Here is a 144,179-nt window from a genome sequence, read left to right on the forward strand (position 1 = left end):
CACCCCGGGCCGTGGTGTTTGAACCGGCCCGTTCGCGGGGTTCGGTGAGCCGCGGGACTGTTTGTGCCATCGCCCGGTGGGGAACCGCCTCAGCGCAGAGGGAGAAGAGGAGGGAAGAGACAGTAACCCTAAGATTTTTGCCTCCACCACAGTGAGGAGGTGCTTGGAGGATACACTGTGGTGGATGTTAATTTGTGTTTATTGTTGTTTATTATTGTATGTATGACTGCAGGCACGAAATTTCGTTCAGACCGTAAGGTCTGAATGACAATAAAGGTATTCAATTCAATTCAATTCAATAAGGAAATTGTTCTGGAGTAATACTGCATGGAAACAGGCCCTTTTCACCCCCCAATTCATTCATTCCGAACAAGATGCCCATCTAAGGAAATACGAAATAGGTCAAGATAAAATGCTTTACTTGTTGAAATACTGACTGAATCCCAATTAGAAAAACTACAAGAATACTGAATTCTTGAAGCATGGGAAAATGAAGGATGATCTTATACAATCATGACAGGGTGAATGCACACAATCATTTTCTTAGGGAACAAGAACTAAAGGGCATTGGATAAAGGTGCGAGGACAGATTTAATAGAAACCTGAAGGGCAACTTTTTCCACATAGTGGGTCACCCTCTATGTGGAAAAAGTTGCCCTTCAGGTTTCTATTAAATATATTTACATATATTTTAAACAAGCTATCTTTGGAAGTAATAGTGGCAGGTACAATAACATTTAAAATAAATTTGGGGGTGGGAGATTGCAACCTTCACGTGGTCCGCCCTGTTTCGACCAATGCAATCAACCCGGTGTGCACAATCAAATAAGATCAAATAGAACAAGTTGTCCTACAACTTTAGGCTGTGCACGCCATACGCGAAAAGAAGAATAGAAATTTGCACAGATACATGGATAGGAAAGGTTTGGAGGGTTATGGGTTAAATGCAAGCAAATGGGTCTAACTTAAATGGCCATCTTGGTTGGATGAGATGAGAGGCTAAAGGACCTGTTTTCATGTCATTTTGCTCTAAAATCATAAATTGTTCAATAGGTTATTCAGTGTCTATGAAGGAAAACCTAGGCCGACCTTTCAAATTGTGGGTAGACAAAAATGCTGGAGAAACTCAGCGGGTGAGGCAGCATCTCTGGAGCGAAGGCTTTCAAATTGTGGACCAGTTTTATGAATATTCCATTTCTTACATTCTGCCATGCTAGAGAAAAAAAATCTTTCATTGACAACACTTTCACAACACTTTCACAACACTTTCACAACACCCTTCACAACACCTTCACAACAGGCCGATACACCCACAGAAACTCCTCAATATAACAATGTCCAAATAAGCAGACCACGTGTTTTTGCTATTGTTATTTTTAGATAAATGTAAACTGGACACATGGATGATAACATGAGTCCTCTTTGAAATAAGTAGTATTAGATCTTTCACAATCACTTTCGAGAGTAGTTAGAGGATGGGCTTAAAGTCTCATCCAATGGTGCTGGATATCCGTAATGGTTTGACAACAACATTGACAATTATTTTGACGTTTGGATCAATTGGTATGTAACGTAGACTATATTTCAGTCAAAAGCAATTCTGTGTTCTGATCTGTCATTCTCAGTGCCTCATTTAAATATTTGGATATTGAAAAGTTACTCAGAACTTTATTTTGTCATTATTATTTTCACCAACGATTAGAATGAAGAACAGAAGGTGGACACTCTCCCTCTAACTAGACCGGAACACAGATCCCAACAAACTCTGATAACTATATCCAGTATTGCAGAGTTAGTTTCATTCCCTGACTGTCAGAAGATAATTTCATCTTTTAGGAATTCAATTGCAGTTGACTGTGCATCACATAACAGCCTAGTTTTTCCTGCAGTGATTAATTGTGAAAAACCGGGATCTGGCCAGTTTTCCCCTCGCTAATCTGGGAATGCTGAGGCCAGCAGTGTTCTCTAACTGCTGCAGCATCTCAGATCCAGGACATCTTATTTCCACAAGGCTGTGTTTCACACTGAGTCATTGAGCTGTTCGTACAATTCAGCCATACGTTTGCTTCAGGTTGTGCTAAACTAATTACTGAAATTGAAATTGTTAAAGCTCAGTTGGCAGCTGACCAGGTACAGGGATTGTTGTATTGTATTATTATCTAAATGGTGGCCGATTAGGAAAAGGGGAGATGCAACGAGACCTGGGTGTCATGGTACACCTGTCATTGAAAGTAGGCATGCAGGTGCAGCAGGCAGTGAAGAAGGCGAAATGTATGTTGGCATTCATAGCAAAAGGATTTGAGTATAGGAGCAGGGAGGTTCTACTGCAGTTGTACAGGGTCTTAGTGAGACCACACCTGGAGTATTGAGTACAGTTTTGGTCTCCTAATCTGAGGAAAGACATTCTTGCCATAGAAGGAGTACAGAGAAGGTTAACCAGACTGATTCCTGGGATGTCGGGACTTTCATATGAAGAAAGACTGGATAGACTTGGCTTGTACTCGCTAGAATTTAGAAGATTGAGGGGGGATCTTATAGAAACTTACAAAATTCTTAAGGGGTTGGACAGGCTAGATGCAGGAAGATTGTTCCCAATGTTGGGGAAGTCCAGGACAAGGGGTCACAGTTTAAGGATAAAGGGGAAATCTTTTAGGACCGAGATGAGGAAAACTTTTTTCACACAGAGAGTGGTGAATCTCTGGAATTCTCTCCCGCAGAAGGTAGTTGAGGCCAGTTCATTGGCTATATTTAAGAGGGAGTTAGATGTGGCCCTTGTGGCTAAAGGGATCAGGGGGTATGGAGAGAAGGCAGGTACAGGATACTGAGTTGGATGATCAGCCATGATCATATTGAATGGCCGTGCAGGCTCGAAGGGCCGAATGGCCTACTCCTGCACCTATTTTCTATGTTTCTATGTATTATCTTATTCATTATTAGTATTATCGTATTATCTTAGAGTAATAGAGTCATAGCATGGCAACTGCCCCTTCAGCCCAACTTGCCCACACTGACCAACATGCCCCATCTAGACTGCCTGCATTTGGCCCATATCCCTCTAAACCTATCCGTCCAAATGTTTTTTAAAAGTTGTGATAGAAAAAAAAAAAAATTGGATAGTTATATGGATGGGAAAGGAATGGAGGGTTATGGTCTGAGCGCAGGTATATGGGACTAGGGGAGATTATGTGTTCGGCACGGACTAGAAGGGTCGAGATGGCCCGTTTCCGTGCTGTAATTGTTATATGGTTATATGGTTACCTGCCTCAAGTACCTCATCGGGCAACTCCTTCCACACACCCACCACCTTTTGCATAAAAAATTTGCCAGTCAGGTTCCTATCAAATCTTTCCAACCTCACCCCAAACTCTAGGTTAAAAAAAACTCTGCGTTTACCCTATCTGATCTGATTGGATAGCATGCAAAACAAAGCTTTTCACAAAACCTTGGTACACATGACAATAACAAACCTAAACCTAACTCTGTTTCCTGTCACCCATCAGAAGACCCCATTATAGATATCTTAATACAGTTGCACAGGATTTCAAACATACTGTCCATACTGAGGAGCATAAGAATCGCTCCTGTACCCAAGACCAGTTGCTTGCTGTTTGTCGAAGATAGACACAAAATGCTGGAATAACTCAGCGGGACAATTAGCATCTCTCGAGAGAGGGAATGGATGACGTTTCGGATCGAGACCCTTCTTCAGTCGGAAGCATGCAGGTACAGCAGGCAGTGAAGAAAGCGAATGGCATGTTGGCCTTTATAACAAGAGGAATCGAATATAGGTGCAAAGAGGTTCTTCTGCAGTTGTACAGAGCCCGTGAGACCACACCTGGAGTATTGTGTGCAGTTTTGCTCCCCTAATTTGAGGAAGGACATTCTTGCTATTGAGGGAGTGCAGCGTAGGTTTACAAGGTTAATTCCCGGGAAGGCGGGAATGTCATATGCTGAGAGAATGGAGCAGGTGGGCTTGTACACTCTGGAGTTTAGAAGGATGAGAGGGTATCTCATTGAAACATATAAGATTGTTAAGGGTTTAGACATGCTAGAGGTAGGAAACATGTTCCCGATGTTGGGGGAGTCCAGAACCAGGGGCCACAGTTTAAGAATAAGAAGTAAGCCATTTAGAACGGAGACGAGGAAATACTTTTTCTCACAGAGAGTGGTGAGTCTGTGGAATTCTCTGCCTCAGAGGGCGGTGGAGGCTGGTTCTCTGGATGCTTTCAAGAGAGAGCTAGATAGGGCTCTTACAAATAGTGGTCAGGGGATATGGGGAGAAGGCAGGAATGGGGTACTGATTGGGGATGATCAGCCATGATCACACTGAATGGCGGTGCTGGCTCAAAGGGCCGAATGACCTACTCCTGCACCTATTGTCTATTGTCACCCATCCCTTCTCTCCAGAGATGCTGCCTGTCCCACTTACTCCAACATTTTGTGTCGATCTTCAGTGTAAAACCACCATCTGCAGTTCCTTCCTACACATTTTGTTTGCTGTTTATCGGCATTGGAATAAAACAACACCAATCCATTCAAAACAATGTTGTGATATTTATTCAGCAGCCCAGAGTGACCAAGTTGCCAAAGTGAAACGTCAAGGCACCAGACCACTTCAACAGCTCAAAAATAGAGCTTACGTCCAGAGAATGCAGGTCAGTAAGCTTTACTATTGATTATATAAGTTCAGTTACATAAATGTCATCATGCATGGTTTGCACAATTGACAATGCTCCACTATAATAGAAATAAGGACAGTGTAAATGATCTTGGCCCTTACAGTACCTTGATAGGTTTCATACGATGTTTTGACTAGGTCTTGGCATTGAACAGAAATCCACTGCAAACAAAGCTTCCAGACTTAATTGGGATAACCTTTGCACGTGTCTGCAACAGACAATAATTAATGAACAACTCCAAACATAACCGCATTGTTGCCTCACACATCTGTCCTGCTCTCTCTTGCATGGAGAACATTGCCCTCTTGTGACTTATTTGGGTACTACCTAGGTCTTTCCTTATATTCATGTAACAGAACATTGAGGAATGGGGAGATAGAAACAAAATACTGGAGTATCTCAGCGGGGCAGGCAGCATCTCTGGAGAGAAGGAATGGGTGACATTTTGGTGCTGAGCCCCCTCCTCTACTCCCTCTTCACCCACCACTGCACACCTGTACATGGTACTAACACCATCATCAAGTATGCAGATGATACAACGGTGATTGGCCTCATCAGCAACAACGATGAGTCGGCCTATAGGAAGGAGGTCCAGCTCCTAGCAGCATGGTGCGCTGACAACAACCTGGCCCTTAACTCCAAGAAGACCAAGGAGCTCATTGTAGACTTCAGAAGGTCTAGGGACGGCACGCACACCCCCATCCACATCAACGGAACGGAGGTGGAACATGTTTCCAGCTTCAGGCTTCTGGGGGTCAACATCTCCGATGACCTCTCTTGGACCCACAATACCTCAACTCTGGTCAGGAAGGCTCACCAGTCTCTTCTTCCTGAGGAGACTAAAGAAGGTCCATCTGCCTCCTCAGATTCTGGTGAACTTCTACCGCTGCACCATCGAGAGCATCCTTACCAACTGTATCACAGTATGGTATGGCAACTGCTCTGTCTCCGACCGGAAAGCACTGCAGAGGGTGGTGAAAACTGCCCAACGCATCACCGGTTCCTCGCTCCCCTCCATTGAGTCTGTCCAGAGCAAGCGATGTCTGCGAAGGGTGCACAACATCGTCAAGGACTGCTCTCACCCCAACCATGGACTGTTTACCCTCCTACCATCCGGGAGGCGCTACAGGTCTCTCCATTGCCTGACCAGCAGGTCCAGGAACAGCTTCTTCCCTGCGGATGTTACATTACTTAACTCTGTACCTCGGTGATTGCCAGTCACCCCCCCCCCCCCCCCCCCCGGACACTCGTTCCCCCAGAGAAAAAAAAAATTGCACTACTACGACTGTATGTACGTATATATATTTATTGATCATATTGGTCAGTGTACTGATTATAGCAGCTAGGAGACCATGTTACAGCTTGGTATGGCCACATTTTAAATAGTCTGTATAGCTCAAGTTGTCCTGTTATAGAAAATCAATAAACTGGAAGGGATAAAAAAAGAGTGTAGGAAAGAATCGAAGATAAACACGAAATACTGGTGTAACTCAGTGGGACAGGCAGCATCTCTGGAGAGAAGGAATGGGTGACGTTTCGGGTGAGATCAAGTATGATTACTTATGCATCAGTCAGAAGAAGGGTCTCTACCCAAAACAACACCCATTCCTTCTCTCCAGTGATGCTGCCTGTCCCACTGAGTTACTCCAGCATTTTGTGTCTATTTTAGGGATGAAAAAGAGATTTACGAGAAAGTTACCAGATCTGTAGGGTTTGATTTATAGGGAGAGGAGGGGTTGGTTGGGCCTTTTTCCCCCCTGAAGCAAACGGAGGTGTTCTAAGGAAGTAAAGGTGTTGATTTGCTTTCTTGGCCACAGTGCCATTGTAGTTGGATCAGGACAAATTGTTGATGATATTTAATTCTTTGATGAGGATTTATGTGGTATATACAAGTGCTCTCCATAATGTTTGGGACAAAGACCCATCATTCATTTATTTGCCTCTGTACTCCACAATTTGAAATTTGTAATATTTTAATAAAGGCCATTTTTAAGGTTTGGGACACTTGGCTTAACAAATGCCTTCTTCACCACCCTGTCCATCCATATTGTCACTTTCAATTTCTTTCTTTATTTTTACGAAACGTAGTCATTTTCTTTAGGTTGCCCAGTACCTCATGAGCAACATTCGTTAATTCAGCACACTCCCTTTAAACTTTCCACCTCTGACCTCAAACATATGCCGTCCAGTATTTGACAATTCCCCCAGGGAAAAAGGTTCTGATTGTCTACCCTATCCATGCCTCATAATTTTATAAACTTCGATTGATTAGGAAGCAGCCCCTTTTACACTGGATGTCACAGGATCCATCTGCTCAATTGAGAAATGTCAGCCGTCTAGGCATCCGGTACCCCACCCGTGGCAAATGATGGTACAAATATCTGCTAGGGCCCAACAATTTCTTTCCCACCTTTCTTCAGTGTTCTACAATACACTCAGTCAGGCCCTGGGGATTTTTCCACCATTATGCATTTTAAGACAGCCTTACACCTCCTCTTTTTAATGTGGATATGTTGTAAAAGATCACTAATCTCTTCCCAGAAGTCCGTAGCTTCCACGACGCTCTCATGGAAAATACAGAGATGTTTTCATTCACCTATTCCTTTTCTCCAGAGATGCTGCCTGACCTGCTGAGCTACTCCAGCTTTGTGTATCTATCTTTGGTTTACACCAACATTTGCAGTTCCTTGTGTTGGAAGGAACTGCAGATGCTGGTTTAAACCAAAGAAAGACACAAAAGGCTGGAGTAACTCAGCGGAACAGGTAGTATCTCTGGAGAGAAGGAAAGGGTGACGTTTCGGGTCGAGACCCTTCTTCAGACTGAAGAAGACCCGAAACGTCACGATTCCTTCTCTCCAGAGATGTTGCCTGTCCCGTTGAGTTACTCCAGCTTTTTGTGTCTATTTGCAGTTCCTTCCTACATAGTATTCATTTTAGACCTTGCTGATCTGTGGCTCCACACATACACAAATACATTGATCCAAATACATTGATCCGACAGCACCAACGGCAACCTACGACAGGACCAACGGCAACCTACGACAGGACCAACGGCAACCTACGACAGCAAAGATTGTCGCCACTATTGCCGAAAATGTTTCAACATGTTGAAAATTTTGCGGCAGTCACCCGTAGTCACCCAAATAATCGTCTAAGTGGGACAGGCCCATAAAGCTATCTCATGTCTTCCTTTTTCCTCTTGCATTCACTCTTAAATATATCCCTACATTCCCTGTACACCTCACGAGATTTGCATAATCCTAGCTGTCTATTGTACCTGAAATATGCTTCCTTTTTTCCCTGACCAGGGCCCCGATGTCTCTCGTCAGCCAGAGTTCCCTTATTTTGTCCACTCACCCATCACTTTTACTGCAGCATGCTGGCCCTGAACTCTCCCTATCTCACTTTTAAAAGATCCCCACTTACTAGACATCCCTTTACCCTGCAAACACTCACCCAATCGACATTTCCAAGTTCCTGTCCTTGCCTTCAAATTTTGTCTTGCCCAATTTAGGAATTTAATAATTAGTTTCAAGACAGTTTTTCCTTAAATATCTTGAAACAAGTAGAATTATGATCACTGTTACCAAAGTGCCACTGAAACCAGTGATTTGCATAGTTTAGTTTAATTTAGTTTAGTTTAGTGCTTCTCTAGAGCAACTAAAGGTTCAAAGAGGTGGGAGATTGCAACCTTCACGTGGTCCACCCTGCTTCGATGAATGCAATCAACCTGATGCGCACAGAAGATCAAACAGAACAAGTTGTCTTACAACTTTAGGCTGTGTACGCCAAAAATCTTATAGCAGAGCAAGATGGGTTACTCTCACGCAAACGTGTAGTACGTTCATGGGCAGATTCATGGGCGATTTTATGACTCATTTTAGCAACCTGCCCCCGCCATCTTGTTCCGCCATCTTGTTCCGCCATTTTGCTCCGCCCTCTTGCTTCCGGCCAAAGATTGGATCCGCAGCGGGGAGAAGGAGTGCGGGGCCCGGGGCAGCGGGGAGAGAGAGTGCGGGGCCCGGGGCAGCGGGGAGAGAGAGTGCGGGGCCCGGGGCAGCGGGGAGAGAGAGTGCGGGGCAGCAGGGAGAGTGTGTGTGAAGTTGCGGGGAGGTTTACAATGTTTCTTATTTAATGTCCCTTGTCTAGTCTGAAATAAAGTTCATTATTGGATCAGAAGAAATATAATTGTGTGTGTTATATGATTATATACATTTATATAATTTTCATGTATGTGTGTTTATAAACATTTTATTCTTTAACAAGAACTAACAGAATTATGAATCTAACCCTATATAACACACAAAAAGTTCCCCCCGCAATGTCAATCACCCTGCGAGTCGGGTCGGTTCCGGTTACTACAAAATCAACTCAAACACTGCTTGTGAACCATTTAAAAAGAAATGATTTAAAAAACATTAAAAAAGACAATTACCAGAATCAAATTTTATTCTTGACAAGAAGTATGAACTGACAGATTTATGAATCTAACCCACTCAAACTGTTGCCCCACAACATTGATTACACTGCGAGTCGGGTCGGGTCAGGTAGGCTCAGGTTACTAAAATGGGCGTGGAAAAATGCCCATGATCCCCTCCATAGCGTACTACACGTCAGTCCATTGCATTTCGCAGGAGTAGCCTATCTTGCTCCGCTATAGGATCTTTGGTGTACGCAACAAGAAGTCAAGGTTCAAAGGTTCAAAGTTAAGTTCATTGTCACGTGTACCAATTAGGGTACAGTGAAACTCGAATTACCATACTAAAAAAAAAGTAACAAAGCACACAACTACATAAAAGTTAACATAAACATCCACCACAGCGGATTCTCCACATTCCTCACTGTGATGGAAGTCCAATCTTCGTCCTCTATATTCACTCGTGGTCGGGGCAGTCGAACCATCCACAGTTTGGGCGATCGATGCTCCTGCATCCAGTGATTGAAGCCCCCACGTTGGGGCGGTCGAAGCTCCCGTGTCGGGGCGGTCGAAGCCCCTGTGGTTGGAGCTCCCGAAGTCGGTCTCTGACCAGGGACAGCGAGATCCACGATGTTAAAGTCCGCAGGCTCGCGCGGTTGGAGCTCCAAGGTCGATCCCCGACAGGGATCACCAGCTCCACGATGTTAAGTCCCACAGGCTCCCGCAGTTGGAGCTCCCGAAATGAGTCTCCAGCAGAGGCCGCCAGCTCCTCGATGCTAGGCCACAGCGCACTGGGAGATACGATACGTAAATAAATCACATCTCCGTCAAGGTAAGAGATTATAAAATGATTCCCCACCCCAACCCCCACATAAAACAAGCTAAAGAACACTAAAACATGCATTTAACACATACTAAAAAACAACTAAGAAGGAAGGGATGTGAGACTGTTGGCAAGGGCGCCACTCAGTGGTCATCTATAGAAACATAGAAACATAGAAAATAGGTGCAGGAGTAGGCCATTCGGCCCTTCGAGCTTGCACCGCCATTCAATATGATCATGGCTGATCATCCAACTCAGTATCCTGTACCTGCCTTCTCTCCATACTCCCTGATCCCTTTAGCCACAAGGGCCACATCTAACCCCCTCTTAAATATAGCCAATGAAGTCTATGTGGTCAAGAACCAGATAATTATTGTCACGTGTACCAAGGTACAGGTAAAAGCTTTTATTTGCATGCTATCCAGCCAAAGGTAAGGCTATATATTACAATCAAGCCATCCACACTGTACCAGTAAAGGATAAAGGGAACAACATTTAGTGCAAGATAAAGTCCTTTTAAATATATTTTAAAATGTCTCTAATGGGGTAGATGGTAGGTCAAGATTACATTCTAGCCGATGAGAGGACCATCCAGTTGCCTGATAACAGGTGGGAAGAATCTAGACGTATGCCTTTTCAAACTTCTGTACCTCCTGCTTGATGGGAGAGGGGAGAAGAGGGAGTGACCAGGGTGAGACTGGTCCTTGATTATGCCGAGGCACCATGGTGTAGATGGAGGGCCTGTTTTCACACTGTATCTCTAAACGAAACTAAACTAAACTAAACAGCTGCTAGCTGGGGATGGGGAAAACTCCCTCATTTACCAAGAGCAAACCAGACCCCAGAGTGGTGCCGCATTGCTGACGGCCACTGATGGAAGTTTGCTGCCACCATGTGGAAGAAAGCTGAATTGTTGCTATACTGGGTGTCCTATGGGCCATGAGCATCCATGCAACAATGGTGAAGGTGAGGGAGGAGTGGATTCCTCTGCAGGCCAGTGATTGGGTGGAGGGCTCAGAGGAAACCCACTCAACAGCAATGAGAAGAGAAATTGCTCCAGCTTTTGTCCAATACACTTACAAATATAGCTGATGCGCAATAGGAACACTTGATCACACAACATCTCCCTCTACCACATATCCTGTCCCCTCACACACCTCCCCTCCTCACACACCCTCTCTCCCTCAGGCACATTCTTTCCCTCACACCCTCTCTCCTTCACACCTTCTTTCCCCCTCACCCACACTCTCTCCCCTCACCCACCCTCTCTCCCTTCATCCACCCTCTCTCCTTCACACATTCTTTCCCCCTCACCCACCCTCTCTCCCCTCACCCACCCTCTCTCCCCTCACCCACCCTCTCTCCCTCCCACACAACCTTTCACCCCAGCTCTACCTCACACCCTAACTAACACACTCTTGGCTCAACTTGTCCATGCCATCTAGCCTAGTCCCATTTTCACACATTTTGCCCATATCTCTCTCAATTTTTTCTATCCATGGATATTTCGAAATGTCTTTCAAATGTGATAGTACCTGCTTCAACGACATCTTCTGGCACCTCGTTCCCTATACCCATCACCCTCTGTGTGAAAATGTAGCCCCAGGTTCCTATTTTTTAATTCCCATCTTAATCATTCCCACCCCAGTTATTTACAATATATGTTAACAATTTAGACGAGGGAATTAAATGTAACATCTCCAAGTTTGCGGATGGCAAAAAGCTGGGTGACAGTGTGAGCTGCAAAGAGGACTGGGGAGACCGCTTTTCGGGGTTTCCGCAACGGCGACTTCTCCCGCCCGAGTTGCGGGGTTGAAATGTTTTACCCGGCGGTCTCAGCTCACCGGAGCTCCAGCACGGCGACCCAGTCAAGGCATCGCCCGCTCCGCGATAGCGCTCCAGCGCTGTGCCGCCGCCGAAGCCGATGTTCTGGGCGGTCCCCGACAGGAAACGCTGCTCCAGGCCCGCTGGTAGGCCGCGAGGACGGGTCGAAGCTGCAGCCCGGAGAAAAGCTGCCCCTCCGACCAGGTAGGGACCCTGAAAGGTAGTTTCCCCCTCCCCCCCCCCCCCCCCCCTCCCCACCCCCCACATAAAAAAAGTCTAGACCTCCAAACAAAACACTTAACTAACTAAAATAAAAAATAAAAAGATGAAGAGACAGACAGCTGCTGGCTGGGCAGCCGTGCACAGGACAGCGCCCCCTATCCCGCTGAGTTACTCCAGCATTTTGTGTCTACCATAATCTGAATGGTGTCAGATTAGGAAAAGGCGAGGTGCAACGAGACTTGGGTGTATTTGTACGTCAGTCACTGAAAGTAAGCGTGCAAGTATAGCAGGCAATGAAGAAAGCTAATGGCATGTTGGCCTTCATTGCGAGAGGATTTGAGTTTAGGAGCAAGTAGGTCCCACTGCAGTTGTACAGTGTCCTTGTGAGACCACACCTGCAGTATTGTGTGCAGTGTTGGTCTCCTAATTTGAGGAAGGACATTCTTGCTATTGAGGGAGTGCAGCATAGGTTCACCAGGTTAATTCCCAGGATAGCAGGACTGACGTTTGATGAAAGAATGGGTCAACTGGGCTTGGATTCACTGGAATTTAGAAGATTGAGGGGGGGATCTTATAGAAATTTACAAAATTCTTAAGGGGTTTGACAGGCTAGATGCAGGAAGATTGTTCCCGATGTTGGAGAAATCCAGAACAAGGGGTCACAGTTTAAGAATAAGGGGGAAGTCTTTTAGGACCGAGATGAGAAAAACATTTTTCACACAGAGAGTGGTGAATCTCTGGAATTCTCTGGCACAGAAGGTAGTTGAGGCCAGTTCATTGGCTATATTTAAGAGGAAGTTAGATGTGGCCCTTGTGGCTAAGGGGATGAGGGGGTATGGAGAGAAGGCAGGTACAGGATACCGAGTTGGATGATCAGCCATGATCATATTGAATGGCGGTGCAGGCTCGAAGGGCCGAATGGTCTACTCCTGCACCTATTTTCTATGTTTCTATGAATTTAGAAGTATGAGAGGGGATCTTATAGAAACATATAAAATTCCTAAGGGATTGGACAGGCTATATGCAGGAAAAATGTTCTCGATGTTGGGGGAGCCCAGAAACAGGGGTCACAGTTTAAGAATAAGGAGTAGGCCATTTAGGACTGAGATGAGGAAAAACCTTTTCACCACAGAGTTGTGAATCTGCAGAATTCTCAGCCACAGAAGGCACACAATTCACTGGATGTTTTCAAGAGAGAGGTAGATTTAGCGCTTAGGGCTAACGGAATCAAGGGAAATGGGGAAAAAGCAGGAACAGGATACTGATTTTTGGGTAATCAGCCATGATCATATTAACATAGAAACATAGAAAATAGGTGCAGGAGTAGGCCATTCGGCCCTCCGAGCCTGCACCGCCATTCAATATGATCATGACAGATCATCCAACTCAGTATCCTGTACCTGCCTTCTCTCCATACCCCCTGATCCCTTTAGCCACAAGGGCCACATCTAACTCCCTCTTAAATATAGCCAATGAACTGGCCTCAACTACCTTCTGTGTCAGAGAATTCCAGAGATTCACTACTCTCTGTGTAAAAAATGTTTTTCTCATCTCAGTCCTAAAAGATTTCCCCTTTATCCTTAAACTGTGACCCCTTGTTCTGGACTTCCCCAACATCGGGAACAATCTTCCTGCATCTAGCCTGTCCAACCCCTTAAGAATTTTGTAAGTTTCTATAAGATCCCCCCTCAATCTTCAAAATTCTAGCGAGTACAAGCCGAGTCTATCCAGTCTTTCTTCATATGAAAGTCCTGACATCCCAGGAATCAGTCTGATGAACCTTCTCTGTACTCCCTCTATGGCAAGAATGCCCTTCCTCAGATTAGGAGACCATATTGAATGGCGGTGCCGGCTCGAAGGGCCGAATGGCCTACTCCTGCACCTATTTTCTATGTTTCTATCTCACCTTAAACCTATGTCCTCCAGTTCTTGATTCCCCTATCTGGGGGAAAGAAAATAATCTCTACTGCGCCTTGTGAAAGCCTTCACATCCTTTCTATTATGGGGCGACCACAACTGTACGCAATACACCAAATGTGGCCCAGCCAACGCCCTATAAAGATGCATCATGACTTCCTGACTCTTATATACAATGCACCATCTAATGAAGGGAAGCATACCACAGGGCTGCCAACTCTCACGCATTGAGCGTGAGACTCACGCATTTGACGAAATTCTCACGCTGATGACAGAAGTTCTCATGTTCAAAAAAATATTTTAATATATAATTAAATAAATAAATGAAGTCACACTCCTCCACATTCACCTATAAGAATAGTTGGTGGCGGGTTCTCCGTAAAGACGAGCAATTGGCTTAAGCCCATTGCACACTATTTAAAATGGCAATGTAGACAAAAATGCTGGAGAAATTCAGCGGGTGAGGCAGCATCTATGTTCGAATTTGACCTTTCTTCAGACTCAAGCATTTCTCCAGCATTTTTTGTCTACCGCTCTATAGATGTTGCCTCACCCGCATTCACATTCCCGTGCAGATGGTGTGATAGGTGAGACACGGCACCGCCCCCCCTGAGGCACCGCTCACACCTCCCACCCTCACCTCCGGTGGCTCTGTCCACACCGCATGGAGTTTTAACCCCGGCCCGGAGCCAGGAGCGGACAGGGTGAGTGGGGGCATCGGTGCCACCTCCGGAGCCACAGGGATGAATCTCGGGCTGAGGCTCCGCTCCGATGCCCGACCCCCGAGTCACTGTCCCTCACCTCCCCCGGATCCCAGCTGGACACAGAGCACCTGGTCCGGCCCGCATTCCCGGGGAGTGGGGGAGAGAGGGAAATGCTCCCCGGACATCGCCAAGTCTCCGCTCACTCCGGGTGTTGTCGCCGCTTCACTGGCACACACTCTCACACACAACCTAACACACACACTGGCACACACAACCTAACCCACACCCTTACACACACACTGGCACACACAAGGTTTAAGGGGATATGGGCCAAATGTGGATAAATGTGACTTATTTAGATGGGGCATCTTGATCTGCATTGACAAGTTGGGATGTAGGGCCTGTTTCCATGCTGTAAGACTATGACACACTGTAGAAAGGGTGCAATTGCTCTGGAGAGGATCCAGGGGCAATTTCTGAACATATTGGCAGGGCTGGATTTTTTTTTTTCACTTTGAAGAAAGATTTGATAACTGGGATTGTATTCTCTGCAGCAACGGATGTGATGAAACGACTTAGTTGAGGTGAATAATATCATGAGAATAGGACCTGTTTTGCTTAACAAAGAGTGTAAGAAGGAACTACAGATGGTGGTTTAAACTGAAGATAGACACTAAAAGCTGGAATAACTCAGCAGGACAGGCAGCATCTCTAGAGAGAAAGAATAGGTGATGTTTTGGGTCGAGACCTTCAGACTGAAGAGGTTGAAAACCAGCCATAAAACACAATGACTGGAGATCTGTGTTATCCAACTAAGGGCAGAAATCAGAATCATGTGTTCATCTTTATTGACGTGACACCATAATAAATATATTACAGAAAAAATAATTTAATGTGGTGGCACGGTGGCGCAGCGGTAGAGTTGCTGCCTTGCAGCACCACAGACCCAGATTTGATCCTGACTACGGGAGCTGTCTGTACAGTATTTGTACATTCTTCTTGTGACCACATGGGTTTCTCTAGATATTCCGGTTTCTCCCACATCTGAAAGAAGTGCAGGTTTGTAGGTTAATTGGCTTCTGTAAATTGTCCCTGGCGTGTAGGATACAACTGGTGTATGGTAGATTGCTGGTCGGTGTGGACTTGGTGGGCTGAAGGGCCTGTTTCCATATATATGTTTTACACATATATCTTAATTTCATTGAAATTAAGTCTAAGTTCAATGTGAGCCGTACAAATTTTGCAGTGCTTCTGCAGCATCACTAGAGGGTGCCATGTCCATCAGTTTTACTCTTCATTGTGGTTATACACATACTTTATGGCAGTTCTGTTGCAACTTCACTGATTATCACCATTCATGGCACTGTGTTAGAGTCATGGAGTCATACAACATGGAGACAGGTCTTTCGACCCAACTCGTCCATGCTGACTAAGACGCCTATCTACGGCAGTCCCATTTACCTGAAATTGTCCCATATCCAACAATACCTTTCCCATTCACATACCCGTCCAGATGTATTAAACTGGGGTTCGATCCTGACCTCGGGTGCCGGCTGTGTGGAGTTTGCCCATTCTAATGTGACCACGTGGGTTTCCTCCCGTGCTCCGATTTGCTCCCACATCCCAAAGACTTGCCGTTCTGTGGATTAAGTGGCCTCCGTAAATTGCTCCAAATATGTCGGAAGTGGATACGAATGTGGAATAATGTGTGGGGTGATTGATGGTTGGCATGGACTAGGACTACATACGGGCATGTTTCCTTGCCGTATCCAATCAATCAATTCAATCAATCGTGCTTATCACATCATTTTCTCATACAATGTGATAACATTTCCCCCTATTTATCACAAACATTCTCAGCATTTCCCAGACAACTAATTATTTGTAAGTCTGAAAATAACCCCTGACGTCCGTACTAATCAAGGTCCCACTAATAGTTTGGTAGCAAGGGCAAATTATGTCTTAATCCTGCTGCATTGTACCTCGGTACACGTGACAGTAAACTAGACTGAAACTGAACTGAGGGAAATATACTGGACAGGAAGCAAGATAATCTCCCAAGCTACTCTTTACAATAATGCCAAGGGATCTTTTGTACCCAAATGGGCAAGCATAAGGGCCTTTGGTCAATATGCCATCCAAAATGCAGAGCCTCTGACAGCAGCAGCCAGATGGGGCAACACTAGTGTTAGACTAGAGTTTGGAGCTCACCAATGCATTTCACGTTTTGTTACAGTATCATCTGTATTTTTACATAAACAATCATGCTAATTTTTTTTGCTTTTAAATAAGTATATTAGAATATAATAGAATAGAATGCCTTTTATTGTCATTCAAACAGCTTGGTTTGAACAAAATTGCGTTTTCTAGTTTTACATTACAAAAAAAAACCAAGACCCACACTTAACACAGTTTACACAAACATCCATCACAGTGAATCTCCAACACCTCCTCACTGTGATGGAAGGCAAAGTCTTATCTCTTCCCTTTATTCTTCACCCACGGTCCAGCAGTCTAACTGCAACGCCGAGGCGAACTGGGGCTCCTGTTGTTAAAGCCCCCGGCGGGCGATGGTAAGTCCTGTGGCCGTTTAAGCCACGCGGGGCGATGTTAGGCCCCGCTCCGAGTCCTCTAAACCCCGTGATTCCAGTGCGAGAATCTGCTGTTGCTCTGAAAAGCGGTCTCCAACCAGGGACCTGCGAGCTCCCGATGTTGCCGTTCACCGGGCCTGCGGCCGGAGCCTCCGAAGCTCCGAAGTCGGGTCGCAGCCATGCTCCACCACAGCTCTTCCCGCCCCGAAGACGGCCAGCTCCGCGATGGCAGGTCCGCTGGAGCCCTCAGGTTAGTCCCGGCCGGAGGCCGCCACCGGCTCCTCGATGCGAGCCCCAACGACACCGGAGACCCGACAGGGAAAAAGTCGGGTCCCCGTGCAGGGTAGAGATTAACAGTTTCCCCCACCCCCTACCAATACACAGCTAAAACATTAATAAAAACTAGAGTCAAACATTTAACGAGACAAAAATAATAAAAAGACAGACGGACTGTAGTCGAGCCGCTGCCGATAGGCGCCACCACACCACAATGCTATACCTAAGTATTTTTTTAACAATAAGGAATCGATTGATGCTTGTTTTATTTACAATGAAAACAAGCCGGTGAAAATGGTGTATCAGAGGGATAAGTTCCTTATCTGTCACATTAATATTAAAGTTCTTGAGCTTCCATATGTTGAAGAAGATTTATCTATGGCCATTTTGTTGCCTGATGACTAAGAATGATTCTACAGGTATTAAAAAGGAGTAGTTTCTTTTTTTTAATAAGATGAGAAGATGCTGGTGAAGCATCTTCTTGAACTGCTGCGCTCCTTCTGATGAAGCTCTTTCCACAGCACTATTGAGATCCTGGATTTAAACCCAGTGATGACCAGCAATATATTCCCATATCCCAATGGTGTATGGGCCAAAGGGGAATCTCATGCGGTGGTGTTCCACTATGCTTTCGGTTAGCCACCAGGTGGCGCATGTAATGGCCGCCTTGCCCGCAGTCTGTTTTGTCCCTTCTCTGCTTTTATTATTTTAAGTATGCCTTGAATGTTTGTTTTAGTGTCTCTTGGTATGTTTTATGTACATCAAATCGGGGCATCGGGGGAAACCTTATTCAGTCACTTATCTCGACGGAGATGCGATTTTTCTCCGTGTCGCATCACCGCCCCCCCCCCCCTTTGCGGCCTACAACGTAGAGTGGTGCGGCCTTTCCTGGAGACCGGCTCGGAGCGCCCGGTGCGGAGCGCACTTACCATCGCGGAACGTGGTATCTTTTGCCGGGGTTCGCCAGTGTTGGAGCTCCGACCACGGGGCCTGTGGACTTTAACACCATGAAGCAGCGGTCTCTGGTAAGAAGCAGCCGACTCAGGAACTCCATGCCATGGAGTGTTCCGATCCGTCCCAACTCCGGAGTTTTGATCATCCCGACGAGAGAACCGTCAGCAACGGCCCCGTTCAAAAACCCTGTCCACTGGTGAACAAAGAAGGAAGATGACTGAACTTTATTGCCTTCCATCACAGTGAGGAATGTTGATTCCACTGTGGTGGATCTTTATGTTAAAATTTATTTTATGTGGCTATGTGTATTTTTGCTTTTTACTTAGTATGGCTGTATGGTGACTCAAATTTCACTCTACCTTAATTGGTACATGTGACAATTAAATTGAATCTTGAATCTTCCCTGACGGCCATGGCAATTGACACCTTGGTCATGGAAGATGCAGTCGGAACAGTCTTTATGGATAAATGCAGTGGCTTTTATTAAAAAAATCAATTTACAAATTTGCAGATGACATCACCATTATGGGCTGGATATCAAACAATGATGAGAGAGTACAGGAAGGAGATTGAGACGGGAAGGAGATTGTTGACAACAACCTTTCTCTCAATGTCAGTAAGTCAAAGGAGATAGTGATCGACTTCAGGAAGCGAAGAGGTGCACATATTCAGGTTTTCATTGACTGTGCCCAAATAGTGATGGTTGAAAGCTTCAAATTCCTCGGAGGAAATATCACCAGCAACTTATCCTGGACCACCCATGTTGAAGCAAAGGCCAAGAAAGCTCACTAATACCTTACAAGGCATAGGAAGTTCAGCATGACCCCAACAACTCTTATCAACTTCTACAGATGTGCCATAGAAAGCATTTTATTGGGATGCATCACAACAAGGTTTGGGAACAGCTCCGTCCAAGACCACAAGAACACCAGACCACCAGACCATCACACAAACCAACTTCCCTTCCATTGACTCCATTTACACCTCACACTGCCTCGGCAAGGCCACCAGCATAATCAAGGATGAATCCCATCCGGCCACTCCCATCAGGCAAAAGGTATAGACGTGTGAAAATGTGCACCTCCAGTTTCAGGGGCAATTTCTTCCCAGCTGTTTTCAGGCAACTGAACCATCCTACCAACAACCAGAGAGCAGTCCTGATCTATCTCATTGGAGACCCTTGGACCATCTTTGATTGGACTTTACTGGACTATCTTGCACTACACTTTATTCACATTATTCCCTTTATCATGTACTTGTACACAGTGCATGGCTCGATTATAATCATATATTGTCTTTAGCATGCAGCAAAAGGCTTTCACTATACCTTGGTACACGTATCAATAAACTAAACTCAAAACCAATGTCAATGTAATGAATCTCCAAGTACTAGCAACCAATCAATACTGACATTCTTAAGGGGTTGGACAGGCTAGATGCAGGAAGATTGCTCCCGATGTTGGGGAAGTCCAGGACAAGTGGTCACAGCTTAAGGATAAGGGGGAAATCCTTCAAAACCGAGATGAGAAGAACTTTTTTCACACAGAGAGTGGTGAATCTCTGGAACTCTCTGCCACAGAGGGTAGTCGAGGCCAGTTCATTGGCTATATTTAAGAGGGAGTTAGATGTGGCCCTTGTGGCTAAGGGGATCAGAGGGTATGGAGAGAAGGCAGGTACGGTATACTGAGTTGGATGATCAGCCATGATCATATTGAATGGCGGTGCAGGCTCGAAGGGCCGAATGGCCTACTCCTGCACCTAATTTCTATGTTTCTATGTTTCTATGACATGCCTAACCCTGTGCAGGTTTAGTTTAGAGATACAGCACGGAAACGAGCCCTACAATTTTACCAAGCCAATTAGCCTACAAACCTAAACATCTTTGGAGTGCTTGAGGAAACCGGAGATGCTGGAGAAAACCCACGCATGTCACGGGGAGAACCATATAATATATAACAATTACAGCACGGAAACAGGCCATCTCGGCCCTACAAGTCCGTGCCGAACAATTATTTTCCCCTAGTCCCATCTACCTGCACTCAGACCATAACCCTCCATTCCTTTCCCATCCATATACCTATCCAATTTATTTTTAAATGATAAAATCGAACCTGCCTCCACCACTTCCACTGGAAGCTCATTCCACACAGCTACCCCTCTCTGAGTAAAGAAGTTCCCCCTCATGTTACCCCTAAACTTCTATCCCTTAATGCTGAAGTCATGTCCTCTTGTTTGAATCTTCCCTACTCTCAATGGGAAAAGCTTGTCCACGTCAACTCTGTCTATCCCTCTCATCATTTTAAAGACCTCTATCAAGTCCCCCCTTAACAGAGAAAGGTTGAACAAGTTAGGTCTTTATTCTTTGGAGCGCAGGAGGTTAAGGGGGCCTCTATCTTAAATCCATCCAGTGATTTGGCCTCCACTGCCCTCTGTGGCAGGGAATTGCATAAATTCACAACTCTCTGGGTGAAAAAGTTTTTTTCTCATCTCAGTCTTAAATGACCTCCCCTTTATTCTAAGACTGTGGCCCCGGGTTCTGGACTCGCCCAACATTGGGAACATTTTTCCTGCATCTAGCTTGTCCAGTCCTTTTATAATTGTATATGTTTCTATAAGATCCCCCTCATCCTTCTAAACTCCAGTGAATACAAGCCTAGTCTTTTCAATCTTTCCTCATATGACAGTCCCGCCATCCCAGGGATCAATCTCATGAACCTACGCTGCACTGCTTCAATCACAAGATGTCCTTCCTCAAATTAGGAGACCAAAACTGTACACAATACTCCAGATGTGGTCTCACCAGTGCCCTATACAACTGCAAAGGCAGAGGAGATTAATTTACCTTGGGATCATGTTCGGCACAGACATTGTGGGCCGAAAGGCCTGTTCCTGTCCTGTACTGTTCTCTATAATCCCTATTCTCACTCATTCATCCTTGTGGATTTCAGAGGTAGTAAATTTACTTCTGAAATTGAAATTAGTTTCTATAAAAGCAACTGGGTTCACAACCACCGCACATTTCATACTTCAGACATTTCAAATGCATTAAGAACATGAGATGCATGAGGTTTAAAGTGTTGCATATCAGCAGGGATTAAGACATTGCTGTCCTCATACCATTCAGAATTAAAATACCTGGTTCTGGTACGAGGATAGAAGGCCAAAGGACTCCAATTGTTGCCTAGTTAAGACAACAAAGGATAAATAATAGCTGAGACGTAATTCTACAGCAGATGGTAAATTCTCTAATTTCGTTATGACAGTGATACAGTGAGGATCTTGTTCCCAGCCACAGTAGGCCCCTGCCAATTAAAACTAATAGAAACAGATGTAATAGAAACATTCAAAAGAGGAAATCATTGAAGGTTATGGGGGAAATGCAGGGGAATGTAGCTCTTTCAAAGGTCAGACATTCACATGATGGTCAAATATATCCTAAGGGCTCCATGCTGTTAATTAAAAAATAGTTCATGGGAGATGGATGATATTTAGATGAACAAGCACGAGTGGTTCGTGATGATCATCAGCTGCAGTCTCTAGGATAATGCTACCTCTGCAACGGGATCCGATAGGAGCAAGTTATGTGCGTTAATCTGCTTGTTTTTAATCCACACTTTATAATTCTCTCAATAATCTTCTCAAACCCATCTTCCAACAACCATCCATCTAAACACTTTCTCAACACCTGCCTCGAAATCAGGAGGGGTTCACTTTAATTAAAAATATAATCTACATAAATCAGTGCTGGCGCATTCACTACAGCAACAGTAATAATAATAATAATAATAATAATAATAATAAATACTTTATTGATCCCCTCAGGGAAATTCAGATGTCCAGAAGCTCCCAACCAACAAACCCACAGATTCAAAACGAACGCAGACAGAAAATACATAGAATACAATGTGGACACTACCTGAGAGCAATAAATACTTAAAAAGACCAATAATTAACAGTTAAAAATTAATAATTGCAAAATGCATCCCCCTACAGCCTAGCGGTCCGAATTATAAAATCTAATGGCTGCAGGGGTGAAGGATCTCCTGAACCGCTCCGTTCTACAGGGCAGGGAGAGGAGCCGGTTGTTGTTCCGAGTGCTCTTTTGACTCTCCAGAATTATATGGAGGGGATGCCCGGGGTTTTTCAGGATGACCTGCACCTTGTGCCTCATACGCCTCTCAAGCACCTCCATCCCAGAGTCTACACTCCCCTCCAGCACTGAGCTAGCTCGATTAACCAGTTTGACCAGCTTCCTATTGTTTTTTGCACTAATGCTGTTGCCCCAGCAGACAGTAGCGTAGAAAATAACGCTTGCAACCACTGTGTTGTAAAACATGTGCAGCATATCATTACACACATTGAAGGATTTGAGCCTTCTGAGGAAAAAGAGTCTGCTCTGGCCTTTTTTGTAGAGGGAGTCAGAGTTGACAGACCAGTCCAGTTTGTTGTCAAGGTGCACTCCAAGGCATTTATATGTCTGCACCACCTCAATGTCAGCCCCTGCAGCGTTGACCGGCTGAAGGGGGAGCTTGGACCTGCCAAAGTTAACCACCATCTCTTTAGTCTTTGTTGTGTTCAGGGTGAGACAGTTCTCTTCACTCCAGGCACAAAAGGCACTGGTCAAGTTCCTGTATTCCTCCTCCTGCCCGTTCCTTACACATGCCACAATCGCTGTATCATCTGAGTATTTCTGTACGTGGCATGTGTTAGACTTATAGTTAAAGTCTGCTGTGTACAGGGTGAAGAGGAACGGGGCCAGAACCGTTCCCTGTGGGGCTCCAACATTGCACACCACTGTGCCAGACACACTGTCCCCCAGTAGTGGTAAAGGAAACAATAGTGAAAGCAATTGAGAGAATGCCCGGTGTTACAATGTATTGTAAACACTGCCCAGTCCATCATCGGCTCTGACCTTCCTTCCATCGAGGGGATTTATCACAGTCGCTGCCTCAAAAAGGCTGGCAGTATCATCAAAGACCCACACCATCCTGGCCACACACTCATCTCCCTGTACTGTAAACACTCCACAAGAAGTGTAGAGGCTTCCTCCAGTCTGCATTAATATCACAGGAACTTGCCCCAAGATGTGAACCAACTGATATGGATGGTCCTTGACAATAGCTGGCCTGAAGCTCTTGCCTATTGGAGATGATGCAGAATAGCTATACTTTGCCTCCATTCTTCTCTTTGTTCATACAATCAACAGAGAATTTGTTGCTGTTATTCTAGTTTGTGTCCTGGGAGCGTCCTGTTGGATCATTTGGAGGAGATGTTTCAGGTAGAAGGTACAGGAGCCTGAAGACTGCAACAACCAGGTTCAGGAATAGCTACTTCCCCACAGCCATCAGGCTATTAAACCTGGCTCGGACAAAACTCTGATTATTAATAACCCATTATCTGTTAATTGCACTTTATCAGTTCATTTATTCATGTGTGTATATATTTATATTATGGTATATGGACACACTGATCTGTTTTGTAGTAAATGCCTACTATGTTCTGTGTGCTGAAGCAAAGCAAGAATTTCATTGTCCTATCAGGGACACATGACAATAAATTCACTTGAACTTGAACTATTCTGTACAAATCATTCCAGATGCATGATCAGCAAACATTGTCAAAGAAAATAAAACATTGAGTTCCATTAACAGAATAATTTTCTTTAAGATAAAGGCCACTATCTATTATCTCAGAGAACGCTGGTTACATTAAACATCAAGCAATGTTTCCCTCAGTTCCTCAGTGATATAGAGGGGTTTTGAAAAACGGTCGGAGGGAAACCATTCTCATGGTTCTCATCCCAAAGGGACTTAGTCACACAATTCGGATTTAAAGAACGGGAGATGTTTGTTTAGAGAAGGTTTGAGGCACCAAGGTAGGGTTATGTGAAATAATGCAAAACAAAACCCGAGTTGTAAACATATTGATTATTTTGTTGTGAGATATTGGAGAGGAACTGGAGCCATACTTTAAACTATGCCAGAATTTAAATTCAAGTCATTAATAATCTGCAACAAAATCTGTAACATTGGCACTGGCGATCATGAAACTGACAGATTGTCATAAAAATGAACCTGATTGTTAATATGCATCCAGGAAATCTATATTCCTTCACCCATTCTGTCCAATATGTGATGACAGACCACAGCAATCTGGTTCACCCTCAACGTATCCCATCCAAAATGCTTGCAAGTATTTAATTTAATAAATACAAGAAATGCAAAAACAATGCTATCTTTACATTCTTTACACTCACAGTGTACACTCTTGGTGTAATCAGGTCTACACATTTGTAATGTCAACACATTATCAAAGTCAAAGTCAATTTTATTCGTCACATCCACCAAGGTGCAGTGATATGAATTTGCCAGCAGCAATACAATGAAAAAGAACACACAATACACAATAAGATTCAACACAAACATCCACCACAGCATTCTTCACTGTGGTGGAAGGCACAAAGTTCAGCCTGTCCTCCCCCTTTGTTCACCCGTGGTCGGGGCCATGAACCCTCCCTAGACGCCGCTACGGATGGCCCGATGTACAGGCCCTCTCGTCGGGAAGATTGAAACTCTGACGTCAGGATGGTCAAACACACTCCGCGGCTTGGAGGTCCCAAATCGGCGCTTTCTTACCGGAGACTGTGACTTCAGGATGATATAGGCCGCAGGCCGGCGGTCGGAGCCCTTCTCTGGCGATCCCCGGCGAGGGATCCCAGGCTCTGGATGGTAAGTCCACGTCGCGCCTGCGGCTAGAAGCTCCGCAGACCGCAGCTTCAGGATGTAACAGTCCGCGGGCCAGCGATCGGAGTATTCCTCTCTGGCCACCCCTGGCAAGGGCTCGCCCACTCTGTGATGAAAAGTCTGGTCCCGACTCTGGGAAAGGCCGCTCCAATCCATGCTGTTAGGCCGCGAGGGAGACATGGAAAAGTCGCCCCCCCTTCGAGGAGGCGACCAAAAGCTGTTCGCCCCCCCCCCTTTCCCCTCCCCACCATCCACCACACAAGACACACCAAGAGACACCCAAAACAAACACTAGACAAACAAAAAAAATAACGGACGTGCTGCTGGCAGGGCAGCTGACTCGCAGCGCCCCCAAGGACCAATCATATGCATAAGGCACCTTTGCCACTCATGTGGTCTCTTTGTGTGAACCAAACTTCAGATATTTGAGAGGCTTCTGCACTAGGCTTGACCTGTCAAGGCTGCAGTCCTTCTCCATAAAGGTTTTACATTGACTACACTGAGCTTTAGTGCATCCCTCAACATGTATTCCTGTAGCCTGGAAAGTGCTAAATTGCAATATTCTCTTCCGGACATAGAAACATAGAAAATAGGTGCAGGAGTAGGCCATTCGGCCCTTCGAGCCTGCACCGCCATTCAATATGATCATGGCTGATCATCCAACTCAGTATCCCGTACCTGCCTTCTCTCCATACCCCCTGATCCCTTTAGCCACAAGGGCCACATCTAATTCCCTCTTAAATATAGCCAATGAACTGGTCTCAACTACCTTCTGTGGCAGGGAGTTCCAGAGATTCACCACTCTCTGCGTGAAAAATGTTTTTCTCATCTCGGTTATAAAGGATTTCCCCTCTATCCTTAAGCTGTGACCCCCTTGTCTTAAACAATCTTCCTGCATCTAGCCTGTCCAATCCCAGGAAGATTGTTCCAGATGTTGGGGAAGTCCATGACAAGGGGTCACACTTAAGGATAAGGGGGGAAATCCTTTGACCGAGATGAGAAAAAAAATTGCAATATTCTCTTCCGGACATTTTGTTGATCTTGAAGATCAACAAGTTTCAGTCAGACCAATTTCTTTCTTTCACCAAGTTCATGATCTTCCAGTGGCATTTGATGTCTGCCGCAGTGAGTGTCCCAGGTAACAGCCCGTAGATCAGGAAGGCGCTACAGCTCACTGTCCGCCAAGACATCTCGATTTAAAAACAGTTTTTACCCACACGCAATCCGAATTCTGAACACACTATGATAACAGCACATATCCTCCCCATGCATGAACTGTATATTGTAAGATGTTGTGTTTTATGTTATGTTTGACGGGAATCAGCCTACCTTGTAACATCCTGTACTGAACCTGAATTCCACCAGCTTGACTGTGTGGTAATTAAATAATCTAATCTAATCTAATCTAGATCTGTCCTCTGTTATGCAGCTGCTCAGGACAAACCTCAACAAGGCCCATTGCACACTTTTCTGGACCCTCTTTGCAAATCCACTGTCCACAAAGAAGTGGAGGATCATCTCATCCTCACCATACCAAGGGCAGTGTGCATTGTGAGTGAGACCCAAACAGTGCATGAAAGCTCTTACAGGGCGGGCCCTCCAAGCAAAATCTTGGTGTTTGCTGAACAGTTCTGGCAATAAGATCTTCAGCCATTAGGTTTTGACAATCTGCTCAGAGAACCACCTACCACATGATCCACAGTGCCATGTAATGTAATGCCAGCAAAACATTCCGTGCTGACCTCTGCTTGATGGACTTGGGGTCTAACGCGTTTTCCTGAAAGAGCATTTCAAGTCAAGTCAATTTTATTTGTCACATACACATACGAGATGTGCAGTGAAATGAAAAGTGGCAATGCTCGCGGACTTTGTGCAAAAGGACAAACAAACAACCAAACAAACTACAATTCACGTTAAATATTGTGGGCGGAAGGGAAAAGGGAAAAAAACAGCAATAAAAAAAAAAAATTTCCACTGAGGGCAGATAGTGTGGCAAGTTCCAACTGAATAGAAAATTGCAATTTTCTATTGCCTTTGCCTTTGCCTTTGCATGACCAGGACAAGTCAAGTCACGTCAAGTCAAGTCACTTTAGTTCTATAGCACATTTAAAAAACAACTCTCCAAATTACAATCAAAGAAATAGGTGAAACAATAAAATCGCTGAAAAATGGTAAGACACCGGGACCAGATGGTTTTAATAATGAATTTTATAAAAAATTTCAGGAGATAACAACCCCTTATTTATTTAATTTATACTCCCATGCTTTTAAAGAAAACAAACTACCTGAAACACTAACAGAATCAACTATTACGCTTATTCCAAAAAAAGATAAAGATTTAGAAGATCCGGGCTCGTACAGAGCTATATCACTTTTAAATACAGATCAGAAAATTTTAGCAAAGATTTTAGCAAGAAGATTAAGCAAATATATTAGTAAATTGATAAACCCTGATCAAACGGGGTTTATACCTAAAAGATACTCATTTAATAATCTGAGACGCCTGTTTAATATAATGTACTCGCATAAAGTAGAGGAAGAAGATATATCAATTATTTCTTTGGATGCAGAGAAAGCATTTGATCAGGTAGAGTGGCAATACTTATATAAAGCACTACAAAAATTTAATATGGGAGAGAATTTTATAACATGGGTAAAATTATTATATGATAAACCGATGGCAAGAATTTTAACTAATAACATGTTATCTCAAAAATTTCAACTATCAAGGGGTAATAGGCAGGGATGTGCACTATCACCCCTGCTATTTGCCCTTATGATAGAACCCCTGGCTGAAAGTATAAGAATTCATCCGAATATTCAGGGCTATAATACCAGGGACTCAAAGAATAAAATCTCATTATATGCAGATGATATACTTTTATATATTACAAAGTCACAAACGAGCATACCAAATTTATTAAACTTAATAGAGGAATTTGGGTCTTTTTCTGGATATAGAATAAACTGGAATAAAAGTGAAATCATGACATTAAAACCTCAAGAACCTACACACTTACTGAAGTTCCCCTTTAAAATCGCAACAGAAAAATTTAAATATTTGGGTATTCAGATTACTAGAAAATATAAAGCATTATTCAATGCTAATTTCATGCCTTTATTAAATAAACTTAATACGTTGATTAAATTTTGGAAAACACTTCCCTTATCATTATTAGGTAGAATAAATGCAATAAAAATGATCTTCCTACCACAATTACTATACCTATTTCAATCTATACCGGTATATATACCAAAATATTTTTTTTTTAAATTAGACTCTAATATTACTAATTATATTTGGGACTATAGATCACATAGAATCACAAAAAAACACTTATGTAAACCAAAAGAGGTCGGGGGACTTTCACTTCCGAATTTTATGTATTATTACTGGGCAGTGCATATTAAGAATATGATTTATTGGTTGGATAGTTCTACCCAACAGACAGAATGGATAAAAATGGAGAAGGAGGATTGCCATCCTTGTAATATAGGAACGATCCTCTTCTCCCCAAAAAAACTGAATAACACAATATATAAGAAGAACCCAATTATATATGGAACAATAAGAATTTGGAAACAAATAAAATTATCTTTAAAATTAAGAAATCTATCACTGTTAATGCCAATAGCGAATAACCCTTTATTTAAACCATCTCTTATTGATAAGACATATAACCAATGGGAAAGTCTCGGAATTAGAAGGATCGGGGATATGTACGAAATGGGAAACTTACTATCATTCCAACAACTACAATTAAAATTTAAATTGAAAAACAACCAATATTTTAAATATCTTCAGATTTGCGATTTCGTGAAAAAATATATACAAGGATATCAAAAAGTAACTCCTGACTTATTGGAAGAAGCAATGAATATTGAAGCTGACTCACAAAAATTAATATCATATTTATATAATAGTATTCTAAATATAGACCTACCATCGACAGAGGTACTTAGAGAAGAGTGGGAACGGGAACTAATGATAAAAATTACGGTTAAATGGGAAAAATACCTGATATATATTCACAAATGTTCAATTAATGTAAGACATAATCTAATTCAATTTAAAATTGTACATAGATTATATTATTCAAAAACAAGATTGAACAAATTTTATCCAAATATATCCGCCACTTGTGATAAATGTCTAGCCCAAAAGGCAACTATAACACACTCCTTAGTTTCCTGCATAAAACTTTATAGATTTTGGAATGATATTTTTGAAATATTTACAAAATTATTCAAGACAAGAATGGAACCTAATACTGAAATGATTATATTTGGCGTAATGGAAGATGGGAATAAATTGAACACATCTCAAAATCTATTCCTTAACTATGGTTTAATAATAGCAAAAAAATTAATTCTTAAATTTTGGAAGGGTACATCAATACCAACGCTTAAAATGTGGATTGCAAGTATGTTGGACACCGCTCATTTTGAGGAAATGCGATTCCTCCTAATGGATAAATCAGACCAATTCATAACGAGTTGGTCTCCATTCGTCGTTTTTTTGGAATCATATGGTGCAACACAATTGTAAAAAATAACTGTTTCAGGACTGGACGAGGGTTGGTCAAGACTATAAATAATGATCTCCTTTTCTTTTTTTTATTTTATTTTCTTTTCTCTATTCTCTCTCTCAACTTTCTTCATTTACTCGTTTTCTTTTTTCACATACTATATATTTCACATCTTTCTATCCTTTACTATCTAACTTCTTTTTCTTATTCTAATCTTTTTTCAGTGTAATTAAAAAAAAAAAAGAAGTTGTACATAAAATGTATTATGAAAATATATATTAGGCACTTTGGTGCCATATGACTGTACTTACTTCTAATAAAATAAAATATTAAAAAAAACAAAAAAAAAAACAACTCTCGTTGGCCAAAGTGCTTTACATTGGTTGAGGTACTAACGTTATACAACAGTGGTTCAGAGATTATGTACATTCATCACTACATACATACTCAGAGGACATCAAGAAAGGCTTGAGAGTAAAGATGAGTTTTAAGTCTCGATGGAGGGGGCAGTTCTGATGGGAAGAGCGATGCTGTTCCACAGTCTAGGAGCTGCAACCACAAAGGCGCGGTCGCCCCTGAGCTTATACCTAGATGTTCAGTAACCCCAAGTCGGCCGATCTGTGGGACCTGGAGGTGGTGTGGTGGGTAAGCAGACTTGTGATGTATGTGGGGGCAAGACCGTTAAGGGCTTTGTAGACATAAAGGAGGATCTTGAAATTTATTCGGAACCGGACAGGGAGCCAGTGGAGAGAGGCCAGGATCGGGGTGATGTGGTCCCTTTCTCAGGTGCCCGTCAGAGTCTCGCTGCGGCGTTTTGGACCAGTTGCAGGCGGGACAGGGAAGATTGGCTGATGCCAGTGTAAAGGGAGTTGCAGTAATCTAGGCGGGAGGAGATAAATGTGTGGATGATCTTTTCGAGGTCATCAAACTGGAGGAATTGTTTTATTTTAGCTATCGTCTGAAGCTGGAAGAAGCTAGCTTTTACCACGGCATTGACTTGTTTGTCAAATTTCAATGCTGAGTCAAATATCACGCCAAGGTTTTTGACGTGAGGTTTGAGTAGTGGGGTAAGGCTTCCAAGGCTGCCTGCTATCATTTTGATTGAGTCCGAGGGGCCGAGAAGGATGACCTCAGACTTACTCTCGTTCAGTTGGAGGAAGTTCTGGGCCATCCAACACTTTATATCCTCGAGGCAGCAGATAAGGTTAAGCAGATTTGATTGGTTTTTGAGCTTCAGGGGGAGATAGAGTTGTGTGTCGTCTGCACAGCAATGGAAGGAAATGCCGTGCCTTTGAATGACTTGGCCTAAGGGGAGCATATACAGGGAGAAGAGAATGGGGCCTAGGATGGAACCTTGTGGAACCCCACAGCAAAGGCTACCTGGGGAGGAGAAAGAGTTGCCTATGTTAGTAGAGAAACTCCTACCTTTGAGGTAGGAGATGAACCAGCTCAGGGCCAAACCTCAGAACCAGACAAGTAGAACCTCAGCATTTAGTGACACTTGGGGCTGTCATTCTTCAGTTCCATGGATGATGCAGCCACACACAAGGATAACTATCAGGACAAGCAAGATATTGGGTTCCCACCATCTCTCCCCCTCCCCCCCTCCCCATTTTCTGTGTAATGGATGCATTCCAGCTTGAATCCCCAGATGAAACAGAAGATGGCTCAGGTGAATGATCAGTATTGATGTGGATAGAGAATTGGCTGGCAGACAGGAAGCAAAGAGTAGGAGTAAACGGGTCCTTTTCAGAATGGCAGGCAGTGACTAGTGGGGTACCGCAAGGCTCAGTGCTGGGACCCCAGCTATTTACAATATATATTAATGATTTGGACGAGGGAATTGAATGCAACATCTCCAAGTTTGCGGATGACACGAAGCTGGGGGGCAGTGTTAACTGTGAGGAGGATGCTAGGAGGCTGCAAGGTGACTTGGATAGGCTGGGTGAGTGGGCAAAGCTGCAGCACCTCCTATGCCGGCATCTCCTCAACTGTTCTTCACGGCGGATGAGGTGAGAGCTGAGCTGAGGAGGTTGCGCCCTGGTAAAGCAGCTGGCCCTGATGGTGTATGTCCCAGGCTACTAAAAGACTGTGCGGCTCAGCTGGCGGAGCCGCTCCAGACCATTTTCAACCTGAGCCTCCAGTCAGGGAGGGTACCAGGTCTGTGGAAAACATCATGTCTCGTGCCGGTTCCCAAAGCAGGGCGGCCGACCGAGATCAACGACTACAGGTCGGTGGCCCTTACATCCCATATCATGAAAACAATGGAGCGGCTACTCATTCGTCTCCTGAGACCACAAGTCCAGCACGCACTCGACCCACTACAGTTTGCATACCAGGAGAACATTGGGGTGGATGACGCAGTCCTCTACATGCTGCACAGGATCTACTCCTTTTTGGACAAACCCGGTGGCTATGTGAGGATTATGTTCTTCGACTTCTCAAGTGCGTTCAACACCATCCAACCCCTGATTCTGAATGACAAGCTTAAGAAGATGGGGGTGGATTCCACATTTATCTCCTGGATATACGATTACCTGACGGGTCGACCACAGTTTGTCAAGCTGGGGGACAGTGTCTCTGGCACAGTGGTATGCAATGTTGGAGCCCCACAGGGAACGGTTCTGGCCCCGTTCCTCTTCAACCTGTATACAGCAGACTTTAACTATAAGTCTGACACATGCCACGTACAGAAATATTCAGATGATACAGCGATTGTGGCATGTGTAAGGAACGGGCAGGAGGAGGAATACAGGAACTTGACCAGTGCCTTTTGTGCCTGGAGTGAAGAGAACTGTCTCATCCTGAACACAACTAAGACTAAAGAGATGGTGGTTAACTTTGGCAGGTCCAAGCTCCCCCTCCAGCTGGTCAACGCTGCAGGGGCTGACATTGAGGTGGTGCAGACATATAAATACCTTGGAGTGCACCGTGACAACAAACTGGACTGGTCTGTCAACTCTGACTCCCTCTACAAAAAAGGCCAGAGCAGACTCTTTTTCCTCAGAAGGCTCAAATCCTTCAATGTGTGTAATGATATGCTGCACATGTTTTACAACACGGTGGTTGCAAGTGTTATTTTCTACGCTGTTGTCTGCTGGGGCAACAGCATTAGTGCAAAAAACAACAAGAAGCTGGTCAAACTGGTTAAACGAGCTAGCTCAGTGCTGGAGGGGAGAGTAGACTCTGGGATGGATGTGCTTGAGAGGCGTATGAGGCACAAGGTGCAGGTCATCCAGAAAAACCCCGGGCATCCCCTCCATATAATTCTGGAGAGTCAAAAGAGCACTCGGAACAACAACCGGCTCCTCTCCCTGCCCTGTAGAACGGAGCGGTTCAGGAGATCCTTCACCCCTGCAGCAATTAGATTTTATAATTCGGGCCGCTAGGCTGTAGGGGGATGCATTTTGCAATTCTTAACTTTTAACTGTTAATTATTGGTCTTTTTAAGTATTTATTGCTCTCAGATAGTGTCCACATTGTATTCTATGTATTTTCTGTCTGCGTTCGTTTTGAATCTGTGGGTTTGTTGGTTGGGGGCTTCTGGACATCTGAATTTCCCTGAGGGTATCAATAAAGTATTTATTATTATTATTATTATTATTATTATTATTATTATTATTATTATTATTATTATTATTATTATTATTATTATTATTATTATTATTATTATTATTACTATTAAATGCATGGCAGATGCAGTATAATGTGGATAAATGTGAGGTTATCAACTTTGGTGGCAAAAACAGGAAAGTAGACTTATCTGAATGGTGGCTGATTAGGAAAAGGGGAGATGCAACAAGACCTGGGTGTCATGGTACACCAGTCATTGAAAGTAGGCTTGCAGGTGCAGCAGGCAGTGAAGAAAGCGAATGGTATGTTAGCATTCATAGCAAAAGAATTTGAGTATAGGAGCAGGGAGGTTCTACTGCAGTTGTACAGGGTCTTGGTGAGACCACACCTGGAGTATTGCGTACAGTTTTGGTCTCCTAATCTGAGGAAAGACATTCTTGCCATAGAGGGAGTACAGAGAAGGTTCACCAGACTGATTCCTGGGATGTCAGGACTTTCATATGAAGGAAGACTGGATAGACTCGACTTGTACTCGCTAGAATTTAGAAGATTGAGGGGGGATCTTATAGAAACTTACAAAATTCTTAAGGGGTTGGACAGGCTAGATGCAGGAAGATTGTTCCCGATGTTGGGGAAGTCCAGAACAAGGGGTCACAGTTTAAGTTTAAGGATAAGGGAAAAGTCTTTTAGGACCGAGATGGCGGCGGTAGGCGGCGCGACTCTCGTCTGCAGCGGCCTCTGCAGTCCGTCTGCGTTTTTATTATTTTATGTCTATGTTTTAATGTAGTTTTTGTTATTTTTGTTGGGGTATGTGTGTGGGGGGGGGGGGGTGGGGGTGGTGTGGGGGGGTTGGGGGTAACTTTTAAATCTCTCCCTGCACGGGAGACCCGACCTTTTATTTGTCGGGTCTCCGTTGTCGTTGGGGCTGCAACGAGGAGCGGCCTCCAACAGGAAAACCGGGGGCTCTGGTGCTGACTACTCACCTCACCGTCGCGGAGCTGGCCGAGTCCAGAGCGGGTGGAGCTGTGGTGGACGCTGCTGCGACCCGACCCCCGGAGATTCGGTGGCTACAACTGCGGGTTTGGCGGACGGCACCGGGAGCCCGCGGGTCCCTGGAGGGAGACCGCTTTTCGGGGCTTCCGCAGCGGCGACTTCTCCCGCCCGAGTTGCGGGGTTGAAGAGCACCTGGAGCGGGGCCTTACATCACCGCCCCGCGCGGCTTGGAATGGCCGCGGGAGTTTGCGAGCGCCCGCCGGGGGCTCTAACACCAAGACCCGGTGTGCGACCTTGCATCACCCGGCGTGGCTTAAATGACCACGGGACAATCGCCATCGCCCGCCGGGGGCTTTGACTTTGACTCTGACATGGGGGGGGGAGAGTGCAGTGGAGAGAAAAGTTTTTTTGGCCTTCCATCACAGCAATGTGATGGATGTTTATGTAAATTATGTTGTGTCTTGGGTCTATTTGTTTGTAATGTATGGCTGCAGAAACGGCATTTCGTTTGGACCTCAAGGGGTCCAAATGACAATAAATTGAATTGAATTGAAAAAATTGAATTGAATGAGAAAACATTTTTCACACTGAGAATGGTGAATCTCTGGAATTCTCTGCCACAGAAGGTAGTTGAGGCCAGTTCATTGGCTATATTTAAGAGGGAGTTAGACGTGGCCCTTGTGGCTAAAGGGATCAGGGGGTATGGAGAGAAGGCAGGTACAGGATACTGAGTTGGATGATCAGCCATGATCATATTGAATGGCGGTGCAGGCTCGAAGGGCCGAATGGCCTACTCCTGCACCTATTTTCTATGTTTCTATGTGACAGCTGTGGCAGAGGTGCAGGGAATGGGTCATATTTCAGAAATATGTCCGAAATGTTACATCTTGAAGATATGAGATTCGTCCTATCAGGCAAATCAGACCAATTCTTAAAGATTTGGTCTCCCTTTATCGACTTATTACAAGCATGTGGTGCAACACAACCTTAGAAATTAACTGTTTCAGAACCGGGTGAGGGGTGGGTAAAGATACGAAGCAGGTATATCCCTTTTAATTTTTGTTTTCCTCTCTATTCTTTCTTTTTCTTATTTCACCTCTTCTTTTTGTTTTCTCTCTCGGGCTATACAGCTTTGTGGGCTCTTTTTCTCTATATTTCACAAACTAACAATATCACTACTTTATATAATATTCTCTTTCTCTTTATTTCTTGCTTTTCTTACTTTTTTTTTACTATTGAATTTAAAATAAGAAGTTGTACATGAAATGTAATATGCTATTCATGTCATATTATTGTACACTGCTTCTAATAAAAATATTTCAAAAAAAAAGCAATGCTGAAAGAACAATTTTACTATATTTACCAGCTACACCTTATATAGGCCATATGCACCGTTGTTTCTTTAATATAAATTCAAGATTCAAGATTCAAGAAGTTTATTGCCATGTCAACAAGTTGATAGGAATGTGTCTTGGTTCGCTCTCAGACAGATACAATACAGTACAATACAACCACCACATACACCACAATAGATAATACAGACAATACCGTACGAAGGACAATATATACAGGAAGGACAGTACCCAGCAGCGTCATGTTAAGCGTAAGTGCAAGTGCAAAAGAAAGTGCAAAGTGATTAGTGCAAATTCAAATATCTGATGGCTTGGAGGTAGGTGATGTCTCTGAAGCAAGATGTTTTACTTTTAATGCTTCTATATCTCCTTCCTGATGGGAGGAGATTAAAGAGGTAATGTGCCGGGTGAAAGTGGTCTGCTATGATTTTTTTGGCCTTTCTGGTGAGTCTTGTTGAGTAAAGTGATGTCACTGAGGGAAGTCTGCTGCAACCGATGATCTTAGAAGCTCAGCGCACTATTCTCTCCAGCCGAATCTTATCCTGCGAGGTTGTGTGACCATACCAGACAAGCATGGAGAATGTGAGTATGCTTTCTATGGTAGACCTATAGAAGTGGGTCATGGCTGGTCGACTGACCCTGAATTTTTTAAGCTGCCGCAGGAAGTAGAGTCGCTGGTGGCACTTACTGATTATGAGACTGGTGTTGAGCTCCCATGATAGGGATTGATGTATGGTGGTCCCGAGGAACTTAAAGGAGGTGACCCTCTCAATCACCTCTCCATTGATGAAGAGAGGGAGGAGGGGGGTGGCCTTCTTTCTGAAATCAACAACCAGCTCCTTAGTTTTTGAGATGTTAAGTATGAGGTTGTTGTTCTCACACCACCTTACTAGCTCCTCTACTTCACTACGGTAAACGGTTTCGATGTTATTGGTAATAAGACCTGCCACAGATGTGTCATCTGCAAACTTAAATAACAAGACAGAGTCAGAGTGTGAACAGCAAAAATGTGTGTATACAGAGTACAGAAGAGGTGATAAAACGCAACCCTGGGGGGCGCCGATGTTCAGGAACCTAGCCAGTGAGACATGGTTACCAATTTTTACCACCTGTTTTCTGTCACATAGAAAGCTATAGATCCATTTACATAGAGATGAGTTGACCCCCAGTTCCTGTAAAGTGTGTATCAACTTTACAGGAACGATGGTATTGAATGCGGAGCTAAAATCCACAAAAAGAATGCGAGCATATGTGGATCTGGATTCCAGGTGTTGGAGGATGGAGTGCACACAGAGGGACACTGCATAATCTACACTTCTGTTGGCTCTGTAGGCAAATTGATAGGGATCAAGTGTAATGCTGGAAAGTTGTTTGCATACCAGTCTCTCAAGAACCTTCATGATGACTGAAGTTAAGGCAACAGGCCTATAGTCGTTAAGACAAGTGATGTTATTTTTCTTGGGGACTGGTACGATCACAGCTGACTTGAAACAAGCAGGCACAATTGAGAGTTGAAGTGACCAGTTGAAAATGGAGGTGAGGACGGGTGTCAGTTCATTAGAGCAGTGTCTTAATGTAGCAGGCGCCACACCGTCGGGCCCTGCTGCCTTCCTGGTGTTAAGCTGGCGGAGCAGGGTTCTGACGTCATGTTCTGAGACAGTAGGAGTAGTGTCGCCCAGCTCTGTGGTTAAAGAGGGGGACTGATGGTTGCCCTTGTCAAAACGACAGTAAAAGTCATTGAGCCTCCCAGGGAGGGAGGGGTCGCTGTCTAGAACATGGTGCTTGGTTTTATAGTCTGTGATAGCCTGCAGACCTTGCCACACCCCTTTGATGTCATTAGCTTGTAATTTGTTTTCTAGCTTTACTCTGTAGGAAGCTTTGGTTTTGTTTATACAGCGTGAAAACAAGCCCTTCGGCCCATCACGTCTGCACCGGCCAGCAATCACACCGTACACTAGCACAATCTACCACTTAATCTACAAACCTGTACACCTTTGGAGTGTGGGAGGAAACTGGAGCGCCCGAAGAAAGCCCATGCGGTCACAGGGAGAATGTATAAACTCCATACAGACAGTGTCCTGAGTAAAGATGGAACCCGGATCTCTGGAGCTGTAAGGCAGCAACTCTACCATTGCACTACTGTGTCTCCCAAAATAATTGAGTCCTGAAGATAAAGGGAGACAGGTGAGAACATCCATTATCTTGTTCGCTCACCACCTTCAATATATCCAATCAGACATCGACAATCTGTCAACTTGTACACTTCACTCACAAAGTAGTGAGGCTACAGTGCGAATGATCAAAGTGCAAACTCCACACAGACAGCAGTCAGAACTGAAGCTGGGTTGATGGATGGCAAGAGCACTACCAGCTGTATCACTGTGCAGCTCAACATGAAGAGAAGAAATAGTTAGGTATATTGACCAGCGATTTGGATACAGCATTGTAAAGAGTCGAGTCAAACACACATCAAGATATATGTCTCGCCAAACCCGTGCTCCCCTGCCTGGGTCCCAGCAGCTTTTGCAGCCACAAGTTTGTTCTCCGTCTGCGGTCCAGCAACTACAATTCAAACCTGATGCAAAAAAATGTTTTTTTCGACAAATCCAGTAAGCCACTTAAACCCCTCACCAGTGGACAGGTGGGTGGCCTCCAGACCAACCAGGGCTATGGCCATCTGGATCACATCCACAGCCGTGCCAAAGAACCGCGCTCCTACCTGGTTGAAGTGGACGGAGCCATTTCCAGACACAACCGTCAACATCTCCTTCCAGTGAAGGAACCGCATCCTGTAATTCCACATCCAGATGTTTTGCGTTTTGTAGACCCTCCCACTACCGGTCCTGCTGCTCCACTATCAGAGACCGTTTCCCCCGTGGCCTCCCCGCGGCGTTCGGCGCCTCGCTCACCTATTTCACCACCTCCCCTCCCCTCCCCAGCGGGTCCTGGTCACATCTCCGGTTCCCTCCCCGGTAACTTCTCTGGTGAAAGGAGGAGAAGCGGTTTCGTACCGCACACATGCCGGACGGGTCAGCAGGCCACCCATTAGATACGGTGTTTTTGTGTAACTACTTAAACTTCCCCATATGCGTTATTAACGTTCCGGCTACGATATTGTTTAGTTTAGCCACCATGTTCCCATATATCTATGCTTCATTTTGTTTCTACAAGGAAAGATGTAGATTGGTTATTTACTACTAACCAACTGTAGTGCTTGTTAGTAGTTTCTCTGCCTAATATGCGACTCATATTACCAAGAGCTTCCCTATGTAATTCAGTATGAGTAGCAGCTAGTTACTGTAATGTCCTGCAGACCGATGCTGTAAGTGGACCTTAGTAAACATATGTTGTATCTTGATGTGTGTTTGACTCGACTCATTACAAGCATTTCATTAACAAGACTCATTGCTGATGTCTAAAAAGCACTGGGATGAAAATAATGCTGACTTTGCTACGGAGATGCATGTACAGTGAAAACATTTAAAACAAATTTGTACTGCGGTTAGAAACAAGGAACTTTTTCACACAGAGAGTTGTGAGTCTGTGTAATTCTCTGCCTCAGAGGGCGGCGGAGGCTTTCTCTGGATACTTTCAAGAGAGAGCTACATAGGGCTCTTAAAGATAGCGGAGTCAGGGGATATGGGGAGAAGGCAGGAATGGGTTACTGATTGGGGATGATCAGCCATGATCACATTGAATGGCGGTGCTGGCTCGAAGGGCCGAATGGCCTACTCCTGCACCTATTGTCTATTGAACTGCAGATACTGGTTTATGAAAAAAGACACAAAATGCTGAAGCAACTAAGTGGGTCGGCAGTATCTCTAGAGAACATGTAATGTTTCGGGTTGGGATCCTTCAGTCTGATTGCAATCAGCAGTCTGAAGGAGGGTCCCGGCCCAAAACGTCACCTATCCAACTTCTCCAGAGATCCTGCCTGACCTGCTGATAGGATACTCTAGCACCTTGTGTCTATTTTTGGCTTTGCCATTATGTTATTAGGTAGGGAGTTCCAGGAATCTAATTCAGCCCCCTTAGGAAACGGGGATGTACTGTCGATCCATAGCTGGATTGTATGCGAATTGGACATGCTCCCATGCTGCTGCTATACCTAGTCTGGAGGGGAGAGATCGTTTGCTTTACACATGCTGCTAAGGAAACAGCAGCAGCTTTACACATGCTGCCTTGGTAACGTGCTGCAGTTATATTCCTTTGATGTCATGCAGCAGCCTGTGTGGGATTTGGTCATGGTCATCTCTTTGAAGTCACGGCAAATGCAAATCTGGAAGTTGTTCTGCTGTTGCTGCTTGCAGCACGTTACAACTCATCGCTTGATAATTACAGACTTAAACATGATACAACGTTTAGCATTAACAACCATAACTGCCACCATCCTCCTCTGCACTAGATATATAACCATATAACAATTACAGCACGGAAATAGGCCATCTCGGCCCTACAAGTCCGTGCCGAACAAATATGAAATATGATTTCAGGAGTGGAAAACTTTCTTTTCCTGGACCCACTGTCTTCACATTCACCAGCGCAGTCATATTCAGTACTTCTTGCTGTCACATTTGGTACTTCTAATCTTTCCTACATTAGCATGGCATCCATTTTGTCATCACTCCTTGAAGCACCCTGAGAATATTTTCAATGTTAAAAGTGTGAAATAAATGCATGATGTCATTGAAATAAGAGAACATGATAGATCATTAATAAACTTCTAGGTGGTTTTCAACCAGGTTCAGCTGTTCTAGTAGCCAGGAACAGCTTGTTCCAAACTACAGATATTACAGCTGCCATATCAACTCTCATCTTATACCAAACTCATCACTCATGCAAAGTTAGACATCAGTGGAATAGTGTTTTGGTCATTTAGATTTAAAAACAATGGTCCAAATTCAATGCCTGGGGGCAAGGAAACAGTGTCCTGAAGTGACGGCACTGTGTGTGGGGGGGGGGGGGTGGGAGAAACTGTTTTTAGTCTCCTCCTTCGGGGGGACGCGACCTTTTCTTGTCGTATCCCCCGTCTCCGACTGCGCTGAGGCCTAATCGCGGAGCTGGCGGCCTCTAACTGGGACCGGCCTCGAGGCTCTGGAGGCAGAGCCAGGACTTTCCAACGCGAGGCTGGCTGACTTCGGGGCTGTGGTGACGTTGCGGCGGCGGCGGCGACCCGACTTCGGAGCCTCGGCCGCGGGCCCAGTGGACGACATCGTCGGGAGCTCGCAGGCCCCAGGTTGGTGACCGGTTCTCCGGAGCTCCCGCAACGACAGCTTCGTCCGCTGGACTGGAGGGTGGCAGCTTCGACCGCCCCGGGCCGCGGAGTTTGAACCGGCCCGTTCGCGGAGCTCGGATGCGGCCGTTGGACTTACCATCACCCGGCGGGGGGCCCAACACCGGAAGCCTGGATCGCCTCAACGCAGAGAGAGAACAAGGAGGGAAGAGACAAGGACTCTAAGACTTTTGCCTTCTGTCACAGTGAGGAGGTGCCTGGTAGACTCACTGTGGTGGATGTTAAACTGTGTTAAGTGTGTTTTTGTTATTTTATTCGATGTTATGACTGCAATGTATACAATTTTGTTCAGACTTTACTTTACTATTCATGATACTTGTAAGCACCCAGAGAATGTCAACTTAATGTTCTCTACATTAACTAGTGTGTTGAGCAGACCTGTTTAACGTGCGAGCAGCTAAAGCATCGTCTGACCGAACACCCGACACAGTCAGACTGTTGCAGAAATTGCCCAGACCATCACAAAAACCAACCTCCCTTCCCTTGACTCCATTTACACTTCATGCTGCCTCAACAAAGGCACCAGTATAATCAAGGACCAGTCTCGCCCGTCACTCCCTCTTCTTCCCTCTCCCATTAGGTATGAGGTACAGAAGCTTGAACACGCATACTTCCAGGTTCGGGGACAGTTTCTTCCCAATTGTTACCAGGCAACTGAACCGTCCTCTCATCATTTAGAATGTGGTCTTGGCTTCTTATCTACCTCATTGGAGACCTTTCAACTATATTTAATCAGTCTTTATCTTGCACCAAATGTTGTACCCTTTACTGTAGTGGATGGCTTGATTGTGATCATGTAAAGTATTTTTGACTGGATAGCAAGCAAACAAAAGATTTTCACTGTACCTCGGTATACTTGACAATTATAAACTAAGCTAAAAATAAGTTTGGTTATCACTGTACGGCCAGATGAGTTCTTATTAATTCTCTTGTGTAATTATTTTTAAAGTCCTTAACTTTTTCTTTGATGAAGCGCTTTTCACTTACCCAGAATTTTTCCATAGTTTTATTGCAATCCAATATGATTACACATTTTAATCAAAGAAAATTCCCATCATTATGGCAATCTGCTTTTAATAACAGGGTATATGAAACAGCAAAATAAAGGTCCAGCTAATTAGGACGTAAAATTCATGCTCAAAAGGGTGTAAATCTGGAATCCTGGAATCAGAGAGATGATGAAAATAGAAGATCAGTCAATGATCTAATTGAATGGATAAGCAGGTATATTCAATTCTGATCTTAACCAGTATCAGATGGCTTCTTCCGTGTTCCAGGGGCCACAGTTTAAGAATAAGGGGTAAGCCATTTAGAACGGAGACGAGGAAACAATTTTTCCTCACAGAGAGTTGTGAGTCTGTGGAATTCTCTGCCTCAGAGGGCAGTGGAGGCAGGTTCTCTGGATATTTTCAAGAGAGAGCTAGATAGGGCTCTTAAAGATAGCGGAGTCAGGGGATATGGGGAGAAGGCAGGAACGGGGTACTGATTGGGGATGATCAGCCATGATCACATTGAATGGCAGTGCTGGCTTGAAAGGCCGAATTACCTACTTCTGCACCTATTGTCTATTGTGTTGTCATTCTGTATGATCTCTGAAGGACATCTTTCTGGTGTTCCATCCGTTTCCATCCAAACAATGCTATATTTTTACGTCTATTACTTTATTGAAAGCTCCCACAATTATTGGGACCTCCATTTACTTTAGACACAAAATGCTGGAAACATAGAAAAGAGGTGCAGGAGTAGGCCATTCGGCCCTTCGAGCCTGATCATCCAACTCAGTATCCTGTACCTGCCTTCTCTCCATACCCCCTGATCCCTTTAGCCACAAGGGCCACATCTAACTCCCTCTTAAATATAGCCAATGAATTGGCCTCAACTACCTTCTGTGGCAGAGAATTCCAGAGATTCACCACTCTCTGTGTGAATTTTTTTTTTCTCATCTCGGTCCTAAAAGATTTTCCCCTTATCCTTAAACTGTGACCCCTTGTTCTGGACTTCCCCAACATCGGGAACAATCTTCCTGCATATAGCCTGTCCAACCCCTTAAGAATTTTGTAAGTTTCTATAAGATCCCCCCTCAATCTTCTAAATTGTAGCGGGTACAAACCGAGTCTATCCAGTCTTTCTTCATATGAAAGTCCTGACATCCCAGGAATCAGTCTGGTGAACCTTCTCTGTACTCCCTCTATGGCAAGTGTCTTTCCTCAGATTAGGAGACCAAAACTGTACGCAATACTCGAGGTGTGGTCTCACCAGGACCCTGTACAACTGCAGTAGAACCTCCCTGCTCCTATACTCAAATCCTATTACTATGAATGCTAACATAATAGTCTACTTTCCTGTTTTTGCCACCAAAGTGGATAACCTCACATTTATCCACATTATACTGCGTCTGCCATGCATTTGCCCACTCACCCAGCCTATCCAAGTCACCTTGCAGCCTCCTAGCATCCTCCTCACAGCCAACAATGCCCCCCAGCTTCGTGTCATCCGCAAACTTGGAGATGTTGCATTCAATTCCCTCGTCCAAATCATTAATATATATTGTAAATAGCTGGGGTCCCAGCAATGAGCCTTGCGGTACCCCACTAGTCACTGCCTGCCATTCTGAAAAGGACCCGTTTACTCCTACTCTTTGCTTCCTATCTGCCAGCCAGTTCTCTATCCACATCAATACTGAACCCCCAATACCGTGTGCTTTAAGTTTGTATACTAATCTCTTATGTGGGACCTTGTCGAAAGCCTTCTGAAAGTCCAGATATAACACAACCACTGGTTCTCCCTTATCCACTCATTACTAGTTACATCCTCGAAAAATTCTATAAGATTCGTCAGACATGATTTACCCTTCATAAATCCATGCTGACTTTGTCCAATGATTTCACCACTTTCCAAATGTGCTGCTATCCCATCTTTAATAACTGACTCTAGCAGTTTCCCCACTACCGATGTTAGACTAACTGGTCTGTATTCCGTTTTATCTCTCCCTCCCTTTTAAAAAAGTGGGGTTACATTAGCTACCCTCCAATCCTCAGGAACTACTCCAGAACGAGTGCATGCATTTTGACTTAGTCAATTTACTCTTGCCCTTTCAGCAGCCCTTGAAGGCCAATTTCAACACCTCAAAATAAAGATTCATCAAGATTTATTTTGAATCCAAGGACACAGCTTGAAACTCAGAGTTGACGCTTGCTATTTATTCCAGTTTCACTATTAGCACCCAATATGAATGATCATGTCAATAGCTCTGCCATTGCTCAGCTTTCCCGATGGGTTCAGTAAACCTATCTCTAGAATGGATGAGCCAGACAGAACGGAAAGTTCCCAGTCAGTGCCGAGTAAGCTGTCTGCCTTGGGTGACGGTGGAGGCAGGGAACTACGTTTGGGTTCACCCCTGGTGCAGGGAGGAGGAAATAAACTTAGCTAAAGTTTCCACTAATCACCGTTCGGTGACAGCTGTTGTTATTTGCAGCTTTGGAAGTAACACGAGAACCGAACTGGTATCCCCATGTCCCCCAAATTCTAAGGTTGGACAATCTACCGATGTTGATTGTCAAAGGTCACACGTGAATAACAGCTGCTGGAGTAAGAACTGAAGGTTGCTCTGCACGTGTAACAACACAGTCCAGTAGAATCACTCCTTTTTGATGGGTAGGCTGGCAATTATCATATTCACTGAGATTTGTTCAAACGTACTTTTAATCCCAACCTGTCCAAAATGCTATCTTAACCCACAACATAGCAGGAAAACAAAAGCTTTTTTTTTGAAAAACAGAATAGTTTGGAACTTGTGTTAAACTATTACAGATCTGAATGACAAAATATCTCCTCACGAGCAATGAACGGCTTAAGTTGCAATAATTCCCTCTAATCAGGTTTTATGCTGTAAAACAGTAGATTATTAGCCATCATTGTAGGCTAGAGTTTACACTCAAATGAGATGCTCAAACTCACTGCTAATTTCCAGATAAGCAACACTTACCTTGAGAAATCAAAGGAAACACACCTTGAGGATTGGCACCGACTGATAACTGAATCAAACACACCACTGAGGATTGGTAAGCCCCGGAAAGACAACAGGGTCTTCTGTGTCCCAGAATAACTACAAGGTCTTCTGTATCGTAATGCAATCACACGGGACTGGCCAGAACACGCCATACAGAATTTCTCTATTCAGTTAATACAGATTTCTGGTTTAGCTGGAACTGTCACATGTGGTAAACACTTTTCATGTTTCTGAATGCTTGAGATACTCCGCTCATATCCCCCCCATCCCCCAGCTCTCTGTCAGTTATATCGCTCCACTGAAACTAATGGGAAAGTGCTCCCTGTGGCCAATCTAATCTGATACAGGATGCGCCATGTGAATTCCCCACCCCGAGTTATGGGAGGTGGCCAGACTTTGCTATCTGAGCGCACATTGAGCAGTAATTTTCAGGATAATGCTAGCTGTTTCATTATTTACCTACAAAGTATGGTCCTGCAGATAGTGGGAAGGTTTCAATAGTTCTCAACAACTCATTTCCTTTATCAATCATTTTTATACCAAGTGTAAATATTTCTCTTTGAATGCGATATTTTGGATGCAATTTATAAAACCTCATCTATTGCCATATCACATTTAATTTGTATTAGAGACAACAAGCAATGAAGCAAGTTCGAAACTTGAAGATAAATATATTACAAACATCAAGATAGAAAGTATACTATTAAACCAAGTTGCTGAACACATTTGGAGATTTTGGCATTGAAAATGAAACGCCATGGGCATCCGGTTATGAACATTCAGCATGTAGATTAGTGACAACTCGTGCAAAACTATAAAACACATTTTATTTCCAACATTAACACCTCTGGGTTCTCTCTTAATCAAAATATTACCACATTATTGCTTAAGTTCCTTCCATGAACATCTCTGTGAAAGTTTACTGGTGCTGTTGTTGCATTCAATTCACTTTCGTGAGAAGGAATGGGTGATGTTTCGGGTCTCTCCAAAGATGCTGCCTGTCCCGCTAAGTTACTCCAGTTTTTTGTGTCTTTCTTCGGTTTAAACCAGTTCTGCAGTTCTTTCTTACAGTATATAAAGTGAACCTTGCTGTTTGAATTGCTAGCACCTTCAGCCAATTCCATACAAAAGCATCTCTCATTGGACAGAATTTGTTTCACAGCATTATTGTTTAACATTAGTAAACAAATACAATCTGTATTCATTAGATGCAAGGAAAGTAACCTATTATAACAAAGCATCTAGTCTTTTGTTAAACACATTTGTTAAACATTGTTTGCAGGGTATTTATACCCCTTCCCGTAGCCAAGTTCCTTCATGAGTTTTGTGGGTGTATTTCTTAGATGTAGTGGGACAGAAGGCAGGGGTCCTTTGTGGTTCCTCACAGATTCCTTAACAGCTCCATAGGCCATGTATATCTCAGTAGACTTTGGTGTTCTAGATAGATATACAACACACTGTGCCAAAATAACCTGGAGGATAAAAGAAAGAGTTAATTACTGACTCTTAAATGTAACCAAACTTATTGCTATTGCCATCAATTGAAGTATGCCTCACCATATAATGTTCAATTAAACTAAAAAAAAAGTTTAACCTGATCAAGTGTGAGGTGTTCCATTTTCGGAGGTTGAATGCAAGGAAAGAGAGTATACAGTTAAAGGCAAGACCTTTAACAGCATTGATGTGCAGAGAGGTCTTGGAGTCCAAGTTCAGAGCTCACTGAAATTGGCAACATAAGTAGATAGGATGCTAAAGAAGGCATATGGTATGCTTTCCTTCTTTGCCAGGGGCATTGAATCAGGAAGCCATGATGCACCTCTATAGGATTTTGGTTAGGCCGCATTTGCAGTATTGCATGCAGTTCTGGTTGCCCCATTACAGGAAAAGTGTGGAAGCTTTAGAGAGGGTGCGGATGGACTTGGATCAACGTCAGAGGTTGATAGAAGTATAGAAAATTATGAAATGCATAAATTTATGCATATCCTCGTAAAGAGTAAACAGTCAGAACCTTTTACCCAGGGTGTTAATGTCCAACACTAGAGGGCGTAGTTATAAGGTGAGAGCAGCAAAGTATAATGGAGATGTGCGGGGCAAATTATTTTTCACACAGAGGATACTGGGGACCTGGAACACATTGCCAGGATTGGTGGAGGAAGCAGACATGATACTGGTGTTTAAGAGGCTTTTAAATAGGCTCATGGAAGTGCAGGGATATGGATCATGTGCAGGCAAATGAGTTCAGATATGCATCATGTTCAATACAAATATTGTGGGACCATTCCTGTGCAGTACTGTTCTATGTTCTATGTTCTAGTAACGTGAAATTTACTCGGGAGAAACACATTTCTCTCATCATCATCCTTCGATATTAACTTTAAGTACGGTACTTTAAATTATTTAAATTAGGAACTGTTTAATGCAAATGAGCTCCAGAAGATTACAGCAAATTTTACACAGAGAGTGGTGAATCTGTGGAATTCTCTGCCACAGAAGGTAGTTGAGGCCACAGTTCATTGGCTATATTTAAGAGGGAGTTAGATGTGGTCCTTGTGGCTAAAGTGATCAGGGGGTATGGAGAGAAGGCAGGTACAGGATACTGAGTTGGATGATCAGCCATGATCATATTGAATGGCGGTGCAGGCTCGAAGGGCCGAATGGCCTACTCCTGCACCTATTTTCTATGTTTCTAAATGGTTCTGCACTTTTGTCAATTATTTATTTTAGTACCTCGGAAACTACTTGGAAACTTGGAAACTACTATGTCCTAGTAAAGTATTTAATATTTATACTTCAAGCTCCTTTCCTTAATCTATTTCAAAATATTCTTCAGCAGTGATTTAAAAAAAAATTATCTTCCTCTACACTATTAATCAAGTCAGACTCAAGGACTCCGAAAATCTTGTGTCGGGGGAAGTAGTGTCACCTTACAGTCTGGAGATTTTTTCCAGAGATCTGAGAACAAACAGTGGAACTTTCTATTTTAGTGGTGATGTAAAATAGGGAACTCGGGCTTGTTGATTACAGATTTACTTCTGTTGTCTAATTTGAACCTCGCTAGAATTTAGAAGATTGAGGGGTGATCTTATAGAAACGTACAAAAGTCTTAAGGGGTTGGACAGGCTAGATGCAGGAAGATTGTTCCCGATGTTGGGGAAGTCCAGAACAAGGGGTCACAGTTTAAGGATAAGGGGGATATCTTTTAGGACCGAGATGAGAAAAACATTTTTCACACAGAGAGTGGCGAATCTGTGGAATTCTCTGCCACAGAAGGTAATTGAGGCCAGTTCATTGGCTATATTTAAGATGTGGCCCTTGTGGCTAAAGGGATCAGGGGGTATGGAGAGAAGGCAGGTACAGGATACTGAGTTGGATGATCAGCCATGATCATATTGAATGGCGGTGCAGGCTCGAAGGGCCGAATGGCCTACTCCTGCACCTATTTTCTATGTTTCTATGTTTCTATGAAAGCTTACTTCACAGTCAAGGCTGATTGTTCAATGCAGCACCAAGATTGTGCTAAAATACTTAATGGAGGTTTCAACTGATGCTGAATTAATCATAAAATATCACGGAATAAATTCTCAACCTGCCCAACCTCTCCTTATAGCTCAGGGCCTTAAGTTTTGGCAACATCCTATAAAAGAGAGGAGGCGTTTGATAGCCAGATGGTTGGACCTATATATTGAATACTATTATATTAAATATTGAATACTATTTATTAAATACTATACCACAGGAGCAGGCCACTCCGCCGACTATGTCTTTGCCGACCTTTGTCCAACCATCTGGCTATCAAACCACCCCCCCTCCCCTCTTTTATAGGATGTTGCCAGGACCTAAGGTCCTGAGCTATAGGAAGAAGTCAGGCAGATTGGGAATTTATTCCTTGGAGTGCAGATGGCTGAGGGATGATCACATAGAGGTATATAAGATCATGACGGGAATAGATAGGGTGAATGCAGTCTTTTACCCAGAGTAGGGGAATGAAGAACCAAAGGGCATAGTCTAAGGTGGGAGGGGAAAGATCTAATAGGAAAATCTGTGGAGCAACGTATTCACAGTCGAGAATATGAATACCTCCCTTTGCAACTGGATCCCTGACTTCCCATCAGCAGACCTTAAAAGGTGCGCAGCTCAACCTCGACAACAGTTCAACCACGACAACATCTCAACCTCGTTGATCATCAGCACAGGTGCACATCAAGGCCGTTTGCTTAACCCCCTGCTCTTCTTTCCTTACACCCATAACTGTGTGATTAAGCACAGCTCCGATGTCATCTCAAAATTCTCCAATTACATCACTGTCTCGGATGACCTGACGTGGACTCAGCCCATATATGCAACCATGAAGGCGTGCCAGTGCCTCCACTTTCTTAGGAGTTTAAAGAGATTTTGCATTTCTGTGAGTCTTAATTCTTTTTTTGGTTATTTCATTATGATACATTAATATTCTTTTTGCACTAATGTCTTGCATTATTCTGTGTTTTGCACTTATCCTTTAATTGATTGTTGTATTTATTGAGAGTTACCCAGTGAGCTTCCCAACAAAGAATTCCATTGCACCCTGGGATATGTGAAAATAAACTAATCTGATCCGTTAAGTTAATTATTTTATTTCTGAGAAACAATCTTCTCAAATACCAGGAAGCAGTAAAATCTGCAAGAACAAAATACTTTTCCGCCCTTATTTCCAAAAACGCTCATAACTCCAAGGTCCTTTTTAGTACCATTACCTCTATCATACGTCCTGCCCCCAGTACCAGCTTAGCTGGGTCCCCTACTAAGTGCGAGGAATTTACAACATTTTTCACCAGCAAAGTTAAGACCATCAGAACGAATATTTCCCCTCCCATCCGTGACCTAGCTGTCTCATTGGTCTGTTCCTCAAAATTAGACTGATTCCAACCCGTTACTCAACCCTCCCTTGTAAAGCTGGTCACAACCATGAAAGCTGCTACCTGCCCCTTCGACGTTGTCCCCTCTGCCCTTCTGAAGGATGTAATTACAATAGCCTGTCCCAACATCCTCGCCATCTTCAACAGTTCTCTGGCCACTGGCACTGTTCCTACCTGCTTCAAGCAGGCGGTGGTCCAGCCCCTCCTGAAAAAACCTAACCTCGACCCCACCTTGCGTAGCAACTACAGACCTATTTTCAAACTGCCTTCCCTTTCAAAAGTCCTTGAAAATGTAATTCTAAATCAACTAATGCCTTACCTACACCAAAATACCATGCTGGAAACTTTCCAATCAAGTTTCAGGGCCCACTACAACACAGAGTCTGCCTTGTTGAAGGTACATAACGACCTACTTCTCACCATTGACTCCGGCGACTGTGCAATCCTGCTCCTTCTCGACCTCAGCGCAGCATTTGATACAGTCGACCACACCATCCTTAGGCCAAGTCATTCAAAGGCACGGCATCTCCTTCCACTGCTATGCAGATGATAACACAACACTATCTCCCCCTGAAGCCCAACAACCCGATCAAATCTACTCAGCCTTATCCACTGCCTCGAGGATATAAAGTATTGGATGGCCCAGAACTTCCTCCAACTAAACGAGAGTAAGTCTGAGGTCATCCTTCTCGGCCCCTCGGACTCAATCAAAATGATAGCAGGCAGCCTTGGAAGCCTTACCCCACTACTCAAACCTCACGTCAAAAACGTTGCCGTGATATTTGACTCAGCGTTGAAATTTGACAAACAAGTCAATGCCGTGGTAAAAGCTAGCTTCTTCCAGCTTCGGACGATAGCTAAAATAAAACAATTCCTCCAGTTTGACGACCTCGAAAAGATCATCCACACATTTATCTCCTCCCACCTCGATTACTGCAACTCCCTTTACACTGGCATCAGCCAATCTTCCCTGTCCCGCCTGCAACTGGTCCAAAACGCCGCAGCGAGACTCCTGACGGGCACCCGAAAAAGGGACCACACCACCCCGATCCTGGCCTCTCTCCACTGGCTCCCTGTGCAGTTCCGAATAAATTTCAAGATCCTTCTTTATGTTTACAAGGCCCTTAAAGGGCTTGCCCCCACCTACATCACAAGTCTGCTTACCCACCACACCACCTCCATGTCCCTCAGATCGGCCGACTTGGGGTTACTGAACATCCCGCGGTCTAGGCATAAGCTCGGGGCGGCCGCGCCTTTGCGGTTGCAGCTCCGAGACTGTGGAACAGCATCGCTCTTCCCATCAAAACTGCCCCCTCCATCGACTCTAAGTCGAGACTTAAAACTCATCTTTACTCTCAAGCCTTTCTTGACGTCCTCTGAGGGAGGGCTATATGTATGTACTTAATCTATGAACCACTGTTGTATAACGTTAGTACCTCCACCAATGTAAAGCACTTTGGTCAACGAGAGTTGTTTTTTAATGTGCTATAGAAATAAAATTGACTTGACGACTTATTGCTGTTTGTTGGGTGTTGCTGAGCATAAAATTGACCGCTGTTCTTTGTGCATTACAACAGTGACTTAAAATTTAGAATTGTGTTGCAAGTTTATATATCCTAAGGAAGTAAACAATGCAACTTATTTTACTAGTGTAGCACAAGCCTACGACATTTTTAAAATTATAAACGTTCTTTTGTTGTGAACTTTAAAAACACCATGTTGCTGTTTAGGAAACAGGGAGGCGATGGGTCCTTTTGTATCATTATCCGAGTATGAAGGCATTCCCTTTTTGTTGCTATTCGGATTCAAGAATGTTTCCAATCTGGAATTTATTTCCTAATAACACATAGACTTGGAAAGTTTGCAGATGCACTTTTTTTTAGATTCTGTGACACAAAGCCTTGAATTGATACTTTATTTGGAAACTAATTATAACAAAGCATGTGAGCTATTCATTAAAAAGAAAGGTCATGGCTTCGGTCCAGATGTATAAAATAATCTCCTAATCCGATGGGACACAACTTTCGAATTTAGGTCCAAGATCATGTGAAATATCTCGGCCCTTGCCAAGTTTGAGCAATTCCGTCAAATTTCTCAAAAGGGATTGTGAAAAATGATGAAACAGAAATGCAATCAAGCGCTTTCAAATGTTTCAAGCTAGCTGCCTACCTTCTAACCCATAACGTGTGCAGTTATTGTGGTTAAAACACTAAGCTTTTGTTATAATGTGAACTACTGTGGTATGATGTCTGAAACTCAATAGTGATGATCTTTTTAATCAGCCACATTAAAAACAGTGGCACCAACAGCACTCCTCGGACTTTAAGTACATTAAACATTTTGAAGCCAATTCAGCTACCAACGATCTGATGTAGAAGAATTAAGCAGGTAGCCTAAAAGAGCATATTGCAGAGCAAAGGAATTTGTAAAGTACAAGATAATTGTGTTCCTGATATAAGTACACATGTAGGATTAACATATTAAAATACCTCACATTCAGGCATCCCTATAAAATGACACCCTTGGTAAGCAGATACTGCCTGGGTCAAAGCCAAAGGATCTGCAAGTCCTATAAAAGATCAAAAAAAGCGACAGCTGAATATAGCATTTTTCATTCAGTGTAACAGCATTAAATGTTTATTTAAAAATAATACAAATATAGAGTAATGGTAAGAATTTGAAATAAGGATGGTTTCAGTGTCTGAAGCCTCATGAGTATTCTGCAAAGATTTTGCAATGCAAATGATACACTAGAGTCAGTCAACAACATTTTTACCCATCAGATGTCGCTGGCGAAAGTAAACAAATGAAATAAAAAGTCAAATAGGAAGAAGAAGCTCCCAAAATAATAGGAGGTAAATGTATCTTGATGTAAACCATGGTTGACATGCTCCATAAAGTAACAATAGCAAATTTGCAGATGACACAAAGCTGGGTGGCAGTGTGAACTGTGAGGAGGATGCAATGAGAATGCAGGGTGACTTGGACAGGTTGGGGGAGTGGGCAGATGCATGGCAGATGAAGTTTAATGTGGATAAATGTGAGGTTATCCACTTTGGTAGCAAAAACAGGAAGGCAGATTACTATCTAAATGGTGTCAAGTTGGGAAAAGGGGAAGAACAACGGGATCTGGGGGTCCTTGTTCATCAGTCAATGAAAGTAAGCATGCAGGTACAGCAGGCAGTGAAGAAAGCGATTGGCATGGTGGCCTTTATAACAAGAGGAGTTGAGTATAGGAGCAAAGAGGTCCTTCTGCAGTAGTACAGAGCCCTAATGAGACAACACCTGGAGTATTGTGTGCAGTTTTCGTCCCCTAATTTGAGGAAGCATATTCTTGCTTCTGAGGGAGTGCAGCGTAGGTTTACAAGGTTAATTTCCGGGATGGCGGGACTGTCATATGCTGAGAGAATGGAGCGGCTGGGCTTGTATACTCTGGAGTTTAGAAGGATGAGAGGGGATCTCATTGAAACATAAGATTATTACGGGTTTGGACACGCTAGAGGCAGGAAAAATGTCCCCGATGTTGGGGGAGTCCAGAACGAGGGGCCACAGTTTCAGAATAAGGGGTAAGCCATTTAGAACGGAGACGAGGAAACACTTTTTCTTACAGAGAGTTGTGAGTCTGCGAAATTCTCTGCCTCAAAGGGCAGTTAAGGCCGGTTCTCTGGATACTTTTAAGAGAGAGCTAGATAGGGCTCTTAAAGATAGCGGAGTCAGGGGATATTGGGAGAAGGCAGGAACGGGGTACTGATTGGGGATGATCAACCATGATCACATTAAATGGCGGTGCTGGCTCGAAGGGCCGAATGGCCTACCCCTGTACCTATTGTCTATAAAAGCGATATATCTATATAATTAAATCTGGCTCCCATCTTGGCAAGTTGCATCATAAAATCCAGGCAAACTCAATCTTAAGGGGTTCATTTTCTTAATTGCAGTTAGTTCCAATGGAATCTGATGTATCTAGACTGGAAATTAAAGAAATCTTGGGAGAGAAATGCTGAAGCAGAATGTCATGAATTGAGACAAAAATAAAATTTGCATCAGAATCTCTTTGCATAAAATCTATTCATTATTTCCTTTAATGTTTATTTCTGGTGTTGTGGTGATAAAAGATTTTGCAGTGACTATTTTCAATCCCGGGGTGCTTTGAGTCAACATATATAGTAACACTAAAATTGCAGCTCTGTTATAAATTAGTCAGAACTAGGATCTAACCTAGCTGGCCACCAGCAACTAGTTTGTGAACCCCAGCACTGCTCTCATTATAATTTAAGTAGAAGTGAAACAGAAGTAAAACAGAAGCAGTCCATATGAAGGACAACATATTTAATTGACTATTCAGATAATAAACGTTCTAAAATTTTAATTTGGCACCGTCAGATAATGTACTGCTATTCTTACCTATATCTTCACTGGCAAATCGTATCAGTCTCCGTGCAACATACAGTGGATCCTCACCACCCTCCAGCATCCTGGCTAGCCAGTACAGGGCAGACTTCTCATCCGAGGCCCGCATGGTTTTGTGCAATGCCGATATACAGTTATAGTGTTCCTCACCTTGCAGGTAAACAAGTATCACATGATGATTGACGGAGTGACTTTCGTACTATTTATCTTGACTGCTATTTAAATGGCAAGCATCTCATAGTGTGGCTCTACCAAAGTCCCATCGGTGCTGAATTATTCCTGCTCTGCTGGAATTACTACTTCAGAAATACACACTACTAGTATACAGGCATCTTGCGTTAAACGCGGGGGTTATGTGCTTGAAATGCAGCGCGTAATTCAAATACGTGTAAATCAAACATATATGTGACTACCTTATCAGCAGTAAATTTGAGCGTGTAATTCAAAAAATACGAGCTTGTAAATGACACTTTGGTTTTAAAGGAACAAGCATGTTATTTCAAAATGCATAAATCAAACACACGTAAAATGTGAGATGACTGAACTAGAAAATGTTTTCAATAAATGAATTTACCTGCTCGATCATACAGTAAATGTGACCTTTGAAGTCCTTCCTTTATATGCGTTTCTTTAATAACAATGTTCTTTATTGGAGTATTTTGCTGCCCATTGTTGCTCAGTGGCTTTTTAACTTCTGCAATTCTTGCTTGAATTGCAAGATGAAGTCCATTTAAAGCTACCCTCGCATCACCGTCACAAAGGTAAGCAATGCTCTGCACGGCTTCACGTTCAATAGAAATCTGAACTCTGAAAAGCAAATGTGAAAATTCAAGGAATGTCATCCCATTCTTAGCAAGCTTTTAAAATAAAGACCTTCCTTTATATCAGTAGGAAGGAACTGCAGATGCTGGTTTAAACCGAAGATAGACACAAGATGCTGGAGTAACTCAGCGGGACAGGCAGCATCTCTGAAGAAAAGGAATGGGTGATGTTTCGGGTCAAGACCCTTCTTCAGAAGAACTAGTTCAGCCGAGTTACTTTTTGTGTCCATCTTCTTTTATATCAGCATACTTTCAGGAGATGCCAAAGCATATTGCAACCAATTTAGTCATTATTGTATTGTAGGACCTCTAGTAATCAATTGGCATAAAGATGACAAAAACAGCACAGTGAAAATTAGTGACATAATCAGGTTTTCCAGCAATTTTGAGCTTGTTGTACGAAGACCAACTTTCCTTTCACATATCAACAAGGAACCCAATTCTTAATTATAATGTGTATATTGTGTATATAAATTGTAAAATAGGCATCAGCGATGTTGAAAGAAGCAAAGATATCTTCATCATCACACCACTGATAAACAAGCTACCAACACAGAGATGGACATACATATCACCAGTTGTTAACAATGAGGGAGAGGTTGATGTTTTGACACTGTTACTAAGCTCTCCATTTCCTGCCTACTTCTTCGCTTAGAAAGAACCGTTGCAGTCAAACAAGATTCAAGACGACAATTAAATATCGTTCATCTAACTCAGGGGTTCCCAACCTTTTTTGTCCTGTTTACTCCTGGCAACTTTAATAGCACATAACAATGTTATTTCACTTATTTATGAACAGCTAATGATGAACAGATACCAGTATACCAGAACCAAACATAGTTGTCAATGAGAAAAAATATATACCATATAAACCATATAACAATTACAGCACGGAAACAGGCCATCTCGACCCCTCTAGTCCGTGCCGAACACATAATCTCCCCTAGTCCCATATACCTGCGCTCAGACCATAACCCTCCATTCCTTTCCCATCCATATAACTATCCAATTTATTTTAAATGATAAAAACGAACCTGCCTCCACCACCTTCACTGGAAGCTCATTCCACACAGCTACCACTCTCTGAGTAAAGAAGTTCCCCCTCATGTTACCCCTAAACTTCAGTCCCTTAATTCTCAAGTCATGTCCCCTTGTTTGAATCTTCCCTACTCTCAGTGGGAAAAGCTTTTCCACGTCAACTCTGTCTATCCCTCTCATCATTTTAAAAACCTCTATCAAGTCCCCCCTTAACCTTCTGCGCTCCAAAGAATAAAGCCCTAACTTGTTCAACCTTTCTCTGTAACTTAGTTGCTGAAACCCAGGCAACATTCTAGTAAATCTCCTCTGTACTCTCTCTATTTTGTTGACATCCTTCCTATAATTAGGCGACCAAAATTGTACACCATACTCCAGAATTGGCCTCACCAATGCCTTGTACAATTTTAACATTACATCCCAACTTCTATACTCAATGCTCTGATTTATAAAGGCCAGCACACCAAAAGCTTTCTTTACCACCCTATCTACATGAGATTCCACTTTCATGGAACTGTGCACAGTTATTCCCAGATCCCTCTGTTCACCTACATTCTTCAATTCCCTACCATTTACCATGTACGTCCTATTTTGATTTGTCCTGCCAAGATGTAGCACCTCACACTTATCAGCATTAAACTCCATCTGCCATCTTTCAGCCCACTCTTCCAACTGGCATAAATCTCTCTGTAGACTTTGAAACTCTTCTTCATTACCCGCAACCCCACCTATCTTAGTATCATCTGCATACTTACTAATCCAATTTACCACACCATCGTCCAGATCATTGATGTACATGACAAACAACAGTGGACCCAACACAGATCCCTGTGGCACCCCACTCGTCACTGGCCTCCAACCTGACAAACAACCATCCACCATTACTCTCTGGCATCGCCCATTCAGCCACTGTTGAATCCATCTTGCTACTCCACCATTAATACCCAACCATTGAACCTTCTTAACCAACCTTCCATGAGGAACCTTGTCAAAGGCCTTACTGAAGTCCATATACACAACATCCACTGCTTTACCCTCATCAATTTCCCGAGTAACATCTTCAAAAAATTCAAGAAGATTAGTTAAACATGACCTTCCAGGCACAAATCCATGTTGACTGTTCCTAATCAGACCCTGTTTATCCAGATGCTTATATATATTATCTCTAAGTATTCTTTCCATTAATTTGCCCACCACTGACGTCAAACTAATAGGTCTATAATTACTAGGTTTACTCTTAGACCCCTTTTTAAACAATGGAACAACATGCGCAGTACGCCAATCCTCCGGCACTATTCCCGTTTCTAATGACATTTGAAATATTTCTGCCATAGCCCCTGCTATTTCTCCACTAACTTCCCTCAATGTCCTAGGGAATATCCTGTCCGGACCTGGAGACTTATCCACTTTTATATTTCTCAGAAGTGTCAGTACTTCCTCTTCTTTGATCCTCATAGTTTCCATAGCTACTCTACTTGTTTCCCTTACCTCACATAATTCAATATCCTTCTCCTTGGTGAATACCGAAGAAAAGAAACTGTTCAATATCTCCCCATCTCTTTTGGCTCTGCAGATAGTTGGCCACTCTGACTCTCTAATGGACCAATTTTATCCCTCGTTATCCTTTTGCTATTAATATAGCGGTAGAAACCCTTCGGATTTACTTTTACCGTACTTGCCAAAGCAACCTCATATCTTCTTTTAGCTTTTCTAATTTCTTTCTTAAGATTCTTTTTACATTCTTTATACTCCTCAAGCACCTCATTTACTCCATGCTGCCTATAACTATTGTAGATATCCCTCTTTTTCCGAACCAAGTGTCCAATTTCCCTTGAAAACCATGGCTCTTTACAATTTTTACGATTTCCTTTCAACCGAACAGGGACATAAAGATTCTGTACTCTTAAAATTTCACCTTTAAATGTCCTCCATTTCTCTTCCACATCTTTCCCATAAAACAAACTGTCCCAATTTACTCCTTTTAAATCCTTTCGCATCTCCTCAAAGTTAGCCTTTCTCCAATCAAAAATCTCAACCCTAGGTCCAGTTTTGTCCCTCTCCATAATTATATTGAAACTAATGGTATTGTGATCACTGGACCCGAACTGTTCCCCAACGCATACCTCTGCCACCTGACCCATCTCATTTCCTAACAGGAGGTCCAGTACCGCCCCTTCTCTAGTAGGTACTTCTATGTATTGTTGCAAAAAACTATCCTGCACACATTTTACAAACTCCAACCCATCCAGCCCATTTACAGAATGTGTTTCCCAGTCTATGTGTGGAAAATTGAAATCTCCCACAATCACTACCTTGTGTTTACTACTAATATCTGCAATCTCCTTACATATTTGCTCTTCCAATTCTCGCTCCCCATTTGGCGGTCTATAATACACCCCTATAAGTGTTGCTACCCCTTTCCCATTTCTCAGTTCCACCCAAATAGCCTCCCTAGACGAGCCCTCTAATCTATCCTGCCAAAGCACTGCTGTAATATCTTCCCTGATAAGCAATGCAACACCTCCACCTCTTGCCCCTCCAATTCTATCACACCTGAAGCAACGAAATCCTGGAATATTTAGTTTCCAATCACAGCCCTCCTGCAACCATGTTTCACTGATCGCCACAACATCACACTTCCAGGTGTCAATCCAGGCTCTAAGTTCATCCACTTTTCTTACAATGCTCCTAGCATTAAAATATACACATTTAAGAAACCCACCCTCTCTTATTCTCTGATTATTTTCTTTTTCTTCTCTCTCCCCTACGTTTTGGGTCAGAGTGCTACCATTCTCTGCCCCCTGCTTCACACACTGACTGCTAGCTTTCCCAATTTGAGTCCCTCCCCCCAACCATACTAGTTTAAAGTCTCCCCAGTAGCCTTTGCAAATCTCCCCGCCAGGATATTGGTCCCCCTTGAGTTCAAGTGCAACCCGTCCTTTCTGTACAGGTCGCACCTTCCCCAAAAGAGGTCCCAGTGATCCAGAAACTTGAATCCATACCCACTGCACCAGTCCCTCATCCACGCATTTATCCTCCACCTCGCTCCATTCCTACTCTCACTGTCGCGTGGCACAGGCAGTAATCCTGAGATTGTTACCTTTCCAGTCCTTCTCCTTAACTCTCTACCTAACTCCCTAAATTCTTCTTTCAGGACCAGGATATACAAATCCAGAATCAACAAATTTACCCCCTGGGTAGGTGAAATTTACCCCCTGCGGGCAAATTTACCCCAGGTTGGGAACCCTTGGTCTAACTAGTCGAAGCTTCTCTCTCCAGAATGCAAAATCATTAGGAAGTCAATTGATTGGGGCTTATTAACTGGAATAGGGTTGTAATGTTGAATTGATCCTCATGTATTTGACATGGCACAAGAAGCACATAAAACAAAACCACTCCCATCTCACGCCAACCAACAATCCAACCAATCAGGAGTCAGACAGCACAACACAACTTCCTCTCTGTTGTAGGACCAAGTGATATATAATGGGTGTCAGTATTAATAAATTGAGCAGAGCTTCTGTACAAATCTTAGCATTTTAATGATCACATCCCTTGAGCCTTTGCCAACCATTTCCCCATTCCCACAGGAATGCATGTTGCCCATTATTGCAGTGAATCTGAAAACTTGTCCAGCATTGATGCAATTATTTTAGTCAATATTAGAATATTATATTAGAACCTAGAACATGTGACATTTGTAGAACGTAGACATTTCAACTTTTTTTTATTTTTTAGTATGTTTTAAAGTATGTGCTTAATGTTCCTTCGTGTGTTTTGTGTGGGGGGTGGTGTGGGGGCGCAAGGGGGAAACCGCTTTGGTCGCCTCCTCCATGGAGTGGCGACTTTTTCCAGGTCGCCTCCCCCGTGGCCTAACATCAAGGATTGGCGCGGCCTTTCCCGGAGACGCGCCCGGGGCTTCAGCGGCGGGCACAGCGTGGACTCTCGTTGCGAAGCGGGTGAGCCCTCGCTGGGGCTCGCTGGAGGGGAGCGCTCCGTTTCGCTGGCCCGGGGCAGCCGGCAGCCTGAAGTCGCAGCCTGAAGCCGCGGTCTGCAGAGCTCCAGCTGGTGCGGCGTCTACAGCCCAGGATCCCTCGTGGGGGACCCGGGCGAAGAAGAAGCCATCACTGCCGGCCCGTGGCCAACTTCTACCGCGGGGCCGGCATGGACTTACCATCACCCCTGGAGGGGAGCTTCGACCGCCGGCCCTGCAGTCTACGGTGCTTCTGGCTGCGGCGGGGACTTTAAATCTCGACCGCCGGCCTGCGGCCTACAACAACTTAAAGCCGCGGTCTCCGGTGAGGAAGAGCCGATCCTGGACTGACTCTGGACTCTGGTCCTGTCCACAGGGGGGAAATGGAGGAGGACTGGCCAAATTTTGTGCCTTCCACCAGTGATGAATGCTGTGGTGGATGTTTGTGTTACATTTTTATTGTGGTTGTGTGTTCTTTATTATTGTATCGCTGCTGACAACCCAAATTCCACCGACCCTGGTTGTGTGGCAAATAAATTCTGTCTAATCTAATCTAATGTGCAGCAGAAGAAAGACTCTTTGGCCCACAATGTCTGTGCTGCACATGATGCCATATTGTACGGTCTTTCATCCTCCTCCACACTCACAGGTGGCAAGTATTGAGCTTGTAATATGACGGCCCCTGAACAGCGACAGCAGGTCCATCTCCTCCTCCTCCGGCCCCCCGCCCGCCATGATAAGGGCCGCTGCCTGCAAACCCGTTAACGGCGCACTTTCAAAACAAACCGCCCCGCACGCCGAGGCCTCCCCCTCCCTCCCTCCTCCCGGCCTCGGCGTGCGGGAGGGTTTGTTTTGAAAATGCGCCGTTAGCGGGTTTGCAGGCAGCCGCCCTTATCATGGCGGGGGGGGGGGGGGGGGCCGGAGGAGGAGATGGAGCCGCTGTCGCTGTTCGGGGGCCGTCATTCGCTGCGACCCTTCGTCACCCCGCACCTAGTATCTTTCCCACACAATACAGCCGTCACCGCCAACACAAGATGTCACGTTCCTTTTCTGCAGAGATGCTGCCTGACCCGCGGAGTTACTCCAGTTTTTTGTGTCTATCTTCGGTACAAACCAGTAACTGGTTGCCAAGCCGGGCAAAAAGTGTTTAGGTTGCCCGGCGGCACTTTGAGTGGTCAATGGCACCCGGGCAACCGTTAATTTCAAGCCCTGCTTATTACATCTTATCTCATCAATGGGATAACACTGATTATTTCCATTTCAGGTGTGGCATCAGCATATAGCCAATACAATAGATGAAATGCAAAAATATCCTCAAAGCTTTAGCTATGGAAATACCAGTTAATCTAAGGATATTAGTTTGGTCTACTTAGAATTTAGCATACAGTTTACACCGTGAATGGTAGGGCTCTAAGGAGTATTGTAGAGCAGCGGGATCTACGAATGCAGGTACATAGTTCAAAAAGACTTTTGACACATTGGCCTTCATCAGTCAGAATATTGAGTACAGAAGTTGGGACGTCATGTTGCAGTTATATAAGACGTTGGTGAGGCCGCATTTAGAGTATTGTGTTCACAATCTAGGCACCATGTTATAAGACAGATGTTAAACTTGAAAGGGTACATTTATGAAGATGTTGCCAGGACTCGAGGGTCTGAGCTATACGGAGAGGTTGAATAGGCTCCATTCCTTGGAGTGCAGGCGAATGAGGGGTGATCTCAGGTGTATAAAATCATGAGAGGAATAGATCGGGTAGATGCATAGAGTCTCTTTCCCAGAGTAAGGGAGTCGAGGACCAGAGGGCATAGGTTCAAGGTGAAGGGGAAAAGATTTAATAGGAATCCGAGGGGTAACATTTTCACACAAAGAGTTGTGGGTGTATGGAACAAGCTGCCAGAGGAGGTAGTTGAGGCAAGGACTACCACAATGTGTAAGAAACAGTTAGACAGTGTATGACAGGTTTGGAGAGATATGGGCCAAACGCAGGCAGGTGGGACGAGTGTAGCTGGGACAAGTAGATTTTCAAAGTCTACAGAGAGATTTATGCCAGTTGGAAGAGTGGGCTGAAAGATGGCAGATGGAGTTTAATGCTGATAAGTGTGAGGTGCTACATCTTGGCAGGACAAATCAAAATAGGACGTACATGGTAAACGGTAGGGAATTGAAGAATGCAGGAGAACAGAGGGATCTGGGAATAACTGTGCACAGTTCCCTGAAAGTGGAATCTCATGTAGATAGGGTGGTAAAGAAAGCTTTTGGTGTGCTGGCCTTTATAAATCAGAGCATTGAGTATAGAAGTTGGGATGTAATGTTAAAATTGTACAAGGCATTGGTGAGGCCAATTCTGGAGTATGGTGTACAATTTTGGTCGCCTAATTATAGGAAGGATGTCAACAAAATAGAGATAGTACAGAGGAGATTTACTAGAATGTTGCCTGGGTTTCAGCAACTAAGTTACAGAGAAAGGTTGAACAAGTTAGGGCTTTATTCTTTGGAGCGCAGAAGGTTAAGGGGGGACTTGATAGAGGTCTTTAAAATGATGAGAGGGATAGACAGAGTTGACGTGGATAAGCTTTTCCCACTGAGAGTAGGGAAGATTCAAACAAGGGGACATGACTTGAGAATTAAGGGACTGAAGTTTAGGGGTAACATGAAGGGGAACTTCTTTACTCAGAGAGTGGTGGCTGTGTGGAATGAGCTTCCAGTGAAGGTGGTGGATGCAGGTTCGTTTTCATCATTTAAAAATAAATTGGATAGTTATATGGACGGGAAAGGAATGGAGGGTTATGGTCTGAGTGCAGGTAGATGGGACTAGGGGAGAATAAGTGTTAGGCATGGACTAGAAGGGTCGAGATGGCCTGTTTCCGTGCTGTAATTGTTATATGATTATATGATTATATATATATGTTGGCCAGTGTGGCAAGTTGGGCTGAAGGGCCCGTTTCCACACTGTATGACTCTATGAGCTCGATCAGTATTGTTTCTTCATGCCTGAATACTCAGAGCCAATTGGTAATGCTGGAGTTTCATCCAATGTTTAATTGGATTAATATGCTGCTAATAAAAGGACAGAGGAATGTCTTATGAACACTATTAAGTGTTACTGGTTTTGGCAATATTACTTTCTACATTCCTGTACACTAAATGAAGGCATCCTCATGCCATTTACATACCTTCAGTTCATCGACCACAATTCATATTTGATTACAACACTTTGCTTATCTTGCAGTTGATAAATTCCAATGGAAAGGAAAGAGCTTGGAGCGTCATAAAGCTGAACCTTTTTAGCAGGGCAGCTGAACTTGTCATGCAGTCAACATGTTTTTGAACGGGAGAATATCCAAATTCCTGTTCTGGTAAATGAACACGAACAGCTGTGTTTCTACAAAATCTCTTGCTGATTCACAACTGATACCATACCCAACAGTCCAAGGACAAGTCTGAAACTTTAGTTGGCTCCAAGGCATAGTCAGATTGTCTGCTCGGCTAAAGAAAGTTTTGTTTTGCAACCTCTGGTGTGCATTGGAACACGGACAATGCTTTAAATGTGATGTAAGCTTTCAATGTAGGTATTAAATTTACATAAAGTTCACAGTAAATTTTAAAAATGCATTAAGCGAGAAGGAAATTATTTTTGGAAGGAATCTATGTTTATGTTTTTATGTTTACTGTTAAATTATTTGATGTTGTGTCTTACTTTATTTGTGTGCTGCAATGGCAAGTCAAATTTCACTACACCAATTGGTGTAAATGATAATAAATGTCCTTTGTATCCTTTAGTATCTGAGTATCTGAGATGGAATGGATGGGAAATTGATTAAATAGGGGCACAAATCATAATTTGTAGTTACCCCATATTTATTTGTGCAGATGAGGACAGTGCATTTCTTGAGGAGAGTGTATTTCACAATTGGTACAGATCATGTGTGTTGAAGCAATGGATTAACTACCATAGAATGTGCACAAAGCTTTTAAGGAGATTTTCGTGGAAGAGGTGGTGGACAGGAGAACTGTCCAGTTATCAGCTTCGGTTAGTAGGGAATGCAGCTTTCGGTCAGGAGGTTTTCCAGAGAGATATTCTGCGGAGCAGCATGTCAGTCCAAGGGGACATTGCTTCACTGAACTGAGTGCTAGAAGTTTAACAACCTCACATGTACAATGGAATGAATAGTATCCCAGTTTCTTATAAACTTCTATGTATAGGTGAATTAAGTGCTTTACCCTTCAGATTCCTATTAAATCTTTTCCCCTTCACCTTGAACCCATGTCCTCTGGTCCTCGATTCCCTTACTCTGGGAAAGAGACTCTATGCATCTACCCGATCTATTCCTCTCATGATTTTATACACCTGAGATCACCCCTCATTCTCCTGCACTCCAAGGAGTGGAGCCTATTCAACCTCTCCGTATAGCTCAGACCCTCGGATCCTGGCAACATCACACAAGATCTCCTTTATTTAAAGTATTCACTCAAAATGAGTTAAAATCTAAAATGGAATAAATCCATAATAAGCCATACATGGTCTTAAACTTTCAATTTCTAGTTACTTAATAAATGGATGAGAACATACTTAATATATTTGGATGAGAACATACAGGGCAAGATTAGCAAGTTTGCTGATGATACAAAAGTTAGTGGTTTTGCAGATAGTGAAGATGGTTGTGAACGATTGCTAGGTGGGCAGAGGTATGGTTGATAGAATTTAATACAGAGAAGTATGAGGTGTTGTATTTTGGGACGTCGAACAAGGGCAGGATCTACACAGTAAATGGTAGGCCTCTGGGTAGTGTTGTGGAGCAGAGGGATCTAGGAGCAAAGATCTTAGAGCAGAGCAAGATGGGTTACTCTCACGGAAACGCGTAGTACGCTCATGGGCAGATTCATGGGTGATTATAGGACCCATTTTAGCAACCAGCCCCCGCCATCTTGTTCCGCCTTCTTGCTCCGCCATCTTGTTCCGCCATCTTGCTTCCGGCCAAAGAGATCTTTGTTTCCGCAGCGGGGAGAGGGAGTGTGCAGCCCGGGGCAGCAGGGTGAAGGGGTCCGGGGCAGCGGGGCGAGGGAGTGTGCGGCCCAGGGAGAGGGAGTGTGCGGCCCGGGGCAGCGGGGTGAAGGGGTCCTGGGCAGCGGGGAGAGGGAGTGTGGGGCCCGGGGCAGCGGGGTGAAGGGGTCTGGGGCAGCAGGGTGAAGGGGCCCGGGGCAGCGGGGAGAGGGAGTGTGGGGCCCGGGGCAGCGGGGTGAAGGGGTCCGGGGCAGCGGGGAGAGGGAGTGTGGGGCCCGGGGCAGTGGGGAGAGGGAGTGAGTGGCCCGGGGCAGCGGGGTGAAGGGGTCCGGGGCAGCGGGGAGAGGGAGTGTGGGGCCCGGGGCAGCGGGGAGAGGGGGTGTGGGGCCCGGGGGAGAGGGGCATAGGAGGGGGGGAGACATTGTAGTGTGGGGGCATGCGAGGGAGTGCCGGGGGAGGTGGGGGGGGGGGGGGGGGGGGAGGGTTGGGGGGTGGGGTAAGGCCTAGTGTGTGTGAAGTTGCGGGGAGGTTTACAATGTTTCTTATTTAATGTCCCTTGTCTAGTCTGAAATAAAGTTAATTATTGGATCAGAAGAAATATAATTGTGTGTGTTATATGATTATATACATTTATATCACATTCATGTATGTGTGTTTATAAACATTTTATTCTTTAACAAGAATTAACAGAAGTATGAACTAACAGAATTATGAATCTAACCCTATATCACACACAAAAACTGTTCCCCCGCAATGTCAATCACCCTGTGAGTCGGGTCGGTTCCGGTTACTACAAAATCAATTCAAACACTGCTTGTGAGCCATTTAAAAATAAATGATTTAAAAAACATTAAAAAAGACAATTACCAGAATCAAATTTTATTCTTGACAAGAAGTATGAACTGACAGAATTATGAACCTAACCCTATATCACACACACAAACTGTTGCCCCGCAACATTGATTACACTGCGAGTCGGGTCGAGTCAGGTAGGCTCCAGTTACTAAAATGGGCGGTGAAAAATGCCCAGGATCCCCTCCGTAGCGTACTACACGTCAGCCCATTGTATTTCGCAGGAGTAGCCTATCTTGCTCTGCTCTAAGATCTTTGTCTATGAGTACAGGTGCATGGTTCCATGAAGGTCAAGTTGCAGGTAGATAAGGTGGTCAAAAAGGCTTTTGGCACTTTGGTCTTCATCAATCAGAATATTGAGTATAGAAGTTGGGAGGTCATGTTGCAGTTGTATAAGACGTTGGTGAGACTGCATTGAGAATATTGTGTTCAGTTCTGGGCACCATGTTATAAGAAAGATATTGTCAAGCTTGAAAGGGTTCAGATAAGATTTATGAGGATGTTGCCAGGACTAAAGGGTGTGAGCTATAGGGAGAGGTTGAGTATGCTGGGTCTCTATTCCATGGAGCGTAGGATGAGGGGAGATCGTATAGAGGTGTACAAAATCATGAAAGGAATAGATCGGGTAGATGCGCAGAGTCTTTTACCCAAAGTCGGGGAATCAAGGACCAGAGGACATGGTTCAACGTGAAGGGGAAAAGATTTAATAGGAATCCGAAAGGTAACTTTTTCACACAGAGGGCGTGGTTGAATGGAACAAGTTGCCAGAGGTAGTTGAAGCTGGCACTATCCCATCGTTTAAGAAGCACATGGACAGGTACATGGATTGGACAGGTTTGGAGGGTTATGGACCAAATGCGGGCAAGTGGGACTAGGGTAGCTGGGACATTGCTGGCCGGGTTGGGCCAAAGGGCCTGTCTGTCTGTCTATCTAAAATTTTTAAAAAAAATACATTCAATTAAGTGGTAATCATGAGGATTGGACTTCGGCAATTGAGCAATGTAGAAAACAGTTGCTGTTTTGTGGATGAACTGCACTATAATAACTTCACCATACAACCACAGCAGGAGTCTTATATTGTTAAGGCAGAGTTGGATGTATTCATAATAAGCAAGGGAGGGGGTAAAAGAATATTGGGGTAGACTGTAATGTTATGATATGATTGCATCAATCATAACTTTACTGAATGTCCGAGCAGACTTAAGGGACTGACTTAAACTACTATTAATTTATGGGTGACGTTTCGGGTCGAGCCCTTCTTCAGACCCTTCTTCAGACTGAGTCTGAAGAAGGGTCTTGATCCAAAACGTCACCCATTCCTTCTATCCAGAGATGCTGCCTGGTCCGCTGAGCGACTCCAGCATTGCCTCTTTCAGTGTAATCCAGCATCTACAGTTCCTTCCTACCAATTAATTTATATGTCCACATATATATTCATAAATGCAATAAAATTGAAGACTAACACTTAACAAAAAGAATCAGGTAAGAATCAGGTGGATTTAATGCACCCTCGGGTCTCTTTGCCCAAGTTATAGAGTTCTTTACTTTAATGCAAACATGTGGCAATGCCTTTACTAAAATTACCATTATTTTAATGAAGTAATATTTTGGAATATTTATTCTTAGCTTCTTTCATTAGTTTACCACAGACACCCGCAATGTTTTAAAAAGAAACATTCAATAACTAGGCACTAAAATCATTAGAACTTAGATTTTAGATCGAAGAACTCATAACTTAGTGTCTGAAGAAGGGTTCTGACCTGAAGCATCACTAATCCTTTTTCTCTAGAGATGCTGCCTGACCCACTGAGTTACTCCAGCACTGTGTCTATCTTAGACTTATTAATATACTTGTGCTGAGGGAGGTACTTTTAGATAATGCAAGAATTGCCATCCCCATTTTTACTGTGAAAAATCAGACAACAACACATAAAGACCACATGTGCAGGAAGGAACTACAGATGCTGGTTTAAACCAAAGATAGACACAAAAAACTGGAGTAACTCAGCGGGACAGGCAGCTTCTCTGGAGAGAACGAATGGGTGACGTTTCAGGTCGAGACCCTTCTTCAGACTGAAGAACATGTCTGTTGTCAAGAAAATAACAAGTCAAACGTTCTTAATGACAAAATGACAAACAACAGAGCCATGTGCTATAAATAGTTGAGACATTTAAGGTTGCAATCTAATCCTGACGGGTCAGAGAACAGTTGTAAAAACGACATTTATCTTTGTCGTAACACGAGCTGTTAGATTAAATACTTCATCTAAACACGTCACAGTGAACATCTATCTTTATCCTCCAGATTTTATTTAAAAATAAATCACGTTAATAAAATTATTTTTTGCATCTGGCTTCTTATATTCTGTTTAAAATGTGTAGTGATTGACACAATTACCTTCAAAAGTTGATAAACAAAGTTTTTCTTAATGTGTTCATGTTAATGCAACTGTCTTACAGACATATTGTTAAAATTGGCTACAGCAACAGTCTCAAATGACACTTGAGACAAGAAGCTATAACACCGTGAAGCTTGCCTAAACACTGTCTGAATGCCAATGTTTTATTCTATACCCCATGTTAGCCTGCAGTCCAAAATAGGATTTACACGGTTATCTAACTAAATGATCGGTTACAAACCAAAGTGTAAACTACGCTCATGGTATTATTACTAATGTTCAGATCCGTTTCAATTTTAAATATCACCAAATGTGAACTATATTTTCTCAGAGTTAAATGTCAATAAACCTTTGACTTCCTTTATTCTATTAATGATCTAGCATTCGTGCATTTTACAAAGGTGTCTTTTGCAATAACGTCTCTTCGGAAAGCAAGTGTTTTTAGATAAGTTTATACAGGAATACTGAATAACAGTGTCCTGTTACTTCAGTTTGAAACATGATAAAGTGAACACTAACAATGCTTGCTAGAGCATAGGGTATCTTAGCAAAGTTACAACAAGCATTTAAAGGATGATTTGAGAAAGTTATAAGAGAGAGTAAGGAAATCCTACAAATAAAATATTCAGAGAAACCACACAACACATTGATGTAAAATTGGAGATATTGATGCATGAATTATATCAAGGAAGGGCTGCCATGTTTAGCATTTTAGAGCATTCACTTAGGTAAGGGAATTCAGAATACATATCAACAGGTTGTCTAGACAGTCAACACCGTTTCTAGTACTGTACCATGAGATCTTGGCCAGAAATTCAAACAGAAGCGCCAAACCTTGGCAAAGCTGCCGATGTAAAATGATAGTCCTACTCATTGAAGCATAAAAGCATCTCCTCTTAAAAAGTTGTGTTTGAGAAGGACCAAGTGGCAGCAAGAATGGGGAAAGGTTGTTAACAAAGACTGGGGAAAGGTTAGGAACAAAGAGGATGTCGAGGAGCAAAGAGTTCTCAACCACAGTATCATGGGGAATGCCTGTGGAAGTGAACAAAGTCCTTTGATCAGTCTCCACCAGGTTTTAAATGTATAGTTTTAGTTTTTAAGTTTACAATTGTGAGCTTTACTTTAAGCCTAAACTTTAGAAAGTCAATGCTGTCCTTGCTACGAAGTCAACAAAACTACCACAAATTCACCGTATGTGATCTCATGGACAGATATGGAAGTCACATGCAAAGTTATTAAATAAATAAATAAACATCTTAACACAAGAGGTCTGGCGTCGGGGAGAAGGCCATGGTTTGACAGTGACCACACCAACACTTCCAGTAGGGCGAACCCACGTGGTTTATTTTATTTATAGTGGTAAGAAAGTCCAGGACCACATGGGGGCACTGTCCATGGGCCGTTAAGAGTGCGTGCGCGATGATGTTGATGAACTCCGAGCTGTCCCAGCAGCTCAGTCCTGGTCTTCAAAGGAGGAGACATGGCGATCTCAGGCTTCTTCCTGCAGTTCGCCCCGGCCTAGCGCTGACCGTCAAGGGCTTCTATTACCGTCAATCCAGTCTGTGGCGATGGTGGTCTCGGGTCTGTCCCATTCTTCCTCACACCTGTGATAGGGGAACACACCTTAGGCAGCCCATTTAACCTCCCTTCCTCGCTCTCTTCTTCATCTTCATCTTCATCATCTTCTTCCTTCCATTTCTTTGCCAGTTTCTTCTCTTGTCATCTCCCTTCTCCCAGTATCTCTCTCTGGCTTGAATGCCTGGGTTTTATAGAGTAGGCTAACAAGGTTCCAGTGGCCAACCAATTGCAATAATGCTGGGAATTGGCCCCTCCTAGCCTGTTAGCCAGTTACAGGGATCAGAGTGATACCCTAAGGGAGAGGGTGCTGTCACAAGGTTTATTGGAAATTCCAACAAAGAAACAGAATCAATTCCAACACACGAGTCAATTACTATCAGGTTTGGAACGTCCATTGAGTGTAATTCCAGTATCAGGTTCTTTCGACATGGGAAATTGGTACGAATAAATGTTGGAAAACGCTCTATAAGCAAATTATAAAACAGCATTGAGAAATAATGCCTCTTATTGATTAAAATTAAAGCAGATTAAACAATGGGCAGTGGGCAGGTGCTATAGACCTGCACGGGAAAGTAGATGCTTCCGCCCCCACGAGTCTCGGGCAGATGGGGCTCGTCAGCCTGGGAAGGTAGTCCATCTAGGAGAGGGAAAACTCTGATTTAGAACCTCCACTGCCTTGTGGCCATATCCAGTCATGGAAAAGGCTCCAATTGTATTGTATTGTATTGTATTGTAGGAGTAAACCTCAAGAAAATCCGGTGTCGGAGCCCCTAAGGCAGTTCGTCGTTGTCTACAACCTCGCTCAGGAAGCTCCTGCGACGGCGCTGGTGCCAAACTGTAACGGCCCTGCTGTTCCTTTGGATCTATCAGCGACGTGGAGAGGGGGGACGTGCTGCATGGGCAACAGCCTGTCCTCCGTATGACATCGCCCAGGCTTGCATCCGACCAGGATGCATCACCCATGGTCAGTCATGACCGAGGGGGGCCTACTACTAAACAATGGATGGTAATTAGTAGGCAGATTGAAGAGCAAAAGGTTCTATGTGAATTGCAAACATGCTACAAGTTGCTGTGCTGACTTCTAACTCCACTGTTGGTTTCACGCAAACAGATCCATGTGCCAGTGGCAGGAAAAGCTGGAGGCGGGTCTTTGTTTTCTTGGATGTTCCTCAGTTGAGAACCATGTCTTCACTCGTGCTTTGTTTATCAGCCCATTTTGTGGTTCACGACAGGTCTTTGTTACTTCATCATTGGCTATGGAAGAATTCAATGATTCAAAGAACTCCACCTTCAGCCACAGTGTTAAGGCCTTTGCCCCCCAAAGAGAGAACAATCTTCTATGGATACGAGTTCTTATTTTCAAATATTTGGTCGAGTGCATAGACAGTGCAGTGACTGAAGATTTCTGTTTAAAATGCATTTTTGTTTGCTTTGCATACTTGCACATCCAATATCAAAGACCACCCTGGCCACACTCTCATTTTGCGACATCGGAAAGTAGGTACAGGTCCCGAAAACTCAGACCACCAGGTTCAAGAACAGCTTCTTTGCGGCCAACATCAGGATTTTCAAAACAACACTAACCTCAGCAACTAATGCCTACCATGTTCTGTGTGCTGAAGCAAAGCAAGAATTTCATTGTCCTATCAGGGACACATGACAATAAACTCACTTGAACTTGAACTATAAATGTCCATGGACTGTATATTTGGTTGCATTGGAGACTATGTTGCTCTATTTGGGTCTCCTAATTTTACTGTTATTATTTTATTGATTTTTTATGATTATTATATTTAATCTGCATATTGCATTTATAATGTAGGAAGGAACTGCAAATGCTGGTTTACACTGGAGATAAACACAAAATGCCAGAATAGCTCAGTGGATTTAGAAGTATCTCTGGAGAAAAGGAATAGATGACCTTTCGGGTCGAAACCCTTCTGTCTGAAGAAAGATCTTGGCCTGAAATGCGAAGAGATGGTCAGGCCGCCAAGAACATGGAGCGTGGCACTGAAAACAAAGAGAGACCTTCGAGATGCTAGAGTACTTTTGTAACATTGTTGTCGCCTGATACGTGGCAAATCATTGCATACTTTGCTTGTTATATGCAAAAACAATTTTTTTTACTGTACATAGGTGCATGTGACACTAAAGTATCATTGAATTGAGGTACACTGCATTTAGTACCCATCTTTTTTATATTCATAAAGTATAATAATGTTGGATAATCAAACATTCAACACAATAAAAGGATCATAAAATGCACTTTAAACAGATATATAAACAATGGCTACATATAATACTGCCAGATCGCCAGGGAAAAAGAACAATATGAACCTAGTGCAAGCCGTGTACGTCCCAGCATTGACAGAGGAGCAACGCAGAAATGAATCTCATCTCCCATACCAGGCATATTTGAATTCCTGTACAATCCAAGTCCATAAACTCTTAAACCCATACGCTCCCTCTGAAGCAGAAGCAGAAACGTGAAACCATAAAAATCACGTCATGCCATCAGGTTAACATTCCCCCTTTAACCTTAGATTTATTATTTTACTAGTGTTTTATAAGTTAATCTTTACGAGTACTATTCACTGAAATTTGCAATGTCTGCACTGTGCCTATCTCACAAATATTACAACTTGTATCTTTGTGAAAGTACAAGGAACATTCTACAGCAGGGACTTCAAGAACAAGACATACTGAATAATCATACAATAGAAAGAATTAGAGTCTATGTACTGCGAGCAAGATTAGCAGCAGGACAAGCAGGCGCAGGGTAAAGGGGGAGGACAGAACGGTGGTTTAAAAGGTATTTATTCCAATGCTACAGGCTTAACAGACAAATCCGATGAACTCAGGACGTGGAATGGCTCAGGCGACTGGGAATATTATAGCCATAACAGAATTATGACTGACAGAAGGGCAGGCATGGCAACTCAATATTCCAGGGTAGAAATGCTACAGGAATAATAAAGATGCAGATATAGTGCCCTCCATAATGTTTGGGACAAAGACCCATTATTTATTTATTTGCCGCTGTACTCCACAATTTGAGATTTGGAAAAGAAAAAAAAATCCCATATATTTAAAGTACACATTGTCACATATTGATAAAGCAGGGCTCGAAATTAATGGTTGCCCGGGTGCCAATGGCGACCTAAAGTCCCACCAAGCAACATAAAAACCGTGCTATTTTGCCCGGCTTGGCAAGCACCCGGGACACCTATCGTTCAACTCTAAGCGGGCCCCCCTCTCTATCTCTCTCTCTCTGTCATTCTCCGTCTCCGCCCGCCATCCGTATCCGGGCCGCCGTTTCTCCGCTCTCTTCCCATCCGCCGGCCGCCTTGCACATGCACACTGCCACGGCCTGCACATCCTCCCACTGCACATGCGCACAACCACGGCCATCGCATCATCGGCCGTGGTTGTGCGCATGTGCCGCCCTGCACATGCGCACTGCCACGGAAACTGATTGGCGCCGGGCACTTTCTCCCTCCCTTTACATTGTTAGGAGATCTGGCCGCCATTGCTGTCCGGTTGCTGCCTCACCGCGACCACTAAAAACCAACGCAGAATCACTCCGTGGAGCTGGAGTAACTATTGCTTTTTGGTTTCCTGGTTCTCCAAAAATATTACAAATGGAATTTAAACTGGAGTGGACCCTCCACCACCAAACTCTGAAAAATAACAGCCTATTGCACTTTATCTGTTTATTTATTGTGTATATATATGGTCTATGGTGTATAGACACACTGAACTTTTATCTCCTGTTCTGTACTATGTTTACATATTCTGCTATACTGCAGCAAGCAAGAATTTCATTGTCCTATCTGGCACACATGACAATAAAACTCTTGACTCTTGACTTGGATTTGAGCAAAAAATGGTTCTTGGGGAAAAAAGAGCTACCTTTAATTTGAGTCTGGTTGCGTAACTATGGTAGGGTGAAGACTATTCCATGCTTTAATTGTGCGGGGGAACTCCATGGAGCAGCCAGGATCTCTGGATGGAAGAAATTGGGTGATGTTTCGGGTAGAGACCCTTCTTTAGATTTCCTCTGGTTTTAGTGTTTTTAGTTTAATTTACAGCGTGGAAACAGGCCCTTCGGCCCACCGGGTCCACACTGACCACCGATCACTCGTACACCAGTTCTATCCCACACATTAGCGACGTAAGTCACGAGTCAAGAGTGTTTTATTCTCTCACGTCCCAGTTAGAACAATTAAATCCTTACTTGCAGCAGCACAACAGTATATGTAAACATAGTACTCTGTAAATGTTATAAACGAGAAAACAGTGTATATTTATATATGAATATATAACTATATATATACATGTGTGTGTGTGTTGTGTGTGGTGTGTGTGGTGTGTGTGTGTGTGTGTGTGCATAATATATATATATACACATACACACAATTTCCCTCCTTGGATTAATTTATAGAGTTCTATCGTATAGTATCGTGTGTGTAGGAAGGAACTGTAGATGTTGGTTTAAACTGAAGATAGACACAAAAAGCTGGAGTAACTCAACAGATCAGACAGAATCTCTGGACAAAAGGAACATTTTACATTTTGGGTTGGGTCTGAAATAGGTTCCTGCACACCTTTGTAATGTGGAAGGAAACAAGAGCACCCGGAGAAAACCCATGCGATCAAAGGGAAAAGGAGCAAACTCCATACAGACAGCACCCATATTCAGGATCAATTCCAGGTCTCTGGCACTTTTAGGCAGCAACTTTATGGCCAATGTACTACCCCATAGTCTTGAACTGAATTAAAACATACAGTAGCTGTAAAGGGGGACATAGCGTCACGTAGAGATTTAAGACTGAAAATGGATAGTTTCTATTTTTTTAGGAACCAAAGTTATCATGGTATATTTTTTTGTGTATTGGAAAACAAAATATAGTGGCACAGCTGGTAGACTTGCTGCCTCACACACCAGAAATCTGTGTTCGATCCTGTCCTCAGGCACTGCCTGTGTTGAATTTACACATTCTCCCTGCAAGCGAGTGGGTTTCCACCCACATCCCAAAGACGCATTGGCTTTGTAGGTTAACTTGTCTCTGTAGAATTGCCCCTAATGTGTAGGGAGTGGGTGAGGAAAGTGGGATAACAGAACTTGTGTGAATGGGTAGACAAAAATGCTGGAGAAACTCAGCGGGTGAGACAGCATCTATGGAGCAAAGGAAATAGGCGACGTTTCGGGTCGAGACCCTTCTTCAGACTGATGTGAGGGTGGGGGGGGGGAGGGTGGGAAGAAGAAAGGAAGAGGCGGAGACAGTGGGCTGAGAGAGAGCTGGGAAGGGGAGGAGAAAGCAGGAACTACTTGAAATTGGAGAAGCCAATGTTCATACCTATGGGGTGTAAACTGCCCAAGTGAAATATGAGGTGCTGTTCCTCCAATTTGCAGTGGGCCTCACTCTGGCCATGGAGGTGGCCCAGGACAGAAAGGTCGGATTCGGAATGGGAGGGGGAGTTGAAGTGCTGAGCCACCGGGAGACCCGGTTGGTTATTGCAAACTGAGTGGAGGTGTTGTGTGAAGCGATCGCCAAGCCTGCGCTTGGTCTCACCGAGGTTGATCATACGCTGAATAATCCAACCACATTTTTGTTTGGAAGTGGAAAGAAATCATAGAAATTGCATTCATTGCAAAGTGTAAAAAGAGTTGAGATACTGTATTATAATTTTGCTGCATGTCATTGTGGTATATATCGTGTCTTGATTGGTGAATATGTTTAGTTTGTGACTTTATTTGAAGCAGAAATAACTATGCACTTCGTTCAAGCACATTATCGCACGCGTCATGCAAGCTGTCTTAATTGACCACCTAAACTGTCATTCGGCAACCTAAAAAGCTGCCTAAGCTGCCCGGCTGGCAACAGAGAAAAAAAGTTAAGCGAGAGCCCTGTAAAAAAGGCAATTTTTATACATTTTGGTTTCACCATGTAGAAATTACAGCAATGTTTATACATAGTCACCCCATTTCAGGGCACCATAATGTTTGGGACACATGGCTTCACAGGCATGTGTAATTGCTCAGATGTGTTTAATTGCCTCCTTAATGCAGGTGTAAGAGAGTGTTCAGCACCTAGTCTTTCAATAACCTTTGGAAACTTTTATCAAACTTTATCAACATGAGGACCAAAGTTGTGCCAATGAAAGTCAAAGAAGCCATTATGAGACTGAGAAACAAGAATACAACTGTTAGAGACATCAGCCAAACCTTAGGCTTGCCAAAATCAACTGTTTGGAACATCATTAAGAAGAAAGAGAGCACTGGTGAGCTTATTAATCGCAATGGGACTGGCAGGCCAAGGAAGACCTCCACAGCCGATGACAGAATAATTCTCTCTATTATAAAGAAAAATCCCCAAACATCTGTCCGACAGATCAGAAACACTCTTCAGGAGTGAGGTGTGGATTTGTCAATGACCACTGTCCGCAGAAGACTTCATGAATAGAAATACAGAGGCTACACTGCAAGATGCAAACCACTGGTTAGCTGCAAAAATAGGATGGCCGGGTTACAGTTTGCCAAGAAATACTTAAAAGAGCAACCACAGTTCTGGAAAAAGATCTTGTGGACAAATGAGACGAAGATTAACTTATATCAGAGTGATGGCAAGAGTAAAGTATGGAGTTGAGAAGAAACTGCCCAAGCTCCAAAGCATACCACCTCATCTGTGAAACACGGTGGTGGGGGTGTTATGGCCTGGACATGTATGGCTGCTGAAGGTACTTGCTCACTTATCTTCATTGATGATACAACTGCTGATGGTAGTAGCATAATGAATTCTGAAGTGTATAGACACATACGATCTGCTCAAGTTCAAACAAATGCCTCAAAACTCAATGGCTGGCAGTCCATTCTACAGCAAGACAATGATCCCAAACATACTGCTAAAGCAACAAAGGAGTTTTTCAAAGCTAAAAAATTGTCAATTCTTGAGCCAATCACCTGATCTGAACCCAACTGAGCATGCCTTTTATATGCTGACGAGAAAACTGAGGGTACTAGTCCCATAAATAAGCATAATCTAAAGATGACTGCAATGCAGGCCTGGCAGAGCATCACCAGAGAAGACACCCATCAACTGGTGATGTCCATGAATCGCAGACTTCAAGCAGTCATTGCATGCAAAGGATATGCAACAAAATACTAAACACGACTACTTTCATTTACATGACATTGCTGTGTCCCAAACATTATAGTGCCCTGATATGGGGGGGACTACGTATAAACACTGGTGTAATTTCTGCATGGTGAAACCAAAATGTATAAAAATGGCCTTTATTAAAATCTGACAATATATAATACAGTATCTCAACTCTTTTTACACATTGCAATGAATGCAATTTCTATGATTTCTTTCCACTTCCAAACAAAAATGTGGTTGGATTATTCAGCGTATGATCAACCTCGGTGAGACCAAGTGCAGGCTTGGTGATCGCTTCGCACAACACCTCCACTCAGTTCACAATAACCAACCTGATCTTCCGGTGGCTCAGCACTTCAACTCCCATTCCGAATCTGACCTTTCTGTCATGAGCCTCCTCCATGGCCAGAGTGAGGCCCACCACAAATTGGAGGAACAGCACCTCATATTTTGCTTGGGTAGTTTACACCCCAGCGGTATGAACATTGGCTTCTCCAATTTCAGGTAGTCCCTGCTTTCCCCTCCCCTTCCCAGCGCTCTCTCAACTTCCTATTGGCAAGAAGCATTTCACTACACCTAGGTGTATGTGACCAATAAATAACCTTTGAACTTTTTTTTATTTTTTATTGAATCTTTCCCTTCTCTCCTTAAACTAATATCCTCTGGTGCTTGATGCCCCTACTCTTGAATAAAAGTGTGCATTCACCTTATCTATTCCATGATTTGATACATCAAAATGAAATACCTCATTCTTATCTGCAAATAGCTATTCCTCACTCTAGTGGCGGCGCGGCTCTGGCTGCAGCGGCTCTCCGGCAGTCCTGTTTGTTTTGTGTTTTTTGGGTTGTTTATTTTCGTTTTGGTTAGTCTAGTTTTGGTTTTTAGTTTGTGTTTTTTGGGGGGGGGGGGGGTTGAAACGGGGCTTGCTGTCTCTCCCTGCGGGGGAATGCGACTTTTTTGTCGTATTCCCCTTCTCTGCCTCCGTCTGCGCTGAGGCCTAATGGCGGAGCTGGCGACCTCGAGGCTCAGGAGGCAGATCCCGCCAGGACTCGCACTGAGCTCGCTCCCGTGAGGACGGCCCGGCTCGGGGCTGGAACAGGGCTTTCGTGAGGGGCTGTGACGGCCGGCCCGAGGAAGGAACGGTGCTCCCGTCGGAGTGGCCGAGCTCGGGGAGGTACGGCGTTCCCAGCCCGAGGGAGGAGCGGCGCCCGGTCGGGGCGGCCCAGCCCGAGGGAGAAGCGGCGCCCGGTCGGGGCGGCCCAGCCCGAGGGAGGAGCGGCGGCCTGGCGCGAGGCTGAGACGGTGGCAGTACTCACGTGAGGGCGATCCGGCTCGGGGCTGGAACGATGCTCCGGGGGCTGGGACGGCAGTTCTGGTGGCGGTGGCCTGAGACCGGGGTTCGGCCGCGGGCCAGCGGCTGCGTCAGCAGGTCTGGTGAGCGGCAGCTTCGACCACCCCGGGCCGCGGGACAGGTTTTAACATCGCCCGGGGGGTATCGCCTCAGCGCAGAAGGAGAAGAGGAGGGAAGAGACTGCAGCCCTAAGACTTTTGCCTCCATCACAGTGAGGAGATGTTGGGTGGACTCACTGTGGTGGATGTTAATATGTGTTTATTGTTGTTTTTTATTGTATTGTATTGTATGTATGACTGCTTCAATTTCGTTCAGACTTCGGTCTGGATGACAATAAAAGGCTATCTAATCTAATCTAGTTGCCCAGCAGATCAAGATCCTACAGTAATATTTGATAAATATCTTCATTACCTACGATACCACGCACTTTATGGTTATCTGCAAACTTACAAATCATGTCTTCCACGTTCTCATCTAAATTGTTGATATAAATCATAAACAGCAATGGGCCCAGCACTGATCCCTGAGGCACACCACTCAGACGTCACAGGCCAACACCTTCTACCTTACTGAAGCCCATATATGTCCACGGTTTTGCCCGTATCAACCTTTTTGGTTACTTCTTCAAAAACATTCATTGAGATTCATAAGGCACGATCATCTACCTACAAAAACCATGCTGACATTCCCTAATCATCCCGTCTCTGCAAATATAACCATATAACAATTACAGCACGGAAACAGGCCATCTCGACCCCTCTAGTCCGTGCCGAACACATAATCTCCCCTAGTCCCATATACCTGCGCTCAGACCATAACCCTCCATTCCTTTCCCATCCATATAACTATCCAATTTATTTTTAAATGATAAAAACGAACCTGCCTCCACCACCTTCACTGGAAGCTCATTCCACACAGCTACCACTCTCTGAGTAAAGAAGTTCCCCCTCATGTTACCCCTAAACTTCAGTCCCTTAATTCTCAAGTCATGTCCCCTTGTTTGAATCTTCCCTACTCTCAGTGGGAAAAGCTTTTCCACGTCAACTCTGTCTATCCCTCTCATCATTTTAAAAACCTCTATCAATGCACATATATTTCCAGTAACCTGTCCACCACAGATGTTAGGCTCACTGGTCTATAGTTCCCAGGCTTTTCCTCACAGCCCTCTTAAAAAGAGGCACAACATTAGCCACCCTGCAAGCATAACATTAGCCACCCTACAGCAACTCCCTTATGTCTAATAATACATGTATTTTGTGTCTCTAGTGTCCTCGGTTATACCTGATCAGGCCCGGAAGATTTATCTACCTTCATTTTCCTCAGCTCCTCCTCCAGCACTTCCTCGGACGTGATAACTGTCCCAAGTTCCCCAGCCTTCTTGTATCTTTCCACATCACCACCTATTTTCTCGTTTCCCTTTCCCGACTAGTCTGAAGAAGGGTCTCGACCCGAAACGTCACCCATTCCTTCTCTCCAGAGATGCTGCCTGACCTGCTGAGTTACTCCAGCATCTTGTATCCATCTTCAGTTTAAACCAGCATCTGCAGTTCCTTCCTACACATTCATGTCTTTCTACATATCTTGTAAAAACAGAGGAGAAATACTGGCTAAGGAACTGCCCTTCTCCAGGAACTCCACACAGAGATGACTGCTTTGGTTTCTGAGGGACCCTATTCACTCTCAAGTTACGTTTTTTCTCTTAATGTATTTATATAATCTCCTTGGATTATCCTTAATATTATCGGCCAGAGTTATCTCCTGGCCCCTATATACCCTCCTGGTTTCCTTAAGTATGCTCCTCAATCCCTGAAATTCTCCAAGGATACACTTGATCCCTTGCCTATATCCAGCACATGCCACCTTTGAACTTTTTGCAAATAGCACCAAACCATAGCGTCTCGTGTATGTGTGATCTGTGCAAAAAATAATTTCACTCCGCAGTGCACGTGACAATAAAGCGCCATTGATACTTTTTCCTGACATACATGGCCCATGCCTCCTTTTTCCTGGAGGTAGTATTAGTAGGAGATATTAACTTCCCTTCTATTGACTGGATCTCACATAGGGCAAAGGACCTAGATGGAGCTGAATTTGGTAGATGTATCCCAAGAAAGATTCCTTCATCCATATATAAGGGCCATACCAGATGGGGTGAGGGAATACTGGACTTCCTCTTTAGGAACGAGTTAGGGTAAGTGATTGAAGTGTCAGTGGGAAAGCACTTGGGGATCAGCGATCATAATTCTATTAGTTTTGGAAGTAGTTAAGGAGAAGGATGAGACAGGTTCACAGGTTAAGATGCTTTTGGAGGCATTAGTTTAGTTTTGTTTAGAGATAGTGTGGAAACAGGCACTTCGGCCCACCAAGTCCGCGCCAACCAGCGATCCCTGCACACTAACACTACCCTACACACAAGGGACAATTTTACACTATACCAAGCCAATATACCACTATACCTACACACCTGTACGTCTTTGGAGTACGGGAGTAAACCGAAGATCTCGGAGAAAACTCATGCAGTCATGAGGAGAACGTACAAAGTCTATACAGACGGCACCTGTAGTCGGGATCGAACCCGTAGTCATGATTGAACCTGGGTCTCCGGCGCTGCAAGCACTGTAAGGCAGCAACTCTACCCTTAGGCGCCACTATTAGGCGAGAAATTGTCAAGATCTATCAGGAGTGTCTGTTTGCAGATAAGGGGATTGCTGGCAAGTGGGAGTCTTTCAAAAGTGAGTTAGCAAGAGTACAGAGGCAGCATGTTCCTGTTTAGGTAAAGAGAATGTCTGGCAAGTCTAGAAAATCCTGGTCAGGAAAAAGGAGGCAGGTTTAGATTTGGGTGCTCATGATCAAGTAAATCGCTCGTCGAGTTTGAGAAGTACAGTTAAGGCGGCAATCAGGAAGGGGGAAAAAAAGAGGACATAAAATGGAGGTGGAAGGCAAGGTAAAGGAAAGTCCCAAGAGATTCTACAGGTATATTTAGAATAAAATGGCCAAGGAAAGAATAGGTCCCCTTAAAGATTAGCCAGCCATCTTTGTTTTGAACCACAAGAGATGCAGGAAATATTAAAGCAATGTTTCTCACTCATTTTTATGGAAGCTAAGGAATAGAGCCATTGGAGATGATGTCTTAGATCAGACACAAATTACCAAAGAAGAGGTTATAGAACCTTTCTAACACATTATATAAATCCCCGAGAGCCTGACCAAGTACACCCTCAGATCTTGTGGAAATTGCAGACGCCCCTCCTTGCAGGGGCTCTTCCAGAAGATGGCTAATGTTGTACCATTATTTAAGAAGAGCAGCAAGAACAAGCCAGGAAACTTTAGGCTGATGAGCGTGATGTCAGGTATGGGAAGGTTGCTGGAAGGGATTCTGAGGTACAGGATCTACTAGCATTTGGATAGGCACGGATTAGTTAGGGGCAGACAGCATGGCTTTGTGCGTGGGAAATCATGTATCACAATTCTGAGGGTACCAAGAGGGTTGATGAGGACAGAACAGTGGACGATGTCTATAAAGAATTGAGCGAGGCCTTTGACAAGATCCCACATGGTAGGCTTGTCTAGAAAGTTAAAGCGCATGGAATTCAAGGTGATCTGGCTAACAGATACGACATTGGCTTGGAAGAAGAAGTCTGTTGCTGTTTGTATCCACATTAATGATTTAGATGACAATGTGGTCAACATTGTTATTGAATTTGCAGATGACACCAAAATAGCTGGTATAGTAGTCAGTGAGGAGGGTTATCTAAGTTTACAACAATATCTGGATTAGTTGAGCAGATGGACCAAGGAATAGCAAATGGAATTTAACTCTGACAAGTGTGAGGTGTTGCACTTTGATATCTCAAACCAGGGCATGATTTGCACAGGAAATGATAGAGCCTTGGGGAGTTTGCAGAACAGAGAGCTCTGGGAGAACAGGTGCATGGTTCCCTAAAAGTAGCGAATCAAGTGGGCTATGTGGTGAAGAAGGCATTCAGCACACTTGCCTTATTGGGAAGGGTATTGAGTTCAAAAACTGAAATATCATGAAGTAGCTGTACGTTGTTAGTTGTAGTATTGTGTGCAGTTCTTGTCTCCTAGATATAGGAAACATGTCATTAAGTTGGAAAGGATGAAAAAGAGATTCAGGATTTTACCTAGGCTTGAGTTCTAGGCAGAGGTTAGATAGGCTGCGACATTTTTCTTCAGCGTGAAGATGGCTGAGGAGTGACTTCATTGACGTGTACAAGATCATGAGGGGCACGAATAAAGTGAACTTTTTCGCAGGGTGTAGGATTCAAAAACTAGAGTGTACAGGCTAAAACGAAGGGGAGAGATTTAAGAGACCTCAGGGGTAACCTTTTCGCTCAGAGGATAATCCATATCTGGAATGACCTGCCAGAGGAAGCAATAGAAGCAATTAAAATTTTAAAATACATTTGGACAGATATGTGGATAGGAAGGATGTTGAGGGCTAATGGGTACATTTAGGCCAGTGAAACTAGCCCAGTTAGGCATTGGTCAGAATAGATAAGATGGGCCAAAGGACCTGTTTCCATGCTGTATAGCTCTATGGCTTTGACATTAAATGGCTTATTAATGCAAGCCTGTGTAGCTTTAAATTGTGTGATTATTGAGCATGCAATCAAAAACGAACAAAACAATCCCCCACTTGTCTTTACCGAGGCTGTTCAACTGTAAAGTGTTTTTCAGTTAGTTCTAACACTGACAAAACATTCCATCCAGTTTTTTTTTTTAAATGAAGCCTACTGCTATATCAAAGGATTTAAACCAATTTGGTGTACTCAACAGAGCCCAGTCAATCAAAACAGAACAATCTGTACTGAGGGCCAAAGCACTTTGAAAAAAAAAAAAAATCAACCTTAAATTAGTCAGAATATTTAACTGGATCATGCTCGTTTTGGTATTCTTTTGTTCCTTGGGGTCCCAGATTTTCCTCACCGAGATAAATGATATAAACACAGAAGCGCCCACTGCTGGCATCCTGCCACGGGATTCTGGACATTCTGTTTTTATAACAAGTTGTATTCAGAAGGGACTTACTCAGACTCTTTGCTGCCATCCATAGAGTCGGCTTCTTTATCCTGTCGTAATATGCTGATCCCAAGGGAGCTTAAAGCACGTAACAGAATAGTTTCCACAGCCTCTACTGACAGCTTCTCAAGAACGATGACACGGCAACGGCTCAGCAAGGCTGCATTGATCTGAAAGGAAGGATTTTCTGTAGTTGCACCAATCAGTGTGATTGTCCCACACTCGACGTGAGGCAGAAAAGAGTCCTGAAGTTGAGAGGAAGAAAGTGTTACCACAAAACGGTCGACAAAATGTAAGTTATCTTCTTAGACTTTTACAATTGTCTCAGTCAAATGTTTAAATTAAAATAGGAGAAATTGTAAATCATGTCCGGTTTATTTTTATCCGTTTTTTTGCCTCCCCCAGGAGATCACGAGGTTCTTGGGGTGGAGAGGGGTGATAGCGGTATAAAGGGGAGGGTAGTGTCTTGTGTTCTGTGTCTTGTGTCTACTGTTTGTGGGTAAGTGTGTCTGTTTAGTGTTCAGCCATGAGCGAATGGCGGTGCGGGCTCGACGGACCTGGTGGTCTACTCTCGCACCTACTTTCTATGTTTCTATGTTTCTATGTAATCAAAAAAGACTGATGAATTTGGCATGTTAATCTTGCTAAATTACTATATTGTGCACAAACACATATTTCTAAGTATACTGAATTTATCTCAGGAAACGGTATGATAGGTATTTTTTCCTTTTACTTACTTATTAACTTATAACTTATTAATATAAGTTATTTACTTGTATTAATATAAGATTAATATGCAGTTTAAGTGTATGAAAAGATTAATATTCCCAAAGTTTCAGTTATCAAATGAGTTTGTTTACCTGTTGTGTCTTATTGAAGCGATGAATTTCATCAAAGAATAAAATAGTTTTTCTTTTGAATAGCTTTCGTTCATTTTGAGCTTGGTTTATCACTTCTCGAACAATATTAACGTTTGCACTTGTAGCAGAAAGAGTCACAAACCTTGTATTGCTCTGCTTTTTGCTGCTGTTGGCTATGACATTGGCCAATGAAGTCTGGAAAATAAGGGTTTTATTTTACAAACCTGGGTAATACTGATAGCATTGAGCAGAAAATGTCAAAATTGCATTGTGTGATTTAGCTCAAAATGATCAGAAATCAATAATTAAAACTAATGCAATTCTGTAATAAAGAAATGGGATGGTAATTGTGAAATAGAAGATGCTGGAGAGTATGGAAGGGCATTGAAAAAAAGTATGGCTGAGGAGATACATAACCAATAAATCTTAACAAAATAACTAAATTTAAATGAAATATCATGCGATGGCCTGGTTGGAAAAGAGAGGCCCCTGGTTCCCTTGTGAGCCTCTTAGGAAATCATTTGTCCAGACAAAAGAAAATCAACCAAGCCGTAAGAACTCTTTTTGGCCCAGGATCGAGTTCCTGACATTGGCGAGGAAACCATGTTTACCCTGCTCAGGATCTACCCTGTTGATATTAATAGACTATCTGCATATGACCTTCTATATGGTGAGTGTCCCATACATTTGCACAACAGATCATCGCGACGGGTTGGGAAGCTGGTGTAAATTAAACCCGTTATCTTGACGTCATCTTCTCCACCCGCACCCTCCACCACAAACTAGCGTCCAGCAGGTGGAAACAGATGAGATAAGGGGCCTTGGATCCACCAACAAAACAAAAGCAAACAAAATGCATGCGACTTGCATCAGCTGTTAGTGATCTTAGACTACAGCGGTCTGTTATGTGGGTTTCTGTGGTAGTTGTTAATCTGTTGCATCTCTGTGCGGGGGGGGGGGGAGGGGGTAATTTTGCCTATCATCTTGGTGTATTTTCCTCCAAAGATATCTCAACCTAATTAATTAATTAAATTGATTGGGTTCATTTGCAGAAGTGATACAACAGTCTGTAAACTTCTGCACAAGACAAAATACTATTTTTTTTATTGAGACAAGGGTCCTGTAGGTTAAAGCAACAATGGAAGCAAATGGAGTTAAGTTACAGATTAGACATGACTAACTAAGTGACAGGCAGATGAGACATGAGGAACTGAATGATCCGAGCCTAGGATGATTTGTTGTGCACAGCTGTGACTGTAGAGCACTTCGCAGCTTTAGGAGACAGTGATAAATTAAAAATTCCCACTTGTGGGCAGCACAGTGAAAGAGTTGTGGCCTTGCAGCAACAGAGAACCGGGTTCGATCCTGATTACAGGTGCTTGTCTGTCAGAGTTTGTATGTTTTCCCTAAGACTGCACGGGTTTTTCCTGGCTTCCTCCCACATTCCAAAGATGTGCAAGTTTGTAGGTTAATTGGCTTCTGTAAATTGTTCCTACTCTGTAGGATAGAACTAGCGTACGTGGATCGCTGGTCAGCATGGACTTGGTGGGCCGAAGTGCCCGTTTCCACAGCTGTATCTCTAAACTAAACACTCACTCAGTGCATAACTTAAAAAAAACATTTACTCCAATCCCAAGATTTAACAAATAGGCTGCTGCACATTTTTTGTAGGCTACAAGATAGTTCAGTGGCATGGCCAGCAGAGCCGTATCCTCACAATTGTACTGACCCGAAATCAAGAGTGGTCTGAGTGCTATTTGTGTGTCCTCCCTATGACAACAGCTTCGCTTGGCTTCCTCTTACATCCCAAAGAGGTGCTGGTTGGAAAGTTAACTGGTTAGTGTAAACTGCACCCAGAGCAGGTAGGTAGGTGCTTGGAGAATCATGCTGGAGTAAATGGCACATGAGAGAGAATAGCTGGCATGGACATAATTTGGGATGTGGGATTGCTCTGAGAACTGGTCAGATTGAATGGGCTGAATGTACTCCTGAATAATAAGGAAATACGAGAAAGACCCCAAAACGATCTTGGTGATGATATGGGAAATAATGATGCTACATCATCCCCCAACTCAATCTCAGCCAAACTATCTCTTAGAAACATAGAAAATAGGTGCAGGAGGAGGCCATCGGGCCTTCGAGCCAGCACCGCCATTCATTGTGATCATGGCTGATCATCCCCTATCAATAATCCGTGCCTGCCTTCTCCCCATATCCCTTGACTCCACTAGCCCCTAGAGCTCTATCTAACTCTCTCTTAAATCCATCCAGTGAATTGGCCTCCACTGCCCTCGGTGGCAGGGAATTCCATAAATTCACAACTCTCTGGGTGAAAACGTTTTTTCTCACCTCAGTCTTAAATGACCTTCCCTTTATTCTAAGACCGTGGCCCCTAGTTCTGGATTCGCCCAACATTGGGAACATTTTTCCTGCATCTAGCTTGTCCAGTCCTTTTATAATTTTATATGTTTCTATAAGATCCCCCCTTATCCTAAACTCCAGTGAATACAAGCCTAGTCTTTTCAATCTTTCCTCATATGGCAGTCCCACCATCCCAGGGATCAATCTCGTGAACCTACGCTGCACTGCCTCAATCACAAGGATGTCCTTCCTTAAATTAGGAGGCCAAAACTGTACACAATACTCCAGATGTGGTCTCACCAGAGCCCTATACAACTGCAGAAGAACCTCTTTACTCCTATACTGAAATCCTCTTGTTATGAAGAGGAATCCTCTTGTTCTTAAAATAAATAGACAGATCTTGAGTGGATATGAAATTGTTGGGAGAAGATGGCCATGGATATCCCACACTTGTGTGGTGTGGCATTTTCCTCATCAAGCTTGCCTGAGCTGAACCAATAAAAAAAAAATTCCAACAGGACAAAGGTATTCTTGAATCCAAGAATGCTTCTAGCCACCTTATATATTGATTGTTGACATCATAACATTAGGTAAAGACAACAATTATCAGTTATTGCAATTCACACTGGAAAAAATGGCAAGGCGGCTTGAAACAGGGTTCAAAAGGTGTACGGTACAACTCACGAGATCAGATGAAAACTCTTGATGAGAAGAGGAAGAATCATAACTATGGTTCCCTCCAATCAACCAAGAAATAGTCATACACTCATGCAGCACGGATACAGGCCCTTAGGCCCAACTTGTCCATGCTGACCAAGATGGCATATTGGGCTTATCTTATTTACCTGCATTTGGACCGCTGCCTTCTAAACTCTCCCGTCAATATATCTGGACAGTGCTACACTTGATACCAGCTGACACGCACCATTTTACAGCCCAGTGCCTCGACTTCTCTTGTTGTCTAGGGCTTGCCCTGCACTCTAACGGGAACATCCATACCTCTCACTATCAGACTTTTCACCACATCCCACTATCTGGACGTACCTTCGCCCACAAATAACTTACACCAATCAACTTTAGCAAGTTCCTGTCAAATATCATCAAGGTTGGCCTTACCCAAATTTAGATCTTTAACTTGTGGACCAACTCTGTCCTTATCCATGACTATTTTAAAATTAATAGAACTGTGGTCGATAGCCCCGAAGGATTTGCCCACTGACCCCTCAGTCACTTGCCCTGCCCAATTCCCAAACTTTGGCTGCTCCCTTTCAGGGTCTTCAACATAGTGCCTAAATATTTGGTCAGACTTCCATACAAATAGCATAGTCAGAAGTGGATGTCAGAAGTATATCATCACTCTTCCATTAGTTGATTAGATGGTCCACAGTGGCAATTCCAAAACATTAACTTAAGGAAGTGAAGAAAAATATGAATCTTCAGTCCTAGTTGTAAAACACTACACATGCCCACCACCGACCTGCAAGCAACTGGTGGTCTGGCACCTCCTTTAATCTGGCCAATATTACGAGTACGCACAATCCCCCCGGGAAGTCCCCCCGAAAATGTGGTGCCTGGGCCGCAGGCCGTATTCTACCTCATTGGGGATCGGCGGGTCGAATATCTCCCTGCGGCTCTGGAACTCCGGCCTGGCTGGAGCCAGCAGATCCATTCCCACAGCCGACATCCGAGGTCAACTTCGTGGGCTGGCATCACGCACCCCCCCCCCCCTCCCCCCCCCACCGGGGCCGTGACCTCTGTTGGTCCGGCAAAATGGACAATACAAGGGTGCCGGAAAATCAGTGGTGAACCAGTAGTTGGAGCTAGAAGGAGAAGCAGATAATGTAGGAAGGAGAAGCAAAGCTGAGGAATTGAACAGTTGAAAGCTGAAAGTTGCCCCAATATAAATTTTATTGTATTCTCACAAGGAACAGGAGAGAAATTATCATCTTAGTTGTAGGGATTAAACCTTGAATTGATTTAAAGTTTATGGTGAGTATTTTACATTAGGCAAATATTATCATTTAGATAAAAAATATTATTTAACGAAACAATGTTCCCCTAGAAGTACTGATTCACCGTACTTTAACAACCAATTTTTATGTACCTATCTTCTCATTCGATTGCCTAGTCATTGACAATTCCTTACTTTTTTTATAACCACAACTGTTATTCCTCTATATCTTAATACACAAAGAAACAGTGACCAGAAAAACTATTTTCTCTTACACTTTCACCAATTCTAGAGAATACATAGCAGCAGCTGATTTGCTCTCTGGTTTTTACTCTTCCACAGTATGGATGCAAACAAAAGTTATTGTGGAAATTTACAGAAAATCCCATTGGCTCTCAACATAATCACACTGCTCAGAAATATATTTCAACTAGATTGACAGAACAACCAGGTTGGAGAGCTTCGATGCCTTCCATTTGGTCTGACTGGAATGTCAACCATTCAATGGATACTGAGTTTATAAAGTTAGATCAAACATAGCCCAGGATGTCTCCAGGGGAAAGTATTTTACATGGATGGTTGCAATTCTAGTTTTTTTTAATTTATTTTTTTATTAAATGGTTCTTCTGGAGTGCCTAATGTAATCCTTCGATTTAGAAAGGCAACTGGCTAAATGAAAAATAAACAAACAGTAAACAAAGTTGACATCAACCAAGCTAGCCAAGTTGATGGTTAACATCTATCAAACACATAAAAACAAGGCCATGGGCAAGGCAAGAAACAAACAATAATTATATTTATTTTGAGAATACGTGAACTCGTCAGCAACAAATATTATAAAATATTTGAACATAATGTGACACATCTCCTGCTCATGTTCTTAAGGGTAACATTTCCGATGGAAGAAAATAGAAATGAAATTACTCTTTTTCTTTATCATTTAGCAGCAGTTTTGAAATTAGTGAAGAAACTTGGGCTCTGTGTTCTAATGTCAGATGAAATGGTTTGCAATTCAACATGAATAAATCCATCACAGGCAACTATTAAAAGATAAAAATAAACGTAACGAAACACAATATCTGGAATATTTTATATATCATCATCGTTCCACATAATTATGAGATTACTTCCCCAATGACAACATGGATACCCAATATAACTATACTAATTTTACTAATTCAGTTAAGAATCTGACTACTGTTTAGAGAAAAATAATTTCCTCCAATGCTTCTCAGGTTTCTCTGCAAATTTTACATTCAAGTTTACAGCACAGGAACAAGATCATTCTGCACAACCCTTTATAGGAGATGAAAACCTTCCAGTTGAGGCTCCTCCCAGACATCTCCAATTATGCAGATTACATTCCTTTCCGTCTCTTATAAGTTCATAAGTTATAGGAGCAGAATTAGGCCATTCAGCCCATCATCAACACCATTCAACTATGACTGATCTATCTTTCCCTGTCAACCTCATTCTCGTTTCTTCTCCCCATAACCCCTGACATTGGAGCATTGGCTGATATCATGCACTCTCCCCCATCTCGCCCTCCAGCCACTTGGCCCTGTCATTCACCTCTGCAGGCTCATGTGGAATAGCACGTGAGATTGGAACTCTAGCTTCTTCCTCTTTTTACCAGCAACCGGGGACAATGTCTGAAGGGTCACGACCTGAAACATCATCCATTCCTTCTCTCCAGAGATGCTGCCTGTCCCACTGAGTTACTCCAGCTTTTTGTGTCTATCTACAGTATAAACTAGCATCTGCAGTTCCTGCCTACACAGTTTCTGCCCAGCCATGCATTCAATTGCACCTATCCACTGTCCAGTTTGTTTGTCTATACTTACACCTTAATTACTCCCACAAAGCAGCAAAAAAACATCTTATTCATTAGGTAAATGAATCCTTGTGGATTTATTGGAGTGCCTGTGTGAATGGTGGGACTGACACAGGGAGAGGCATAGATAAGATGATACATTTATTTGTCAGATGTACCAATTGGTACAGTGAAATATGTGGTCACCATACAAAGTCATACAGCACAAAAACAAATCCTTTGGCCCAACTTGCACATGCCAACCAAGATGCCCGATCTATGCTCGTCCCATCTGCCCGAGTTTGGCCCATATCCTTCTCATGTTTGCTGTCCACATACCTGTCCAAATGTCTTTTAAATGATGTCCCTGAAAAGACCTGGCTTTGAGCAGTGGAGTAATTCCAAGTTTGCCAATGGTAATTAGGCGTGTACAGCCAACTATCCATGAGCTGCTCCAGCGGATCCTTCATGGATACCAACAGGTCAACAAGAATTAACGACCAACACCTAGCATAGGGTGGGGTGTTGCCCTTGCACCTGTGCTATACCAAGTTCCATCACTGCAGTCCCTACTCAAGTGAATGGGAGCCATCAGTTCCCAAGAGAAAGGCAGGCCAGAAAGTTTTCATTATTTCTTCCAGTTAGTTTTAAGGATCTTAATTGATGTTTAACATATGGGTGTACTTTTTAGCTTCTAGATGTACAAAAAAAATTAGCAAGTTTTCTTTTATGCTCCAAGTGTTACTGAATGTTTATGAACATCAAACTCATTCAACAACATTCAATGATCCTGATGGCATGATGGTTAGAAGGGAGAGAAAGATAAGGCATAGACACAAAATGCTGGAGTAACTCAATGGGACAGGCAGCATCTCTGGAGAGAAGGAATGGGTGATGTTTTGGGTCGAGACCCTTCTTCAGACATTGTTCCTGGTTGCTGGTGGAACAGATAAATCAGGCATAATTGAATGGCGGAGTAGACTCGATGGACCGAATGGCCTAATTCTACTCCTATAATGTGAACTTCGGGCAGACGGCATGTGATCCTCAGGCAGGATAACACCTGCCTTTTGCTGACTGTTGGTGTGTCCGAAACACTGTCTCAAAATCTAGCCCACCAAATCTAAATCACAAATTCAAAAACTGTACATACTTGTCTTTTTTTTTTTTAAAAGAGAAAAAAACTTCCACTTTCATTCTTTTCTATTAGATTATAATCTTCTAGTTCTCTTAGCAAAATTGTGAAGATTATTGGAAAAGAATTAAAGAACCCGAGTAAATATGTCTTACTGAATTTATTTAGGTTTCTGGTGGATCCACATTTGGGGCATTTTGTAGAGGTCAGCCTCCTACCCAAGGAGAGAAATATTTGCAATTGGAATCAAGAGGTTGATTTCTGGGGCAGGGTGAAAATCTTATATGGTGACTTGCAGTAGACTGGGCCTAGTTCAGAAGAATGAGAGGAAAATGCATTGAAACATATACAATTATTGCATGACTTGACAAGGCAGATGCAGGAATTATGTTTCCCCTTGGGAAGTTTCAACACAGTATTGAAATGAGCGGATGCCATTCAGGATGGAGATGAGATGAAATGTCTTCACCTAAAGGTTAGGGAATGTTGGAATTCTTGACCAAGAGTGCTGTGGAAGCTCTGATTATATTTAAGACACAGGGGAATAGATGTTTGTGTTGTAATATGTAGCGTTACAATTGTAAACCTGCTCTGAATTTTCCTCATTGGATTTTCAGCTTAACTCCATCGATTTAACCTACCGTTTAGACACGTGATATTCGTCTTGAAATTCATTGTAACTGTACCTTAATGTACGTGCCTATAACAATAAACTTGACTTGACTTCATTTTCACCCTTTGTTGACATTGATTGCTTGCTCCATTCAATGGGTTTCCTAATCTGCCTTCATCCTTTATGATTTACCCAAGCTTCTAACCCAATTGGACTTGTATTTAGACACAAAAAGATGGAGTAACTCAGCGGGACAGCCAGCATCTCTGGAGAGAAAGAATGGGTGCCGTTTCGTGTCGAGACCCTTCCTCGGACTCCTATTTACATGGATTATGTGACATTTTTATTCTTCAGTCAAAATGGAACTTACCTACACTTAAATTGTTTCTAAAATTATGAAAAAGCTACATTCTAGTTTTGATTTATTCAATCACAAGACTGGGTGACATTTGTGGCTCATCTCTCAAAGACTTGAATCTGTAAAGCTTGCTGATCCCTTAAGGCAGTTGAAAAGTCAACCAACATTGGTCTGGCGTTATCCATAAGGGGTACGGGGAGAGAATAGCAGATTCCTCTCCTGAGGATTTCAGGCAGGTTTTTGAATCTTCTCAGACTTTCAGTCAACATTGTTGATATTAGCTTTTAATTCCAATGTTTGAATAAATTGAATTTAAATTCTCCAGTTGCAACAAATGTATGTCCTCAAATTAGTATTCCGATTCTGTGGATTACTAATCCATTAACATAACCATTATGATACCTTATCTCCAGTGTACCTTTGTCATCACAATCAATAATTCCCCATTGTTTTCTGATGAAAAGTCAGAAGTCAGACTAGGGAAAGTCAGTCAGAATGGTAGAAAAGTGGGCAGACGTGAAATGTAACATTTGCTTTTAAAGCTGATAGCCTTAAATGAGTAACCAATTATGGTCACATAAAATGTAATGATGTCCAATTATTGATTTTAGTTTAGTTCAGAGATACAGTGTGACAACAGGCCCTTCAGCCCACGGAGTACGCACCAGCCAGCGATCACCCGTACACTGGTTCCATTTAATCCCAGCTTCTCATCCTACACACTATGGACAATTTATAGAAGCCAATTAACTTATAAACCTGCACATCTTTGGAAAGTGGGAGGAAACTGGATTTCCCAGAAAAAAATCCACAATTTCACAGAGAGAACGTACAAACTCCATAGAGACAGCACTCGTACTCAGGATCGAACCTGGATCTCTGGCTCTGTAAATCAACAAATCTACCGTTGCGCCACTGTTGCCTTCTGCTGTCCAATTTTAGACTAAGATTGGGGAATAAATCCAAATGCTAGGCAAATTTATAATTGTAATTCAGATAATGTTTGAAGTCAATGAAAATTAAGGTTAGATATAATTCTGTAACAGGCAAGGTCAACTTTAGGCCTGGGTGTTAAACAGAAAATCTGCTTCAACAAATCAAATTTGCAAATTCAATGGTTTAATTGCACAAATTAAATGACTGGATTAATAATCCAAAGGCATAGACCAAGAATCCAGAAATTCAAAATCAGGGAGCTTGGTGGAGTATATGACCCAATCAATGATGCGGAAGTGGAAATGGCTGAGAGCTTCAAGTTCCTTGGCATTAAGCACAACAACGCCTCTTCTTCCTCATAAGGTTTAGTAAGTTCGGCAAGTCCCCAACAACCCTCACCAACTTCCACAGATGCGCCGTAGAAAGCATTTTATCAGTATGCATCACAGCCTGGTTTGGGAACAGCTCCATCCAAGACCGCAAGAAATTGCAGTGAATAGTGGATGCTGCCCAGGCCGTCACACAAACCAACCTCCCTTCCATTGACTCCATTTACACCTCATGCTGCCTCGGGAAGGCCAGCAGCACAATCAAGGACAAGTCGCACCATGGCCACTCCCACTTCTCCCCTCGGCCAAAAGGTGTGAAAACGCACATCTCCAGTTTCAGAAGATGGACCTCGACCCAAGACATTGCCTATTTCCTTCCCTCCATAGATGCTGCCTCACCCACTGAATTTCTCCAGCATTTTTGTCTATCTCCAGTTTCAGGGGCAGTTTCTCCCCAGCTGTTATCAGGCAACTGAACCATCCTACCAACAACTAGAGAGCAGTCCTGATCTACCTCATAGGAGGCCCTCGGACTATCTTTGATCAAACTTTACTGGACTTAATTTTGCACTAAACGTTATTCACATTGTTCCCTTTATCATGTATCTGTATACAGTACATAGCTCGATTATAATAATGTATTGTCTTTCTGCTGGTACACAAAATTGCTGGGGAAACTCAGCGGGTGCAGCAGCATCTATGGAGCGAAGGAAATGGGCGACTTTTCGGGTCGAAACCTTTCTTCAGACCCCTTTCTGCTGACTGGTTAGCATGCAACATAAACTAGAGAGTAGTCCTGAACTACTATCTGCCTCATGGGTGACTGTCAAACTATTTTGAATCGGATTTTACTGGCTTTATTTTGCACTAAATGTTATTCCCTGATCATGTATGTGTACGTGGTGAATGGATCGATTGTAATCATGTATTGTCTTTCCACTGATTGGTTAGCAAACAACAAAAGCTTTTCACTGTACCTCGGTACACGTGACAACAAACTAAACTGAACTGATCTGTCGTAGACCAATCTTTGGAGAGAAACATAGAAGATAAGTGCAGGAGTAGGCCATTCGGCCCTTCGAGCCTGCACCGCCATTCAATATGATCATGGCTGATCATCCAACTCAGTATCCCGTACCTGTCTTCTCTCCATACCCCCCGAACCCCTTAGCCACAAGGGCCACATCTAACTCCCTCTTAAATATAGCCAATGAACTGGCCTCAACTACCTTCTGTGGCAAAGAATTCCAGAGATTCACCACTCTCTGTGTGAAATTTTTTTTCTCTCATCTCGGTCCTAAAAGTCTTCCCCCTTATCCTTAAACTGTGACCCCTTGTTCTGGACTTCCCCAACATCAGGAACGATCTTCCTGCATCTAGCCTGTCCAACCCCTTAAGAATTTTGTAAGTTTCTATAAGATCCCCCCCTCAATCTTCTAAATTCTAGCGAGTACAAGCCGAGTCTATCCAGTCTTTCTTCATATGAAAGTCCTGACATCCCAGAAATCAGTCTGGTGAACCTTCTCTGTACTCCCTCTATGGCAAGAATGTATTTCCTCAGAGGCCAAAACTGTACGCAATACTCCAGGTGTGGTCTCACCAAGACCCTGTACAACTGCAGTAGAACCTCCCTGCTCCTATAATCAAATCCTTTTGCTATGAATGCTAACATACCATTCGCTTTCTTCACTGCCTGCTGCACCTGCATGCCTACTTTCAATGAAAGGTGTACCATGACACCCAGGTCTCGTTGTATCTCCCCTTTTTCTAATCGGCCACAGAAGGCCATCATTGAGATAGAAACATAGACATAGAAACATAGAAATTAGGTGCAGGAGTAGGCCATTCGGCCCTTCGTGCCTGCACCGCCATTCAATATGATCATGGCTGATCATCCAACTCAGTATCCCGTACCTGCCTTCTCTCCATACCCTCTGATCCCCTTAGCCACAAGGGCCACATCTAACTCCCTCTTAAATATAGCCAATGAACTGGCATCGACTACCCTCTGTGGCAGAGAGTTCCAGAGATTCACCACTGTCTGTGTGAAAAAAGTTCTTCTCATCTCGGTTTTAAAGGATTTCCCCTATCCTTAAGCTGTGACCCCTTGTCCTGGACTTCCCCAACATCGGGAGCAATCTCCCTGCATCTAGCCTGTCCAACCCCTTAAGAATTTTATAAGTTTCTATAAGATCCCCTCTCAATCTCCTAAATTCTGGAGAGTATAAACCAAGTCTATCCAGTCTTTCTTCATAAGACAGTCCTGACATCCCAGGAATCAGTCTGGTGAACCTTCTCTGCACTCCCTCTATGGCAATAATGTCCTTCCTCAGATTTGGAGACCAAAACTGTACGCAATACTCCAGGTGTGGTCTCACCAAGACCCTGTATAACTGCAGTAGAACCTCCCTGCTCCTATACTCAAATCCTTTTGCTATGAAAGCTAACATACCATTCGCTTTCTTCACTGCCTGCTGCACCTGCATGCCTACTTTCAATGACTGGTGTACCATGACACCCAGGTCTCGCTGCATCTCCCCTTTTCCTAGTCGGCCACCATTTAGATAATAGTCTGCTTTCCTGTTTTTGCCACCAAAATGGATAACCTCACATTTATCCACATTATACTGCATCTGCCAAACATTTGCCCACTCACCCAGCCTATCCAAGTCACCTTGCAGTCTCCTAGCATCCTCCTCACAGCTAACACTGCCCCCCAGCTTAGTGTCATCCGCAAACTTGGAGATATTGCCTTCAATTCCCTCATCCAGATCATTAATATATATTGTAAATAGCTGGGGTCCCAGCACTGAGCCTTGCGGTACCCCACTAGTCACTGCCTGCCATTGTGAAAAGGACCCGTTTACTCCTACTCTTTGCTTCCTGTTTGCCAGCCAGTTCTCTATCCACATCAATACTGAACCCCCAATGCCGTGTGCTTTAAGTTTGTATACTAATCTCTATGTGGGACCTTGTCGAACGCCTTCTGGAAGTCCAGATACACCACACCCAGATAGTGAAGTATTTGGAAAACAATGGCTTGGATGAGGGGTTCAGTAAAGGATAACATGAAGAAGGGATGGAGTCAGGTACCGTTGTTGAGTGGATAATCAGTGATTGGAAGCTCAGACCACTGATTCACTGTATTCCATAAAACAACATGCTTATACGTCTTTGTGCAAATAGACCGAATGTTGGAGTACATATTAATTAACTTGAGAATAACTAACAGGAAATTTGCAGCAGCAGATTTCTCCAATGTACTTACTTTCCCACATCCTGGTGGACCCCACAAAATCATGGATGGGATATCATGTGATTCCAACAGCGTTCGCAGGAGCGTGTTTTCTCCCAAAACTTTACTTTGGCCAATAAGTTCTGCTAAAGCACCGGGTCTCATGATCTCCGCCAGAGGCTTTGCTTCAAGTTGCTGCAATGAAACCAGCTTTTTCTGCTCTTCCTGGTTTGCTTCAGAGAGAACGACAGACTGCGAAGGTGCAGCAGAGGTGAAAGCAATGCACCCGGGTGTCCCGGGTGCATCGGTCCCGGTGGGCGAAGCTGCCGCAAGACTCGGCGACCGTTGTGTCTTTTGGAAAAGTGCAAAGACCGGGGAGGGGGCCTGGTGCTTGCTCGCGGGTTGCGCCCCGCTCCCGGGCTGTTTACTGGTGCCCGACGCCGGGGATCGAGCGGCCGACACGCGCCGGTTCCCGGGCTGCGTTCCATCGGCCGACACGCGCCGGCTCCCGGGCTGCGTTCCATCGGCCGACACGCGGCGGCTCCCGGGCTGCGTTCCATCGGCCGGTGCCGGCGACCAGCGCGCCTTCTTGCAGCCGGGTTCCCCTCTGTCACCGCACTCTGCATCCTCCTCCTCCGCCTCTCCTCCAGGCTCCTTCCCCACCGACCCTCCAACACCCAGGCAGTGGTCTAGGTGGGAATTGATCTCAAAACTCTCCATCTTCTCCGAACATACAGGACACTGCACCACCGACTCCTCGTTCCGACCATTAAGCGCCATTTCTGGAAACTCGCCTCCCACTTTCCATTTGTTTTGCACGTGCTAGCAGTTCATGCTTTGATCTATATTTTGGGGTCTGCGTAATTTATCTTTAGATTGTATTGTATTGTATTCAAATTTATTGTCATTGTCTCAGTTAGAGACAACGAAATGAATTTCCCTTACAGGCAGTATTTGATAAACTTAGATAGGAAAAAAAAATGTTTTGTGTAAGTTGTCTGGCGAGATGCCCTCGGGTGCTGCGAATAAAAGTAACAGCAATGCATTTCAAACAGCACTGCTATCTATAGCAATGTTACAACATTTTGAGATTTAAAAAATCAAGTCTGTAATTTATCCCATCAGATAAAGCATAAAAAGAAGTTTAATTTGACTCCTAATTCACTTTCATATCTCAAGTATTTAAAAAGTTATGGCCATTTTCATACTCAGAAATTAGCATCTTGTTCCCTATTGATTTTCTATGGACATGACAAAAAAGCTGTGATCGTGGACAGTCAAAAGCCCATAACCTTCTTAAAAATTAAGAGAACTGAATGAAATTTTCAGTTATCGTAGATTGAACCATTCTGAAACAAATATAAAATAATCTTACTTGGATGACCTGAAATTAAAGCATATAATTAGTTAGTTACCCAAGTGTAGCTAATTTCAAACTTCAATTACTAGATCTAAACATCTATCTATTTCTTAATAAATGATTAACATTTTTAAATAGCCTAAGTGTCCAAATAATATTCATAAATAATTCACAATAAAACATGATTTTTAAATCTCATTTACATTAATTTATAGGCCAAATGGAAGGAATTTAGTGTTTAATTGCTGTAAATTAAAGTCCATTTAAATCAGCTTTCTAGTGGGTTCCTGTGAACGCGCCGGTTTAGAACGTTCACATTGCGGTAGATTTGTGTCCCCAAATGCCCAGAAAAATACTGCGGGATATAATGGGCCCAAAATGAACCACTCGCAATATTAAACTTTGTATAAAGGGATCTTAAGAAGCCCTTTTTAATGTAAAAATATGCAGCCTACCTTCAACTGTTTGCTTTATGAGACCCTGCGGTTGCTGGTGGTCGCGGGTTTAGAGATTGATTTTTAAACTACTATAACTATTATACGAGGCCTTTAAAACTAATAATAGCTTTTGCGACGGGGTCTTCCAGCGATTTTTCGTTAATAATTAACTAGGCTGAACATCTTCGATTTGAACAGCTTAGAGAAAATCGCGTTTTAAACCCGCCCCCCTCTAAACGGCGCCAAAATCGCGCACACCCGCAGCGACAGATTTTCAGCGACGCTTCAGGTAGGCTTTGCAACATACCTACTATCTACGAGCATGGTATTTACACAGGGAAATCCGGAAATATTGTCATTATGTGCAATGTAACTTCCTGGGTGGAAACGAGACTTTGGAATCAATGAAACTGACTTCGAGAAAACTACTTAGTAGAGCTTTTTCACGTTGGTAGGAATATTTTCGTCAGTAGAATGCACCAATTCTCCAGTTAGCGCATTGTGTTGACGTAAATGCCCTGTAGGGCTGTCTTGGGACCAGCAGTGATAGGAGCGATAATATAACATTTTCAGACGAATATTAGGAGAAAACCAAAACGCACAAAAAAAGCTTTTTCAAAGATTAATGGTATTGGTTATTATTGTCACTACCTAATCAAATCATACTATACATGAGTATATTCAACTCATACCAAAGTACAACAGGTAGTGCAAAGGGAAACGCATAGAATAGAGTGTTATAGTGTGATTGCATTACATTTACTGAGAAAAAGTCTAAGGTCTGCAATCAGGTAGATTTGAAGATCAGATTATAGGGTGGTTACACGTAAGGTCACTGGGTCATAGGGCTTGACGCACGGTGCCGCTCAATCAATCTGGAGGACATATGTCACTTCCGGTATATGTTATTAATGCTAGAAACGCGTACTTTCCTACCTGTTAAAAACCGCCAAAATTTTGAATTTTTGCGCTGAAAAAAATTGTGGGAGTCGGGGTAAGTGTGAGAGACATGTACCCAACTTCAGAATTCCAAACGTGAAACGAAATGAAGGTATAGAGAAGCGAGAACTGAAGGGACTACAGCAGCTAAAGTGGCCGTGCCGTGCAGATATCGGAATTGAAAATATTGGGAATTATCGCGTTTGCTCACTGCATTTCATCGTAAGGCATTATTTGTGTTTTTTCTTGATTCCTTTGGTATCTAAAAATCTTCAGAAGTGATAAATCTGGCTGCAAATTTTTCTTCGGATGCGTTTTCATTTTGTATGTAAAACCCCACTTGGGAACCATGGGTGATTTAAAAAAAATTACAGCCAGATTTATCACTTCTGAAACTTTTTAGATGCCAAAAGTCCGCGGGGAAGTCGGCTGCCGAAGACCGCAGCATTCCCAGTAGCGAGCGACGGTGTTTCCCGACATTTAGCGCCGGCAGGAAATTTGTTGCAGGAGGAGGAGCTCCGTTGGTGGTCCTGCAATACTGGAAAAACCACCCGCAAGTCAAACCAACCCGTTGACTCAGATGAGTCCGGGGGGGGAAAGGGATACCCTCCCTCAACGGAGAGCGTCTGAGGACGACTCTCCCACATGGAGCAACTTGTTGGAGAAGTTGCTCCAACAATGACCTGCTCTAAAGGAGAGAGCTGTGTCAGCCCGAGCCTACAGCAGGCAGTACCGAGAGCCTCGCACATGGGCAGCCCAATGTCTTCCCCATTGCAGGGGGAAGTACATATGGAAGAAACCACTCTGAATCAGAGTACAAAAGCAGGGAGAGGGGGGGGGGGGGACTTCCCAGGGACAAGCAGAAGAAAGGAAGTAAGTAAGTAACTTTTACTTATATAGCACTATTTAAGTTAACTTGCATTGACACCATATAACAATTACAGCACGGAAACAGGCCATCTCGACCCTTCTAGTCCGTGCCGAACACGTATTCTCCCCTAGTCCCATCTACCTGCGCTCAGACCATAACTCTCCATTCCTTTCCCGTCCATATAACCATCCAAATTATTTTTAAATGATAAAAACGAACCTGCCGCCACCACCTTCACTGGAAGCTCATTCCACACAGCCACCACTCTCTGAGTAAAGAAGTTCCCCCTCATGTTACCCCTAAACTTCTGTCCCTTAATTCTCAAGTCATGTCCCCTTGTTTGAATCTTCCCTACTCTCAGTGGGAAAAGCTTATCCACGTAAACTCTGTCTATCCCTCTCATCATTTTAAAGACCTCTATCAAGTCCCCCCTTAACCTTCTGCGCTCCAAAGAATAAAGCCCTAACTTGTTCAACCTTTCTCTGTAACTTAGTTGCTGAAACCCAGGCAACATTCTAGTAAATCTCCTCTGTACTCTCTCTATTTTGTTGACATCCTTCCTATAATTAGGCAACCAAAATTGTACACCATACTCCAGAATTGGCCTCACCAATGCCTTGTACAATTTTAACATTACATCCCAACTTCTATACTCAATGCTCTGATTTATAAAGGCCAGCACACCAAAAGCCTTCTTTACTACCCTATCTACATGAGATTCCACTTTCAGGGAACTGCACAGTTATTCCCAGATCCCTCTGTTCACCTGCATTCTTCAATTCCTTACCATTTACCATGTACGTCCTATTTTGATTTGTCCTGCCAAGATGTAGCACCTCACACTTATCAGCATTAAACTCCATCTGCCATCTTTCAGCCCACTCTTCCAACTGGCATAAATCTCTCTGTAGACTTTGAAAATTTACTTCATTATCTACAACCCCACCTATTTTAGTATCATCTGCATACTTACTAATCCAATTTACCACACCATCATCCAGATCATTGATGTACATGACAAACAACAGTGGACCCAATACAGATCCCTGTGGCACCTCACTAGTCACTGGCCTCCAACCTGACAAACAACCATCCACCATTACTCTCTGGCATCTCCCATTCAGCCACTGTTGAATCCATCTTGCTACTCCACCATTAATACCCAACAATTGAACCTTCTTAACCAACCTTCCGTGAGGAACCTTGTCAAAGGCCTTATTGAAGTCCATATATACAACATCCACTGCTTTACTCTCATCAATTTCCCGAGTAACCTCTTCAAAAAATTCAAGAAGATTAGTCAAACATGACCTTCCAGGCACAAATCCATGTTGACTGTTCCTAATTAGACCCTGTTTATCCAGATGCTTATATATATTATCTCTAAGTATCCTTTCTATTAATTTGCCCACCACTTAATTTAAATATTTAGGAATTGAAATCACTAGAAACTATCACGCTATGTTTAACGCCAATTATAGCCCCTTACTTAAGAAACTAAATAATCTAATCAAATTCTGGAAAACGCTCCCGATGTCTTTAATAGGTCGAATAAATGCTATAAAAATGATCTTTTTACCACAAATCCTATATTTATTTCAATCAATTCCAATATATCTTCCAAAAAAGTTTTTCAAAAAACTAGACTCAGACATTACAAATTTTATATGGGATTATAAATCCCACAGAATACAAAGAGCACACCTTAGTAAACCAAAAGAGATGGGTGGTCTAGCGCTCCCTAACTTTATTTACTATAATTGGGCAGTAAATATTAAAAATATGATTCACCTGCTGGACAACTCTGCCCAGCAGGTGGACTGGATTGTAATGGAGAGAGAGGACTGCTCTCCGTGTAATACAGGAGCGACTCTCCTCTCACCAACGAATCTGAATAACAAAAATTATAATAAAAATCCAATGATACATAGCACAATTAGAACTTGGAAACAAATAAAACAGAATCTAAAATTAAGAAATCTATCTCTTTTAATGCCAGTAGTCAATAACCCGTCGTTTAAACCTTCAATTATAGATAAATCATTTACACAATGGGAAAGAATGGGAATCAAAATGCTCGGAGACTTGTATGAATTGGGAAAATTATTATCATTTCAACAATTACAACTGAAATATAATTTGAAAAAAATCAATATTTTAAATATCTTCAAATCCGTGACTATCTGAAAAAATACACAAAAGACTATCATAACATGCCCCCAGACTTATTGGATGAAGCCATGAAGACAAAGGCTGAATCAGCAAATCTAATATCATACTTATACAACATTATTTTAAATATAGAAATACCTACAACCGATGGTATTAAAAGAGACTGGGAACAAGAACTAGCTATAAAAATTTCAAAAGAGAGCTGGGACAAACACTTACTATATATGTATAAATGCTCGATCAACGTACGACATACTCTAATTCAATATAAAACATTACATAGACTATATTATTCAAAAACTAAAATAAATAAACTTTTCGCCAATGTCTCACCCATTTGTGATAAATGTCAGTCACAAGAAGCTACCATAGCGCACTCTTTTGTTTTTTGTATAAAAATCCAAACATTCTGGAACGAAATATTTGAAATCTTCACAAAATTATTTAAAATAAAACTTGTACCAAAAGCAGAATGGATCATTTTTGGAATATCGGAAGGTAACCCCGAATTAAACGTGTTTCAAAAGAACTTACTTAATTACGGGCTAATAATGGAAAAAAAGCTTATACTCAAATTTTGGAAAAATGCTCCAATACCAACAATATAAATGTGGATTTCAAACATGTTCGAAACACTACACTTGGAAGAGATGAGACTCCTCCTAGCCTTTTAAAAACACGGTTGGTATATCCTTTTTTGCGAGTTTTGTGTTACAATAGAGCGATTGTTTTTCCTTTTTTTTTCTTTTCTTTCTAGGGTCTTATTTCCTTTCTTTACTTCCTTCTCTAACTTCTTCCCTAAGGGGCTTTCTTTTCCCAACACTTTCCTGCACCTTCACGATTCTTGCTCACTTTCCTTACTTCTTTTATTTCTATCTTTTTTAAAGCTCGAAAAACGAAGTGGTACAACAAATGTAATAAGATATATCTGATGTGTATTATTGTAATTTACTGTACTTCTAATAAAAATAAAATAAAAATAAAAAATAAAAAAATTTGCCCACCACTGACGTCAAACTAACAGGTCTATAATTGCTAGGTTTACTCTTAGACCCCTTTTTAAACAATGGAACAACATGCGCAGTACGCCAATCCTCCGGCACTATTCCCGTTTCTAATGACATTTGAAATATTTCTGTCATAGCCCCTGCTATTTCTACACTAACTTCCCTCAATGTCCTAGGGAATATCCTGTCCGGACCTGGAGACTTATCCACTTTTATATTTCTCAAAAGTGTCAGTACTTCCTCTTCTTTGAATCTCATAGTTTCCATAGCTACTCTACTTGTTTCCCTTACCTCACATAATTCAATATCCTTCTCCTTGGTAAATACCGAAGAAAATAAATTGTTCAATATCTCCCCCATCTCTTTTGGCTCTGCAGATAGCTGTCCACTCTGACTCTCTAATGGACCAATTTTATCCCTTGTTATCCTTTTGCTATTAATATAGCTGTAGAAACCCTTTGGATTTACTTTCACCTTACCAAAGCAACCTCATATCTTCTTTTAGCTTTTCTAATTTCTTTCTTAAGATTCTTTTTACATTCTTTATACTCCTCAAGCACCTCATTTACTCCATGCTGCCTATAATTATTGTAGATCTCTCTCTTTTTCCGAACCAAGTGTCCAATTTCCCTTGAAAACCATGGCTCTTTCCAATTTTTACTATTTCCTTTCAACCGAACAGGGACATAAAGATTCTGTACTCTTAAAATGTCACCTTTAAATGTCCTCCATTTCTCTTCCACATCTTTCCCATAAAACAAACGGTCCCAATTTACTCCTTTTAAATCCTTTCGCATCTCCTCAAAGTTAGCCTTTCTCCAATCAAAAATCTCAACCCTAGGTCCAGTTCTGACCCTCTCCATAATTATATTGAAGCTAATGGTATTGTGATCACTGGTCCCGAACTGTTCCCCAACGCATACCTCTGCCACCTGACCCGTCTCATTTCCTAACAGGAGGTCCAGCACTGCCCCTTCTCTAGTAGGTACCTCTATGTATTGCTGCACACATTTTACAAACTCCAAACCATCCAGCCCATTTACAGAATGTGTTTCCCAGTCTATGTGTGGAAAATTGAAATCTCCCACAATCACTACCTTGTGCTTACTACTAATATCTGCAATCTCCTTACATATTTGCTCTTCCAATTCTCGCTCCCCATTTGGCGGTCTATAATACACCCCTATAAGTGTTGCTACCCCTTTCCCATTTCTCAGTTCCACCCAAATAGCCTCCCTAGACGAGCCCTCTAATCTATCCTGCCAAAGCACTGCTGTAATATCTTCCCTGATAAGCAATGCAACACCTCCACCTCTTGCCCCTCCAATTCTATCACACCTGAAGCAACGAAATCCTGGAATATTTAGTTTCCAATCACAGCCCTCCTGCAACCATGTTTCACTGATCGCCACAACATCATACTTCCAGGTGTCAATCCAGGCTCTGAGTTCATCCACCTTTCTTACAATGCTCCTAGCATTAAAATATACACATTTAAGAAACCCACCCTCTCTTATTCTCTGTTTATTGTCTTTTTCTTCTCTCTCCCCTACATTTTGGGTCAGAGTGCTACCATTCTCTGCCTCCTGCCTCACACACTGACTGCTAGCTTTCCCAATTTGAGTCCCTCCCCCCAAACAGACACCAAAGTGCTTTACATAAAATAAATAATAAGCACAAAAGAAAATAAATACTTCTGCAATCATCCAGGTTCCACTGGGTGCTTCCCTGAATAGAGATCTAGCAAATGTCTCCTGCTCTGAGGAGAGGAGCATTCACGGTCAGTTTCAGTCTGACCCAAACAAGAATCTCATTTAGGCCCGCTGGAGGGGTCATGTCAGCGCAGGTATCCTCAGGGGCCTGCGGCAGCACCTGTTTTCAGGGCTGCATTCAAATCTCACTCTCAGTGGAGGGGAGTGTGAGTGATCGGTAGGTAACTGATCTCGAATTAAAGTATGAACATACTGAAGCACATGCATATGGCCTCAAGAGACAGCAGTTTGCAGAATATCCGCACAAATGCCGGCAAGGGAACAGCGCTATCAAGGTGACTTTGGAGAAACCAGCCGCCGAATCCTCTCTTCAGGTAAGACCAGAAGAAGGAAGCAAAAGCTGTCGGACCAATCAAGGTACCAACGACAAGCAAACTTCATCAGTAGGCGACAACACACCCCACACCTCCATAGGGGGTAAGCAGTTCACTGAAGCCGGTGGTAGCTTGAAAGCTGGGCACGGAAATATGATCAGAGTCGTCTTTCAAGGCAGACTCAGAATTATGGCCAGAATTGTCCTACAAGGCAGGCTCAGTATGATGAGGTTTTCAAACCAAGACCCAAGCAGAGGTCAGGAGAAACATGGAATCCACACTCCCTACCAGTCCAACTCCCAATCAAGGAGAGAAAAGGAACCCGCATCAGGGGCCTTTGGGCTTACCACAAGACCTCCGGTAGCCATGGAGGTAGGTGGGTCTGGGTTTACTGAAACAAGGGATTGTGGACCAGTTACATGTTGGTAATTTTACTCTCGTGTTTTTGTTCAAAATGACAATAACATGAATTTCAGATCTGGTTTTAAAAAACAGATAACAACGTGATTCTTTTTTACTGCACAACATACATAGCTTCCAAGCAGACTTGGAACTCGGACCGGAATTGTCTTCAAGGCAGGCCCAGTATTTTGGGCAGGATTGCCTTCCAGGACAGTGCTTTTGAAAGTACTAAAGCAAACTGCTTTGCCTTTGGTTTTGAAAGTGCTAAAGCAAGCTGCCTTGCCTTTAGTTTTGAAAGTGCTTAAGCAAGCTGCCTTACCTTTGGTTTTGAAAGTGCTAAAGCAAGCTGCCTTACCTTTTGTTTTGAAAGTGCTAAAGAGAGCTGCCTTGCCTAATTAGAGCTGCCTTGCCTAATTAGAGCTGCCTTGCCATCTATATAATTAAAAGTCTAATCTTGACCACTTCCTGTTTGCGCTTTATATTGATTTTAGTAAAAACGCTTCCACATATGGCTGTGATGTTTTGGCCAACTTACTCAGTCCCCCTCCGCTCATCAGGTGCCAAGGGGGACCATCGATGAAAAATAAAAGAGTTATTGTTTAAAAAATGTTGAGATTCTCTCTCCTGTCAATCATGCCATGAAGGCCACGCCCCTTCTGGTGGGAGGGGTGGAGGGACTATAAAACACGGAATTGTGGGCGTGGCATAGTCTCTGCAAGATGGGGGAGGGAGAGGTCATGACTTGCTGTCTTTAGTGGCCTTGCACCCTGCTTGAAATGGTATGAAACTGCATTTGAATTTGGTGCCCTTGCACCCTGCTTGAAATGGAATTTCAAGGTATAGCCGTGAGTCAACTGCGAGCCCACCAACCGTGAATGAGTGAGCTGCCAGCACAACAGGCTTGAGTGACTGAGCCATCAGCCCAAGAATCCATTTGGCCCACAATACATAGATACATAGAAAATAGGTGCAGGAGTAGGCCATTTGGCCCTTCGAGCCTGCACCGCCATTCAATATGATCATGGCTGATCATCCAACTCAGTATCCCGTACCTGCCTTCTCTCCATAACCCCTGATCCCTTTAGCCACAAGGGCCACATCTAACTCCCTCTTAAATATAGCCAATGAACTGGCCTCAACTACCTTCTGTGGCAGAGAGTTCCAGATATTCACCACTCTCTGTGTGAAAAATGTTTTTCTCATCTCGGTCTTAAAGGATTTCCCCTCTATCCTTAAGCTGTGACCCCTTGTTCTGGACTTCCCTGACATCGGGAACAATCTTCCGGCATCTAGCCTGTCCAACCTCTTAAGAATTTTGTAAGTTTCTATAAGATCCCCCCTCAATCTCCTAAATTCTAGCGAGTACAAGCCGAGTCTATCCAGTCTTTCTTCATATGAAAGTCCTGACATCCCAGGAATCAGTCTGGTGAACCTTCTCTGCACTCCCTCTATGGCAATAATTATTATTATTATTATTAAAGCTTTATTTCAGACACAGGTTCATATAACACATCAAACAGTACAAAGAATTACAAAGATACATTAAAAAATTGCATATTAGCCTAAAATATATATAAGCTATTGCACCAATGCCGTCTTAGCCTAGAAGTGAATCTATAGCAGCTTTTCAGAGGGCTGACTAGGGCTTCAATTATGTGGTTCTCTGATTTGTCCAGGCGACACATAAAACTAAACATCAGCTGTCTTAAGAGTGCCTCACAGGTTGGCACTCTAGTAGACACAAACAATTGACTTGGCACTATGCCACCTAGGGACACGAAGTAGCAACCTCATTGCATCATTGTATGCAACCTTAAGCTTCTGCATACTCTTTTTCTTATAATTAGACCACAATTGAGCAGTATATAATGGTGTGATGTAGGTTCTGAACAGGGAACACTTCACAGAATCAGAGCACATATAAAACTTCCTTATAAGCATGTTGGCTTGAAGATAAATTTTACAGCGCTGTCGGTAGAGGTCTTTGTCATCCTTCCAGTCATCAGATATGACATGACCTAAGTATTTAATTTCCTCACACACAGCAAGAGGACTGTCTGACAAATAAAAGGTCGGAAAAGTTGATTTCCTGTCCTCAGCGCTTCTAATTATCATTATGCGGCTTTTCTTAGCGTTATACTTAATGTCATAATCAAGGCCATACTGAGAGCACACCTTCAGCATCTGCTGCAGCCCAGCACTATATGGACAGAGCAGGACCAGGTCATCTGCATACATCAGATGATTAACAATAGTGTTGCACACAAGACAGACAGTTTTTAGCCTATTTAACTGATTTGACAATTCGTCCATATAAACATTAAATAAAATAGGAGACAAAATTCCTCCTTGCCGCACTCCGTTACTAACACAGAATGGAGCAGATACAACATTGTCCCATTTAACGTGAAACGTTAATGTCCTTCCTCAGACATCTGACATCCCAGGAATCAATCTGGTGAACCTTCTCTGCACTCCCTCTATGGCAATAATGTCCTTCCTCAGATTTGGAGACCAAAACTGTACGCAATACTCCAGGTGTGGTCTCACCAAGACCCTGTACAACTGCAGTAGAACCTCCCTGCTCCTATACTCAAATCCTTTTGCTATGAAAGCTAACATACCATTCACTTTCTTCACTGCCTGCTGCACCTGCATGCCTACTTTAAATGACTGGTGTACCATGACACCCAGGTCTCGTTGCATCTCCCCTCTTCCTAATCGGCCACCATTTAGATAATAGTCTGCTTTTCTGTTTTTGCCACCAAAGTGGATAACCTCACATTTATCCACATTATACTGCATCTGCCATACATTTGCCCACTCACCCAGCCTATCCAAGTCACCTTGCAGCCTCCTAGCATCGTCCTCACAGCTAACACTGCCCCCCAGCTTCGTGTCATCCGCAAAGTTGGAGATGTTGCATTCAATTCCCTCGTCCAAATCATTAATATATATTGTAAATAGCTGGGGTCCCAGCACTGAGCCTTGCGGTACCCCACTAGTCACTGCCTGCCATTGTGAAAAGGACCCGTTTACTCCTACTCTTTGCTTCCTGTTTGCCAGCCAGTTCTCTCTCCACATCAATACTGAACCCCAATACCGTGTGCTTTAAGTTTGTATACTAATCTCTCATGTGGTACCTTGTCGAAACCCTTCTGAATGTCCAGATATAACACATCCACTGGTACTCCCCTATCCACTCTACTAGTTACATCCTCGAAAAATTCTATAAGATTCGTCAGACATGATTTAACTTTCGTAAATCCATGCTGACTTTGTCCAATGATTTCACCAATTTCCAAATGTGCTGCTATCCCATCTTTAAGAAGTGACTCTAGCAATTTCCCCATTACCGATGTTAGACTAACTGGTCTGTAATTCCCCGTTTTCTCTCTCCCTCCCTTTTTAAAAAGTGGGGTTACATTAGCTACCCTCCAATCCTCAGGAACTACTCCAGAATCTAAAGAGTTTTGAAAGATTATTACTAATGCATCCACTATTTCTGGAGCTACTTCCTTAAGTACTCTGGGATGCAGCCTATCTGGCCCTGGGGATTTATTGGCCTTTAATCCATTCAATTTACCCAACACCACTTCCCGACTAATCTGTATTTCACTCATTTCCTCCACCTCATTTGACCCCCGGTCCCCTGCTATTTCCGGCAGATTATTTATGTCTTCCTTAGTGAAGACAGAACCAAAGTAGTTATTCAATTGGTCTGCCATGTCTTTGTTCCCCATGATCAATTCACCTGTTTCTGACTGCAAGGGACCTACATTAGTTTTAACTAATCTCTTTCTCTTCACATATCTATAAAAACTTTTGCAGTCAGTTTTTATGTTCCCTGCCAGTTTTTTTTCATAATCTATTTTCCCTTTCCTAATTAAGCCCTTTGTCCTCCTCTGCTGGACTCTGAATTTCTCCCAGTCCTCTGGTAGGCTGCTTTATCTGGCTAATTTGTATGCTTCATCTTTTGTTTTGATACTATCCCTGATTTCCCTTGTTATCCACTGATGCACTACCTACCCTGATTTATTCTTTTGCCAAACTGGGATGAACAATTGTTGTAGCTCATCCATGCAGTCTTTAAATGCCTTCCATTGCATATCCACCGTCAACCCTTTAAGAATCAATTGTCAGTCTATCTTGGCCAATTCACGTCTCATGCCTTCAAAGTTACCTTTCTTTAAGTTCAGGACCCTTGTTTCTGAATTAACAATGTCACTCTCCATCCTAATGAAGAACTCAACCATATTATGGTCACTCTTGCCCAAGGAGCCACGCACAACAAGACTGCTAACTAATCCTTCCTCATTACTCAATACCCAGTCTAGAATAGCCTGCTTTCTCGTTGGTTCCTCTACATGTTGGTTTAGAAAACTATCCCGCATACATTCCAAGAAATCCTCTTCCTCAGCACCCATGCCAATTTGATTCACCCAATCTATATGTAGGTTGAAGTCACCCATTATAACTGTTTTACCTTTGTTGCACGCATTTCTCAATGTCCATACTAGCCCTCTGGAAGCCAGTCCCTTCAGCGCACAACACCCATACTAGCGCTCCAGAAACCCACCCCACCCACTGGACACCAATATTGGAATTGGTGGAGAGATGGAATATTGCATTGGGGGACCCGCCCTCCCGTGTGATGCTGGGAGCCACTTAGTCTAGTAATTTTATATAATTCCATCAGGTCTCCCTGCAATCTCTGGCATTACAGAGATAACAATCTAAGCTTGTCCAGCCTCTCCTAGCTAAAACCCCCTAACCTAGGTAACATTATTTTAAACCTCCAGTATCCCCTCAAAGTTCATAAGACGGAGGTGCAGAATTAGGTAATTTGGCCATTGAGTCGACTCTGCCAATCAATCATGACTGATGTACCTTTCTCTCTCAACCCATTCACCTACCTTAACCCCGTAACCTTTGACACCATTACTAATCAAGAGCCTATCAATCTCCGTTTAAAAAATACTCAATGTCTTGTCCCCCACTGCCATCTGTAGCAATGAATTCCGCAGATTCACCATCCTCTTGCTAAAGAAATGAATCCTCATCTCCTTTCAAAAGGTATGTCCTGAAAACTCATAGGCTTTGTCCTCGGGTCCTAGACTCTCCCGGTATCCGTGCCTTTCATTATTCGGTAAGTTTCAATGAGGTCCCCTCATCCTTCTAAAACCAGCAAAAACAGTCTTATAGCTGCAAAATTGGGATTATGTAAAATTATGAGGGCATAACAAATCAAATTATTTAAATACAACAAGATTAACCTTCACCACAGTGACAATTGTGAAATTACCATTTTATTTTAAAAGAGAACATTTTCCACCAAATTCACCTTTGCAATAAATCATTGTTTAATAATTCACTGATGACTCAAGAATATATATACCTATTCTTGAACTTCCCGTGCACTGTCCGTCATGTTGTAAATGGGTTAATGCATCCTTGTTATGTTGACTGTTTAAACACCACTGCAGATAATATCCCTCTTTAGAACCATTGTGAAGTTCTATACATCAAACCTATTATATTCAGGAATTCCCAGTAATTGCGATTATTTCTAAACCTCTGAGATTTTTGTAATTGCTATTCGGCCAATAATTACTGTGGGATGGTAGCTAGGGACATGCAAGTCAATTCTGTCACGAGTAATTTAAAGAAAATGTACATTTATCTATTTGTTTACACAAGCTCAGGTCAATACAAAGTTCATTATGTCACCTGAGATACCTATTTTTATAATACAGGCAGCCAATTTAGTTGCAGCAGATTCCCACAAATAGCAACATGATACTGCCCAGATATATGGCATTTAGCATAAATAGGGGTCAGGAAATTGGGATTAATTCATATGCTTTTCTTCAAAATTGTTCCAAGGGAACTTTTATGTTCAATCAAGAGGACAGATGGGAGCCTTGTTTTAATGCCTGATCTTAAATACGTTACCTCTAATATTGCAGTCCAGATTTTTGCTCTCAAGTCTTTGCACTGGATGACTCAGAGAGTCTGAACATCTGAGCCACTTTTGGCAGGGTGCAATGTACCCTCAAAATGATCTGTTTTTTCAAAGGTCACAGTAAGAAATAGCATGGGATAGGTTGCCTCTAGTTAAGTGTAACAGAGAATGTGATGCTAGAGTCACAACACATCAAACTGGAAATGCTGCATTAAAGATAATAGTGAAGTGATTGCTTTCCTCATTTTGTGATTTTTCTTGAAGATTGGATTCGCCACATTGAAAGTTCTCAAATTCACATCAGGAATCCCATGTTCCTGCCTCTCTTCCTTGTATCTATAATTTATGCCTCTTATGCCCCTGTCCCACTTCGGAAACCTGAACGGAAACCTCTGGAGAATTTGCGCCCCACCCAAGGTTTCTGTGCGGTTCCCGGAGGTTGCAGGTGGTTGCTGGAGGTTGCAGGTAGCGGAAGCAGGTAGGGAGACTGACAAAAACCTCCGGGAACCTCCGGGAACCACACGGAAACTTTGGGTGGGGCGCAAAGTCTCCAGAGGTTTCCGTTCAGGTTTTCTAAGTGGGACAGGGGCATAAACCTTCAAATGCTTAATTTGGTTCTACCTTGTACTATTTGTGAATTGCTAAAATTCTGTTCAAAATAGGTAAATACAGGTATAATTGAATGTGCCAAAGAGGTCTGTTCATTGTGTCCCACACAATCTTTAACTCATCGGTTGTATATGAATATAAATATATACTTTACTTATGATAATGGATCATTGTACTGAATAGCTTAAAAAAAGAGGTTTTATATCACCTGCTCCTAACAATAAGTTTAGTTAAGTTTATTATTGTCATGTGTTCCAAGATACAGAGAAAAGCTTTTGTATGCATGTTATCCAGTCAAAGAAAAGGTAATGTGATAGGAGCAGAATTAGGCCATTCGGTCCATCAAGTCTACTCCGCCATTCAATCATGGCTGATTTATCTCTCCCTCCTAACCCCATTTTCCTGCCTTCTCCCCATAACCCTTGGCACCCGTACCAATCAAGAATCTATCTCTGCCTTAATAATATCCATTGACTTGGCCTCTACATCCTTCTGTGGCAAAGAATTCCACAGATTCACCACCCTCTGACTAAAGAAATTCCTCATCTCCTTCCTAAAGGAACATTCTTTAATTCTGAGGCTATGACCTATAGCCTCAGATGACGATGACTATACATGAATCCAATAAAGCCATCCCCAGGACAATCAGGGTCCAGTAAAAGACTCTGGAAAACTGGCATTACCTTCTATATTTAAGATGATGTCTTTCAGGAAAGGCAAACACTATTGGCAAAATTTACCACAGCCTACAGTGCATCGTCACAACCTTTAGCTATTTGAATAATGTGTACAACATTTATATTAATTAATGATCAGGACTGCATCCATCCGTTTATTTTGCCTTCAAGTTCTTTTCCATTTATTTTTGTGTCCTTCTGCCCCGCAGGAGGTGTTGAAAATTCACTGGGCACAGAACATCTAATATAGTGCCCTCTGGCTTTGTGAATGGGAATTGTGTCGAAGATATGTGCAATGAATGGGGACATCTAGTGGAACATCCAGAGTTTCTCCCCATATGCTATTGAGCTGTTTTGAACCATGAAGTAACTCTTGAGGGATTCTATACTTTTCTTGGTTTGATTTTTTAAATTAAATATCATTAAAATAGTAACTCCAAGGTATGGAGAATCAATGGCATAGTGACTTCAATGAATAGCTGACGTGGGGACTGAGAGAAAGAAGCCTGTATTTCCTCCTACTCATGCTGAAGAATCCTGCCTACATTGTGCTTTTCATTTTTTTTTAAGCCTGACCAAGGTGGCATTGCCTCCCAGTCAGACTGGATGTCCTCCAGACCAGAGGGAAAAACCCAATAGGCTTCACTTTCAGAAACCTGCAGCTGCTCAAGGGAAGATGGTGGAATTGGAGTGGAACCAGTCAAACCCTGTCTTTAGGTTGTCTGATAGTAGGAAAGACAAATTAATGGATTTGGGTGCTTGTTACCACAGAAGCGGTGAGCCTGGTTCCCCAGAAGGAAGATCTGGTGTGATGTTTTTCTTTAGAATCCCCTTATTTTGCCTCAGCTTAATCGTTTTCTTGAAATCTTTGGACCTGAGCTAGGAAAGGATAAACTTGTATTGTTTCCCATATAAATACCTGGTTGGCTCCCTATCCCCTATACTATATTTGAGACTTTTTAGAAATTTCATATCTCACTCAAGATCAACTATTTGCATTTTCGAGTAGGGGAGGGGGGTAATGGCAGTGTCTATCTAAAATAGTATTATTGAAACTGTACTACTGTAAATACATGAATCGCTTCCAGATTTGCAGGCATTAGCAAATGTGTACCTCTGTACACCAAGACAACGTCATTGAAACAGTTTTGTGCAACTTGAAGAATATATCGATGTTACTATATAATTAGAGCATGGTGTATGGACTAACAACCCAATGTTTACACAAATACTCTCGGGAAATATGTTAATGGCAGTTGCGGAATTTAATTTTAAGATTAACCTTATCTAGATTAAACAATTAGGCTTATTAATAATGACATGAATTTGCCATGTTGTCACAGAAACCTATCTGGTTCAGTAATGTTCTTCTGTATGGGGAGACTCTATAGGAAACCATCTATCCTTTGTTGAATTGTATATACTGTATAATATGAATTAAGGTACTAAAATAAAAATGTAGCATTCTCTCCAAATAGGATGAAATAATGTTACTTCCTCAGTTACATGCACAAATATCGAAATTAAATGTGACAAAAAACAAAGACACAAGAATGAAAAATAAATACTAATGTAATTATTTCACAAGATATTGGGGTAGAATTAGGCCTTTTGATCTATTGGGTCTACTGCCATTCAATCATAGCTGATCTCTGCCTCCTAATCATCTTCCTGCCTTTTCCCATAACCTTTGACAGCAGGTTCTATTCAAGTGGTAAAAGTACAAATTTGCAATATGACTATTAGTCTAAATTTATAAATCATTTATTGATCAAATAAGTGGTTTCAAAAATGCAGTTTATTTTGTTTGCCCCAGCCTTCTCCCTGAAATGGTATTGAGGAGGTGATAATTATACTGCAGTTCCTCGCCATGCTGTTTATTTTCCTGACCCGAATCATCACCTATCCATGTCCTCCAGAGATGCTGCTTCACCAACTAAGTTACTCCAGCACATTGTGTTTTCTTTTTGTTAACCAGCATTTGCAGTTCCTTGTATGTCTAAGCTATTTATATCCTTGGTAACTTGGTTGTTTGGATTCAAAACTGGTTTATTCAGAGAAGTCAGAGGATTGGGGTGGAAAGGCATTACTCTGCCTTGATGTGTGTCACCTGTGGAGTTCAACAGAGATCTGTGCTGGGACATCTTAAGTGATATATATATATATATATATGACCTGGACATAAATGTAGACACTTAAACCGCAGATGCCATTTTCTACAAAAAATATATAAAATGTTCTGGAGAACATGGACAGGTGACATTTCCGGTCGCGATGTGGCCTCCTTTACATTGGCAAGACCAAGCATACACTAGGCGACTGTTTCGCTGAACACTTGTACTGCAAAGGCCTGCTGGATCACCCAGTTGCTAACCATTTAAACTCCCCTTCCCATTCCCATACTGACCTTTCTGTCATGGGCCGCCTCCATTGCCAGAGTGAGGTCATACACAAACTGGAGGATAAGCACCTCGTATTCCGCTTGGGTAGCTTTCTACCTAATGTATGAACATTAAAGTCTCTAATTGTAGTTAACTAACTTACAAACACCCCCCACCCCCCCCCCCCCCCCACCACCATCTCCTTCCTGTGCCTCACCTGGACGCACACCCAATTGATCCCTCCAACCTCCCCACATGCCATTCTACTGATATTATTTCCTCTGGCTTCATAATTCATGCCACCTCTATCCTTGCTCACTCTGTCTATTCATCTCTGCCCATTGTTCTGCCTTTCAAACCCCCTCCCCTTCACCTGTATATACCTATTACCTGCACCCATCTCTCTTCCAGCTTTCTCCCCCCCCCCCTTCCCGCACCCCACCACAATTAGTCTGAAGAAGGGCGCCAACCCAAAACGTCAACTATCCATGTTCTCCAAAGATGCTGCTGGGGACCTTGCGTCTGGATGGCATTAACATTGAATTCTCCCAATTTTGCTAGTCCTTGCTGTCTCCTCCCCTTCCTCAACCCTCTAGCTGTCTCCTCCCACCCTCCCATCCGCCCGCCCTCGGGCTCCTCCTCCTCCCCTTTTCCTTCCTTCTCCCCCCCACCCCCCATCAGTCTGAAGAAGGGTTTCGGCCCGAAACGTCGCCTATTTCCTTCGCTCCATAGATGCTGCTGCACCCGCTGAGTTTCTCCTGCAATTTTGTGTACCATGCTGCAAGACCCACTGAGTTACTCCAGCACTGTGTCATTTTTGGACATAATTATAGCTGGGTTGATTAGTAACTTAGGCTGTCAAAGTAAACAGTGGGGCATAAGACAGCTATAGAACTGGGTGGAGAAATGGTAGGTGGAGTTTATGCCGGGCAAGTGTGAGCTGTTGCATTTTGGAGGTCAAATGTATAAACAAATACTTTGGTTCTGTCTTCACTAAGGAAGAAACAAACAATCTCCCAGAAATATTAGGGGACCGAGGATCTAGTGGAAGGGAGGAACTGAAGGGAATGCACATTAATCAAGAAATGGTGTTAGGTAAACTGTTGTGACAGAAGGCAGATAAATCCCCAGGGGCTGATGGTCTGCATCCCAGAGTACTCAAGGAGGTGGCCCTAGAAATCGTGGATGCATTGGTGATCATTTTCCAATGTTCTCTCGACTCTGGATCAGTTCCTGTGGACTGGAGGGTAGCCAATGTAACCCCACTTTTTAAGAAAGGAGGGAGAGAGAAAACGGGGAATTATAGGCCAGTTAGCCTTACATTGGTAGTGGGGAAGATGCTTGAGTCCATTGTTAAAGATGTTATAGCAGCACATTTGGAAAGCAGGCAGGATCGGTCAAAGTCAGTATGGATTTATGAAGGGGAAATCATGCTTGACTAATCTTCTGGAATTTTTTGAGGATGTAACAAGTAGAATGGATAAGGGAGAGCCAATGGATGTGGTGTATCTGGACTTTTCTAAAACCTTTGACAAGGTCCCACACGAGATTAGTGTGCAAAATTAGAGCACATTGTATTGGGGGTAGGGTATTGACATGGATAGAGAACTGGTTGGCAGACAGGAAGCAAAGAGTGGGAATTAATGGGTTCTTATAAGAATAGCAGGCAGTGACTAGTGGGGTGCCGCAAGGCTCGGTGCTGGGACCCCAGTTATTTACAATATATATTAACGATTTAGGCGAGGGAATTAAATGTAACATCTCCAAGTTTGCGGATGACAAAAAGCTGGGTGGCAGTGTGAGCTGTGATGAGGGTGCTAAGAGGATGCAGGGTGATTTGGATAGGTTGGGTGAGTGAGCAGAATGTGGATAAATGTGAGGTTATCCACTTTGGTGGCAAGAACAGGAAGGCAGATCAAACGGGGCTTGCTGTCTCTCCCTTCGGGGGAATGCGACTTTCTTGTCGTATCCCTCTTCTCTGCCTCCGTCTGTGCTGAGGCCTAATGGCGGAGCTGACGACCTCGAGACTCCGGAGGCAGAGCCAGTCAGGACTTGCCCTGGGCTCGCTCCCATGAGGGCGGCCCAGCTCGGGGCTGGAACGGCGCTCCCGGGAGGGGCTGTGATGCTCCCGTGAGGGCGGCCTGGCGCGGGGCTGAGACTCTCCCGTTAAGGGCTGTGGCGCTCCCGTCGGAGCGGCCCAGCCCGAGGGTGGAATGGCGCTCCCGTCGGAGCGGCCCAGCTCGAGGGAAGAACGGCACTCACGTGAGGGCGATCCGGCTCGGGGCTGGAACGGTGCTCCGGTGGCTGGGACGGCGTTCTGGCGGCTATGACCTGAGTCCAGGGTTGAGCCGCGGGCCAGCGGCTGCGTGTGCTGGACTGGAGGGCGGCAGCTTCGACCACCCCGGGCCGCGGTGTTTGAGCCGGCCCGTTTGCGGGGTTCGGTGAGCCGCGGGACTGTTTGTGCCATCGCCCGGTGGGGAATCGCCTCAGCGTAGAGGGAGAAGAGGAGGGAAGAGACTGCAGCCCTAAGATTTTTGCCTGCACCACAGTGAGGAGGTGCTTGGAGGACTCACTGTGGTGGATGTTAATTTGTGTTTATTGTTGTTTATTATTGTATTATTGTATGTATGACTGCAGGCACGAAATTTCGTTCAGACCGTAAAGTCTGAATGACAATAAAGGTAATTCTAATTCTATTCTAATTCTATCTGAATGGTGTCAGATTAGGAAAAGGGGAGGTGCAACGAGACCAGCGTGTGCTTGTACATCAGTCACTGAAAGTAAGCAGGCAGGTACAGCAGGCAGTGAAGAAGGCTAATGGCATGTTGGCCTTCATTGCGAAAGGATTTGAGTTTAGGAACAAGGAGGTCCTACTGCAGATGTACAAGGCCCTGGTTAGACTGCATCAGGAGTATTGTGTGCAATTTTGGTCTCCTAATTTGAGGATGGACATTATTGCTATTGAGGGAGTGCAGCGTAGGTTAACCAGGTTAATTCCCGGAATGGCGAGACTGATATATGATGAAAGAACGGGTCGACCTTGCTTATATTCACTGGAATTTAAAAGGGTGAGAGGATATCTTATAGAAAAATATCAAATTCTTAAAGGATTGGACAGGCTAGATGCAGGAAAAATGTTCCTGATGTTGGGGGAGTCCAGAACCAAGGGCCACTGTTTGAGAATAAGGAGTAGGCCATTTAGGACTGAGATGAGGAAAAACGTTTTCATCCAGAGAGTTGTGAATCTATGGAATTCCCTGCCACAGAAGGCAGTGGAGGCCAATTCACTGGATGTTTTCAAGAGAGAGCTACAGTAGATTTAGCTCTTAGGGCTAATAGAATCAAGGGATATGGGAGAAAAAGCAGGAATGGGGTACTGATTTTAAATGATCAGCCATGATCATATTGAATGGCGGTGCTGATTCGAAGGGCCGAATGGCCTACTCCTGCACCTATTTTTCTATGTTTCTATAATTCTATACATTTGATGGCTACATCCTGAATAACATTGATGTACAAAGGAATCATAATATCATAAGTGATAGGAGCAGAATTTGGCCATTCAGCCCATCAAATCTCCGCCATTCAATTATGGCTGATCTATCTCTCTCCGAACTCCATTCTCCTGCCTTCTTCCCATAACCTCTGACTCCCGTACTAATCAAGAACCTATCTATCTCTGCCTTAGAAATATCCACTGACATGGCCTCCACAACCTTCTGTGGAATTATTTTCCGCCCACTGACAAAATAAATTCCTCTCCACTCCGTCCTAATAGAACGTCCTTTAATTCTGAGGCTATGACCTCTAGTCCTGGACTTTCCCATGAGTGGAAACATCCTCTCCACATCCACTCTATCCAAGCCTTTCACTATTTTGCATGTTTCAATGAGGTCCTCCTTCATTCTTCTTAACTCCAGCGAGTACAGCCCAGTGCCTGTGGGCGGACACCGAATCTTGGTGTCCGTCAATAGCTCCCTGAAAGTGGCAATACTGTAAAGTTGATAGATTGGTAAATATGGTGTACTTATTTTTCTTAGTTGGGGCATTGAGTATAAGAGTCAGGAATTCATAATTGAGCTTTTTAGTCAGGCCACCTTTGGAGTATTGTGTATGACTTTGATTGTCCCCCACCATAGGAAGAATATGGAGGTTCACTGAGGGTACAGTAAAGGTTTAGCTGAATGCTTCCTGGATTACAGATCATAGCTAATGCCCTCTAATCCAGAGAGCATTGTGGAGAGGTTGAACAGACTTGGATTGCTTTCTCTCGAGCATGGAGGCTCAGGGGAGACCTGATAGAAGTGTTTAAAATTATGAGAGGCACAGATACGATAGACAGTCAGAAACTGTCTCCCTAAGTGGAAATATCAAATACACAAATTTTATGGTGAAAGGGGCAAAATTTAATGGAGACGTGCAAATCAAGTTGTTTTTACCCAGAGAGTAGTGGGTGTCTGGAATGTGTTGGCAGGGGTGGTGGTGGAGGCTGATATAATAGTGGCATTTTATATAAGCATCCATTGGCTTTTAGATAGACACAATGGATATGCAGGGAATGAAGGGATATGGATCACGTGCAGGCTGAGGTGATTACTTTAACTTGGCATCATGTTGGCCACGTACATCGCGGGTCATTGCACCTGGTACTGTTCTGTACTATTCTATGTTCTTACAATGGTTGGCACTAGATACCTTGAAATTATAGTGGTTCCGTTATACTTCAGGTTTCCACTAAAATTATTTTGTTTTGTAACAAATGTATGGTCTTTCATGAATCAGATGAATTACCAGCACATTAGAACATAATTGTTCCATCAATTGAAAGCAATTTTTTAAAAGCAAAATACTGTACATGCCGGAAATTGAGAGAAAAAAGAGAAAAATGCTGTAAAACTCAGGCGCAGCAGCAGGAGTATAAAGAGAAAAAAAATGTATTTGGCAGTGGTAACTTGCAGCACCATTATTCATTCAACTGAAAAATTAATTGATCAACATTTGTTGAACCCGTGCAGTGGAATGCATTAATCAGTTTCCTGGTAAATTAATAATTTTGTTACGATAATGATGCGTCCAAGGGTTTCATGGTGGTCATCTTGCAAAACATGCAGAGCTGGCATACAAGAAAACACGTAACACTTTTGATCCCCGTTGCACATCTGATAGGGATGCAATTGTAACTGTAGCATTATTTTACACTGACAAACAACGCTGTTATTTGCTGTTGTTAAGATGGTGTGTTATCTGCAGCTGCTGCTGTTGCATCCATCAACACCACAGCAGATTCTACAAGACTGAAAATATTTATCTTTATTTTGAGTCAGAAATTGAAGAGAGAAAATAAACCTGGATATGCTGTGGTGCGGTAGAATCAACGGTAGATAGGGAAAACAATAGGGGAAGCTTGCTAGTGAGTTATTTTAGGTCTCACTAAAATATGATACATGTGATGAATAATTGCCAATTGTAAGCAAAACCCACGCTAAATCGATGCCAGATTCTTCTTCTAACACCTAATTGACAAATGACCTTTCAATTGAATACTTGAAAACCAGCTCTGCACCATCTGTAAAACATGTCTTTGGTATGTTCGTCATGGTGGATGTATTTTTGAGCAACTGTTTAAAGTTTGATGATTGATTAGATGGCCAGATGGAGGTCATTAAGTAGGCCTTTACCCTGTAATCATTTAATTACACATCCAAATTTTTTTTTTTTAAATGGTTCAGAATATTTTTGGCCAACGTCTATATGTAAGAACCTCAAAGTTAAAGCTGTGATCATGAATCCATGATTTTCCATGTCAATAAATTTGCTACGGAATTGACCTTTTACACATAAAATGTGATGAAATAATATAGACTTCGGTGGCTCTCACAATGGTACTACTTGTAGTTTCACAGACCTCCATAGAAGTTAGACATTTTTACTGCAGAACAGTTGATTCCACATGTATACATACCTAGTCCAAGTGTAGGATTCCAATGTACCAAATCATTTCCCAGTCTCTCCCATTACAGAGCAATGCTGGTCTGAGAGTAACAGTTGAATGTATTATCCAGATACAGGCACAAAATGTTCCCCAATTATTCGTATTTTCACGGCCCAGCTCACGGAATGGCGTCAGTCCACACAGTTCACTCATTTTTCAAACACCAACATGTACTTGTAGTGACCACATTTGATCACTTACAATAAAACAAACTGCAAACTTTCCTTTTGTTTGGCGCACAAAAAATTGATCCCATGAACAAATGCCAATTAAACTGGTTATTACTCCACACACACAGGCTCACAATCATTAAAACATACACATAGAATTAAAGGAGAACTCTTAAACCTTCGAGATCCTTTGAAGTTTGGCACTGTACTTTACAAATTGTGTATTTTCATTTGTTTATTGACTTTTTCTATTACCAGGTTGATTATTGCTATACTCCATATTTGTCCAAAATTTTATCAAATTAAAAACGTCTCCTTCAAAGATACAAATGCTAACATTTTGGGATTGTTCCGACATATTTCTTTGGCAATTGGAAAACCTACACAATTAAGTAAATTATAAAACAGATTTTTCATTTGTCAGCTAAGTTTATCTTTTCTCCTTATGTGATAACAAGAACCTCCTTCACTGTGCAGTCACAATGTGTTAGGCACTGCTATGTTTTATATAACCATCACTGTTTAGTGACAACACAGAATTTATTCAGGTGTAATTGCTTCTCACAAAGAAATGGAAGACAATTTTTGAAAGGTGGGTACATGAATAGGAAAATTTTGGAGGGATATGGGACAAAGTCTCCAGAGGTTTCCGTTCAGGTTTCCTAAGTGGGACAGGGGCATTAGTTTCACTGGTCCCTGTATGTTGGGCTGGGCAACTGATTTACTTACTGGAAATTGAGTTGGCAGGACTTAACGTACAGTGGCCAGCAGCTGATTTATGTAATTTTTCCTGCATCTACCCTTAAGAATTTTATATGTTTCTATAAGATCCTCGCTCATCCTTCTAAATTCTAGTGAATACAAGCACAGTCGGCCCATTCTTTCAAAGATGCTGCCTGACCCCAGCAACGTATGTCCTTTTTTGTAAACTAGCATCTGCACTACCTCGTATCTAAGAATGTTATGAAGTCATTTGTGTCCTCATAATGGTTCATTATTATCATTCAAGTGTTACTAGAATGGAATACAACATTGATCAAGAAATCAAACATTTTGCATCAAGATTTCTTCCAATTAATTTCTTTTGACTATCATTGCCATGTAGTTGTCGGGTATTGATCAGTTGAACAGTTTAGTTTATTGTCATGTGTACCGAGGTATAGTGGAAGCTTGTTTCATGCTAACCAGTTAGCGGAAAGACAATACATGATTACAATCGAGACATTTACAGCAAATAGATACATGACAAGGAAATAATGTTTAGTGCAAGGTGAAGCCAACAAAATTCAATCAAATTCAATAGTCTGAAGAAGGGTTTCGACCCGAAACGTTGCCTATTTCCTTTGCTCCATAGATGCTGCTGCACCCGCTGAGTTTCTCCAGCATTTTTGTGTACCTTCGATTTTCCACCATCTGCAGTTCCTTCTTAAACAAAATCCAATCAAGGATTGTCCGAGGATCTCCAATGGGGTAGATAGTACAGGACATCTCTCTGGTTGTGGTACGATTATTCAGTTGGCTGATAACAGCTGGGAAGAAACTGTCCCTGAATCTGGAGGTGTGTGTTTTTCACTCTTCTATATATTTTGCTTGAAGGGAGAGGGAAGAGGAGGGAGCGGCTAGGGTGCGACTCGTTCTTCTTCATGATGCTGACCTTGCCAAGGCAGCCAGAGGTGAAAATTGAGTCAATGGAAGGGAGGTTGGTTTGAGTGATGGTCAGGGCTGCGTCCACAATTCACTGCAATTTCTTGCGGTGTTGGATGGAGCTGTTCCCAAACCAAGTTGTGATGCATCCTGATAAAATGCTTTCTATGGTGCTCCTGTAGAATTATCTGCATTGTTTATTCGGGTATACTACCTATAAAGCCACTATAAACAAATGCTATTTCATCAATCAATTCCTTATAGATGATATGACCATCATTTAAAAATTTTAATCCTTGTCTTAATTTTTGTTTGCTTCCTTTCATAATTCAGAACAATTAGGCTGTGGGCCGAGGAGCTTTATTCTGCAGTTTTGTGACCCAAGTCACCAAACTACATGAAATGTTCACATATTGTGTAAAAATATTTATATAAATCACCCCTGAAACTCGATATGAACAAGACTTGCACATTTTTATTAAATTAGAGAAAAACCGGAAAAATGTTGGGATTTTTTTTGTCCAATCAAAGCACGTTTAACATTGAGTTGTCTGCCAGTTGGCCAATCACGCGCTTTGTTTCAGGCTAGCACACAAAATGGCTGAGGGGGCTTCACAGATCCCTGTTTTACTGGAGATTCCGATGTGTTGTTCTGTGGAATAAATGTCGTGGAAACTTGCAGCAGGTAATTGTATTTAGTGGAAAAAGCATTAAAAAGGCTGAAGAAACTGCTGCGAAGTGGATTAAAGTGCAAGAAAGCCTTCAAAGTCCCTGCTGATGTGCTGGAACACAAAGAAGGCCCCCATTAATCAACTCTAACTGAAAGGTAAGACTAAAGTCTGAATTTATGAAAATCTATCTGTATGGAATTTAATTAATTTAATATAATGTGAATAAATTCATTCATTCATTCATTATTCATTCATTCACTCACTCACTTACTCATTCATTCATTCATTCATGAAATTGAGGGCCTAAACTATAACACAGTCAATTAAACATTGTCACTAATGCCAGCCTGTTGTAGAGTAATAAGTCTTTAACAGCTAATCTCGGAGCTGCCTGCGAAAACTTACCGGGAAAAAGTGCTCCGATCGCGGGACCTAGGTACTCGCGGTAAATAGCGATCGATATCCATCCGTTTTTCTCCCGTTATCGGGGTCTGAAAACGACCGCTACAGACGGCACTATGTACAGCCTCCCCCCCCCCTCCCCCGCCCGCGGAGATGAACCGCGGCTCCGCGATCGCGAATCACATTACCGTGAGTACCTAGGCCCCGCGATCGGAGCACTTTTTCCCGGTAAGTTTTCGCAGGCAGCTCCGAGATTATTTGTTAAAGACTTATTACTCTACAACACGCTGGCATTAGTGACAATGTTTAATTGACTGCGTTATAGTTTAGGCCCTCAATTTCATGAATGAATGAATGAATTTATTCACATTATAAAATGGTGCAATTAAATTAATTAAAGTCCATACAGATAGATTTTCATAAATTCAGACTTTAGTCTTACCTTTCAGTTAGAGTTGATTCATGGGGGCCTTCTTTGTGTTCCAGCACATCAGCAGGGACTTTGAAGGCTTTCTTGCACTTTAATCCACTTTGCAGCACTTTCTTCAGCCTTTTTAATGCTTTTCTCACTAAATACAATTAACCTGCTGCAAGTTTCCACGACATTTAATCCACAAAACAACAAATCGGAATCTCCATAAAACAGGCATCTGTGAAGCCCCCTAAGCCATTTTGTGTGCTAGCCTGAAACAAAGCGCGTGATTGGCCAACTGGCAGACAACTCAATGTTAAACGTGGTTTGATTGGACTAAAAAATTCCCGACATTTTTCCGGTTTTTCTCTAATTTAATAAAAATGTGCAAGTCTTGTTCATGACGAGTTTCAGGGGTGATTTATATTAAAAAATTTACACAATATGTGAAAATTGCATGTAGTTTGGTGACTTGGGTCACGAAATCCTATTTCTAGACACATTTTTGATGCTCGGCCCACAGCCTAAATTCAACCCTTCAGTTTTTGACTTTTCACTTATTGTTGCAATGTTTACATTTTTGTAAGATTGATAACTCTTGTAGGAACTAGTCCTGGTTTCTGTGCTTTCTGTGGTACATGAATTTTCCTACCCTGTTGCAAGTCAAAATCCGTATCCAAATTTTTATTGGTTGGTGAGACATACTCAGAAAATTAAACATAAGGCATAAATTGCAACACCAAACAAGAGCCAGGGGACATAGGTTTAAGGTGAGAGGGGAAAGGTTTACTAGGAACCTGAGGAGCAACTTTTTCACACAGAGGATGGTGGGTATATGCAATGAGTTGCCAGAGGAGGTAGTTGAGGCAGGTACTGTAGCAACATTTAAAAGGCATTTGGACAGGTACATGGATAGGAAAGGTTTAGAGGAGTATGGGCCAAATGCGTGCAGGTGGGACAAGCATGGATGGGGCATCTTGGACAGCTTGGGCAACTTGGGCCAAATAGCCTGTTTCCATGCTGAATAACTATAATTCTCTACGACCAAAATATGGGACACAAAGCAAGAAGAAAATCAAGGGAAAATTGCATCTCTATAGTGTTTCCATGACTGCAAGTTTGGGCTTAAGTTCACTGTAACCAATGAAGTACTTTTCTGAAGGATAGTTTCCTTCATAATGTAGCTAAAGCAGCATCTGATTTGCATGAAGTAGAATTCACAACAATGTGATCATCAGTGCAGATACGTTAGTTAATGGATAATTGTAAGCCAAAATGTCAGGAATTACATTTCCTAGTTTCCTTTAAAACAATTCCGTGACATTCTGTATGTGTCCCTGAGACAAGTGATTAGGCCTCAGTTTAACTTCCCATGTGAATGACCACAACTTCCCCCTTCAAATCTGACAGGAGTGCATATTGATAGATGAATCTGCCACTGTTAATTTCCTGTGGTGCGTGGGGTGGCAAGAGAATCAGGATAAAGTTGATGTGCATGTGAGAGACTATACAGTATATTACAGGGATATGTAGGGAGACAGAACTGGTGGAAGGCTTTGAAAGTTGATATAAACTTCATGGGCTTCTCTTATGCTGAGATGAAAAAATATGAAGTGAATTGTGAGTACCAAAGAAGGAATGAACATTAAAGGAAAAGGAAAACACACTTACATAATAACACAGAATAATAAAATGTAGAAAATGAGTGAAGTGCGTGTAGACTGTCAGACAAAAAGAAAACAGAATAAAACAGACCTGTAGACTGGACAACATCATTTATATAGCAGATCATCTTATTTTTGGACTGGTGACAAAAGTGGAGCCAGGAAAGAAAGAGGGAAGGGGGAAATGACAAATAAGATAAGTATAAGTAAAATTTAGAAATACATGTAGAAGTAGGGGTTATTTTCAATGTCATTACTTGGTTGTTACTTGCTACATTTCTTCCAGCTTTCTCCCCTCTACTACAATCAGTCTAATGAAGGATGCCAACCTGAAATGTTACTTCTCCATGTATCGCAGTGATGCTGCCTGACCAGCATGCTGACTTACTTCAGCACTTTTTTGTAAACCACATCTGCAGTTTGTTGTGTTTCCAAATGTTTAACATTTTTCCGAGAAAATCTTATCGTATTTTAACTGGAGTACAATTTAAAGGGTTAAATGATCATTTATTACATTAATTATAGAGTTTAAAATCTAAAATGAATGAGAATATCGACAAGTAAATCTGGAACAAGAGACCAGTGTTAGGAGTGATCGGAATATTACCAGGTGCTTTTTTCATTTCTTTATTTGTCGAGATACAGGAAACAGGCCCATGGAGTCCACGTCGACCAGTGATCCCTGCATATTAACTCTACCCTACACACATTTGGGACAATTTACACTAATACCAAGCCAATTACCCTAGAAACCTGTCTTTGGAGTGTGGGAGGAAACCAAAGATCTCAGAGAAAACCCAAGATCTCAGAGAAAACCCACGTGGTCATAGGGAGAACGTACAAACTCTTTACAGACAGCACCCATAGTTGGGATCGAACCCGGATCTCTGCATCCTCCACTCTAAGAAAAAAAAACTCCAGCCTATTCAGTCTCTCCTCTTAACTGAAGAGCTTCATTCTCGACAACATCCTGGTGAATCTCCGTTGCACCCTTTCTACTTCAATTCCATTACCACTGTGCTACAGGGCGCCATCTTTGCTTTGCTCCCCATACGATTAAAATATTTATATGTTCATATTTTAGAAAATGAATCCACAATGAAGATTTGTCAATGTTTGGCAAGTTGGTGACTGAATTGCATATAATGATCTATACATCTGGTCCTAAGGCCTACTAATTGTCAGAATGAGAAAGTCACAAAAGCGGTAGAAACATACATGGTCCTAATTTCAACTGGAAATTAATGAGTTGTGTGGAGGTCTGTAGTATTCCATTTTGGTTTTGAATATTCCTATTTTATTTAGTTCAGCATGTGGCAATAATCAGCATGTAAGCCCCATAGCTGTCATCAGATCAAAGGATCATGCACTATTTCCAAGGTGTCTCTTTCTTTATTTTATTCTTTATGGCATTATTCTTGCCTTCTGGATGTTTTTTTTAATGCATTGATTGAGAATGGCACTTAAAGGGTTAAATTCTGGGGGTTATTGCACATGTTGGACTGGCTTTGCTCTCTGGGCGATAAAACAGAGGCATTGAAGATGCGTAATAGATTTGTTAGAAAACAGAGGAAGCCATTTCCCATGCTGGGGTCCAGAAAAGAGGAAATAACCTCAAAACTACGGGTTGACACAGTGATGACAGGAAGCACTACCAGGGGAAGTGGAAATCTGGAACTATCCCCAGAAAATCTGCTGAGATGAGGTTAATGGAAAATTTCAAACCTGAGATTGATGGGATATTAAGGGTAATGGAACCAAGCAGCCGACAGGAGGTTACAATGCAGACAAAGCCATGATCTAATTCTAGTAGTTCTCATCCTACTTACCAGAGTAGGCCACATTTTTAGCTCTCAGTATGTTTGTGGACCTCACCCACACAACCTCCTACAATATACATTAAAAAAAAACATATATTTTAAAGTTGTCACTTAGAATCATAAAATTGTACAGTATGGCCCAACTTGTCCTTACTGACCAAGTTGACATATTGGGCTCATCCCATATGCCTGCATTTGGCCCAAATCCCTTTAAACCTATCATAAATCTGTACATATGTCTTTTAAAAGTTGTAATTATATCCGCTTATATAGTTTCCTCTGGCAGCTCATTCCTTCTGAGTAAAAACGTTGCCCCTGAGTTCCCTCTTAAATCTCTCCCCTTTCACCTTAAGCCTATGCCCTCTAGTTTTTGAATCCAATACCCTGGGGAAAAGACTGAGCGTTCACCTTATCCATGTCCCTCATGATCTTGTACACCTCAATAAAGTCACCCTCTCAGTCTCCAACACACAAAAAAAAGGTCCCAGTCTATCCATCGTCTCTCAATAAATTCACACACAAGCCTGGATAACATCCTACTATCTTCCTCATTGGTGACCCTCAGACTATCCTTGATCAGACTTTGCTGGCTGGACCTTGCACTAAACGTTATTCCCTTATCATGCATCTATACACTGTAAATGACTCGATTGTAATCATGTATTGTCCTTCCGCTGACTGGATAGCACACAACAAAAGCTTTTCACTGTACCTCGGTACACTTGACAATAAACTAAACTGAACTGACCCTGGTGGACTACTCTTGCACTCTTCCCAACTTAATGACATTCTTCCTATTACAAGGCAATGAGAACTGCACACAATACTCCAAGTGTGGTCTCACCAACAAATTGCACAGTTCCATCATGATGTCCCACCTTTTTTACTCAATATCCTTCATATTATAGGCAATCCTGCACAACATTGTTCATCATTGTTCAACTTCTGTCAAGGAGAAGCTATACTTCACCCTCGTTAGACCTCATTTGGACTACGCAGCTGCAGCATGGGACCCATACACAAATAAAAAAATTTCTTCCATCAAACGTGTCCAAAGACAGGCAGCTCGATTTGTTACTAACACCTATGAGAGAGAAGCGAGTGTCACCAAACTTCTGAATTCTATGGGGTGGAACCCTCTCCAAGACAGACGTGAAGCTCACCGTTTGACCTGTTTTTACAAAATGTTAAATGGTCAGCTCGATATAGACTACAAGACCTACACCAAACCCAAACCAATTAGGAGCAGACGAGGGCATTCGATCCAATTTGTGATCCCAGCTACAAAGACGGATGTGTACAGCAATTCGTTCTTCCCCCGCACAATTAAAGCATGGAATAATCTCCACCCAACTATAGTTACCCAACCAGATGCAACAAAATTTAAAGTAGCTCTTTCTTCCCAATAGCCCTTTCTGGCTTAAGCCCTCCCTTCACCAGATTAAATTCCATTTGGAATATTTTGGAGGACCAAGAAACCAAGAACCAAGAACACCTTTTCACCGTACTGTCCATCTGACTCGCCATTTATAAGGAAACATGTACCTGTACTCAAAGGGATCTCAACATTGTGCTACATTCTCGAGGGTTTTACCCTTTACTGTGTAAAACCTCAGATTTGACATATCAAAGTGCAATTCCTCACACATGTCAGAGTTGAATTCCATTTGCCATTCCTTGGTTCAGGAAAGTGGACCTCTGGAGAACCTCTGATCCACAGATTGAGAGCTGCGAGCCATGAGATATCGTCAGAACAGTCTTATGGTTAGTTAGTATTTTCCTGGATCTCCAGTGCCTGCCTGAGATATGTTGCATGTACAAACATGAATTAGGAACAGAGAAGGCCGTTCATCCATTTGAGCCATTTAATAAGATCATGGCTATTGTGGCTCTAACCTTAACTCCACATTCTCCTCGTCTAATGCCCCTGTCCCACTTAGGAAAACTGAACGGAAACCTCTGGAGACTTTGCGTCCCACCCAAGGTTTCCGTGCGGTTTCCGGAGGTTGTAGGTGGTTGCCGGAGGTTGCAGGTAGTAGAAGCAGGTAGGGAGACTGACAAAAACCTCTGGGAACCGCACGGAAACCTTGGGTGGGGCGCAAAATCTCCAGAGGTTTCCGTTCAGGTTTCCTAAGTGGGACAGGGGCATAACTCTAGTAACCGTTCACCTCTTTACTTATCATGTGTCTAACCAGCTCTGCCTTAACAATGTTCAGACAAATGGTCATCCAGGGCAGGACATCAGCTTGTATTATGTGAACCCTTTATCTACTGAGATGAGGGAAATGCATCAGGTGTCAGGATAATGTTGGTGTTACTGCAGAATACCTGAGACTCTGAGTGAGATTGAGTTATTTAGTAAGTGTGATTTGTAGTAGTGGCGGGTGAATGAGCAAGAGGAGGATTGGGGAAGTGTTTTGCAGTGACTAGTCAATGGTGGTAGAGGGCAGCATTGTGTGGGCACAGTACTGTAAGTACGGCAATTTGATTCAGAGAGTTATGCAGATGCTGGAAAATCGAAGGTACACAAAAATGCTGGAAAAATTCAGCGGGTGCAGCAGCATCTACGGAGTGAAGGAAATAGGCAACGTTTCGGGCCGAAACCCTTCTTCAGTCTGAGGAAGGGTTTCGGCTCGAAACGTTGCCTATTTCTTCGCTCCATAGATACTGCTGCACCCATTTGATTCTGAGAAGTGGAGTTACCATTCAATGCTTCTATGCCATCGCCATCCTTGATAAGATTGAAATGTCTTCAGCATTGATATACTCTGTCTCACTTCCTATTGCCTCCTAAATATATTTCCTGCATTTATAGCATAATAAAGGAATTGAGCAGATAAAACCTTGAACAAATACATGGGAGGAATGTAGAAAGCAGGAAACCAGAAACCAGGCATGTACTGTAGTTGCTGGTTTAGAAAAGAAGATACAAAGTGCTGAAGTAACAGTGCATCAGGCAGCATCTCTGGTGAACGTGGATAGGTGATGTTTAAGAAGGAACTGCAGATGCTGGAAAATCGAAGGTAGAAAATAGTGCTGGATGGAGTTCCTCCCATGTCTGAAGAAGGATTTTGGCCCAAAACGCTGCCTATTTCCTTCGCTCCATAGATGCTGCTGCACCCGCTGAGTTTCTCCAGCATTTTTGTGTACCGTGGATAGGTGATGTCTTGGGTCAGGTCCCTTCTTCAGACATGGGCGGAATGGCTTAGAAGGATATGGGGCCAAATCCAGGTAAATGGGACTGGCTTAGATGGGGCATCTTGGTCAGCCTGGATGAGCTGAGCCAAAGAGCCTGCTTCTGACTATGAACATATGACACTAACATAGAACAGGACAGCCTAGGAACAGATCTGCCAGCCTACAGTGTATATGTAGAACATCCTGCCAACATGATGTAATCTTATCTGCCTGCACATGATCCATATACCTCCATTCCCTGCATATCTACTGTATGTGCCTACCTAAAAGCCTCTTAAATGCCACTATCGCATGTGCCTCCATCACCATCCCTGACAATGCATTTCCAGACTTTCCACCTTGGGAAAAAGTTTCTGACTGTCTGCCCTATCGATGCCTCTCCTCTATTGCGATGGAATCAAGCCATACCAGAGAATTGTGCAAGGTACATGACTGTAGTTACAGTCAGAGAGCAGTAGTTAAGGTAGAATTCAAAGCATATGGATGGGACTGGCACAAATGTGTCACAGATGTCATGGAAGCCATTCATAGCACATATGTCCAACTTCAAACAGGAAAATCTTTTGTTCTGATGGTTCAAAATACACAACCTCAGCATACAAGTCTAAAGACAATGTAGTAAATCAAAGCAATTCTTGCACTGCAATTTCTTCACAGCGAAATAATGTTCACAGTGAAGAACCACAGGGGGGGGGGGGGGGGGGGGGGAGTGCACAAGGTACTGAAGCTGATAAAATGTGGAGACTTGTGTTAATGTAGCATTTATGCCAGCCAGCAGCAATGGCAAATAGCAGAATGACTTACACAAAGAAAGTGATATCATGTCCAGTGTACATACAAAAGCACTGAAGTGGCAGCAGATTGCTTAATTATGTCCAAGGGCACAGTTTTTTACACAAAGGGTGGTGGGTGCATGGAACGAGCTGCTGGAGGAGGTAGTTGAGGCAGGTTCTATTGCAGCATTTAAGAATCATTTAGACAGCTTCATGCATAGGATAGGTTTAGAGGGATACGGGCCATACGCAGGCAGGTGGGACTAGTGTACATGGGGCATGTTGGTAAACGTGGGCAAGTTGGCCCAAAGAGGATGTTTTCATGCTGTATGTCTCTATGACTATCTAAACAAATTCAACCAAATGACATTAATGCAAAGTGCAGCAAAGAAAAAATATTTTTAATGTAAAATATAAAAGACTGTAATCCAGATAAAACATTTGGCCGAGTCACAACAGTGAACAAGTTTGTAAATCAGTTGTTGCTGTTGGACATAGATTGGTCCCGAAAATTGGATCTAGACATGCTGTTGGGAAAATATCTAGAAATATTTAAGGTTACATACTCAGTTATTAGAGATTATGATGGAGATATCCATATTAAATGAAATGAAAAAACAATTTTCTTTTGACACCATTCTGTCCCAGATACACTGAAGAACAATGTAGCAATAAAGTTAACTAAATTGGAACAAAGTTAAGTTCTGGTGAAGACAAGCCCGAATGATATATCGATACTAATCATAGTCATGCCTAAAATGGACAAGACTGTTTGACAATGTGATAGTTACATAGTGACATTGAACCACACAGTTAACCACGAGCAGTATTGTTACTTACTTCACAGTATCTATATCAGACTTTATGGAAAACCAAATTCCTCCTATGTTGCAGAACATACTTGGCTAATAAATTATGATTATGATTATGATCAAGTGTTGGCAAGAAGTAAGATTTTTATCAAACTAGATCTGCCACAAACAAATGCTAAGCTGAATGTAGATGAGGAGAGTCAACAAAATTTGAGAATCAATGAACAGAAGTCTTCACTTGTACCCAATAGGCAATAGACAATAGGTGCAGGAGTAGGCCATTCGGCTCTTCGAGCCAACACCACCATTCAATGTGATCATGGCTGATCATCCACAATCAGTACCCCGTTCCTGCCTTCTCCCCATATCCCCTGACTCCGCCATCTTTAAGAGCACTATCTAGCTCTCTCTTGAAAGTATCCAGAGAACCGGCCTCCACCGCCCTCTGAGGCAGAGAATTCAACAGACTCACTCCTCTCTGTATGAAAAAGTGTTTCCTCATCTCCTGGTTGTGGCCCCTTGTTCTGGACTCCCCCAACATCGGGAACATGTTTCCTGCCTTTAGCGTGTCCAAACGCTTAATAATCTTATATGTTTCAATACCATTCCCTCTCATCCTTCTAAATTCCAGAGCATACAAATTGTGACTTTCCCAACACGTAGAGATGCAAATGGGACTGAAAATCTCCTGGAGCTCTGCCTCACAACACGTCCGTCACATGTTGTTAATGTTTACCCGCACACTTCTTTTGCCGACCACAGAACTCAATCTACTTCACAGTTTGAAATCATCGAGTCATTATATACAAGATTAGTTTAGTTTTGTTTATTGAGGGCGATCCGGCTCGGGGCTGGAACGGTTCTCCGGTGGCTGGGACGGCGTTCTGGCGGCGGTGACCTGGGTCCGGGGTTGAGCCGCGGGCCAGCGGCTGCGTACGCTGGACTGGAGGGCGGCAGCTTCGACCACCCCGGGCCGCGGTGTTTGAGCCGGCCCGTTGCGGGGTTCGGTGAGCCGCGGGACTGTTTGTACCATCGCCCGGTGGGGAATCGCCTCAGCGCAGAGGGAGAAGAGGAGGGAAGAGACTGCAGCCCTATGATTTTTGCCTCCACCACAGTGAGGTGCTTGGAGGACTCACTGTGGTGGATGTTAATTTGTGTTTATTGTTGTTATTATTGTATGATGTATGTATGACTGCAGGCACGAAATTTCGTTCAGACCGTAAGGTCTGAATGACAATAAAGGCATTCTATTCAATTCAAGTCAATTATTATTGTCACATGTACCAAGGTACAGTAAAAAGCTTTTGTAGCGTGCTATCCAGTCAGCAGAAAGACAATGCAATCGAGCCATTTACAATGCATAGATACATGATAAGGGATAAAGATACTAACAAGTGTAGATCCTAGTCAATGCTATGTCAATGATGTATTGGCCACCACTTCTTCTCTACTGCTTAGTTTAGTTTAGTTTAGTTTAATTTAGAGATACAGGGCTGAAACAGGTCCTTCAGCCCACCAAGTTGGTGTCGACCGACCAGCGATCCCCGCACATTAGCACTATCCCCGCATGTTAACACTATCAGTTACTTCAGCACCAAGGCAAATTCATTGTATGTGCACATACTTGGCCAATAAACGTATTAATTCATTAATTCCTACGAACACTAGGGACAATTTACATTTATGCCAAGCCAATTAACCTACAAACCTGGGAGGAAACCGAAGATCTCTGAGAAAACACACGCAGGTCACGGGAAGAAGGTATAAATTCCGTGCAGACAACACCCGTAGTCAGGATAGAGCCCAGGTCTCTGGGGCTGTAAGGCAGCAACTACTGCCTTACACTGCACCACCGCGCTATCGGGAGGAAGGAAAAGGAGCTTGAGAACTGTAACCTCCAGGTTCTACAGTAGCTTCTTCCCATCAATCATCAAGTTCCTGATCTAACCTGCACAACCCTAACCACATTCCTACCTCGGCATCAAACTACTATAGACTTTGTACTGCTACGGATGCACTATGTGCTTTACCTTACACTGTTGTGGTCTGGTTTACCTGGTATAACAGAACATTTATTGTACATTCATTTGTTGTGTTGTTATTTGTGTGAATTGGCATGACCAGCATTTATATCTCATACCTAATTGGCATTGAAACGCACAATGTGCTGGAGTAGCTCAGCAGGCAGGAAGCATCTCTGGGGAACATGGATAGTTGACATTTCGTGTCAGGACCCTTCTTCAGACTCAGTTACTTCAGCACAGTGTTTCTTTTCTTGTTCAACAGCATCTGCATTTCCTTGTTCTTAGCATCAACGAGGTTGTGGTGAACTGGCTTCTTGAACAACTGTCCTTCTTCTGATGCCGATTCTTTTTGGACAGCAGGTTTTAGGATTTAATCCCAACAATGATAAAGGAAAGATGACGTATTTTCAATTTAGGATAAGTGTGATCCGGATGGGTCGAGTCGGCAGTGGCATTCCCGTGAACTTGCTACACTTAGCTTTTTGCTTGGCAAAGGTCATGGCTTTGAGAAAATCTGTAGAAGAATCAGTTGAAGTTGGCCTACAATCTATCTTCAATACACTAATTATGCAGACAGTGTGTAAGGGTCTGGATTGGGTACCAGTCAAGCAGTGCTCTTCACAAATTCAGTGTATTCCACACAGATGTTTCTCAAAATACTTTTACAAATACATCCTTTGTACAAGTGATGACAGTTATAGAATAAATATAATTAATTGACAAAATTAACTTAAATTGAAATTGAAATTTTGGTAATATTTTACTTATTTGGATTTGACTGTAAGAGTTCTTTTTACATGCATAAAAATGTGTTAAATAACTTAAGTCAGAAGCAAGAGAAATATGTATATTTTTTCATTCACAGAGTACAAGAGGAAACATCTGTGAACCAGTAAAGTGAGATATTTATGGAAGAAGCATGAAAGGTGGTCATGAGCAGGGAAGGTACGAAGATATAACGCTGACCGAGTCTAATAAATCATGGAAGGTGCCCAGGTTGAAGGAAATCAACAAGAGATCTAACAGTGGAAGGTTAGGAAAAATGGTTTTCTTTCATTACTTGGAAAGAGTGGAAACTATGAGGAATTTTTGGGAAGAAAAAGCCAATGAACCAGATGGTAACACTGAGGACGATGAGGTAAGCTTTATTCCTGAATCTAAACCTCAGTCCTAACATTTACAGTTTGATTCCAAGGTAACAACATAAGTTTAATTGAAGAACCCTGAATGTTGCCTCTCAGATCTGACTGCATTAAACTCAAGCTGAAACACCTGTAATATACACTGCAAGCAGGCAAATTTGTTTTAAATGTCTGCCTTGTCCTATGTGTACACATTGTAATCATATAGTAACTTGTCAAGTCCATGAATTAATTAGTACAGAGTACCTTGGAAAATAAGTCCCCGTGGGACTGATTTGGTAATGAAATATTGCATTTATGAAAGAATAAAGAAAACCAAATCATATCCCGCAGGATTTCATAATATATTTATTTCATGCTATAAATAAAACTTCCTTTTCGCAAAGCACTATTCATAGCCTCTGGTGTGCTGGAGAGAAGGAAGCAGGACAGATAAAGTTCACTATGGATCTAATTTGTGCACAGCAAGATGCTTCAAACATCAATGAAATAAATAATCTTTGAAGGATAATGTTTGGGGCAAGAATTATATTGTAATTCCTTTTATTCTAACACGCAGAATAAGCATAGTGAGACAATGTTTAATTACTGTGTTTGTTTCATGTTGTGTCTAGAACAGACTGGTTATCAGGTTTATCAGGTTTGATAAATATATAGTATGTCTTGTAGAGGGGCTGCTGCTCACTTGGCTTTGGTGCTGAAAAACCCCCAAAAGGATGCCTCAGAGACAGAGTAAGAAGCACACAAAATAACCAGTGGAGTCAAACAGTTTTTGTTCCCATGTCGTGCTGTGTTGGACAGTGTCGAACCGTGTCGGACTGTGATTAAACATTCCCGGCCGTGCATGTAAGTTTTGGACTTCTTACAAAATAAATCAGTGTTTGTTTAACTTACTAGTGGATAACTGGAATTTATGGGACATTGGTACGACTCGCGTAGGCCGTGACTATCAGCTAGTACATTCTGCCGTAAGAGATCAAATTGGCCAGGAGACTGGGATAACTCATTTGATCTCTTTACAACAGGTACTTTACATTTATCCAAGAGGATTCCAATTTAGGGTCTAAAACAGCAGTAACCCCTGCATGAGGCTTCTTTGGGCACCTGATTCAGCCAAATCCTAAGAGATACCATCAATGAACCCACCCAAGAAAATATTCTCCATGTGTATTGATGTAATTGTGCCAGTGACACCAATACGCCAATTTATTCTGTTGGAAAGTGTTAGAATAAAACTTCAGAAATGCATTAGTAATGCATTGAAATAAGATGAGGAAATACTGTAGCTATGGAGATAAATCTGCTTTAAATAATCAAATACTTTATTCCCAGTGACAGATTTTGTAGACAATATCAGACATTGGCTTGTGATAAATCGAGTTAAGAAGTAACAGTAATTGCCAGGGCTAGGTTCTACTTCAGGGAATTGGAAGCAAAAAAAAATTGACAGGACACTAATTTGATCAAAGAGAGTTCAAAAAATGTCAGTACTTGTAAAAGGAAAGAAAAGCCATTTGTATGCCAGGTAGTTTTTATTATGTAGGTTGGAAGACTTTACATAATGCTAACGTCCAGAAGACCTGAACCAACATCAGGAAACATGAACCAACACCAGGAAAGTGCTCAATGGTGCAAGTAGATGATGCACAGTCTGAGTTTGTGAGGTGAACGGGATGACAACGTATCAATGTGTGGCAGGTTTATGAGGATGTTGCCAGGACTCGAGGGCCTGAGTTATAGGGAGAGTTTAGGCAGGCTAGGACTTTATTCCTTGGAGTGCAGTAGGCTGAGGGATAATCTTATGGAGGTTTATAAAATCAGGAAAGGAATAGATTCCACTACACTGAGTCTTTTACCCAGTGTAGTGGAATTAAGAACCAGAGGACTCAGGTTTAAGGTGAGAGGGGCAAGAATTAATAGGAACTTGAGGGGCAACTTGTTCACTCAGAGGATGGTGGGTATATGGAACAAGTTGTCAGAGGTGGTAGTTGAGGCAGGTTCAATAACAGCATTTAGGAGACACTTGGATAGATAGATGGATAGGAAACCTTTAGATGGATAGAAGCCAAATATGTGCAAATGGGACTAGGTTAGATGGGGTATGTTTGTTGGGATGGACGAGTTGGACCAAGCGCCTGTTACCATGCTGTGCTGCGAGAACCTCATGGCTGTCAAAGCCTTATTTTTCTTTAAATACGGAAAAATAGATTTGTATTTATTTAACGTCTTTCACAGGCGTTGAAGAAATTTATTGGAAGTGTTGCATCGTAAGAAAGTGGCGGCCAATTTTAGCATAGTAATGGTCCACAAAGAGCAAACTGATACCTGGTTTTAGTGGGATAAATGTGAGCTGCAGTCTAGAGCAGCAGAGAGAATTCCCTTGCTCTTCACCGGGTATTATACCGAGTGGGCAATCTAAACACATTTTTGACTCTTGTGCGGAATTGCTCAAAATGTTGTGTTTTGAGGCATGTTAAAATAAGGTACTATTTGGAAGTCTAAGTCGCCTGCCCAGATACCCTGCCCCTTAATCTGCCGTCAGCTATCAGGAATACATAGAATTGGCAAAGATCAACATTACTGTTTTCATGGGCTTCGCACAAGGGTTGCAGGAAATTGACAGAATCTTCAAGGGATTTCATTGCCATATGTCCCATTATATTACTCCCCTTCATTCTTTAAATTGGCCTGGTCAGGCAACGTTGGAACTTGTGCGGACAAACTCAGGCTACAATTTTACAGCCTGCGCTTGAAACTCAGCAGGGTCCCCGAGTCAGAGCATCAAAATCCCTTGAAGAGACACAAAAGTAGTCTGTAAATGCTTGCACATTTGGATAATGGAACTCTGCATTGTCTTTCTCGCCAAATTGTTACACAATCCTGGAGTAATATTCGTGGCAAGCTAAAGGTGAGTACAGAGATTATGGTCCCACTGCGAGTAGTTTCCAGAGTGAGTTTCCATATTGCTGAACGAACTTGTATTGCATTCAGGAAATCAGCCGTTAAAAATTAAATTCCTTTGCCATCACGGGATCCAGCATTACAGTTTGTCAGAGAAAGAGGAGCATCACCATTGAAATAACGGCAAATGCATTGAATGACATATTTTCCTCATTTATATTAGGCACAATGCATCTGCCCATGTATGAGTCTATATTATATCCTTATTCTAATTGCTGTTTAAATTTTAATGGATTAAAGTAGGGAAGGGTGTATGGCAGGTACCTGAATAAACTTTGGGCAGATTCACCGGATGTAATAATAATACTGTAATATTTTTTAACAACATGCCAAACAATATCATTTTTGCAGTGCAAATTTTATTTTGCAGTGGCTATCCCCTCCCCCCCCCCACCCCCACCCCCACCCCCTGAACTCTAAGAAGTCTGCGTCTACTCCTAACCACTGATCTAGTTCCCAATATATTTCCTGTGCAGGGTGTTGTAGGACATCCACGTGCTTTGAGCTTGTATATCAAAATGACAGGCCAAGGATTGCTACACACATCTTCCTCAGCACCTGTTTTAGACTTGTCATGGGCCCAATGCATTTCTTTCCTTTTAGGTACAATTCTTGGCAGCACCAGCCTACATTGGGCTGCGTGACTTTTCAGAGGCTACTTCATACACGTGCTTTATTGAAGCTACACCATGCTCTTTCAATAAGGAGCAAATATACGAACATGTATATCTAAAATACTCATGATGTAAACTCACCCTACATGAGCAATGGATTTATTTTGCAAAGTGAAATCATTTTGGATAGAAGGCAGCCTTTGCCTTTTAGCATACCTTTGGCGTAAGTTTTGGACATTAATTAGTTACAATCAACAAAGAGAGAAGTCTTCATTCCAAGAGCTACAGGTAGTAATTGATTATTTATTGTACGTTTGATAATTATCTTCATTTATTCACCATAGTTCTGTCCACGGGAAGTTGTGAATTCTTTAGATGTTGAATGATACAAATCTCATTTGATGTGTACATGGAATAGGAACCATAATGTGGATTTTTTCAGAACCTACCTCAAAACATGGATTCAAGTAATTTGCAGTGCATATATTTACAATTCTGTATTTGGAGGGTTGTGGAGCAGGTGCTGGAGGGTAATTGAAATAAGCTGCGTATTAGCAAGGTGTGACGTTGTTTTCATTCAAATGAATCAATAGTCAAGAGTGTTTTATTATTATATGTTCCAACATGAGCATAAAGCATGGAAATCACATATTGGTGTAAGTTATTGAGGTTCGGTTCAATTTGTCATCGAACATGCTGTACAGTATATTTGTACACCTGCCAAAGGGATAAAGATAAAGCATTCTGGCATTTATCTTCTGTAATAATGGATGACGGCATGTTAGTCATCTCGGTATTTTGCCTTGAAATGTATTGGTTACGGATGTAGAAAAAGTAACAGTGATTGACAGTACAAACAAAAAGTAAACCTGATATTCTTTCTTGAAACTCTATGATAAGACAATGATATTTTGGTAAATGAAATCTCTCACTGTGCGTACAGTACATTGTTTTAAATACATTGTTTTAATAAGGCGTGGGATATGGCAAGCTGTTTTGTGGATTTGTCAGCATGACACCAAAATAACATTTTTAAAATATTAATTTGCAAGTGTGTGGCCACTGCAAAATATTACAGTAAAGATTTTGAAAAAAGAATACACTCTTAAAGCCATGAAGGAAATGTCTGCACAGGATTCAACTGAAAAGTGAGAAACAAAAATGTTTATTTATTAAAAGTAATTTAAGACATGTGAGAAAAAGCATTGTTAAGGGCCCGTCCGACTTGGGCGTCATTTGCGCGTCATTTACGCGACAGGCTGGTAGTGACAGTTGCTTGACTGTCGCGCGCGTCATCACGCGTCATCATGCATCATCACGCGTCAGCACAGCCGTCTGGTGCGCGTGACGTCATTAGAATTCTCTGCTTTACCCGGCACTTTATCAGGCTATTTATTCATGTGTGTATATATTTATACAATGGTATATGGACACACTGATTTGTTTTGTAGTAAATGCCTACTATGTTCTGTGTGCTGAAGCAAAGCAAGAATTTCATTGTCCTATCAGGGACACATGACAATAAACTCACTTGAACTTGAACCTCCCTAATCTGCACCACGACCATCATGGAAGAACTACAGATTTTATTGCTACAGCAACAACAGAGACTTCTGTTAACAGCAGCCCTCATACTTACAGATTAGCCAGGCAGGAGTACAACAAGAAAGGCGAGCAAGCATGGTTAAACCCAGGAAGAGGTCTGTGTGGATGAGGTTAGAGATTACATGATGCGTAAAAGGCGTGCCGACTGCGTATGGGCATCGCACGGCGTCGCATGTTTACGGACGTTGACGCACGTGACGTAACCATGCGATACAGCGGCGATGCCAATGCATCAGCGTGCGTAGCCAATGCATCAGCGTGCGTAAGTGATACGTCACGCAGGTGGCGCGCGAGGATTTCGGTACACTACGAAATCCTGGAGCGCCTTGCGATGCCACGCACCACTACATGCGATTCCACGCCTCACCATGCGCTATGCGTGCGTCACCCACGCGCCCCTCACGCGTTGCCCAATTTTCTACATGACGCGTAAAATGAGGCGCAAATGACGCCCAAGTGGGATAGGCCCTTTACTCTGTGATATCTTAAAGTGACCATATAATATTAACCTCTCTGAAGTTTCAAATAATGGGCTAATTTGTATAATTTATGCACATTGAGCAGCAGTTATTAGGTTGCTCAAAAGAGAATGGAATTTATGGAACACTAAAAAAGGACAGCACAGATAGAGGCCCATCGGCCGTCATTTCTGTGCCATACATGATACCAATTTAAACTGTACATCTGCCAGCACGTTGTCTGCATCCATCAGTTCTCAGTATATTCATATGACTTTCTAAATTACTCTTAGACATTACCAGAGGAAGTGGTGGAAGCAGATACGATTGCAATGTGTTCAAAGCACACAGCGTAATAAAGCTCGCCATATAAATCTCATATAACACTCCCACCCTGAGCCTTAAACCTGTGCCTGCTACTATTTGACATTTCCATCCTGGGAAAAAGACTTTGACTGTCTACTTTATCTATGCCCCTCACAATTTTATAAACTTCTAACATTCCACCAGCCTTCAACGCTCCTGATAAAACAATCCAAACGTCCAAACTCTAGCTAATGCTCTCTAATTCAGGCAATATGCCGATGAACCACTTCTGCACCTTCTCCAAAGCTTCCACATTCTTCCTGTAATGTGCCTACCTTAACTGGACACAATACTCCAAATATGGCCAAACCAAAGTTTTATGCAACTGCAACATGACCTGTTGACTTTTATACTCAACAACACAGCTTGTGAAGCTAAGCATGCCACAAGTGTTATTTACTAGCCTAGATTTGAGTATAGGAGCAGGGAGGTTCTACTGCAGTTGTACAGGGTCTTGGTGAGACCACATCTAGAGTATTGCGTACAGTTTTGCTCTCCTAATCTGAGGTAGGACATTCTTGCCATAGAGGGTGTACAGAGAAGGTTCACCAGACTGATTCCTGGGATGTCAGGACTTTCATATGAAGAAAGACTGGATAGACTCGGCTTGTACTTGCTAGAATTTAGAAGATTGAGGGGGGATCTTATAGAAACTTACAAAATTCTTAAGGGGTTGGACAGGCTAGATGCAGGAAGATTGTTCCCGATGTTGGGGAAGTCCAGAACAAGGGGTCACAGTTTAAGTATAAAGGGGAAATCTTTTAGGACCGAGATGAGGAAAACATTTTTCACACAGAGAGTGGTGAATCTCTGGAATTCTCTGCCACAGAATGTAGTTGAGGCCAGTTCATTGGCTATATTTAAGAGGGAGTTAGATGTGCCCCTTGTGGCTAAAGGGATCAGTGGGTAAGGAGAGAAGGCAGGTACAGGATACTGAGTTGGATGATCAGCCATGATCATATTGAATGGCAGTGCAGGCTCGAAGGGCCAAATGGCCTACTCCTGCACCTATTTTCTATGTTTCTATGTTTTTATCTACTTTGTTGCCACTTTCAAGAATCTATGGACTTGCACCCCAAGTTCCCTCTGTGCATCAATGCTCCTCAGAGTCCTGCCATTCACTGTATACGACCCTCGTACATTCAACCACACAAAGTGCAACACCTCGCACTTGTCTGGATTAAACTCCATCTGCTATTCCTATGTCCACATTTCTGAATCTTTTGATAACCATCCTTGGTAAACAATTTTGAATTCAATCTACCAATTCTCCAAAGATCTCATGTGCCTAAATCTTCTGGATCAGTGTTATATGGGGGACTTTGTTGAAAGCTTTACCAAAGTGCATGTATACAATATTCATTGCCCTACCTTCATCAATCATCTTCGTCACTTCCTCGGTAAACATAAGCAGGTTGTAGGATATGATGTACCGCACAGAGCCATGCTGTCTACACATGTTTTTCTAGATACAAGGAGATCCTAGACCTAAGAACCTTCTCCAGTAATGTCCCTACCACTGATGTAAAGTT

General features: G+C 42.8%; 1 protein-coding gene across 1 annotated transcript; it reads right to left on the reverse strand.

The window, feature by feature from the left end:
• Nucleotides 1-45,414: 45,414 nt before the first annotated feature.
• On the reverse strand, nucleotides 45,415-99,231 carry wrnip1 (WRN helicase interacting protein 1). Its single transcript, XM_033016318.1, has 9 exons — nucleotides 99,118-99,231; nucleotides 97,973-98,070; nucleotides 97,047-97,890; nucleotides 84,283-84,477; nucleotides 83,432-83,667; nucleotides 54,779-55,011; nucleotides 54,199-54,354; nucleotides 52,284-52,363; nucleotides 45,415-46,371 (listed from the first exon to the last, which is right to left on the reverse strand). The coding sequence occupies exons 3-9, from the start codon at nucleotides 97,791-97,793 to the stop codon at nucleotides 46,165-46,167; spliced, it is 1,854 nt and encodes a 617-aa protein (XP_032872209.1). The 5' UTR covers nucleotides 97,794-97,890; nucleotides 97,973-98,070; nucleotides 99,118-99,231; the 3' UTR covers nucleotides 45,415-46,164.
• Between the last annotated feature and the right edge of the window lie 44,948 nt (nucleotides 99,232-144,179).

This window comes from Amblyraja radiata, chromosome 2 (genome assembly GCF_010909765.2).
Source record: "Amblyraja radiata isolate CabotCenter1 chromosome 2, sAmbRad1.1.pri, whole genome shotgun sequence".
Taxonomy (NCBI): Eukaryota; Metazoa; Chordata; class Chondrichthyes; order Rajiformes; family Rajidae; genus Amblyraja; species Amblyraja radiata.

Coding starts and splice junctions, on each gene's coding strand:
- wrnip1 (XM_033016318.1), bottom strand. CDS start 97,793: ATGGCGCTTAATGGTCGGAACGAGGAGTCGGTGGTGCAGTGTCCTGTA. Junction 83,668..84,282: donor GCTTCAATAAGACACAACAG/GTAAACAAACTC, acceptor TCTCAACTTCAG/GACTCTTTTCTGCCTCACGT. Junction 46,372..52,283: donor TAGGGATGCCTGAATGTGAG/GTATTTTAATAT, acceptor TTTATCCTCCAG/GTTATTTTGGCACAGTGTGT.